Raw genomic sequence first — 144179 nt, 5'->3', positions numbered from 1 at the left:
CACTAGCTCTTAAGTGTAACCTAGTGTAACCAGAAAAATATGTATTGGCATTAGAAAAATTTACTCTAAACTTTACCCAGTCAAATGTTACATTGTTTTTCAATATAAAATCCATGCTTAGCAATATCTCCTGATTCAGATCACTGACCACCAGGCATCCTTTCTCAAAAACTGCATTGTCAACATGAAATGTGATTAAAGCTTGTTTGTTTACAGCATTACTGAACTTACCTGTAGCACCTTTAATCCTAAATCCTGTTATAGGAAATTCATTGTACTCAGAACTCTGCTTAACTCCATCCCTGAACTTTTCAGAAATAATAAAAATAGCACTACCTGTGTCGATCAAACAATAACCATGTCAATCACCAACTGTGGTTTTAATGTAATGACTATCACATAAATCCTGCTGTTTGTTAATGTTAGTTTCTCTAAGCAAATCAACCTCTTTATCTTCAAAACATAAATCTTTCTGCAGATGGTTCTCAGCTGTACAGGGCAAAGTGGTACATGTGTGCTTGTGTCATGAATAACTTCTAATGCATGATTAGACTCACAAATTTGACTTGAATAAGTGCACTAATTAGTGTTGTAAGCAAAATCTGGCTGAGAATGATCAATAAAATAAATATCTGACCTGAAATCTGACTCGTCCTTACCAATATCTCTGAAATGTTCAATAATCCTCTTATGTACCTCAAAATGCTGTGTTCTAATGTCCTGGCATTCACACAAAATCTGGCTGAGAATGATCAATAATATAACTATCTGAACTGAAATCTGACTCACCTTTACTAATGTTCAATAATCCTCTTATTTACCTCACAATGCTGGTTATAATGTCCTGGCATTCATGCAAAATATCTCTAATGTCAACTGGGACACACTGACTCTCCTGAGCCTCACCACAGGTCTGATCATGATCAATTACTTCAACATGAAAAATAATGTCCACCTCTTCTAAATGAAATGTATCAGCTTCACTTTCAACCACTAAATCATTAGTGCTGACACCGCTCACTTGGATGTCACACACTTCCACTACTGACTCAGGATAAGTCTCCCTCCTCCTTATCACAATTCGCCACAAAAGTATCCTGCTCAGGGTATATTAAAATACCAATATCAAAATAATCACTATCAACATCTACATCTTCCACAGAATATTCAGAGTTAAATGATTTTACTAAAACACCTTCTTCAAGTTCATAAGGAGCCACAGTACATTTCTTACACTATAAATCTGTTTAATAATAACACCCAAAACTTACTTTCAAAATTAATTGCTTTAGAGGGATAGTCACATACACTCTCATCACCAAACTCCTCTTGATCTGAATTTGTTATTGCCTGGTCATGAAAATTACTTACCTCCTCCACCTGACAGGCACCATGTGAAGGTATTAACAGTGTTCCTGGTTCTGGTTACTATGGTTTCTGTACTGACTATTACTGTTCCATTCCTGTTATTATAAATACTATTATTGTAAGTATTATGGTTCCTCCTTTTACCATTCTGTCATTTTGCTGGCTGTGTTGAGATTACACTCCATTGTAATTGTTGTTTCTGTTGTAATGTTATTAACCATGTCCTCTTCTTCAAAAGCTTTGTTAATTTTATCAACATGTTTAAAAAAAAAATTTCTCTAATGAATCATCAGGACCGCAAACAAGGCCCCAATGAACTCACATTGGTAGACGTCTTTTCAACATGCCAATCAAAATAAGATTATCAAAAGGTTTGTCCAGGTGAGCAAACTTACATAACTGTTTCTCAAAAAATTCACACATCGAGAGATTACCTGGTCTGTTCCTGCTACCTTTAAAAAATGCTGTTTTGATGTCCACCTGTTTACTTTCAAACCAGAATTTATTCAAGAACATCTATTTGAATTCATTAAATGTTATGTTTGACTTTACATTTTGAGTAGCCCATGACAACACTTCACCATGAAGGAAACTTTGCAGAATCATGCAATTTCGAAGGAAAACTATCTTTACATTGCCATAGAATGTCCACTGGATGTATTTTAAAATCCCCATGGAAGTATTTAAGAGATAAAGTGTTACAAAATGGTACAAAATTTCCGCCAGTTAGTGGATATGACATATTTGTTTCAATATCACTTAATCAGATGTTAACCTGTTGTAAATTTTTAGACAAAGTCTCAATTTTATTGTTAACACTGGTAGTATGGTTTGTAAACATACTGACTCGTTCCATATCCTTGCAACTCCATTGCTATCAGAATCAATGTAACTTGCGATAAAATAAAAATAAGTAAATAATAATAATAAATGAATTTGAACATTATTTAGTTTTTGTTTCTGTTTGATGAATTCACTTTTGAGCTTTGTATATTCGTGCATGATTCTGAATTCAGGGTTCCTTCTACTTAACTCAGAGTTAATAACATCTTCAACATTCTCCACATAATATAACTGATTAAGTTTTGAAAGGGAGTTTGCTACTTGTTCCCGAATAGCCTGAATTTTCCTTTCCATTATCTATACACTGTCATTTAGATTAACAATATTCTTTTTTAGGTCTTTGTTTTATTGTGTAAGTTCATTCTGTAATTAATTCTTTAAATCATTATTCTGACTTGTAAGCTTGTGATCCAACAGTTGCAATAATTTTTCTAATAAGCCTGAGGCCTGTTCATTTGGAGAAAATCCTAAGAAATGTGATGCTTCAGATGACTCGTGCAGGTTCAGTGGTGATGATTGAGGACAATGAATATGTGAAACCTCTCCAGTTGTACAAAGATTTTCCATGCTTGCCATATTTGGAGATAATATTACACACAAAACATGAAAATAAGCCCACCTAACCAGATTATCATCACGTGCACATACAGAATTATCCTGCTTAATCAACAGCCACATGACAAATAATAATAATTGTCTGAGAACAAATAATTTAAAGTTTAAAAATTTTGCTCATCTCAAATGTGGTCCAACAATGAGTTGCCACACCACACTTTCCATCTCATCCCAACTGTTATCCAGTAATCAATTATCACACTTCACAATTAGACTCTGAAATGTAGTGCAGACTTACACACATCCCAGCTCAGTGACACCATATTAAAATGCCACCCTTAAATGTGTGAGGAGAGGGAAGCATTTTAATTACCACTGACACTGAGTGAAAATGAAATATACAATTTCTGTAGTTCTATCTATAATTGGATAGTGGTAACAGTGAATTTTCAATCATGCTATCAAACCAGCTTAATAGTTTGGGTCTCCATCATTCACAGTATGATGACAAGTGAAAACTAGAAAATTTCAGTCACCATCAATAAAAGTTCACACAATAACTTAGTTGCTCCATATGATGAGATACTCAACTTTGATATTCTCGCATATTGTTGCTTCAGAAAGTCCCAGCATTCAACATTGCTGATGTACTAATTTCTAAATGAAATACAGAATATATCATGTTTCTTGTCTTATACTGTGATCAATTTGGATGTACACTGATGATATATGCATTTCTTATCCAACAGCCTCCAAAAGAGTCTCATACAAACAGCCTCTTAAAGACAGTAATGCAGACTCTCTTGCTGTCTCTGACTGTCTCTTACTCTGCCTCTTGTGGGTCATATGCCGTTTCCTTTTACATGAAACTAAACAACCGAACACAATGTTAATTGTAAGAGTTACAAAAGAACAATTAAAAGTCATTAAATGATCTTAGTTACTTACATCAAAAAATGGGCCACATATTCCCCTACATGTTCTAATATTCAGTCCAGAAAAGTTTACTTGATTTCATATACAGTTTCAATAAATTTTACAGTACAACAATTTAAATTACATTTTAGTTAATTTTATACAAATCACTGTGAACAAAATTTTGTCAACATTATTTTGGTTTGTTCTCAAGTAGAGTTACCATTTTAAATAATCATAATGAATAAACATTGTAGCCTTTCAGAAACAGGGGAGAAGTAAATTTTCAAGAATATGTGATGCAACATGGCTGCATAGTTCATATCACAAAATTTCAAAATTGTATTATTAACACACGGCTTACTCCCCTTAGTTGCTAATATAAATTGGGTAACATCTTAATGTGAAATTTAATTTGGGATAGGAAACTCATTAGTACTAATTTTTATAGGGCAGTCTACTACTGGAACTGGGCATAGAAATAACACTGTAAAGTCCAGAAAGTTAAAAATCTGATCTAAAATTACCTCTTCAGATAATTTTGACATGAGGAAGGAATTTCAGATTGGGATGGAAGGTAAACCCCTTTCAACCAAGAGCTTAGGAAGACTGTATAATAGGTCAGATGCATTCAAATTGTAATGAATGATGACAGTTGAGATAACAATTTATTATTCACAATGAGGTTTGATAAGTCAAAATATGCATGTTTTCTGTTTTACATGGTATGTAGTGACCAGCTAAGGGTAACTGACTGACCGAGAGTTCGTTCACACACACACACACACACACACACACACACACACACACACACACAGTTCTCACCTTCATCATGCTAAGTGTACTATTATGTGCCCTTTGGAGGAATGGCCTACTAAACATTGTCCCTCAGGTACAAACGCCTCTTGAGAGGTCAGCACTCTCGAGTGATTTGGTTGAATGTAGCAATTGAACACACACAAATAATAAATAAATACATGGCCTGGTATTCAAGTTATCTGATAATTGCAGCTGACTCCACACCATGGAATATTCGCTAATTACAATTTTTTCATTAACTCAGTACCTGAAAAATTAACTGAATGTTCATCATACAATGTTCATTGGATCCATAAAACGAAAGTTAAATCTGTCTAACAATTCACTGCATCTCCATAAGTCTGTTAGATTGAGATGAACGTAAGGACATCAATGAAACTAGTAGTTGGGTATCATATCTTGTCTGGATGCCCTCAAGTGAGAGAAGCATTGATGGCAATGAAAGCGTTTGCACAAACACAGCTATAGGACTAAATGATCTGATATGATACAATAATTTGTACATTACGGTATCAAAATATCAAGTAATGCCATCTGTAATAGGTACGTAGAATTAATTCAGTTTGAGTTTTATACTAAAATAATGTTTACATGGAGCTGGTCAGAACAACATGTAATATCAGGTTGTTTTAATAGCAAATAACACAATATATGCAGGAGTATTTTCTAACTTTTTAAAAAATCATTGTACATTTTTTCCCCAATATTCACCAAATAACTTAATAGAAGAAATGCTGAACAACAGACATTTACAAAGAAAAAGTTTGAAGACTGCTTGGCTTTCAGACAAAGTCTTAATTAGTGCTGCGCCGCCCCCCCCCCCCTTACAAACACACACACACACACACACACACACACACACACACTCACTCACACACACATACAAAGAGAGAGAGAGAGAGTGATGGAAAATGGGAAGGGCGTGGGGTGGGGTGAGGGAGTAAGACGAGACAGGTTTAAGTAAGGTTGTATTTGGATAGAGCATGTGTGTGCTTGTAAAGGCAAACTACAAGGGTGGAAGGAAGAACGTTGAGAGAAAAAAGGGAAGAGTTAACAGGGGATGTGGAGAATAAAGAGTAGAAGAGAGTGATATTGAAATATTAAACTATGTGAGCAATCATGGAGCAGCTGAAGTCAACCATATTATTTTGCACAGGATGCTCTAGAAGCTGATGGTCTAGTTGGGTTTTGGACACAGTGGCTATTCATCTTATTGGAAGGTTTGTAGTGATAGCCTTGCAGACTGCTGTGCAGTGATTGCAGCAGAGTCCGAATGTATTATGGCAGCTTTCATAGGTGACCTTCTTCACAAAATAGGAAATGCCAGTGACAGAACTGATGGGCAGATGCACGAGTATATGACACTCCCATTATCAGCAGATAAATGTATATAAGTTCCTTGACTAACAGTTTAGTGGAGGTACACGTTATTTTCATATTCATAAACAACACTAGCCTGGCTTATTATAGCCTAGAGTTTGAAATAATTTCAATGAAACTCTGCATTTGCTTTTGAGTTTATATACCTATTACTTTTGTTCTTTCTTTTGATTGCCATCAATACTGGTGCATGCCTCATTTTATCCTTCCAAAATAGACCTATAAATAAATCTTAGGCTGTTGATATAGATTTTCTTACAGCCTGCATAATCCTTTCGTGTGCTGTCTGCACTAAGAGGTACAAGATGGAATGAAGTCTATCCAAATAAATACTTTGCCTTCTTTTCAACAAATTACTTTCAGACATAAACCCCATGGAAATACTGAAGACATGTTTGGGAGACCCTGGGATAGTCATCAAAACTGATGACAGACTCACTACTTGTTTAAATGAAACTATACTGATTGAACTTACATTTCTGCAGCTCATTATCTAAATACACTCAAAACTTGATATGAATCACAATATGGACATCATCAGTTTTTTGTTAAGTTCTCTAGATGAAGAATATTCCTCCATACATTTCTCTCTCAAGTTGTTCTAGAAATAAAGCACTTTGATATGGGAAATAAATCCTATCTCTCCAGGTGCTTTCTGTTTGAAATTGAAGGGGTTGGCAGAAGAAAGTATTAACCCTCAGTTTAGTAACAATTAGTCTGATCACATTGTCTGTTGTATATTTGTATGTACCACAACCTAGTAACAAATAATTCCACATGTACTGCTAGAAAAAAATCTGCTTTATAAAGTGGTTTGCATTATGGCACTTATGTTCTTGCCTTTGAATTTAATTGTGCATATGACATGCAGTAATTCAAAATATGATCTTGCAGGTTAGCATTTTCTTCTTCCAACCCCTTCAGTTGTCATCAAGGTGTAAACAAGAGAGCACCTAATTAAACTATAAACAAGCCACTTTTTGTGGACACAAATATAATTTGAGTATGGATCAATGTTTTAACAAGTGAAATGGTATTCTCAAAAAGCATCTGATTTCATATAGAGCCATTGACACCTGGAAACTTGATATTAATTCAATGGCCGGTCATTAAAATAGCAAATAACAAAATTTTACTTATTGTGCTTCTATAGTACTAGCAAAATCAAACCACACATTTTCACAGTACAGCACAGCATTTTCCTTCTTGCAGGCAGTTCTAATAGAAAACTTGTATACTATCATTAAAAGAAATATGTAGCCTATGTCCATCTGAAAGTTTATTAGTGTATCATGTTAAAATTTGAAGCAAATCAGTGAAGAACTTTTCAACAGTTTTGGTAACAATATTTCCCCTTTATATATTGCATATATATTTACATATAATATATATTGAAAAATATACAGGGTGGTCCCGAATTCATGGTACAAACTTTAATGGTAGGTGCAGGACATTGTAACAAGGATATATTGTATAGGAATGTATAGTCCGAGGTGACGCGGTGAGGCGTAAACAGGGGAAATAACGGCCGAAAGGAAAACGAAAGATTTTATTGAAATCGTTGTTGACAAGTGTCATGTTTACAGTAAGTGTTCAAAATTGCGTCCACCATGAGCGATACATGCTTGACAGCGTCGGTGCAGCGATTGGCGTACACGTTCAAAGATGCCTGGTATTTCACGCACACCTGCAGCAGCTACAGATATGCGAGCAACGAGATCCTCATCTGAGTCAACTGGAGTCTCATAAACAAGACTTAAGATGTCCCCATAAAAAGTAATCGAGGCAAGAGAAATCAGGAGATCGGGGTGGCCAAGGGACTGGTCCACCACGCCCAATCCATCTAGCACCAAACGTGGCATTCAGGTAATTCCGTACAGCAGTGCTGAAGTGTGCTGGCGCTCCATCGTGCTGAAACCACATGCGGTTACGAATGGCGAGCGGAACATCTTGCAGCAGTTCTGGTAACACTTCTTGCAGAAAAATAAGATAGCTTTCGCCACAGAGTCGCGTGGGTAGTAAGTATGGCCCAATCAAAAAGTCGTTCACAATACCAGCCCACACATTAATACCGAAACGTTGTTGATACGCATGTGGACGCGTTGCATGTGGATTATCTGTTGCCCACACATGGGAATTGTGCGCATTAAAGACACCCTCGCGTGAAAATGTCGCTTCATCTGTAAATAGCACATGACCTACGAAATCCGGCTGCAACGCACATTGCTGCAACAACCACTGGCAGAAGTTCACGCGAAGAGGATAATCTGCCGGATTCAATGCTTGTACTTTTTGAAAATGGAAGGGGTGTAAGCGATTTTCATTTAACACTCTGCATACAGTCTGATGACTCACATGTACGTCACGCGCAACAGTTCTTGTGCTTGACTCGGGTCTATCAGCCACTATGTTCAAGATGCGTTCTTCCAGTCTTGGAGTGCGTACAGCTCTTAATCGACCAGCGTCATGTCTGTTGACGTCGAACGTACCTGTTTCACAAAGTTGACGATGTAACCGTTGAAAAATTCTATGATCCGGCATTCGTCGATTAGGATACTCCGCGCGATACATTCGTAACGCAGCTCTGGCGTTACCATTTGCACGGCCGTACATGTAATGCATGTCTGCGTTTTCTGCATACGTAAAGTCACCCATCGTCTACGGCAGCACAATTGTGAATGGCGCTTGTCCCTACTGCGATACATCATGTTCATCTACTGCCCTCTACCGGCAGTGACACCAACCGATCACTCCATTTCTCTTTCCCCTGTTTACGCCTCACCGCGTCACCTGCGGCTATACATTCCTATACAATAAATCCTTGTTACAATGTCCTGTACCTACCATTAAAGTTTGTACCATGAATTCGGGACCACCCTGTATAGTCTATATCTCTACGAATGCTCATCAAAGTATCAATATAAATTTGAATTAAATCACTCAAGAACTATCTGAGATTATTGGTAACAATGTTTCCAACTTATTTATAAAACACACATATTTATATCGCGGGTGTAAAAAAAATATATAGTCCATGTCCATGCAAAAGTTCTTTAGAACATTGTTTGAAAATTTGAAGAATATGAGTGAAGCTTTTTCTTTTATTTTATTTATTGATTATCATCCCAATGATCACATTTGCAATGTAGAATTTGTCAGGATACATTTTAACAATTATATAATATCTTTACAAATTTTTTTTCTACGCTGAATTTGTATGAATCTATCTTATATTTAATAAAATATACAACTAAGAAGTGTTTTTATAGCATAACTTCTTATGTCCTTGACAGACCTACTCCTTGATGTTTTGATTTCATTTGTCACATTTATGATATCATGTATTCTTATGCAGTTGAGCAGAGCTATTCACTTATACTGTAGAGACATTAGTTAAGCATGTGGTTCTTAATCTTCTTATGTGCTTGACAGACATATTCATTTATGTAATTTCATTTGTCACATTAACTCAAACTTATATTCTTATACAGTTGTGCAGAGGTATTAACTTATGCTGTAATAACATTTGTCAAGCATATGGTTCTTTATATTCTAATACAGTTGAGCATAGATATTCACTTACACTGTAATAACATTTGTCATTTATGTAATTTCATTTGTCACATTAACTCAAACTTATATTCTTATACAGTTGTGCAGAGGTATTAACTTATGCTGTAATAACATTTGTCAAGCATATGGTTCTTTATATTCTAATACAGTTGAGCATAGAAATTCACTTACACTGTAATAACATTTGTCAAGCATGTAATTCTTTATAACAGTTTTAAATTTATCCTCATTATCCAGCTCTTTGATATGTTTTGGTAGTGCATTAAAAAGTTTGATGCCTTGATTACACACGTTTCTGACTTCAGGTCCTTGTTACAGCTTGTAAGTGGAGATCTTTACATTGCCGTGTATCGTAATTATGGTTGTCTGTATTGGTTTTCATTTTGTCCTGATTTCTTTTGATCACCAACAGACATTTCAGAATGTATAATGATGGAATTGTTAAAATTTTCAATGCTTTAAAAAGGGGCCTGGGTCATTATCCGAATAACGCATTTTTGTAATTTGAAAATCTCATTTAGACAACAATTTGTTTTTCCCCAGAATACTATCCCATAGGATGCAATGGACTGAAAATAGCCAAAATATACTAATCTGGTACAGTCATTACTACAAACTCTTGAAATGAAAAATCATGCTGAATTTAGTTTTAGTGCTAAGCTCACCACATAGTCCTTCCAGTATAGCTCCTCCTCAATGTGCATACCCAGAAACTTTGCACACTACCAAGTTGTTTGCCCTCCATGATGGGATTTAGGTCGTCATGTTCACTTATTTATCCATATTGCAGATAATTGTTTTTTGTTTGGCATTCAGTGTTAGCTTGTTTGTGCTAAACCATTTTTGTATATCTTGTAGGACATGGTCCACAGTACTGCGCAATGACTGCTTCATATCACTAATTATTAAACTAGTATCACCAGCAAATAACATGATTCTAGCTTTTCTCTCTGACAGCTGAATATCATTAATGTAAATGAGGAGATTCTTGCTAACATTGTTTCCTGTTTATTATATATATATATATATAAAAAACAAAGATGATGAGACTTACCAAACAAAAGCGCTGGCAGGTCGATAGACACACAAACAAACACAAACACACACACAAAATTCAAGCTTTCGCAACAAACAGTTGCTTCGTCACTCGCACACACACACATATCCATCCACACATACCCCTGTGTGTATGTGTGTGTGTGTGTGTGTGTGTGTGTGTGTGTGTGCGAGTGTATACCTGTCCTTTTTTCCCCCTAAGGTAAGTCTTTGCACTCCTGGGATTGGAATGACTCCTTACCCTCTCCCTTAAAACCCACATCCTTTCGTCTTTCCCTCTCCTTCCCTCTTTCCTGACGAAGCAACTGTTTGTTGCGAAAGCTTGAATTTTGTGTGTGTGTTTGTGTTTGTTTGTGTGTCTATCGACCTGCCAGCGCTTTTGTTTGGTATAAATATATATATAAACAAAGATGATGAGACTTACCAAACAAGTCCTTCTCCCATCTCCCAGTGTTCCGCACTCCCGGGGGGGGGGGGGGGGGGGGGGGGGGGGCGCTCTGTGGTGACAGTCGACGGCCAGTAACTTCACCGGTGAAGCGCAGAGTAAACGGTCTTTGGAGACTCGAGCTTCTTGGGCAGTCCTGTCTTCGACTTGACTAGTGATACACGTGTCATGAAATTGTGCATTGTTTTTCTTGTGTTTCTGTAAATATACGAACCACAATAAAAGTGCCTTATCGTAATAAGTTGGAATTTTCGGTGCGTGGTCCACCACTATAGCCATAAAAACCCACATTGATGACCCTGAGTCGCGAAAATACGTTGCAGTTGCTCGCTGTGTATCACCGGTTTCGTGCCAATAGACAATGTCGCAGCCTCCAGTTTTTATGGCAGTGCACGACGCCGCGACTTCAGAATGGACATCCGACTGTGAAGCTCAACGCTCTACCCCATGTGCCACTAATACACTGGGAATGTTCGTATCTCCCGTGTTTGCCTCGCCTGGCCGGACGACTCTAACCTCTGCTGGCATACCACACCGGGTGCTGCACACATCATCGCGGACACCTTCTACGGCATTCTACGCTCAACAGAATGTCCCTTCAACACAGGACCCCAGAAACCCTGAGTTTCTACCGCACAACATGGACCATGCGGCTGGCCAGTTTCTGGGTCCACATGCACAGTCGCCGTTTAACGTGTCCCCCTTTGCGCCGGTTGAAAGGACACTCGCGCCAACCGCACCGGACCATTTATACCCCTATCTGTCCTGCCACCCCGCGCACACCTCGGGCGACGCACCTGCTGTGGTTCCGCCCCGTCACTAAGCGCTCAATCGCGATCTCACGCCTCTGCTCGAGATTTCAGCTGCACCAGCAGTTGACCCGCCCGCGTCTGCAGCACCGTGCTTGTCGTGTGGCCATACAGATTCCGTGCCTACAAGGACTGGATACCACGTCTCACCTACACAGCTAACGGACATTCAATGCAACACACGCCTGCCACTGAGGCACATTTCGCGCCAGTGAACACCGTGCAGAATCCCCGTGCGTTTCGTGCCTCCCCTACAGCCCCGCAAACACTGGCCCCTGGCCGTTTTCCGAGGCTGCCGCTGTTACAACCGGACAACCCAGTGACGTGGTTTACCTTGGTGGACAACATGTTGGACATACACGGTATTGCAGACGACAGCACCCGTTTCGTGTGTTTGGTGAACCACCTGCACGACCACCCTGATTTCATCAGTGACTTATTGCTGAACCCACCTAAGAGCAACAAATATGCCTCTGCTCGTGCATTACTTATTGAACACCTCTCTCGTCCGCCAGCCGATATTATTCGCAACATAATTTACGACGAGACTTTAGGCGACAGAACACCCTCACAGCTGTGGCGACGCTTGCGTGCACAGGTCGGTACTGAGATCCTGCCGAACTTAGCGCTCTGGGCATTGTGGTTGGTGAAGCTGCCACAAGAACTACAGTTACATTTGCTTCCACATACCACAGTGTCACTCGAGGATAAACTACAGCTGGCGGACCAAGCATACGCCATTATTCGACACAGCCACCTTCCCCCGTGCAGCACATTGTCTAACACCGCCGAGGTTGGTAACCCTGTGGGTATACTTCCACCGTTGGGCGGTAGAGGCCGGGCATGTGTGTATCGCGGAACAGCAGCCACCTAGCGGCCAAGACCGGGAACCGCCAGCGGGTCGGCAACAGCCGCTCCCCACCCCAACCGGGCTAGCGCCTGCCCGCCCCGCCTTCCCCCCGCCTGACGCTTTGGCTGGCAGGACGAGTACAGCCGACTCACGCATATGCTGGTTTCACACCACTTTCAGGGACGCCGCTCGCAACTGCCATCCGCCCTGCGCATTCCCAAACGCCGCACGCGGGCCGCAGTAGGCGCCACGGCCCGCGGATACAGGCAGGGGCGCCCACAGACATTGCATTCTGTCAGATCCCCTACCCCATGAAGATGTCTGTACGCCTTGGATGTAGGTTCGTGCTGGTATTTTCTCATCAATACCGGAGCAGACGTTAGTGTCATACCTCCCACATTTTCTGTAAAGGACACGACACCAACCAAACTGTCCCTTGGAGCAGCAAATAAGTCGACACTTTGTGTTGAGGGTTTGGCCAAGTTACCTATTGAACTCATACCTGGTAAACAGTTCACTTGGTCCTTCTACATGGCTGATGTCGAAGATCCAGTATTAGGCATCGACTTCCTTTTCCACTTCGGACTGTCTTCAGATCTTCAGTCAGCCGCATTATTGCACCAAGCCTCGTCCACGCACATTGCATGTTCAGTCGCCTCTTCAGCCCCCACTCTCCCTCAGCTGCCCGACAACCTAGACACAGCTCCCATCAAGTGCTCTTCATTGGTGGACAGCCTCACAATTTCCACCGCCCATCTCCAGTCCGAATGCCCTGCAGTCGACAATCTCCGTGCTCACAACGTCAAATGAAACCGTGCCAGATCATCGGCTACACAAGCCCTCACCGAGGCATGACGCCTCGTACAACGCCTGCCAACGCCGCCACCACCTGACACCAGAGATGCACCTCGTGGAATTTTGTCGACACTGAAGCAGACAGCTTCCCTGGCACATCAGGTTAGTGACTCTTGTGTGCTACTGATTCCCGTTCACGATGGCCCCAAAATGAGTTCGCCACCCAAGCTGAATGCCATCACGAATGGCACGACACACAAAATTGTCACGACAGATGGGCCTCCAGTGCACCATAAAGTGCGCCGACTGCCACCACATAAACTACGCCTTGCTAAAGCCGTAGTGGAGGAACTTCTAAGGACAGGCATTGTTCGCCCATCGGACAGTAACTGGTCCTGCCCCATACATTTAGTTCCCAAAAAGGATGGCACTGTGCACCTGTGCGGCGACTATCGTCGCCTCAACGCGCAGACGGTATTAGACAGTTACCCGATACCTCACATACAAGACTTTGCGCAAGTACTTAGCGGAGCACGCATCTTCAGTGTCTTGGACTGCCGCAAGGCATATTTACAGATACCAATGGAACAGAGTGACATCCCAAAGACAGCAGTAATCACACCTATTGGCCTGTGTGAATTTTGTTACGTGCCTTATGGTCTCAAAAACGCGGCCCAAACTTGGCAGCGTTTTATAGACTCACTTCTTTTTAACTGCACATATTGCTGCACATACCTCGATGACATACTAATATTCTCCCCCTCTGACTGGGAACATGAACTCCACCTGGCCACAATACAGGACTTATTGACACGTAACGGAGTCGAGATCAATAATGACAAGTCACAACTCCGTTGCACCGCTGTCACTTTTCTGGGGTACACAGTCTCCTCGGATGGTATATGCCCCCCGCAGGAGCGTGTTGACTGCATTTGTGAGCTACCCCTCCCAGTGTCGTTTCGCAAATTACGCCAGTTTTTAGGAACTGTCAATTTCTACCAATGGCGGCAGCTATTCAAGCCCCTTTGACTGATGCATTGGCCGGGAAACAAACCTCAGGCAGTCGCCAAGTACCATGGTCTGACAACATGGTGAGAGCTTTTGAAGACCTTAAATCAGCGTTAGCACGTGGTGTCACTCTCGCCCATCCTTTGCTAGATGCCTGCATCTCGATTACAGCAGATGCAAGTGATTTTGCAATCGGTGCAGTCCTACAACAGCATGTCAATGACACGACTCAACCACTCCAGTTTTGTTCCAAAAAATTATCTACAGCTCAATGTAAATGGTCAGCATTCGACAGAGAATTGCTTGCAGTTTATGAAGCTGTAAAATATTTCTGCACAGACGTTGAAGGAAGGAATATAACAATTTTCACGGATCACCGCCCCCTCACGGAGGCTATCCGTAACCCCGCTACTGACCTTCCCCCATGTAGGTTCCGGCAAAAGGACTTAATTTACCAATACATAACAGACATCCGTTACATTTGAGGGTCAGAAAATGTGGTGGCTGACTACCTATAACGTATCACTGGAATTTCTTCCCCCATTAATTTCGATGAATTGGCCCACTTACAGGACAGTGACACTGAATTACACAACCTCCGACAGGACCCAGATACTTCCCTTCAGATTGTTTTGTGCAACCTACCGGGCTCGGCCAAGCCACTGTGGTGTGATACATCCATGGGCACCGCTCGGCCTATTGTTCCCCCTGCGCTGTGGCGCCAGGTGTTCACTACTTTACATAACCTGGCACATTCTGATGCTAAGGCTACTACGCGCCTGGTTACAGAACGCTTTGTGTGGCCAGGTGTGAAGAGGGATTGTCGTACTTGGGCTTGTGCTTGTTTACAGTGCCAGCGCAGCAAAGTCGGCAGGCACACACAACCCAGTCTAGGTAAATTCGACATCCCAGAAGGCCGCTTCCATCATGTATATGTGGATCTCGTAGGACCATTACCCGTGTCGGATGGTTTCAGGTATATCCTGTCCGGCATTGATCGCGTTACATGTTGCGTGGAGGCAATCCCCCTGCAGGACATCACAGCAGATTCCGTAGCACGCGCATTTGTATCCTCCTGGATAGCTCGATATGGCTGTCCTACATCCATCACCACCGACCAGGAAAGACAGTTTGAATCACTGCTGTTTAAACAAACTCAGCGTCCTCTGTGGGGTGGATAGATCCCGCACTACGGCTTACCACCCCCAGAACAATGGACTGGTCGAGCGGTGGCACAGAACGCTTAAAGTGGCACTCATGTGCCATGGTGGTGAGTGGCGCGATGCCCTTCCCTGGGTTATGCTAGGAATACGCAAGGCTTACAAGACAGACCTCCAGGCGTCACTCGCAGAGCTCCTGTATGGCAAGATCCTAGTCCTCGCCCGCAGAGTTCGTCAATGACGAAGCGATCGCCGGCCTGCCTGACCTCCCCATGCTAGTTGAACGGGTCCGGACACACATAGCCATGATCCGCACGCCTCCTCCACGGCCACATACCCGCCCTCGCGTGTTCAGGCATGCGGCACTGGACTCTTGTGAGTTCGTTATGTTACAGGATGACACGGTCAAACTGGCATTACAGCCACCCTACTCTGGCCCACATCGAGTAGTGGCTCGCAGGGACAATACTATGGACATTCTTGCCAGTGGTCGCCGGCAGACAGTTTCCCTCCAACGCGTGAAACCAGCCTGGATGATCGAAGAATCTGTAACACACACCCCCCGAGTCGAGTGTTCTTCCATCAGATGGTGACAACCCTGATCCCACACAGACCACCCGCCCTCCTGCGTCCCACCATGATCGTATGTGCACCAAGCCTACACCTGAGGGCAACTCAGCGGTTGCATATGATGATATTCTACCCTCGTTCCAAACAGGCACTGCGTGTGACAATCCACAACCTCAGGCTCAAACTCATGTTACGTGTGGCATTACACCATCCCAAGTGTTGGTACCCAATACCTCCACAGAGTGTTCCAATGTTTCTCCTGAACTACGTTACTTTTCGCCCCCACCCCCCCTAGTGCACCCTACATCCACTGTTGACGAAATTTGCATCGCAATCAACGCCTCTGAGTGCCAACGCGACGAGCTTTCCTTGCAGCTCCACGAGGGATCCATCTTTGTCCTCCGCATAGGGGACACTTCACGTGGGTCCACACCCACGTCACACATCACCATCCTACGCACAATCCCTATCCCAAATGGGGTGGATACGGCTGCCATAACCGCAACGTTCAGTACCGATGGGATGCTCAAGATAGCATCCCCCTCTCCGCCGGTACTGCAACGACATCTCCTGTGCCCGTCCAGTTGACGTGCGCAGGTCGACCAGTCTGCCCCCCCTCCCCCCCCCCCCCCCCACTGGATGGCGGACTATACGAGCGCTAGTCCACCCTGCACAGACAGTATGGACACTTAGCACATGCTGCTATCAACCAGCAAGCATCCCACAACGCCACTACACAGGAAGACACCCACGTCCTTCTCCCAGTGCTCCGCACTCCCGGGGGGGGGGGGGGGGGGGCTCTGTGGTGACAGTTGACTGCCAGTAACCTCACCGGCGAAGCGCAGAGTAAACAGTCTTTGGAGACTCGAGCTTCTTGGGCAGTCCCGTCTGCGACTTGACAAGTGATACACTTGTCGTGAAATTGTGCATTGTTTTTCTTGTGTTTCTGTAAATATACGAACCGTAATAAAAGTGCCTTATCGTAATAAGTTGGAGTTTTCGGTGCGTGGTCCACCACTATAGCCATAAAAACCCACAAACTTATCAAACTTTTTTGTAGTAACAACATTTTGCTTTTGCATATTACATATATATTTCTATATTAGATATACATTAAAATATATATGTATATTACATAAATCTGTATGTTCATTAGAGTATCATGTGAAAATTTGAAATAAATGTAATACCTTTTGAGATTTTTGGTAATAATGTTTCCCCTTTGTATATTACATATATATTTATATATTATATACCATATAAATTACAAATATGTAGCCTGTGCCTGTTTGAAAGTTTATTAGAGTATCATGTAAAAATCCGAAGTAAGTTAGTCACCTACTTTTCAAGATTTTTGCTAATAAATTTGAGCATTTATATAGTATATATAAATACTTACATACCACATATATTAAAATAATATGTAGTTTATGTCCATCCAAATGTTTATTAGAGTATCGTGTAAAAATTTGAAGTAAATTGGTCAAGATCATTACGAGGTTTCCCGTTAACAATATTACCCCACTATGTAGTAAATATATACTTAGATACCAGATATAGTAAGAAAATCTGTAGCTTATGTATGTCCAAACATTTACTGGAGTATTGTGTGAAAATTTTAAGTAAATCAGTCACAAAATTTTGAAGATTTTTTATGACAATGTTAAACAATAACTTGTCATTATAAGATAGTATAGATTTTGATTACATATTTATGTACCATATGTATTAAAAATACATAGCCTGTGTTGATCAGAATGTTTATTAGAGCATTGTTTAAAAATCTGAAGTAAATCGATCAAGAACTCACTCAGATTTTTGCCAATAACATTGTCCCTTTTTTGGCAACAATGTTAAATGACAACTTGTCTTTATATGGTAGTATAGATAGTAGGAATAATACAAGATTACTTTGTAATTTATTTGGAGTATACAAAGTGCAAAATTTAGTAAACAAAGCTGCCACTTCTGGCAGTAACACAGATTCTAACCCAGATGGGCGTCAATTCAAACAGAAATTGGATGACAAATATGGGTATGACATACCATGGTGCTCCAACTCTGTGCAGCAGTTCACCAATTGCAGTGGTTGGCAAGTGGTGCTGTCCCAGGTTCTTAGCAACCCATGGCCTGATGTTTTCAAATGGTGAGAGATTTGCAGAATGTGCTTCTGTATTGAGATAGATCAGAACAGCATGGGCAACATGGAGTCTCACATTATCTTGTTGAAAGACATCATGAAGACTTGAAGATAGGGCACAATCACCAGCCTTAACACATCAGATATGTAACACGTGCTGTCCAGTCTACCAGCTATGAGAACCAGAGTGGTTGCATTGTGTACCTGATACAGTCACACCAATAGGACAATGATGAATAGAATCTGGCAACATTTGACCTTATGGAATGTTGCACATATTTGATGAATTACACAGAACTGGGACTCATCTGCATAGATGACACAATGCTATTCCTGTATCCAGTGTCATCATTAGATGCACCATTGTCACTGCTCATCTCTCTGCTGCCACATCAAGGGAAGCTGCAACAAAGGTTGCCATGCTGACAGCCCATGGTGCTCCAGATGTCACTACACTATCAGTGTGGGTACTTGTCTTGTTGCATACATGCTCATTTCCTGATTCAAGGTACATGATATGACTATACGGTCCTGCATGGCCAAGTGAAAAGTATGTCTGTCCTCTTAGGTACTAAGTGCACAGGGCTGCTGAAACCCTGCACAGCATTGAGTATGGTCCTCTTGGATGCATCAATTCTACATTTGCATAACAGTCGTGGAACTCCCTCCGAAGTGAGCAGCAATATGACAGAACGATAAACCACAGTCCTGATAGCTGGGGTCCTGCTGCTGTCAAATGCCGACACATGCTAGTAGAACCTTCTCCTTCTTACACGAAGCATAACAGAATCTTCTCACAATAAGCACACCATTCAAAAGCAATTTTTGACTGAGAAATCTGCTTTGTAATCCTACCTTATATACAGAATGTAGATGGCATCACTGAATTGGCACAGTATACTCACATTGTTAATAATAGATATTACTTTTAGAGTCTAGATGTATTAGAACAGGAAAAGTTACTTTGCAAAAAATCTGCTGTCTACCTGTTACACTAATCAGCTACTGTTTTCTTCTAGTACTTCATACTAGGCATATGACTTCCCTGGTTTCAGAGACTACTATACCTGTCTGTATAATGGGACTGTTGAACTGAGTTTCAAATGAACATTAGTGTTAATCAGAATATACATCCCTGAGCCCAAATGTTCTGATAAATTACAGAAAGACTGGCTAAGGTACTCTTCCATTTTGTTGTTGAATATCTGGGATATTCAGTTTCCTGCCTAATGGCAACTTTATACAGACTTTTGGACCTGAATATAAAATTCAGTTTTAGAACCTTGATAAGGAATCACAATCTATGTGGAAATTATTTTTACTTCTAGTAGTGTGGTTGTGAATTTCACAGTTCATTCTAAATACCATTAAAGACTAAAGGTATTGGCATCTATGTGTGAAAATTTCAATGTTCTTTATTATGCCATAGGTTAGTATTCTAGCAATTTCATCTGCTGGTCAGAACAGTGAGATTTCTAAGTACAAAACTAGCATAATGTAGCTTCCTGGTTAACTGGTTCACATGCTGGTACAATTTCAGTTTATTGTTCATCTGGATATGTAGGAAATTCACTCATGAAGTCCCATCCAGTATCTGCATACTGAGTTGTACTTCCAATATGTGTAAGTCATTTTTATTTCTCTGGCATTACATAATATGCATCTTTGTAAGAGAAACATTTCATCTGTTTACTGTGAATTACTTGTAAGCCCATTCCATTATTATCTTGACTGTGTCTAATATAGATATGTCAAGTCCTTTATCAGTATACTTGTACTATCAGTAAACATGAAAGTTTTTGAAAGGCTCTCCGGTGTTCCACATAAATCATTCATATAAGTAAAAACAACAAAAGCAGATCAGGCAATGAACTTTATGAAACACAGTTTTTATTGTTTCTTCACTCCAAATTTGTTCTTATTCTTGTTGTATCATTTGTTAACACAACCCTTTGTCTTCTGTTATTAAGATATAACTACAATTGAAAGGGGGGGGGGGTTCTTTAACAACATATCATTCTAGTTTTTCTAGTAAAATTTTGTAATCCACACAAAGGCCTTGGCTAGTTTGCAGAATATGTGTATTTTTTTCCTGAATTGTAATGCCAAGATTAAAAGTGTGCAGGACCGACACTCAAACTCAGAACATTGCCAAAAGTGCATATTGTGCTGCAGAGTAAAACATTCATTCTGGTAATTTTTCTTATTTAGTTCAATCAAGATGGAGTTTGTGAGGCATTTATTGCCTTCTCTGCAGAGAAGCCTTTATGGAAGCAGAACTGAGCCATTCTTGTAAGGTTATTCTCAGAAGGTGGTGCAATATTCTGTAATAAACTTCTTTCCCAAAAACTTGTGATAACATATCAAGGAGGGAGATGGATCTATAATCAAAGGCCACTTGCTTATCTCCACTTTTATAAATGAGGGTTCCCTATTGCAAATGTTGTAACCAGGCACATAAATGAAGCTCTATTATAAGTCTGTTTTTACAGAATATTTTTTAAAATATATATAACAACTTACTCAATGACAGATGGCAGTAAAGCACACAGAAGATAAAAGCATCTGAAAAATGGAAGTTAACTCAACCAACAGAGCATTAACATTTTACAACTAACACTCTCCATAAGTGCTGATCATCAGCATTACAAAAATTAAATGACAAGTTTTAAATAAGTCTACATCTACATCTATATTCTGCAAACCACCATGAGATGCATGGCAGAGTGTATGTCCCTTGTACCAGTTATTAGGGTTTCTTCCTGATCCAGTCACGTATGGAGCATGGAAAGAATGATTGTCTGAATACCTCTGTGTGTGCAGTAATTATTTCTAATCTATTCCTCATTGTCCCTATGTGACAGAGACATTGTAGTATACTCCTAGGGTGATCATTTAAAGCCAGTTCTTGAAACTTTGTAACTAGACTTTCTTGGGATTGGTTCCATCTTCCAGTTCAGTTCCTTCAGCATCTCTGTGACACTCTCCCATGGATTCAACAAACCTTTGAAAATTTGTGCTACCCGTTCTCTGTATACATTCAATATCCTCTGTCGATCTTACTTGGTATGGGTCCACACACTTGAGCAATATTCTAAATCCAGTTGCATGACTGATTAGTAAGCAACCTCCTTTGTAGACTGATTGCACTTCCCCAGTATTCTACCAATAAACCAAAGTCTACCACCTGCTTTACCCATGGCTGAACCTATGTGATCACTTCATTTCATATCCCTACCCAGGCTTTTGTATGAGTTGACCAATTCCAACTGTGACTCATTGATATTATATTCATAGGATACTACATTTTTTCATTTTATGAAGTGCAAAATTTTACATTTCTGAAAATTTAGAGCAAATTCCCACTCTTTGCACCACTTTGAAATCTGTTCAAGATCTGACTGAATGTTTACACAGATTCTTTGAGATAGTACTTCATTATAGATAACTGCATCATTTGCAAAAAGCCTGATTGCACTATTAATATTGTCTGCAAGGTCATTAGTATACAATATGAACAGCAAAGGTCCCAACACACTTTCCTGGGGTACACCTGAAGTTATTTCTACATCTGACAATGACTCTCTATCCAAGATAACATGCTGTGCCCTCCCTACCAAAAAGTCCTCAATCCAGTTGCAAATTTCACTTGATATGCCATAGGATCATTTTTTGACAGTAAGTGTAGGTGTGGTACTGAGTTAAATGCTTTTCAGAAATCAAGAAATACTGTGTTACCTGACTACTTTGATCCAAAGCTTTGGGTATGTCATGTGGGAAACGTGTGAGATAGTTTTCACATGATCGATGTTTTCGAAATCCTTGTTGGTTGGCACTGAGGAGGTCATTCTGTTCAAGATACCTCATTATGTTCCAGCTTAGAATATATTTTAAGATTCTACAATAAACTGATGTTAAGGATACTGGTTGGTAGTTTTATGGGTCACTTCTACTATCCTTCTTGTAACCAGGTGTGACCTGTGCCTTTTTCCAAGAACTGGGCACAGTCGTTTGTTCAAAGGATCTATGATACATCATAGTTAGAAGAGGAGCTAACTCAACTGCAAACTCTATACAGAATCTGAGGGATTCCATCAGGCCTTGGAGGTTTGTTTAGTTTTAACGATTTCACCTGTTCCTCAACACCACTGACAGTAACATTGATTTCAGTCATCTTTTCAGTGCAAGGATTAAATTTGATCAATTCTTCTAGTTTTTCCTTTGTAAAGGAACATTTGAAAATGGAGTTAACCATTTCAACTTTTGCTTTGCTACCTCAATTTCAGTTCTGTCTCACTCACTAGGGAGTGGACACTAACTTCAGTGCCACTAGCAGCCTTTACATATGACCAGAATTTCTTTGGGTGCTGTGAAAGATCATTTGACAATAATCTGTTGTGGTAGTCATGGAAGGACTCATGTATTGCTCTCTTGACAGCCAAATGTATTTCATTCAGTATCTCTCCTTCTATGGCCCTACGCTTTGTTTTACATTTCTTATGCTGTAATCTCTTTCTCTTTAGAAGTTTCTTTACAGTCACTGTATACAATGGGGGTTCCCTCCCATTATGAACTGTTCTATGGGGTACATGTCTATCCATTGCATAGTCAACTATTCCTTTAAACTTGAGCCACAGTTCCTCTGTATGCTCCTGCCCAGTGACACACACACACAAACACACACACACACACACACACACTTGTTTTAGTTGTACTTTGTTAATCATTGTTGCCACGACTGTGTCATGGTCGCTAATTTCACTTTCAATGTGGACATCCTCAGAGAAGCCAGGTCTAGTTGTTGCCATTAGATCCAGTGTATTGTCATCATGACTGGGAGTTCCTAACTATCTATTCTAGATAGTTTTCAGAGAAGGCATTTAGTAAAATTTCACAGGATATCTTACGATGCTCACCATTAACAAAACTGTAATTTTCCAATTATTTGTTGGATGATTTAAGTTTCCACTAATGATTGCAGTATGACTGGGGACATTATATGCAATTGAATTGTGGTTATCTCTAAGGTTTCTGGTTATATCAGGAGATGGGTGAGAGAAGGATTCAGTCATCAGTTTAAGCCCACCCCTGATACTGAAACTTGCCCAAACAGTCTCACATGCCACTTCAATTTCTATCTTGGTGCATTTGTGTTTCTTGTCTACTGCAACAAATATGCCTCCTCCATGTCCCATTTGCCTAGCCTTTCAATATACAATTAAATTTTCCCCAAAAATCTCACTGATATTAATTTCAGGTATCAACCAGCTTTCTGTACCTATTATTAAGTGAGTTTCACTGCTTTTCATAAACACTTCAAACTCTGGCACTTGGTTATGAATGCTTCAGCAGTTTACCATTAGGATTTTAATGCTCTCACCTGTGGGAGATATTTCTTTCGATCCTACACCTCCGGCTGCTGTGGCCGAGCAGTTCTAGACTCTTCAGTCCGGAATCGCACTGCTGCTACGGTCACAGGTTAGAATCCTGCCTCAGGCATGGATGTGTGTGATGTCCTTAGGTTAGTTAGATTTAAGTAGTTCTAAGTCTAGGGGACTGATGACCTCAGATGTTAAGTCCCATAGTGCTTAGAGCCATTTGAACCAATTGATATTACACCTATAATTCTGGTTTTCCTACAGCTGTTGTTACCTGAATTGATTGGAGAGTCACCTAATCTAAAAAACCCTTGTGTGCATCCCACACACAGTCAGCTTCCTGAATAGCACCCTCTGATGTGAAGCACACACCTGACCCATTTGGGGGGACCCTACAGTTCTCGACCATATGGCGCAAGTCCAGGAAGTTGCAATCTAGCATGCCACGGAACCTTCAAAGTCTCTGGTTCAGTCCTTGCACTCAATTCAGAACCAAAGGGCCATGATCATTTTTGTAGATATGCTGCAAATTGTGATATTCATTGAAATTCCATGCACAAGGCTGGTCTTCTCAACCTTCTTTGCCAGCTGCTGGAATGACCAAAGTATGACCTTGGAGCCCAGATGAAAGGCACCATTGGTCCCACATGCACCACAATTTGCAGGTGATTGCTCCCTGTACGCTCAGTGGCTGCTGGAATAGCCTCTTCAAAATGTTGAATAAGGCCCCGAGGCGTGCACCTCGTGCCATCATTCACTGTACATTTGAACTGCCAACTATTAATGCACCCCTACCCTTTTGTGTTTGTTTTTTCTTGACACTGGGCAAAACAGATTTCTCCAAAACAGTTGAAGTGAGTCCCACTGGCTCATTTTCAGTTTTTGTGAAAGACAGCACCTCGAACTTGTACTACCAAGTCCTAACAAGGCTCTAAATTTCTCAAGTTTTATTTTACCTAGTGCCTTTGTCAGAACATCATCTTGTTGATCATTTGTGCTAATGTGCTTTAAAAGAATTTTTGAAGCAAACACTTTATTCATCACAAAAGAAATTTTGACATCTATATGCTTTAGTATATGATGGAACTGTTGTTTCTTGTAAAGGCTTATTACTGGCACATCGTCTTCATAAAGTACTCATTGTCCAGTTCCTCTGGAGCAGTCATAGAATGTGAATCATTATTGTTGATTGCTGCTACTACTGTGTGAAGGCTGAGAAGTTGTACCCATTGGCTGCATGCACCAGGCAGACTTGTTGTGTCACTGTTGTTACAGCAAAAGCAAATTCTCAAGTGTGTGTGTGTGTGTGTGTGTGTGTGTGTGTGTGTGTGTGTGTGTGTGTGTGTGTGTGTGCCATGGGCAAAGGAAGATGTGGAAAGCAGAAAAAGCTGACTGTAACCAGAGGCTCGTTGATGATGTGTCTGAGAACTTGACAGAGAATACAGTCTTGGAAGATTAACTGGGTAGTCCTGACAGCCATGTCTCATAGTTGACACTTGTGTCAGCTCTAAAGAGGAAGAAGCTTCTGACAAATGGAACAACATGCCCCTCATGACCATGAAGAAGGACAACATGGCACTAGTGATCCTCCAATCACAAAGCAGGCCTCCCCAGTCATCAAAGTGCTGATACCACAATCCTACACCCCTACACAGATGGAGACTGGCTGGACTATCTGAGTGTACTCAAGGATGCCACAACAGGAGAAATCAACATCAAGTGTGTTGACAATGGTGCTCTTCTGGAGGTGAGAGTAGACTGCTGACTTGTCTACGAGGTCATGCAGACCCTGCCTAAATTTGACCTCATCACAGTGCCAGAGGAGAAACCACAACAAAAGAAGAAGACAGTGCCTAAGACCACCACATCCCTCTGTGACGGATCTGCAGTGAAGACACAGTCTGCCAAGGACTATTGTGGGCTGGATTTGGCAGTGTAGCCATCAAACTTCACAATAAAAACAACAGAAGAGCACCACAATTGTTCATCCTAGTGATGGATGCAGACTGAAAACATCCCAAGAAGAAAGAAAGCAGATGAAGTCAATGAGCTTACGAAGCTCATGGGCTTCGACATCACAGTGCAGCCTCTCCCAGTGGAGCTAGGCATAAAGCCACAATGTGTCAGATGTCAAGAAGAGGGACATATGGCTAAGTATTACAGCAACCAAGAGAAGTGCTTCAAGTGAGCTGGCAAGCCCACCAGCCAAGCTTGTCCATGAAACAAAGAATAATAGCAGACATGCATCCACTGCGGTGGGCTGCATGTCGCAAATTGATGTGGCTGCAGTATCTTTACAGGCTGTGGCACCTCCAATGCATCAGTCCAGAAGGAAACTACAAACAAAGTGAGATCTTCAAACACTGATGAAGCAAAGAAGAGGCACAGAAGGAGATGTAGACAGCACAGTCTTGGCTTCACATCCCAAGCAGACCAGTGATGATCAGATAGCAGGCCCCACTCCTGCAAAGCTCACTACCCCCTCCAACAGTGAGCATGGAGGAGTGGGAAACCACCCGCATACAGTAGAACACAGGCTGTCTGCACCGCACCGCCTTGCTGACCAGGACACTGCAGTGGCAGAAGGTAGTACTTGCTCAGAATAGAACTGGATTAACATAACCCTGGAAGGATCTGTAACATGCTTCCAAAAAGTGCTCCATGTAGAGCTGGAGGCAGCATGTCTATTGCTTCTAATAATTTCCGGGTATGCAGAAGTCACATGTCTATTGCTGTGCGAGACCTTCCAACAGCAGCCACAATTTGAAATGCAAGCAGCCCAGACCAATGTTCACACCAGAGTGGTGACGATCTCCTAAAGAGAGGAAGTGATACCACACCAGCAGAAAGCACAGTCAACCCAGATGTCAGAGACGACAGGTCTGTGGTCAAGCAAGGTCACAGAAGAAAAATGCCTCCCCAACCAATGATGGTCAACGAGGAAGTGATGACAACTGAGTACGTCAACAAACAGGGTCTCCTGGTAAGCACTGACTTACTCAAGAAGATGGACTGGATTACCAACACAACTGATGTATACCATATGAGTTGGTTGAAACCCCACAACAAACCAAGAGGACCACAAAAAAGCACACCAAGGAACCGCAACAAAGCAATGTGGCAACACCAGCTGCTGTGGCTGGGTTTTGCAGGTTTTCCTCAAGCTGACCCCCAAATAAATTCCCAATTGGGAGAAATAAGCTCCCCTTCCCAAACCCTAGTTGTAAGTGCCAATGAAGTGTCAAAACAGCATTCCTTAAGCAAAGACCCCAATAGAGTGAAATGCTCTCCAGTGATCCACCTGATCCCATAAGGATAGAGAATGAAAAAAAAAAAAATTCATAAAGTACAGTTAATGAGCCAACAAGCTTCTCTAATAATAGCATCCACCTTAAATTCTGAAACAATTTTCATTCCTAAATAGTTCCTAATCAGACCCAAATTCATCATATTAAAGGTATCACTTAACAACAGCTTTAAATTATCAATTTTGCTCTGGAAAGTTGAAGCTATCAGTGTATCATCAATGTAAACAAGTAAGTATGTTTTATGGCTATTTTCTGTCTTTATTACTGTGTGGAATTAAACATTTCAATTTTTGGACATGTTCTTTAAACCCTACAGAACCTTTTTAAGTTTACAAACTTTACCATTCACGTTATTGAAACATCCAGCAGATAATGTAACATAAAAGTCTCCAACTATCAAAAAACAAGAAAAAGTCTCAAGATGTTAATGTTGCTGCTGGACTGTGTATTTTTTTGTAATAAGCCAATCTTTGTTGGAAACCTTTAGCTACAAGATGAGCTTTATAAGAAACTTCATTTCCTTCCTCATCTCTTTTTCATCTAAAAATCCACTTTGTGTCAGTAAAATTACAATAATTTGGCTTACATACATAATCCCATATATTATTTCCTTCCAGGGCTTGCAACTCTCTTTCCAGTTTTCTGCATTACTGTGCTGTGGTCATCATTGTTCACTGCAGTCAGCAAGCCCAGTCATAATCCTCTAAGTAATGTAGGTACTCCTGTGTCTCAGATTGTATTTTCTTTCATTCTCATCATCTATACTGCCTCTGTATCCTCAAAAGAAATGTCACTGTTTTCTCTTTCTTCACTGATATCTTATTCTTCTCTAAGATGACTTCTATTTTCTTCCACAACATCAATCCTCATTTCTTCTCTCTGACTCTCTTATTCTGAAATTTTATCTATGTTCTCTTCATCACAATAAGCAGTATCTGAGTCTATTATATGAATATCAGTTTTTGTTACCAATTCAGATACTGCTAGTAGCAAGAAAACTACATCTCAATGCACCCCAGTTTTCTTTGTGGAAGGTATAAATATTCTATACCACTTCACATCATTATCATAACCCATATATAAAATATCTTGGGGTCTAGTTTCTGTCTTTTTACTTTGGGTGCAAGGACAGACACATAAACTCCAAATATTTTCAAATCTTTTAAAGGCAATTCTCTGCCACAAAAGGCTTCAAATCGAGTTTTACCTCTGAGAGGACTTGGACCAGTTCAATTTAGTACATAAACTGCCATGTTAAGTGCTCCAGCTCAGAAATGTTTGGACATTCCTGAAGTCATCAAACAAGCAGCTTCAACCAATGTGAGCATTTCTCGCTCAGCTCCTCTATTTTGTTGTGTTGTGTACACAGTGCTTCTTGGATGGGTTGTCCCATTTTCACTCAAAAATGTACCAAAGTCAGTATTTATAAACTCCAGTCCATTATCATTCCTTAGAACTTTAAGTTTCAGACCAGTTTCTCTGCCAGCTTCAGCAGTAAAGTTCTTGTTCAAACCTTTAATTTCATCCTTGTGTTTCATAAAGAATACTTTGTGACAATCTGAGTAGCCACCCTTCAAAAGCAAAAAATTCTTGCTCCTCCATGTGAATGCATCTCCATTGGTCTGCAGAGAACTGCATGAACCAATTCAAGTTGGGCATTAGATCTTGACAAACTGATAGGGAAAGGCAAGTGATGTTGTTTATCCACTAAACGCTCTTCACAATTGACAAATTCATCAACAAAGTTCTTTACATGCCAAGAATTCTTTCAAATGCATTATGCTCTGATAGCACAATTTTTTAAAGCCAAACACTGCAGTTTTCAACACATTGAGACAAATTTACCAGACCACTATCAAAACTGGCTAATGAAAGCTCATTAGTGTCATTACTGTCAACTACAGAGTACATTTTAGCTGAACACTTCAGAGTAACCGTGACAGTTCTGTTGTGTTCCATTTAGGGAAAACAACATATGATACATTTTGCTGACATATCTGAATAATGCATAAACTTCACCTTTACTGTTCAAGAATTCAAATTGTTCCTTGTTTGTCACTAAACACATACCTTTGTCCAACACAGTTCCTACTGAAAACAGCTTGAATTCCAGTTCAGGCACGAGATGCATTCCACCATGTACTGTTTTTTATAAATTTACCCTGTTCCGTGCATATCATTCTACAGTATCACATCCAGTGACATCAAAAAATTTACTGTCACCCATAGTTACCTTATTTTATGGAATATAAGACACTACAAACTATAAAATGCACCTTAATTTTAAAGCAATTTAAAAAAATAACGTTTTTACCATTTTCATTACTTGACTGCAAAGCCAGATAAATAAAATTCTTAGTTTATAAAACCAAACTGATCTTTAAAATCCTTGAAAACTGTCATCTGAACTTTCTTCTTCATCATTATTGTTGTCCTCTTCAAATTAAGATGGTCTTCACTGCCATCAAGAGTGTTATTTATGCTGCACTTCTAGAAAGATTTAACAAGAATGTCTTCTCTCACTCTAAATCATAATTATTTTATCCACTGATGCACTTGTTTGATTGTAGGTTGTTTTAAAGCTCCCTTTGGCATGAACTAATGTTGGGTTCCATCCATCATCCATTTCTTCCATTCTTCTCTCATGTTGTTGTTGTGGTCTTCAGTCCTGAGACTGGTTTGATGCAGCTCTCCATGCTACCCTATCCTGTGCAAGCTTCTTCATCTCCCAGTACTTACTGCAACCTACATCCTTCTGAATCTGCTTAGTGTATTCATCTCTTGGTCTCCCTCTGCGATTTTTAACCTCCACGCTGCCCTTCAATACTAAATTGGTGATCCCTTGATGTCTCAGAACATGTCCTACCAACCGATCCCTTCTTCTAGTCATGTTGTGCCACAAACTTCTCTTCTCCCCAATCCTATCCAATACCTCCTCATTAGTTATATGATCTACCCTCTAATCTTCAGCATTCTTCTGTAGCACCACATTTCGAAAGCTTCTATTCTCTTCTTGTCCAAACTATTTATCGTCCAAGTTTCACTTCCATACATGGCCACACTCCAGACAAATACTTTCAGAAATGACTTCCTGACACTTAAATCTATATTCGATGTTAACAAATTTCTCTTCTTCAGAAACGCTTTCCTTGCCATTGCCAGTCTACATATTATATCTCCTCTACTTCGACCATCATCAGTTATTTTGCTCCACAAATAGCAAAACTCCTTTACTACTTTAAGTGTCTCATTTCCTAATCTAATTCCCTCAGCATCACCCGACTTAATTCGACTACATTCCATTATCCTCGTTTTGCTTTTGTTGATGTTCATCTTATACCCTCCTTTCAGTACACTGTCCATTCCGTTCAACTGCTCTTCCAAGTCCTTTGCTGTCTCTGATAGAATCACAATGTCATTGGTGAACCTCAAAGTTTTTATTTCTTCTCCATGGATTTTAATACCTACTCCGAATTTTTCTTTTGTTTCCTTTACTGCTTGCTCAATATACAGATTGAATAACATTGGGGATAGGCTGCAACCCTGTCTCACTCCCTTCCCAACCACTGCTTCCCTTTCATGCCCCTCGACTCTTATAACTGCCATCTGGTTTCTGTACAAATTATAAATAGCCTTTTGCTCCCTGTGTTTTACCCCTGCCACCTTCAGAATTTGAAAGAGAGTATTCCATCCAACATTGTCAAAAGCTTTCTCTAAGTCTACAAATGCTAGAAATGTAGGTTTGCCTTTCCTTAATCTTTCTTCTAAGATAAGTCGTAAGGTCAGTATTGCCTCACGTGTTCCAATATTTCTACGGAATCCAAACTGATCTTCCCCAAGGTCAGCTTCTACCAGTTTTTCCATGTGTCTGTAAAGAATTTGTGTTAGTATTTTGCAGCTGTGACTTATTAAACTGATAGTTCGGTAATTTTCACATCTGTCAACACCTGCTTTCTTTGGGATTGGAATTATTATATTCCTCTTGAAGTCTGAGGGTATTTCGCCTGTCTCATACATCTTGCTCACCAGATGGTAGAGTTTTGTCAGGACTGGCTCTCCCAAGGCCGTCAGTAGTTCTAATGGAATATTGTCTACTCCCAGGGTCTTGTTTCGACTTAGGTCTTTCAGTGCTCTGTCAAACTCTTCACGCAGTATCATATCTCCCATTTCATCTTCATCTATATCCTCTTCCATTTCCATAATATTGTCCTCAAGTACATCGCCCTTGTATAGACCCTCTATATACTCCTTCCACCTTTTTGCTTTCCCTTCTTTGCTTAGAACTGGGTTTCCATCTGAGCTCTTGATATTCATACAAGTGGTTCTCTTTTCTCCAAAGGCCTCTTTAATTTTCCTGTAGGCAGTATCTATCTTACCCCTAGTGAGATAAGCCTCTACATCCTTACATTTGTCCTCTAGCCATCCCTGCTTAGCCATTTTGCACTTCCTGTCGATTTCATTTTTGAGACGTTTGTATTCCTTTTTGCCTGTTCCATTTACTGCATTTTTATATTTTCTCCTTTCATCAATTAAATTCAATATTTCTTCTGTTACCCAAGGATTTCTAGTAGCCCTCATCTTTTTACCTACTTGATCCTCTGCTGCCTTCACTACTTCATCCCTCAAAGCTACCCATTCTTCTTCTACTGTATTTCTTTCCCCCGTTCCTGTCAATTGTTCCCTTATACTCTCCCTGAAACTCTGTACAACCTCTGGTTTAGTCAGTTGATCCAGGTCCCATCTCCTTAAATTCCCACCTTTTTGCAGTTTCTTCTGTTTTAATCTACAGTTCATAACCGATAGATTGTGGTCAGAGTCCACATCTGCCCCTGGAAATGTCTTACAATTTAAAACCTGGTTCCTAAATCTCTGTCTTACCACAATATAATCTATCTGATACCTTCTAGTATCTCCAGGATTCTTCCATGTATACAACCTTCTTTCATGATTCTTGAACCAAGTGTTAGCTATGATTAAGTTATGCTCTGTGCAAAACTCTACCAGGCGGCTTCCTCTTTGATTTCTTAGCCCCAATCCATATTCACCTACTATGTTTCCTTCTCTCCCTTTTCTTATTCTCGAATTCCAGTCACTCATGACTATTAAATTTTCATCTCCCTTCATTACCTGAATAATTTCTTTTATCTCATCATACATTTCATCAATTTCTTCATCATCTGCAGAGCTAGTTGGCATATAAACTTGTACTACTGTAGTAGGCGTGGGCTTCGTGTCTATCTTGGCCACAATAATGCATTTTGGCCACAATAATGCATTCACTATGCTGTTTGTAGTAGCTTACCCGCACTCCTATTTTTTTATTCGTTATTAAACCTACTCTTGCATTACCCCTATTTGATTTTGAATTTATAACCCTGTATTCACCAGACCAAAAGTCTTGTTCCTCCTGCCACTGAACTTCGCTAATTCCCACTATATCTAACTTTAACCTATCCATTTCCATTTTTAAATTTTCTAACCTACCTGCCCGATTAAGGGATCTGACATTCCATGCTCCGTTCCATAGAACGCCAGTTTTCTTTTTCCTGATAATGACGTCCTCTTGAGTCCTTCTCTCATATACACTTCAAATGGTGTATTTATTGAGACATCATGAGGTTGCAATTGTGAAATAAGTTCTCCAGAAATAATAGCAAGCTCTCTATTTCCCTGTCTCAATTTCTCTTTCACAGGATTTTTCAAATTACTACTAAACTGTTCTAGCACAAGAAGAGAACTCTGCTTCAATAAAGCACCTTCTCTTCTACACTCTATAAATACATAATTTCATACTAGCTTTAACCATCCAACCCTTGTCATGTATGTGCACAACAACACCTGGCTGTATTTCAGAAGATTTTGGCATTGTTTTGCACTTGAAAATTATGATATAGTTAAGTTTAATACTGTCAGCACAACATGAAAGGACCATAGAGTAGTGCATTTTTTTATGTCCACTTGTTTTTATACACACATCAAAAGTGTTTTGCACCAACTCGGTTCCCAGAACTTCTGAAGATAGACATTGACTGTAGATATTGTATCACAGACACAGTCCCTTTGACTGTTTAGAGATGTTTCTCAACCCACCTAAAGGTGTAAACAACCAGGCATGAGCAGCACCTATTAGACGGAGGGTATCCGACAGCCAATCAGTTCCAGTACCAGGAGGCATGTGGTTCTTGTTATCTGTGATTCAACCATTCCTAGACTGTCAATACCATGGTTTGGTTGTGTCTGCATTGTTACTTTGTGCCAATAAGGGCTCTCAGCAAGGGAAGTGTGTAGGTGTCTCGGAGTGAACCAAAGCGATGTTGTTTGGACATGGAGAAGATACAGAGAGACAGGAACTGTCGGTGACATGCTTCGCTCAGCCCGCCCAAGGGCTACTACTGCAGTGGATGACCGCTACCTATGGATTATTGCTCAGAGTAACCCTGACAGCAACACCACTATGTTGAATAATGCTTTTCGTGCAGCCACAGGACGTTGTGTTATGACTCAAACTGTGCACAATAGGATGCATGTTGCACAACTTCTCTCCCGATGTCCATGGTGAGGTCCATCTTTGCAACCATGACACCATGCAGCGTGGTACAGATGGGCCCAACAGCATGCCGAATGGACCACTCAGGATTGGCATCACATTCTCTTCCCCGATGAGTGTCACATATGCTTCCAACTAGACAATCATCAGAGATGTGTTTGGAGGCAACCCGGTCAGGCTGAACGCCTTAGACACACTGTCCAGTGAGTGCAGCAAGATGGAGGTTCCCTGATGTTTTGGGGTGGCATTATGTTGGTCTGATGTACGCCGCTGGTGGTCATGGAAGGTGCTGTAATGGCTGTACGATATGTGAATGCCATTCTCCGACCGATAGTGCAGCCATATCAGCAGCATATTGGCGAGACATTCATTTTTATGGATGACAATTTGCGCCCCCATCATGTACATCTTGTGAATGACTTCCTTCAGGATAATGACATTACTTGACTAGAGTGGCCAGCATGTTCTCCAGACATGAACCCTATCGAATATGCCTGGGATAGATTGAAAGGGGCTGTTTATGGATGATGTGACCCACCAACCACTCTGAGGGATCTATGCCAAATCGCCATTGAAGAGTGGGCCAATCTGGCCAATAGTGCCTTGAAGAACTTGTGGTTAGTATGCCACAATGAATACAGGCATGCATCAATGCAAGAGGATGTGCTACTAGGTATTATAGGTACTGGTATGTACAGCAATGTGGACCACCACCTCTGAAGGTCTCACTGTATGGTGGTACAGCATGCAATGTGTGGTTTTCATGAGCAATAAAAAGGATGGAAATGATGTTTATGTTGATCTCTATTCCAGTTTTCTGTACAGGTTCCGGAACTCTCAGAACCGAGCTGATGCAAATTTTTTTTGATGTGTGTAGTTATCGTTTTAGCATCTTCAATGGCAATAGTTCTGTTACTCAGCACATCATATATCAGAGGTGTTTCATCCATATTCACTATTTGGCTTAGTTCCACATTGGTTTTCTTCCAGCATTGGATAATAAAGTGATGGAAAGGCAATATTTTCTCTTCACACTCCTGTGGCGTTTTCTGAGATATTTTGGTTTTGGTTCACATGCTAAGCCCATGACGCTTCATAAACCTGTAACACCATCAGCTCCACCCTTAAAGTCTGTTAAGCTCTACTGTTATGCTAGCTTATGAATGTGTATTTGAATCATTTTTCTATTAATTCAAATGTCATTTTGATGATGTCCTTAAATCCGTCTCAATATGTCATCTTATAGTTTTGGCCATTTTGCATTTAGTCCTCTATTTGCACATTTAGTCTTCCTCATTTTTAAAGTCTTCATAAATAGTTTTTTTCTGTTGGTGGAGGGCTGAAATGGTGCCCAGCTGCTCTGTTTCCATGTACTTCTGCATATGCAGTGTTAGCAAGTTATGAATCCCCACAACTCATGTTCATTTCATCGGTGCAAGATAGGTTTCCTGTGGCTTTGAATATATGACCATTTTTAAGACTGGCAGGAATTTTAAATCAAACACTCAACAATTTTATATTAATTTCGAGTATAAGATGGACCTGAATTTTGGAGGCAATTTTTTAAAGAAAAAAGTGTGTCTTATAGTCCATAAAATAAAGTACTTTGAGCTTTGCACACTATCCAGTTTTTTTAATAATTCTCTCTTATTGCACATATGCTCACTAGCACCCATATCCATCAACTAATAATGTTCTAGGTCAGCTCCCAAACTCATACACCTAAAGGCATCGATATCTCGAGCCTTTTTGCTTTCCTTGGACTCCAACAATCTGCACTATGACTTCAAATGATGTCTTTTCTTACAATAACTGCAGCTTCTCAGTTCTCTTTCTGCTTTATTTTTGCAATCCCTTGCAAAATAGCCCTCCTTACCTCAAGCCTAACAAGTAATTTTTGCTGCCTGCTTACACTGGCCAATATTACCTCCTGCTGATCAGAATGATTGTTCCTGTCTTCTTCAAAAAGAAATCTGGAAGTTTTTGCTTCTCAAAGGAGAGGGACTCCCATGTTGAACAGAAATGTTTACGTCACTCTGGCAATGACATTAACACTTTAGTTATTATAATTTTATCTAAATGTGGTTCACACACTTGCTTCAATTTAAAGTTAATTTCTTGTACTTTCAACATAACTGTAACTGATGAGTCATCACTAAACTGGAGCAAGAAAAACTTTTGCTGAAGTAAGTGAATGCTCATCATGGACTCCTTCTCATAAACAGTTGTCAGTTTAGTTCACATGTCAGCTAACATTGTACATAAAAGTCGATGAGTCAATGGTGCTACCATCATCTGCCTGACAATAAGTTCCTGTGCTTTTTTCCTCAGCTTCTTTCTCTTTTGGAGATTTAATAGCCTATACCACTGACAATATCTAAAAAGCCTATTCTTCTGAATATCAGTTCCATCTGGAAATTCCACATCACCCAATTGTCCTCTCCAGACAACTTCAAACACTGATGCATAGATAGTTCCATTGTTCCATGCCAGCAGTACACCAGAAACGTCAACTCTGCCACTACACTTAAGAACAGACTTATGCACCTGGGGCCATAACTTGTAACCATGTGCAGTAAATGAAGCTCTATTACAAGTCTGTTTGTACAGATTACGCTCAGTGACAATTTTATGAAAAGGATGTTTGCTATTCGCCATATAGTGAAGATGCTGAGTCACAGAGAGGCATATCAAAATGATTGTGAAGCAAAGCTTTTGGCCAAACAGGCGTTCATCAAAATTACACAACATACACACACAACACACTCACACAAATGTAAATCACCCTCACATGACCACAGTCTCTGGCTGCTGAAGTCAGACTGCAAGCAGCAGTGGATGATGGGAGAAGCAACTGAGTGGTGGAGTGGGAACTAGTAAGGGATAGATGGGTAACGGACAATGACTAATGAAGATTGAAGATAGGAGAGTTATGGGCATGTAGAATACATTGAAGGGAGAGCTCCTATCTAAACATTTCAGAAAAGTTGGTGTTGGTGGGAAGAATCCAGACGGCATAGGCTGTGAAGTGGTCATTGAAATGAAGAATGTTGTGTTGCGTGGCATGCTCATCAGCTGGATGGTCCAGCTGTTTCTTGGCCACAATTTGTCGGTGGCCATTCATGCAGACAGACAGTTTATCAGTTGTCATGACCACACAGAATGCAACACAGTGATCTGAGCTTAGCTTGTAGATTCATGACTGGTTTAACAGGTGGCCCTGCCTTTGATAAGTTAGGTGATGCTTGTGACTGAATTGTAGTAGAAGGTGGTGGGAGGATGCATGGGACAAGTCTAATCTCCATATAACATCTGCCTAAGCTCCCAACTGCACCTAGCTGCCCTATCCTCTCCCCTCCTCATTCCTGTAGGCTCCCACAAGCAACACTTTACTGTCCCCCATTCCTACCCAGCTACCCCTCCCCATCACTGCCCCAATCTCCTTCTTACCCCCACCACCCACTTGCTTCTTCCATCATGCACTGCTTTTTGCAGTCTGCCCTAGGCAGCCAGAGACTGTGGTCATGTGTGTGTGAGTTGCATTTGCATGAGGGTGCATATGTATGAAGGCCTGTGTGGCTGAAAGCTTTGTTTGACAATCTTTTTGTTGTGCCTATCTGCTACATGGTGAGTAGCAACTACCCTTTTCATGATTTTGTCATTATTCTGTCCTGGATTTTCCTTTGTTTCAGCTTACACATGATGGTTTATGATAATAAAATACACAGAGGATTTTTTTAAAAAAAAGCATCTGAAAAACAGAAGTTAACAATACTCTTTGATAGTTCATCTGGCAAAAGTGAAGTCTGCCAGTAGAGTATGGAATGTCCTTCTTATGTAAATCTAATGGATGGGCTTGCAATGGTCCATTTTTTCACTTTATTTTTTCAGCTACTGCTAGGAAGAATTCATTGAATTTAGTGTCCAGTTATTTCAAGTGATCATCATCCATCTCACTGCTACTGTCATCAGTGAGTTGAATATAATTTGTGTTTTTACCTTGCTACATTTATTCATTTGTTGCCTAATAATGTTCCAAATTGTCTTTGCTTGGTCCTTAGAAGCTTGAATATTTTGTGCATGACACATGGTTTTCGCCTTTTTGATGACACAGCTCAGAATGTTGCTCTATTGCTTGTAGTTCTGATTAGAGCCTCTCTAGTACAAGAAACTTTGATCACATACATTAGCCAATGTTTCTGTCAGGTTACACTCTAATTATCCCTGAACTATTATAAAGCAAAGATGGATTCATAGTTGGGTAAGAACTAAATCTATTTGATGAGGATGTATTCCTGCCACTTGATCATCATGGTCAGATAAACCACTTGTTGTGGGGCTCACATCTTTTCATAAAAGGATGTTGGATTTAAAAAATAACTGTTGTGTTATAGTCTATTCTTTTTTGGGATTTTACTGTGGTGAAAAAAACAAAACTCGTCATCTAAACACCCACAATCAATATTATCCAAGATGAAATCAATATTGTAGTACAAACATACAATGACTTGAAATTATAGGGAAATCATTGTATGTGTGGACTGCAATGCTGATTTCATCTTGGATAGAGCTGACTGAAGGCATTTAGAGTTAAGTCTTATTAGCACTCCTTTTCTATTTGTTTGATGAAGTTTAAAATATTTCTGATTGGGGGCCTGTAAATTTTCTGAACTGTTATCTTTTATGTTTCAAGATCTATCGCTGCAGTACATTAATGAAAGATCTGTTCAGTGCATTACTCTTTTGTTATATGTCCTGGGACTTAATTCCACTTTTAGTGTATACAGCCCCTCTGTTTCTTCACACTATGCCTGCAGTAATAAGGTACTAATTTGTACTCATCTAGATGCACCTGTTCAGTTTCTGTGATTTCCAAAATGACATTCTGTTATCATTTACCTACATAATCACCAAGTCTCTAAAAACAATAAACTAATCATTCAGTTCCTCAATGACGATATCTGCTCCTTAGTCACGGAGCCATTCAAGAAGCACTATGTTTATATGTCTATTTATTAGCCATTCAGCATGTTTATCATGCAGTTGCCTTCATCAAAATACATTTTACATATTCATAAAAATATAGTTGTTACTAATTTTTACATTATAAATTACATATACTCATACATATACATACATCATCATTTTACATATGCATAAATAATAAATACATAAAAATACATAAACTTCTTACTAATCAGAAGATTTCACTAATAATCATTATACAGTTTACATTCAAGACTTAATTATACAGTTTTACACATTTAGTTAATGATAGTTACATTATTTCATTGTTTATACATTCCTTCCTAATTACTTCCAAGATATTCTTCAATTGAGTAGTATGCTTTATTTTTAAACCATGTGTCTAATACCTCCTTAAATTGAAAGAGGGTGAGGGTTTTGACTGATTGTGGCAGTTTATTATATAACTTTAGGCTTAGGTGTTTTTGACTGTTGTGTGTCAGTGACAGCCTAGAATATGGTATATCAAGCATGCAGTTATTTCTAGTGCTGTGCAAATGTAAATTCATTCTCTGTGTAAATTGTTGTATATTTTCTTTCACATGTATTAAGCATTTATACATATAGAGACTTGGGAGGGGCATTATGTTTAATAGGCTGAAGTGGTCCTTACCGGTTCTTCTTGGACCAAATCCTTGTATACATCTAATTGCTTTTTTTTGCCATTTGAATACACAGTTTGTGCCTATTGAATTACCCCATAACTGAATCCCACATTGTAGTTGTGACTGAAAGAATGCATAGTAGCAAAGCATCAATAAACTTTTACTGACAGAATATCTTAGTTTATACAGGAGGAATATCACACATGCAAGTTTGCCTGTCAAATAGCTTATATGGTCATCCCATGAGAGCTTTTGGTTAATTTTTAGTCCCAATAATTTGACACTGTGATTCTCTTCTTTCCGGACCATCGGGTTAAAATTAATTTCCTCCTCTTCTTTATATATATATATATATATATATATAAATGGTTAGCAATACACCACACCCTACATTTTTCAAAAAGTTCATTATTTTTGTTTACCACCTCTTGCATACTCTCACCTGTGGAGATCATGGTCATATCATCAGCATATAAAACATTCTTGCAGGCTATACAGTTTGAGAAGTCATTAACATATATAATAAAGAGGAAATGTCCAAGAACGGAGCCCTGTGGAATTCCTCTCTTAATTTTCATTAGTTCTGACCTTTCATTGTTCACATACACTAACTGTTACCAGTTATTTAGGTATGACTTAAATTAGGTGGTTTGTCTGCTATACCACAAATTCTAATTTTTTAACAATTATCTCATGTGATATTGAGTCAAATGTTTGCTTAAGTCTATGATCGTTGCACAGGTGGTCAATTTCCTTTCAAATGCATTGTGGATTTTAGTTATCAGGCATTTAATGTCTTTTATGGTTGATTGACTAGTTCTAAATCCAAACTGACTGTCATTAAGTAATTTATTGCTCTCAAAATGCATATAAATCTGTGTGTGTTTGAGCAGCTGTCTATGATTTTGGCCAGTATAGAGACAGTTGATGTTGGTCTATAGTTATCTGGCATTTCTCTGTCACACTTTTTGTATAAGGGGAGTGTGACCATAATTTTAAGGCAATAAGTGAAAATACCATCATCAAGGATTTTATTTGCAAGATAGAGTAAAGGAGTTCTAATTTCCTTAATTATAGCCATTAATACAAAGTTACTGAATCCATAGTAGTCTTCTGTTCTAGAGTCATTCAGCTTGTTTACAGAGTTATTTATATCTGTAGCAGTTATTCTACTCCAATTAAATCTTTTATCTGTTTTATTCTGTGGTTACGAAAGAAAACCTTCCACATCAGTTAAATCATCACTTTTTGGTACATAGGCATTTACTGAATTTATGAAGTGTTCATTGAGAGTGATACAATTGAAACTTCCTGGCAGATTAAAACTGTGTGCCGGACCGAGACTCGAACTCGGGACCTTTGCCTTTCACGGGCAAGTGCTCTACCAACTGAGCTACCCAAGTACGACTCACGCCCCGTCCTCACAGCTTTACTTCTGCCAGTATCTCGTCTCCTACCTTCCAAACTTCACAGAAGCTCTCCTGTGAACCTTGCAGAACTAGCACTCCTGAAAGAAAGGATATTGCGGAGACATGGCTTGGCCATAGCCTAGGGGATGTTTCCAGAACGAAAGTTTCATATCAGCGCACACTCCGCTGCAGAGTGAAAATCTTATTCTGGAGTGATACAATGAATTGGGTTACTGATTTCTTCCTTTCCTATCTTTATCTCACTTTTAACTATGTTCCAGGCAGCTTTACATTTGCTTTTAGAATTTAAAATATACTCCTCATTAACTTTCATTTTGCTTTAATTTCAGATTTGTTTATTTTTCTTAAGTTTATACATCTATTCTTGTTTTCTTGACTGTCTTCAATTTTTTCCTTCAGTGTGAGTAGAATGATTCTGATTTTATTGAGGTGTGGGGTGTACCACTTTTTTGTATGCTAGGGTTACATCTCTCAGTAATAAGAGGGCAGTTACTGTCTAATGTATTTTTTCACATTGGATATAAATGCAGAAAAGCTTTCACTTATATCCTTGTCAATGGTTAGTATTCTAGCCCGTTCTATTCTACTCAGTTCATTTCTCATTATTTCAGTGTTCTCTTTCTTGAGAGCTCTATATGTAGTTAGCATCCTGGTATCATCAAGTGTCAGATTTCCAATTTTGAGCCATATGCCATCATGGCCAGATAGTCCTAGTTTGATGGTATCCCACTCTACTTCATTTCTACACACATTGCTAATTATATTGTCAAGGCTTGCCTCCATTCTGGTCAGTTTTTCATTTAAGCAGTAGTAATTAATTGATCTTAAGATATTTAGGATGTGTAGCACAGTTTTTCTCTTTACTCTTACATCTATATTAACGTCTCCTGTGATAGACGTTTTATATTGCTTGTATTTGGCAGTCAGTAAGATTAATTCAGAGAGTTTTTCTATGAATATCTCCTCATCAGAAGCTGGTGGTCACTGAACTGTTGCAATAATGAGTTTCTGGGTGTGTATAACCAAGGCAGATGCTTTAAAAAGTCCTTCAACAGACAGGCTTGTCAGGTCTATGGTTGAATATTTTAGATTAAAGTTTTTGTTGATATAAATGGACACTTCACCATGGGCATTGTTTAGTCTACAGTGGCTTGTTGCCAGTGAGTAGCCATATGGTACAAATAAGCTTATTTCCTCACTTCTAATCCAAACTTCATTCACACAGAGAGTACCACACTGAATTTCCTCCAGCCAGTACTGCAGTTAACTGACTTCGTTTCTTAGGGACTGTACATTTATATGTAACAAAAGTAATTCATTTTGTGTAAATATCCTCACTGATGATGATGATGATGATGTTTGGTTTGTGGGGCGCTCAACAGCGTGGTTATCAGCGCCCGTACAATTACCCAATCTTTGCTCAGTCCAATTGCGCCACTTTCCTAGATGATGATGAAATGATGAGGACAACACAAACACCCAGTCATCTCGAGGCAGGTGAAAATCCCTGACCCCGCCGGGAATCGAACCCGGGACCCCGTGCTCGGAAAGCGAGAACGCTACCGCGAGACCACGAGCGGCGGACAAATATCCTCACTGTTGGTAAAAACCTTTCCCCACAAATGTTCTGTCAGCTTATAGAGGGAAACATTCCACGTAGGAAAAATATATCTAAAAACAAAGATGATGTAACTTACCAAACAAAAGCGTTGGTATGTTGATAGAGACATTATCAAACACACAAAATTCAAGCTTTCGCAACCCACGGTTGCTTCATCAGGAAAGAGGGATGGAGAGGGAAAGACGAAAGGATGTGGGTTTTAAGGGAGAGGGTAAGGAGTCATTCCAATCCCGGGAGCGGAAAGACTTACCTTAGGGAGAAAAAAGGACAGGCATACACTCACACACACACACACATATCTATCTGCACATATACAGACACAAGCAGACATGTGTAAAGGCAAAGAGTTTGGGCAGAGATGTCAGTCGAGGCGGAAGCACAGAGGCAAAGATGTTGTTGAATGACAGGTGAGGTATGAGCAGCAGCAACTTGAAATTAGCGGAGGTTGAGGCCTGGTGGGTAACGGGAAGAGAGGATATATCAGAACTCCAGAGATGGGAACTTGTCCTTCAATATATCCTCTCTTCCCGTTACCCACCAGGCCTCAACATCCACTAATTTCAAGTTGCTGCTGCTCATACCTCACCCGTCATTCAACAACATCTTTGCCTCTGTACTTCCGCCTCGACTGACATCTCTGCCCAAACTCTCGTCTTTCCCTCTCCTTCCCTCTTTCCTGATGAAGCAACAGTGGGTTGTGAAAGCTTGAATTTTGTGGGTGTGTTTGTGTTTGTTAGTATCTCTATCAACATACCAACGCTTTCGTTTGGTAAGTTACATCATCTTTGTTTTTTTATATATATTTTAAAAAATGGAAATTGTATGGAGCAAGATGTGGACTGTCTGGTGGGTGCTTACAAACCACTACAACAAATTAAATTTTGCTTATTAATTAAGTACCATGCAGAGAGACATGTATATCCTTGAACTCAATGTGCTAGAGTTGAAGGAATAATTTTGTTCTTCTTTTTTATGAAACAAAGAAGGTTCCTGAGAGTCCTACTTACTTCACTCTCTTTCTTCTGTCTTGAAGCATGTAAGATTGCCATGTTCATTGCTTTAAGTTAATTATGAATAATAATCTTGTTATTGAGTTAAAATGACTTACTATTTATTGAGTATGTACCTTAAATATCACTAATTGACTGTATAAATTTATTACATGTTTCAGCAGTTTAATTTCACCGGGAAGCAAAAATTTGGTGACGTGACAATTACACATCATCAGAATGCTGTCATATGCATATTTGCAACCTTCCTCTAAGACCTGCAGTCTAAATTGCTTGTTATATAAAGTCAGATTATTCTTGATATGCACTGTGATGTATTTCACCACATCGTGCTGCATTTCAACACAGTCGCCCAACACCCAACTTATCACTCTCCTACAGTAATCTCTGCACCTGGTTTCATCATAATAGGAAAAGTAATGGTAACAATGTGCAGAATCAGCTTCAGTAAGGGGTTTCTTCAAATCATCTCTTAACGGAAAACTAAATGTGATTATTTTCAGTCCCGCTGCAATCTTTGTGATTTATCCCACCTCAGAACAATTTTTTTTCAAGGCACAATGCAGCCTAGCATTCCATCTTTATTTTGATGAAGTTACAGGATAAAAAAATCACACCTCCCTTTAGAAATGCTGAAGCAAGGTTTGTGTCATGTGCACCATGTGGACTGTTGCATTGTCTTATAGGAGAGCACAACCTTTGATTAATTTTCGACTCTTCTTCTTTATGATGCTGTGCAGCAACATTAGTGTTGGACAATAAGAGTCAGGATTAATAGTTGTGCTGTTTTCTATGAACACTGTATATGCAACTCTTTCACTGTCAAAGAAAATGGTGGCCATCACCTTTCCTGCTAGTGAAACAACTTTGTATTTCTTTTGTGGCAGTGGGGAGGTGTTTCCATTCCTTAGACACTCTCTTTGTTGCAAGTGTGAAATGACGGTCCTGTGTTTCATAGCCCATAATGACATGCTTAGGAAATCATTGTCTTCTACAGAGAAATACTCAAGGAATTTCAGAGATGCCATAGATCTTGCACCTTTGTGTGTAGGTGAAATTAATCACAGAACTCAGTGTGAGCACCAGCATATGCAGCTGATTGCCGAACAATTCTACTGCTGCCATCATATGTTTTGTATGAGGACTGCAAAGTCAAGATAAGAGAAATTAGGACTCGTGCGGAGACATATAGACAGTCGCTTTTCCCTTGCTATATTTGCAAGTGGAACAGGAAAGCAGTGGTATGAAGTACCCTCCACCATGCACTTTATGGTGTCCTGTGAAGTATGTATGTAGATGTAGAGCACAATTTTCAATACTGCAGGTGATCTGGGGCAATGAAATGATCGCTGCCTATTGAGATGCACTTCTGCTCAGCAATGTCCCTGATAGTCACTCTGCAATTGCTGCAAATCAATTCCTTGACTGCCTTGACATTGTTGTCTGTGGTCAGCATTGGTGGTCTTCCTTCTTGATCTGCATTACCCATGTCCCTGGAGCCTTGGTTAAATTGTTGGCACCATTTCACTACTGTTGGACACAACATTTCATTTGGTCATTTACCGCCATAATTTCGTGGTGCAGCTTTGAGTGATTTAGTTGTTTAACAATAATAGAAATTTCTGGATGGAGCAATACATAAAATTATGGAAAGACACCCATTCACCTGTAGCACCCATTCACATAACAGCATTCACACTAACTTTTGAGCACTAGCTCTTTTTATAGCAATAGTACACACAGTCACACAACCACACAGACACTCAAATGCATACTCAGTATGTAAGAGCTAGTGCTCAAAAGCTAGTGTGAATGTTGTTTTCTGTTATGCGTTTCACTGCTCCATGTACTGATCCAATTTAGATGTTTTTTTTTTTCATGTACTTCAACTTTGGCGTATGTTTCTGGTTGCTATGCCATTCTGCAAACACACTGTGATGCATCTGTTATCCATACAGCTGCAGAACTATGTTTGCAGGAAACCTGGATCATGTAGTCTCTCCTGACAATGTGCCACTCTTCTCGCGATCTTAATGTAGGACTTTTACTTTCTGAAGTCCATCCGTTCTTTTTCAATTTTTCATTTTCCTGAAGTTATATGTGAAGCTCATATTTCATTATGTTCAAATATATTATGATTGCTATTCTTTTGTGCTATACCAGCTGATGGGTTTTTTTATTACTTTATTAATTGTTGCAATGTGTCTGTAGTTATTCTACAGTAGTATTTTGCAAATATTTTATTCGTGTGGTAGATGAAGACTGATATTTTATAACTGTTTCTGTGTGAATATGTACACACTTTTTGTTACACTTTGCCCTGACACTACAAACTTTGTATATTGTAACAATAGGAGGCCTCCTATGTGTGTTAGTGATGTAGACTACACTAGTAATAGCCAACCACACAACGAATTGCGTAGATTTATTCACCATGAAAACACAATACAACACGAAACTTTACAAAGCATGGTGCAAAAACTACTGAGAAAATAGTCCCCAGTCAAAGAAGTCAGCATAGAGAATACAAAACCAGCAATTATGCTTTGGCATGGTCCACACTGACCACAAAGCATCTCCTCCCTCCCTCCCCCCCCCCCCCCAAAGATAGTGTGGAGGTGGTGTAGGTGCAGAGCTGGAAATAGTGTTAATGATAAGACAAAGTCTCGAAACCATCAGGGAGGACTTACGCGGCAACCCGCACAATAGTAGAAATGGTCTCTGGCAGTCGGGGGTAGAATGGTCAATGGCAGGCAGAGAGGCGCGTAGATTGAAAAGATGACATCACCTGAAAGAGATTCTGTTAGAGAGTTGATGTTGGCATTGTTGGGGACACCGAATGTGGCAAGAGGGTGGTGACATTGAAGTGCACTGTGCACTGATGTGTCCTGTGGTGGGGCTGAAAGAACATTGAAGATGAAGATAGTGCCATTGCACACTCTGATAGATAGGTGATTGGTGGTAAGGCCATAGACAGGTCGTTGATGGTAAGACCATAGACATTGACATGGAACACTGACCTATCTAAAGGAAAAGAATCTCACACAGAGGAAGGGACAGCGCACTCAGGCAGTGAAGAATTCCTAGAGGAATCACTCAGAAGAGAAATGGTAAACTCACCCTGGGGACCAAAAATTGTAGAATCAGAACTGTCATCCATACCTACTGAGCGCTCTGTGTGGGCCAGAGTAGAGAGGCTTACTGTGGCTCAAACTGAGGCATTTGGTATCATAACATAGTCACAATGTTTGAGGTCTTTATGCAGGAATATGCGAGGAATGTATTTTAAAACTGTATTTGCACACTTGTTTAACCAGTTCTGGACATTCATTCGTGATTAGAATGGGCACTGGCTTGACAACCTGAGTGGGTAGGACATGGGCTTCATCATATAAGACCTGTGCTAATGAGAGGTTGTCTTTATGTACTATGTGCAATCTAATTAGAATCCATAAGAGTTCCCGTGCTCCATATGTGAATGGAACAGGAAGAAACCTTAACAACTGGTACAATGAGACATAACCTCTGCCATGCAGCCCACAGTGGTTTTCAGAGTATAGATGTAGATGCAGGTGTAGAGTGCGGAGGACCAAGATCCACCATGGCACATGAGTGCCACCTTCAGAGTGTGGTGCCATTTCTCCCTGAAGCAGTTACTCTGAAGATGGTGTGCTGTCATATGGAATTTCTCCAACCCACAGAGCTTGCACAGACAGAAGAACAATGCTGATATAAATTGGCAGCCCTGTTCCATGGTAACAGTGGAAGGGCAACCAAATTGAGCAATCCACACATTGATAGAGTAGGACAGCTTCAACCCACCATGTCTTACAATCAATAATAGTATAATAGATAGGATGTAAAGGAATCAGTCAGATAGGGATAGAGGACAATGATGTTGATGTGCACATCTTGTAGCCTGCCCTTCATTATGCTAAACATTCTGAGAGGTGGCTGGGCATGTCTACTGACTTTGGTCCTTTGGAACAGTATGCAAGCACGTGTCCATTCCCTGCAATCCCAGCCAGATGAAGTGCTCCATTACGATGGTAGTCATAGCTTTAATCCCTGGATGGGCGAGGCCATGAAGGGTGTCAAAAACTGCACAATGGAGAAAGATGGGGATGATCGGGTGGAGTGTGCCTGTGGAAGTGTCACAGAAAATATGTACTTGGAGTGCAGGACGAGGCACTGCTCAAGCATTGGAGCACAGTTCAAATCCTGAAGCATTTACAACAACTCCAGGTCATCTGCTTATAGGTTGGCAAGCTCATCCATATTAATGGGGGAGGTTATAGAGTTCAGGTGGGAGAGATAGTCTGTGATGACACTGTCGCACCCCATATATACTGCACATTGGTGGAGTATTGACAGAAGAGGTCCATGTGGCATAAGCATTGTGCAGGTATATCCTAGCTTGGATTTTGTATCGCATCTGCCAGTGGATGGTAACCTGTATAGATGGTGAACTCGCAGCCCTCAGTGTCATCATGAAAGTATTGTACCACTCCAAAGACTGCTGGTAATTCACAGTCAAATGTGGACAATTTGTGCCGAGAGGCTGTCAGTTTCTTGGAAACAAATTTTAAAGGCTCTGTTGTACCGCCCACAAGTTGTTGCAATGCTGAACCTATTGATGAATCACTTGCGTCTGTTGCAATGGATAAAAAGCGTCTGGGATAAGAAGGGCCAAAGTGAGAGCATAAGAAAGAGCTGACTCTAGTGTGTCAAAAGCCCAATGCATGTCTCCCATACAGGCAGTCTTCCTGGTGCCATAAGTGTTTTTGCCTTTAAGGGCATCAGTGAGGGCAGCCTGAAGGGCATCTGTAAAAGCTGATAATGCCAAGAAATCGGTGCAACACAAAGTTGTCACCAAGAAGTCACCCAGTCAGAGGTAGGATGGATGCCACCCACCAAACCTGCATGGTCAAGGAAGGTGACATTGTCTTTCTGCAGTTGAGATTTCTCATGGTTAGTCTCAACACCATTCCTATGTAATATGTTCTGAACATCAGCAAGATGTAACTCATTTTCAGTCTCAAATTGCCCCACAAATATAGATATTGCAAGATTCGACCACAATGAGGTGTCTTTCAAACTCTGTCAGGCGCCGATAATGCTGTACCACATGAGTATGCAGCATCTCTGTGACCTTCACACTGATCACTCAGCATCTGATGCTGTTCACGTCCCTTACATATCTTACCACGCCTGTTAACAACATTAAAAAACTTAAATTAAAATTTTGAAAACCTAACACAAAAAAAACCTCTAAACAGTAAAAAAAATGTATTGCAGCTTTAAGTTTAATACACGTAGTAATATTTTGATCCAAGAGCTGTCGTGTCGGCGAACCACTAAGTAAATGAAAAAAATACGAAACTGTTCTTTCGACAACAGCATACTTTCATTATTGCTGGGCATAAGCCTCTTCTGTTTGGCGTCATCTCTTCCAGTACTGTGTGTCCCACAACCACACCTCAAAATAGCTAGTGAAGTTATTACTTATTATGTAAAATAAAAAACCAACCCATCTATAATTAGCTTAAAATTGTTAAGAAATTGTGTTACCTATTTATTTTATATAATATTTTAACAAAATTATGTACAAACTTAGTTTCATACATTAATCTGTCTTAAGAGGCCTATGTCCTACAGTGGTTTGATGATTGTGTACTAAGTCACACTTCTCTGAACCACAGGTTTGACGAAGTTTGTGACCCAAGTGCAGCAACTCAATTGGGCAGTCACAGAAGGCACGTGTTGTTGACGGTATCAAGTTGAAAGAAAGTAGCCTGCATAAACTATGAGGGTAAAACCATTTGATGGAGTATTGTATTCTATGCCTGAAAAAGAACTACAAAAATGTCTATGAGGTCATATGTTTATGTTTTACAGTTGAGTCACTATCACCCTTTTTCTGCTTTGTAGGTACTGGAATGGACCACTTCAAAAGACAATCATCATTTTGGTCAACAATAAAAATAAACATATTTTCTCAAGGACTTTTAGTTAGACCTTTTTGAGTTCTACAAGCTTGATGTAGCTCTTACATATTATGTAGCATATATTGATAGAACATACTAGCGCAAAACATTTTTACGTAATCTATTGGACCTTTTGTTGGACAGTATGATGCCACAGTCAGATACACACATTAAACTTACTGTATTATATAACACCCCTCTCAACTGCAGCTGCAATCAGTTACATACACACTAACAGTGAATACCTGTACAAAATTACATTGTCATCTTTTGTGTGCCTCACATTTTTGTCACACATTGCGGCACTAAAGAAACAAAGTAAAAACATACACTGCTAGTCATTACAATTGTAATAATGTGAATATGGCTTGCAAGAAAAATTACATTGATGTGAGGTGTACTTCATGCTTGGATGTGCAAATGATTAGCACTTCAGCACAACATCCTAACATCATAACTGTGAAGTGGATGTTCATGCATGCCTTTAAAGCTTTTGTCTGACCAAGAGTAGAAGCTGCTGCTGTTAAAATAATGAGGTAAATGGAAATGAGCTCTGTTGAGCACTGGGAGAACAAAGTTAACTGCCATCAGTTCAAGCAAATTTTTATGGCCATTTTATAAGGTTGTTGGTGTAAATTGTAATGAAATATTTGTCTTGCGCTGCTATCAGAGATGCATTGCACAATTGTATGAGGGTCAGTCAAAAAGTAATGCCTCCTATTTTTTTTTCTACGTTTAATTGTCAGGAAATTTAAATGCAATTACATAGGTTGAAAACCACAACATTGAGGATCATTTTGTCATTTTTCAATGTAATCTCCGCCCATCTCTACAGTTTTGGTCCATCTTTGAACAAGGGCATGTATCCCAGCACGGTAAAAATCACAGCTCTGCTTCCTAAGCCATTGACGCACAGATGTTTTGACGGCCTCCTCATCTTCAAAATGAATCCCACGATGAGCTTCTTTTAGTGGCCCGAACAGATGGAAGTCTGATGGTGCCAGGTCAGGGCTGTATGGGGGATTAGGCAAAACTTCCCATCCAATTTTGACAATCTCGTCAGAGGTGTGACGACTGGTGTGTGGTCTTGCATTGTCATGCAAAAGAAGAACATCTGCCATTGATTTTGTTGGGCGAACTCGCTGAAGACGTGCTTTAAGTTTGTTGAGGGTTGTGACGTATTGAACAGAATTTATTGTGCATCCCTGCTCCAAAAAATCAACCAGAATCACACCCTCTGTATCCCAGAAAACTGTTGCCATAACTTTCCCTGCCGATCGCACAGTTTTGAATTTTTTCTTCCTCGGCGAGCTTGTGTGACGCCACTCCATTGACTGCCTCTTTGATTCGGGTTCAAAAAAATGCACCCATGTTTCGTCCCCGGTCACAATTTTTTTCAGAAACTCATCTCCCTCCAAACGGAAGCGCTGCAAGTGTTGGGAGGCTATTGTTTTCCTTGCCTCTTTATTCTGATCGGTTAACATTCTTGGAACCCACCGTGCACAAACTTTTGAGTATCCCAATTGTTTAATAATCGTGATCACACTGCCTTTACTAAGAGAAATAATGCGACACACTTCATCTGCAGTCACCCGACGGTCACCACGAATGATGTCATCAACTTGCTGAATGTTGTGTGGAGTCACTGCACTCACCGGCCTGCCGCTCCGCTTTTCGTCAGTCAACGGTGTTTGCCCTTCAGCTTCCTTACAACGACGAACCCATCGTCTAACAGTGCTGACATCCACTGTCACAACACCATACACCTTCTTCAGTCTTTCATGAATGTGTATGGGCGTTGCACCTTCTGCATTCAAGAATTCAATCACACAACGCTGTCTCAAACGAACATCGATGTCGGCCATCTTACAAACTTCTGCTGTGCTGCCACCTGTTGACACAGAAAGTTACTACTGCAGTGGATTGCAGAAGAAGGTTTGAGGAATGGCGCCAAATTCAAATTTTTCACTTAACTTAATTTCTTTAAGTAGAAAAAAAATGGGAGGCATTACTTTTTGACCGACCCTCGTATTTACAGTTTGCTTGGTGTGGGGCAGTTCCCAGTGTGTGTTTTACTCGCTGAATGTTATCTGGTGTTCTGGTTGACAATGGACAATCTATTGGCTTCTGTTTAAATATAAACCTGATTCTTTGATGCTGCCTATTCATTTAAAAAAATTGTGTTACAGGATGAAACACATCTTTGATCGCCGCTGATATGATGGTGGAATTGAAACTGACTTGCAGTGCAAGAATCTTCACTTAAAAAAAACTTTCCATAATAAATGCTTGGGGTTTGCATTATCACAGTCCCTTGGCAACTGAAATGGCATCAGATAGGACACAATGAAAATGTGTAAGAAATGAGTTGTTGTGAATTTAAACTGCCAGATCTTTTCGCCACATCACGTAAAACATAAATAGCAGTGGTCCCCACCCAGTTTTCTGGGGCACACCTGAAGTTACTTCAACATCTGTCTATGACTCTACACCTATGATAACATTCTGCATCCTTTCTATCAATAAGTAGTCCATCGAGATGAAAATTTTGTTTAATACCCTGTATGACGACACATTTGCTAATCTTTGTTGATGGTTGGCAAAATCCTTCGCCTATTTTTTCGGCCACGGAATAAAGTGGTTATCGAGGTTAGGATGTAGATTAACACAAAAGGAAGCTCTGAGCAAGTCTCTGATGAAATTTTAGCAATGTCCTATTACTCATTTGTGCAGCATACTAAATAGGAGCTTATAATGTAATCGGATAGATAGAAAATCTACTCTTCAAGTGGCTGCAGAAAAACACACGTACAAAGGTACTGAAATTTGCAATCTTTCAGAACCAGTGGCTCCTTCTTCTGACGGGAGGGCTCTGAGGAAGGAAGGGGGGTGAAGAAAAGGGCTGGTGAGATTTACGAAATGGAGAAAAAGTCTTCCCTGATCTGGGCAACTTTTCCAAGCTCTCACCATTTCCTAAACCTCACCAGTCCTCCTCCTTCACCCCTCTTCCTTCTACTGCAAAGATGCTCCCAGAAGAAGTCACTGGCTCTGAAAGCTTGCAAATAATTTCAATACCTTTATTTGTGTGTTCATTCTCCTGTGGCTTTATGAGTAGATTTTTTTTATCTATCCAATCACATTATATTTTCAAAAATTATTTTCATAAATGGGAACTTAGGAATTGCCTGCAGGGTAATACAGCCACACACAATTTTAAGTGTGTCCACAACTGAACATCCAACAAAACAACACAAAGTCAGGTTCCCTTTCACAGGAGTAGCTGTTATTCTACACTCCGAACATTATAAGCTCCTAACAAATTTTAACTTCTATTATTGGAAGAAAGTAAAAGATGCAAAGTATATGTAACTTGCCAAATTTTATTTAACATTTAAAAATTTTACAAAAATATTCAATGTAGCAAACATTAACAGTGCATTTGTAAACTCTGAAACAGTACAATATACAATAACAATACTTACTTTAAAATGGAAAAAGTTACAAGTGTATAAAATTACAAAGATTCAAAAAGACAATAACAGCATTATGATTTGTTTAAACTAGCATTTGCACATTATTCAGCTATATACTCAATGCATCATCTTGAGGAATGAAAGTTTTACTGGTGCAATGCATATCACAGTCAAAGGGAAAAAAGCTAATCTGTACATCTCCATTTTTATATTAAACTGAATAGATACTTCATGACAGAGAGAGAGAGAGAGAGAGAGAGAGAGAGAGAGAGAGAGAGAACAGGCAGTTGGTATTCCATACAAACAGAATCTGAGGGGGATCTAATTACAAAAAACTGAACATAATTAATTTTGAGTTGGATACAGGAATCTAAGCTGCATGCAGCAGTTGAAATTGAGGAGTACAAGACATATATATCAATTTCGAACAAGCAACATTTTAGGTTTTGTAAGTGAACTCTGATTTTTTAAAATAAAATTCAGTTCAATTTTAATGTCTACTCAACTGTTATTCTTCCAAACCCTCAGTCGATTTCAGCTCACTCTGTATAAAATTCATAAAACTTCCATATTTTCTCCTCTCATTCTACATAGGACTGTTTATAGTAGTAGAAACAATTGCTCATATGGAAACTAATCACAAGAAATTTTCATATTTAAATCAATTGCATTTTAAGTACAAAGACTGCATATCTTGTCACTTTGTATGACAGTCATACATACACACAATATATCTGTTTATAAAGACACATGTTTTGTGAAATTCTGAAACAAACGGCTATTTAATACAGAGAAGGATGGTGGATATGTATCAATAAAAAGTACAATTAAGTCTAAACAAAAGGTAAGGGTGACTTGCGTGACTTACTATGTGTGAAAATTTGATGACTGATGTCCATTGCTAATTTACACGTGTTAACCCTTTGACTGCTGTGGATGAGTTAAGTTGTCATGCTCTCCCACTCCCCAGGTGCCGAGAAGGTACTTAAAAATATCCCTGGCTTTTTCTTAAGCACTACTGACGTGTTTATGGGTCCCATTCCGCAACTTCTCTCTTCTGTGTACGAGTTATTTCCATATCTCGGTGAATAAAAAAGTTTTGAGTATTTATCATACAACATATGTGCCTCTTGGCATAGTATCATTTGCAAAAAAACTAATTTTGATATCTTGAACTGTCTATGAAATATGACGACACTTATTACCACATTATTCCTGACATGCAGGGACGAACCATCCATCGGATGTAAAAGCCAACAATTTGAGAACAAAATGAGATATCGTTTTGCTCTCAATTTTAAATAAAATAGATATCTTACCTACATTTCATCCACAGCAATGTATGAGCTAAAATCAACCACATGCAAAGTTTACGCAGTACGATTTTATCTCTGCAAACTCTTTACAATTTCATGCATATTTTACTTAATTTGATGTAGCACAGTAACTATGATAAATAACAAAAACAAAGTCAGTCCTCTATCAAGCAAAGATATCAGACTAAGGTGTGCAAAAATCAAATTTTTTCACCAAATAGTTTTCTTAAAATCAGATGGTGCATATTTCACAGTGGCTGGAACGCCATCTCTCAGCACAGGTAGCAGCATTAGGTAAGCAGTAAAATGGCAACAAAGTCAAGCTCAGCACAGAATGCAGAGAGCATGCCTGTAGCAGTGGGAAGGTTAATATGACAAAGGAAATTTCTGAAAGTTATGTGGGATTTGTTAACCTATGAAACAGTGGAACCGTCAAAAAAGAAGATTTTGGAAAATACTGCACACACTTATATTTTACATGACAATGGGTGACAGTAATGCATCTATTTGCCTAACTTAAGTATTGAAATGTTGAGATACTGACACAGGAGACATTTTGCAGATTGCTGACTACCTAAAATTTAGATGTGAATATCTATATATACAAGTTTCAAGTTAGCTTTAAACTTTGACAGAGCATGGAAATGTGCTGAAATGGAGAACCTTTGATATGTCCAATAGCTTGGAATAGCTGCAGTGCCAGTAACACTACACAATCAAATAAATGAGCAAAAAGTTCCATAAATTAGAAAATGCTGGTGCCAGGATGTATCAGAACTTTCAGATCGCCATTTCAGAAAGGGTGAAATATTTTTGGTTCAAATTTTATATGTGACTCACTCTAATTGTGTTCTAAGAGAGGTTTGGATTCTTCTCCTATTGATAATGATTTTACATGAAAAATACGTACTTCCCTGATACATATACTGTCACTGAATTTTCAACTTCCAAGATTTTCATCATCAAGACTGACAAATGGTTTTGCACTAATAAAATATACAGTTCTGATTTATCCCTTTTTAATACTGCAATTAGAAGAAAAATTTGAAGGTAAAAAAGGGAAGGAATACTGGAGTTTTACATCCTGTCAATGGTGATGTCATTGGAAGCAGAGCTCAAACTGCAAATCAAGTAACCTTCTGGCATTCACCCAATTTTATTAGCAAAACTTTGTAAGTGGAGTCCAGTGTCTTTAACTAATTTGGCAATAGCCCATTGTAAAAGAAAAAAAAGCACCTGGGGGGGGGGGATAAAGTGCGTACAGATATTAAGAGAGATATCAAAATTTCAAGGCTTGTAATAAAGTAATTTGTCAAAAGAATTATTTATGTTTCCCTGATCCCAGTGCCCAAAAATTTACTGAAGTATGAATATGATGAAGAGAAAAGTGCGAGGTGGCTGCCTGTAAAATTCAAAAGGACTTCTGACCTTTACTAGCACACACTACATGATCAATTACATATTGCAATAAATCCATTAATAGCAAAAGAGATATACACTTATACTCTATTACTAATAATGTAAAAATAATATATTTAAACTTCCAGAGTGCCACATCTACACTGGAAATCAAAGTATTTTCTATATACAACAAGCTCCCTGTTATCCGAGTATGAATTATTCATGCATAGTGCCCTGATTTTTTATTTTTTTAAAATTAAAAACCAAGCCTGAAGTCTATTATCAAATACTTTTATTTATGATAGACTATTAAGCATGTGACTCATGTTTACTGCATACACCATGTCAAGTTTTATAAATAAATTGTCAGATTTTGGCAAGTATCCTGTAAATAAGGAAATGGACTTTGAAATGCAACAGGTGACGAGTTCGAGTCTCGGTCGGGCACACAGTTTTAATCTGCCAGGAAGTTTCAACAGGTGACTTGTTTTGTAAACACAGTTATCTGTGAACTACTTGGTCCACCTTAATCCAGATAACTGAGAGCTGGCAGTAGCTGTTTGTACCAATAAATTACACGGTTCAGTCACATTAGTGAGACCACTCCCTATGTTTGACATCAACCAGAAATAACCACTCACATCACTAGCAGTGGAGTGTATAAAGTGTATTGGGCAGGGGGGGGGGGGGGGGGGCACAAAACAGTGCGGTCACTAACAGTGTGGAAACGGAGAGACTTATACAACATCCAAAATGGCAAAACTGTTGACTTTTGGGCCAAGGGTGGGAGCATTTCTGAAACGGCTAAATCTTTGGTTAAAGTAAACTGCGCACAGCAAAATGGTGCTATCCAAAACCAGCACAGAGGCAACTGTGGAGCATTACAGGTCACAGATGACACATGTGAATGACAGCTGCAGAGATGTGTGCGTGCAAATAGACATGCAACTGTTGAGCAACTGATCACACAGTTGAACCATGCAGCTGCCAACAGTGTCTCCTCTATGCCCGTTCAGCAAACATTGCTGCATATGGGCCTCTGTAGCAGGTGCCTGGTTCAGGCACCCATGCTGACTACTGTTCATCAGTGACAAAGGCTGGAACTGACACACCAATATCAGAACTGGACATCCACTGTGTGGCGACAGGTGGCCTTCTCAGATGAATAACTGTTTATGCCCTACAGAACTGAAAGCTAACATCGTGCAACAATTGTTGGAAGGATCCTGGCTGGAGGAAAGTGCATGATAGTCTGGGAAACGTTTTCCTGGCGTTTCCTGGATGATCTCGTCAATGTGAATAGCACGATGGATCTACACACGTATGAATCTATCCTTGGATACCATGTCCACCCTTATATGCAGTTTGTGAAAGAAGTGCAAGAAAAGTTCCCATTTGATATATTAGGGACAACTTGTCACCATGAAAACAAGCACAAATGAGAATGGTAGACATAAAAAATTTGAAGAGACCCATGATTTTCTGAAACAAAAATGCTTGGAGTAGAGAGAGAACATCCTCCCCTCCCCATACACACAAAATAAAGATTGTAGGTAGATATACAAAGCTTAAAAATAGTAGTTTTGTTGAAAAGGCAGCAACAGATAGAAAAAAATAAAAGGGAATTTTTTTGATTAGGTGGTACAAATGTCACTCCAAAGTCTCGATCAGGGTGGAGAAAAGAATTATGGAGTAGGAAAAATGGCATAGCAGTTAGGTGGTGATAGTTTCTCCTCCTCCTTACTGCAGTCTATGTAGGGCACTACCTCTGGCTAGAAGCACTGATACTCTCTACCTTTTTCTCAACTTTTCCTAAGCTTATGCACCTGTATCAAAATTGGTTTTGAATAAAACTTAGTACCGGCACACAGACACTGAGTGGGCCAATAACTTTTGTTGGCTGTAAGATTAATTTTTCTTGTACAACAAATGAAGTAGTACCAGGCAATTCATGGATGACAATTGCTGTAGTAAGGGGCAGTGAGAAGCCTCTAGCAGGATTGGAGGCTTATTATGACAGAAATCAAATTTTTGGCGCTAAAAGCGGTTTTGTCGGTTTGTAGGTTGAAGCATTGTTACGATGAACAAAGGACGCAGCAGCCAGGTAAACACTGTGAGATCACAGTCCTCATCAATTTTGCCTTTTCAACAAAACTACTATTTTTAAGCTTTGTATATCTACCTACAATCTTTATTTTGTGTGTATGGGGAGGGGAGGATGCCCTTATATGCAGTTTGTTTTTCCTCAGTATGCTGGCATCTACCAGCAGGACAATGCAACATGTCACACAACTCATGGTGTACATGCCTGGTTTGAAGAGCATCAGGATGAACTACATACTCCCCCAGCCATCAAACTCCTTTGGTTTAACCCAATCAAGAGTCTGTGGGATGTGTTGGTATCTTCCATAACATCACTGACGCTCTCTCTGAACAGCTTGCAGCAGTCCGCACTGCAAAACATGGTTATTTAGGCTTTTGATAGTTTGTCACATTAATGTGACTGGACAGTGTTTAAGAATTTATGCACTTCTACAAAATCTGATATATGGAAGACATTTCATGGGGCATGAGTAATGAATGCTATGTCAAACATTACAAGTCTGCAAATGAAATACACAAAAATAAGCAGTACATAATAGATATCCACTCTTAATGCACAAGTTCAGCAGATTACAGCCATAACATCACACTAAAATATTTTTAGTAGACTAGTTACTAAATGCATGCAAGCAAAAACAGAAAAAAATGCCAACTATTTTCCCTCTGAAACAATATAACAATTCTTTGCACTCGTACTTAACATGAAAGAACTATTACATGGCTAATACATAAGTGATGGCTGTAACAAAAATTGAAAATTTGTGCCAGATTGGGACTCAAACCCGCATTTCTTGCTTTTCGCTATCAGTTGTCTTAATTGTTAGGCCTAACTCAAACTTTCATTGTCACTGACATCATTTCATGTCATTACAACTTCCCTGATTTCTATCCCATTGATTCACTTATTTAGTTTCAGTGCATTTAATTTACTTCATAATAAAGAAGTTTAGCTAAATTTCTAATACGAAACTGTAACAAAAAATATGGTAATCTGCTTTCAAAAGAAAAAAGGTTATAGTTCAATGTCCTGTTGATTATGGGGTCATTGTGGACAGGGCAGAAGCTCAGATTAGGGAAAGATAGGAACCATCCCAACATTCACTTTAAGCAATTGAGGGAAATCATGGAAAACTTAAACATGGATGACTTGGTGGGGATCTGACCTGCTGCCCAGTCACGTAAAAGACCAGTGTCTTAGCACTGCACCATCTCACTCAGCATCTGCTCTCAAACCTGACAATGATCTCTGATGTAAGGCAATAAGTAAGTGATCTATTTAAAAAAATTGAGACAGGAGGTCTGCCCCTCTGTAACAGCATGGCAACTAACGTATTATTTCATCTGAGTATTTATCACAGATGACAGATAAGACAATTTTTTTTTAAGTGTCAGAACATGTCGTGTATATTCCCAGAACTTAATGACATCACACAAAATTTCATTTTCACACGGTACAAACCTGTCATCCATTATACAACTTGGAATTTAGAGTATATAAAGCATTCTCCTGTTTATTTCAACACATAATACCAGTTATTTTTTCTTTATTTTGTTATGAACTGGATGAAAGATAATCTTTAACAGTAAGTCATTTAATCGCCCATTGATGTAGATCCACAAAATCTTGTTTCTTTTAATTGCTTCATTTATACACCACATTGAACTGCAATTTATTGTTGTGTGGCACTTAAGATTCACTACACCCATACTTGATCAATAACACCATGCATTAAATGTATTGTAGCGACTAAAATTTTCAGTGAGTAACTTTTCAGCAGTCTATATCTTGTAACAACTGAATTATACAGGTGGAATACTGAATATTCACTGACACTCAAATAAAATAAGAACTGCAACTGCAAGGCTATACTCAGCACACACAAAATAAGGATTTTTTTTTTAAAAAGTGACACACATACAACAGATTCCATTACATAACTCATCCAAGCTCATTAAGCTATGTGAATAATAGGCAAAATGCCTCCAATGCAAAAATTTCCGAAGACACAACTTTTGCTAAATAAATATTTGAAACACACATTTAAACTGGATACAATAAGCATGACTGATTTACTAAGAATCATGTTCAAGTATGTCTCCTTCAGTGTAGATCTCAATAAACCCAAATTACACATATTCTTATTATGTCACGCAAGTCACAATTATTTGATCATCTGAAAGAAGAAAGCTTAAAGTTAAACAATGCTGTGCAGTTTTCTGCAGCTGCACAAGTCATTATGATTATAAAAGCAAACTTCTTCCTCCCTGAATCAATTTCAGTCTGTTAAAAACCCATGCTATATGTAATTTAAGAGAAACTTAAGCAATGCAGTGCTCTCAAGTTAGAAGTAACTTTCTTCATAGATTGTGTTATTGATGATCTGTGAATACAGAAAAAGAGCTGATGACTGCTAAGATACAGCACACTTCGCTGGTTGTACTGTGTGTTGCCTGTTTGGTTGTCTTCTGCCATCTGAATCTTCTAATGATAAGGCAATGGCACGTGCAAGAGCTTCATCTTCACTCTGCAACAAAAATTGAGAGTTCCAAGCAACTTTAATAAGGAACAACATAATGAAACTTACAAATAATGGTATAAAAATGGATCTGTACCAGACAGTTGCAGTCACTAACAAAAAATTCTACTTTTCAAAAGAATGATTTCTTTCATTATGCAACAGAGAACATGGTGTAATCAGTCTATAAACTGAAGAGCAAGCAATTTTCATAGAGGGGGGGTGGGGGGTGGTTGTTCCAGGAAGAATGCTACAACTGCCCTACAGGTATACTCTGAATCAGTTTCCGGTCTAGCAGTGTAGTGCACTGTGCAATGATTTATGTAGATTCTGATTGTGTATATATCTTGTGTGTTGTATTAACTACTGGCAGCAGTTAGTTCTATTTAAATATTTTGTGAGTGCTTGCTATTTGCTGTTTGCACAACATCAGCAATGAGTTAGAAATATCACCTTCAACTCATCAATTTTTTTCACCAATATTTCACGTAGTGTTCAATCATTTAGTTAAAGAGTCCATGTAGTCTGTCCAAAATTACTCTAGCACTGACAGCAAGGATGGAAGTGGTACAGGGGGAAACCCACATGGCAAGTTCAAGCTACTTCAAGCCAGTATCATGCTTCCCGCTCCCAATGTTGCCAAACCTTCATCCCGCACCACAACACTTCCTGCTTGCAGTGAACTTGCTGCACTGTGCAATTTTTGTGCCCTGTGACTTTCTGTGTGTTCATTTTCATTGTTGTAGGAGTTGTTCTTTTTGACAATGAAAATTTCTGCATCAGCGATGCGTCAGAAGGATGGACATACTCTAAGTATAAACTGACATTTTTGTATAAAAGTATGTAAATGTATGAGAAGATTTGTGAGTGCAGCGTACAGCAGAACAGGTGTGAAACTCAAGGATTTGACTGTGAATGTGTTCATTGGTGCATGTGAAGGATGAACACATTTGAAATGCGAACCTGTACTACCCAGTAAAATTATAAGATGATGTACTTCACAACTTTCTCAGGTTTGTGTGATAATGGTTAAACTTTTTGTCTGTAACTGCATAAAGTGGTTCACCTTCAGCAATACACTTTTCAAATACTAAAAATGTGATTTCAATGATAGTCTCTCAATTCAATCATGTGGTATTTGTTTTATGACTGTTCTTTTTCTATCAGGACGCACACTGTTCCAAAATATGTGGCTGCCTGAAAAATTAACGTAGTTCTATGGTCAAGTACGCACACTATCTAAAATCATCACAAGTTGCCTACACTTCTACGCCAGGGTGATAAGCTCACAGTTTTGTCTTTAAGATATATTATGTAAGACTTTTTACAAATTATAAATTCGGCCTCCAAGTATCTGCACAACAGTGAAATGTGTGTCAAAACAAAAACTGCTGCTTTGTATTAGAGCTTATTAGGCACCTCTGTAAAACTACAGCTTGCTACACAAAAATTATCCCAACATATCACAACTAATTCACTATTTTCCCTTTACATTTTACTACTAGTAAGATGGTCATGTAATTCAGCACTAGATCACCAGGCTTATCTTTCCAGTTTACGAAAGTCAACACCACATAGTTCCTTTAACATAATCACAAATGTCTAGTTCTTTAAAAGTCACATTAATCATTTGAAAATACTTTCTTCAAACATGGTCTCAATCTTAATTACATTCTGACCAGTTTCCTTCTATGATTAATAATTAATAGTACTGGAAAGTATCTCTTTAAGACTCAAAGGAAGTGCCAAAACCCATACACACATCTCAAGAAATGTTTGGAATCTCACAGAGTTTACTACAATGACTTCTCACAGTACACCAACTGAGGTTTGTACAATAATTTATGAACAAAATAACCATAACTCCTTCTGATAACAACACTGGTTTCAGTTAGTTAAAAAAAACTTCTTGAAAACAAGTACTTCTTGAAAACAAAGACTGAAAATCTGTATGTCATGATGATGATGATTATCAGTCTTTAGTAGTGAGTATGTCCTCCCCACACATAGATGAGTTGTTCTACTTGGCAAGGCATGCTCTGGATGAGATTGTCAAGTGTATCTTGGAGTATGAGGTACTGCTCCTCAATGACAACTCCAGTGAGGTCCAGAAATTGTCAGGTGGGTTTGAATGCTGTACAACAGCCACCTTCAACATGCCCTGCACATGCTCAGTTGCATTCACGTCTGGGGTCTGTGCTGGTCAATGCATTCGGTTGATGTCGCATCTTTGAAGATACCAAGAAATTGCTACAGCACAGTCTGGCCTTGCATTGTCATTGACTAGGATGAAGTTGTCACTGACTTCACGCCTGTAGGGCCTTACAAATGTTTTAGGACCTCTTGGCTTTATTAAGAGCAGTTACATTACTGTAGATGGGAATTAGAGGGACCCACCATCCCACCATTATTGCCACCCACAACATTACACTTCCACCTGCAAATGGATGGACCTCCTGAACATATCAGCATTCCTGGTGTTGCCTAGTGCTTCTACAAACCTGAACATGTCTAGAGTCTAGTCATAAACCAATCCCAGTCTCATCAGCAAACATGACATTTACTCCATTCTGCAATGGTCCATGTTTGGTCTGAGATACAAATCCATTATTCCCAAGAGATGTCATATCCAATATTTTTGGCAGGTGTCGGGCCCCTGTGAGCTGACAGCTGGAGGAAACGATCTTGAATTGCTGTTGCCATAGGAGGATGACCACTGTGAAGTCTATCGTTCACATTTCCTGTCTTTCACCACACATTGGACACACCACACTGAGTGACATGTAACTGATCATCAACACCTTGCTGTGTATGACCTGCTGAAAGTAATGCCACTATCCTGACTCTATCAAGATGGTGTATGCCTCTATGTGGCATGTTACAGCAATGCTGAACACAAACTGAATGAAGCTGTTGTTGATATTGGACTGCTTGGGTGTGTCGCTGCAGCAGCAGTATGTTTACATGACAGGGAAACAGCCACAAAGCATAACAGTAGTAAATACCATCCAGTATGTGGGCTCTAACTGAATAATGCATGAAATCCCTAGGTGAATGAGACCTTTAGTATCACACCCTATATTTTACAATAGTATTCCAAACTTTTGTTGAGCATGTAATTCAATGAAAACCAACTCTGACTGTGGTCAGAAATACTTTAAGCTACTTGGCTCTATTCCAGAACATGAAGCACACTTTTCTTTTTCACTGTTTTTAATGAAGAAGGATTTGTGATAATAAAAGCTGAAGTTACAATAAATAATATATATTACAAATTATTACTGTGGCTAGTAGGACTACAAACGACCAAGTGAGCAAGAACAAGCTCTCTCCAGATGGCATACTAAGGCAGCAGACTCCAGAATGTAAGAAACAATTAGGCTAAAGCCATTTCTGATACAAAATTGTAGAAACGGTTTGATGCGTAACTTACCAATCCACCCTGCAACTGTGCAGCAGTGGCTGTTCGTGTGTTTGTGGAGCTGGACACATTCTTGTTGTAGCCTGGACCATTCTGACGAGCAAGAACTGCCTCCCTGCACAAGTAATAATGTTTTAAGTATAGCTCAGATACTTCGTATTGCATTAACTTAATAATTTACTGTTTTAACACTTTCAGCAATCTGAAACATAGATACACAAATATCACATGCATGGGCGAGGGAGAGAAGCTGCCACTTCTAGACTGATGGATGCTATCTGTTCCAACTAATGGAACTGTTATTTTGTAAAGTAGCGACACATCATTTTCATAGTTATGTATGTAATTTCAATTGTGAATTTAATGTAAAAGCATTAAATTTAATCACTCTAGAGGGTAACTGAATCTGTTATTTAATTACACTGTAGGAAATACTGCAACCAGCCACAAGTTTTCTTGAAATGATTTTATTAAACTATAACTAGTTTCAGGCCTGAGCCCATTGTCAGATGATAGCACAGATTTCTTGCAAGTTCTTCGTCTGTGTCTTCCCGTAAAGCCCTCCTTTATGTATTAAAGGACAGAGGTTTGGTTTTCTTTTACAATCCATACTGATCTTGCTTTTAGTTCAGTTCATTGGTCAATATGGATTGTGAAAGGAAACCAAACATCTGTCTTATAATGTATGAAAGAAGCTTTTCTTTACTTGGAGGAGCCAATGCTACCATCTGAAAAAAGGCTGAAATGATAGACCGTCGCAGCCTTGCTGCTTGTACAGAGCAGATTTAAATATGTAATTATTTCTAATAGGGGACAGCTCCAGGAGTTGTCATATTTTAGAAATAGACATGTGGCATGCCTCGAATCTGTTATTTCTGTTGAAAACTTTGCTTAACCATTCCACTTAAGATGGACAGCTCTAAGTTTGAAGTAGCAAACACCGATGGAAAAAATAAATAAAATGAAATTAAAGAAAGATTAGCTTAATTACTTTTTAGTGTGCAGTGTGTTTTTAATTTTGAGATACACAACATGAAACCAGATGGATGTACATTTTATTGTTGTCATGAGGGCCCAAGTATGAAAGGTCCTAATCAGTGCAGCTGTCATGAAAAGCAAGTGAGTACTAATTCCAGATCAATATGTTTCACTCATCACCAAATCTAGCAGCCTTGGTCACTTTGAAGTTTCCACAGTAAAAACAAATGAAATAGCGAATTTTAAAACATGATGGATCCCTTTATACAAAAAGATCATATCAGCTGGAGCAATGGTAAGAGGCACTAGAAAACAGGACAAAGTATCACTTGTTTTTCCATTAGTTTCTGTACTATGAGGATATTTCAAAAAAGAAAAGGCTAACAGCTGCTTAGTCCTATATCGAAGGACCAGAAGTCCTCAATGCCTTTGCATTACTGAAAGCCAGGAATATTTTCCCAACAAGCACTGGGTTTCCTGAAACAGTTGCATGTTATGGGGAAGGACCAATTACAATGAGGAAAGAAGACAATAAGAAACTACTGAAGTATATTACGAATAGAAAGCATCAAGTTTTTATAATTACCTGCAGATGTAACCTTCAACAGAAGTGGAAGGAGGTGACTCAAAATTGACTAGACCGAAGCATTTTTGTAACATGCTTAATATAGTTTTGTGAATAAGTGGCCAATTATCATTTATAACATGTTTTTTATTCATTTTTTTAACTTATGGCAGTTTTCTATCATGTAGTTATAAATGTTATATTAAACATATTCAGCGGTTTAAGTTCAACAATTAGAAACGATCAGTTATTTGGTTATCATTTAAGTGGACATCCTATCATGATGATGTACGGCAATTTTTCTGTACGCCCCAGATAGACATACATACTTTACATTACATTTATTGCACACAAAATACTGACACTCATTAAATATAAGTTTTTAATTTCAGGTAATTCAAATAAGTGGCTTAAAATATATTTGCTTTCTTATTCAACAATGGAAACTCCATGTTAGAATGTCAACAATGTAGGAATGACATGTATTGCAGACAGGCAAACTTAAAAGACACGTATACACAAGCTTTCAGCCACAGCCAAAGTCAGGAAACGGAGAGACACAACACCATTCATTCACACAAGTAACCACACCTTATGCACCCATTACCAACTCTTGCAGCTCGGACCAGTATGCAGCTGTCACGTGGAATGGAAGCAGCAATCTGGAGGGGGCGGGAAGGAGAAGGGATAGCAGTGTACGGGTGGGGGGAGAGAGGAGCGCTGTCTGGCAAAGTCGCAGCGTCAGGAGGTAGTGGGGCAGGGAGGTGGGGAAAACAGAGTGGAGTGGGGAAAGGTGGGTGTAAGAGGGTGGCAAAGAGGGTGGTAGATAAGAATGGGGAGGAGTTGATATTCAGAAAAGCTCGTGGTGGAGGGGAGGATCCAGATTGCTCAGGTAGTGATGTAGCCATTGAAATCAAGCATGTTGTGTTCAGTTGCATGTTGTGCCACAGTGTGGTGTACTTTGCTCTTGGCCACAGTTTGGCATTGACCATTCATTCTGGTAGACAGCTGGTTGGTAGTAATACCAATATAAACATGAGGGTTGCCCAGAAAGTAATGCACCACAATTTTTTTCTCAGCTGAAAACAATGCTACAAATGCAAAACATTACATGTGTATTATTTGAAGTCTCCTGAGTGAGCATGCCAAATTTCTGTCACTTCTGACAGACAGTTTCAAAATGGCATCTGTAGGTGATATACATTAGAAGGAATGTGCTGTCATTGAATTTCTCACTGCAGAGAAAGAAACTGTGGAGAATATTCACAAACACTTGTTCAAAGTCTATGGAGCACGTCCTGTCAATAGAAGTACAGTTAGTTGCTGGGCACAGAGGGTGAGGTCATCAGAAGGCGGTCAACAGAGCTCCACGATTTGTAGCAATCGGGGAGACCTTCCATGACTGTCAAACCTGACATGTTGCAGAGAGCTGATGTCATTCACAAGGACAGATGCATTATGACTTGACAGTTGGCACTGCATCTATCCATCAGCAAAGGAAGTTCACACAGTGAAGCACTGGCTCCGCCACCAGGACAAGAATTGATACCAACAGGGCATACAAGCCCTTGTTTGCGCTGGAGGAAGGCCACAGAACGGGATGGAGATAACACGGAAGAATAGGATGTGCAGATAAAACACCATTATTTCATGTGTGTAATTCTCATTATGTTCAACAGAGAATTGCTGAAGAAAAAAATATGGTGCATTACTTTCTGGACAACCCTCGTAGATATGGTATGAATACCAACCAGCTGTCCACCAGGACGTATGGCCACCAAGAAACTGTGGTCAAGAGCAAGGTAGACCACCCTGTGGCACAACATGCAACTGAACGTAACACACTTGATTTCAATGGCTGCTTCACTATCCGAGCCATTTGGTTCCTCCCCTCCACCACCAGCTTTTTTGAGCAACACAGATGGAAGTTATACTTACAACACATTGTCTGCTCCTGTAAAGAGCTCCTCACCTGGCAGCTCACGGCACTGTGGGCAGCTCAGTTGCTGTAAGAGCACAATACACACGGGAAACGGCTCCACAGAGGCTGATGTACTTATTTCGTCATACAGTTTTAGTTCATTTCGTTTTGAAATGTTGTAACATATTTTAAATTTCATGGTCACAAGCAGAACACACACAATATATTCTGATAACATATTTAAGTTAATCTTACACACCTACTAGTGGCAAAAAAAGAAAAAAAAACATTTCTAGAGCATGTAACAAAATTTTAAATGGCTTTTAGTTAACATGTTGATATTTGGAGTGGAAGTACTGATCGTCAAATGGACTGCTATGGTCAGATGAATGTCACTGAGATGGGCCGTAAAGTTTAATTTTGTTAATTTCACATCTGAAAATACACTTTCACATGAGTATGCAGTTCTAAACACATTGCAGACTAGAGCTGCGAACTGTCAACACCACAAACTGTGCATTCTGACAATCAATATGTTAATTGTCTTTACAACTATGTCCACAGTGCCATTTATTTGAGCACATTTTGCTGATATACCAACACTATATAAAATGCAGTGAACTGCTGGTATTTTCTGCTGGATACCAGCTTTTTTCAACTCTTTTCTCACCAAAGCAATGGCAACAGACTTGATCAATCATTGTAGCAGCCCCATGTGCTGCGACTGAGGAAAAGTTTTCCCAACATTAGGCTTCTCCATTATATTTTCTAAGAAAAAAAAAAAAATTATCTGCCATGGTTGGTTGTGCAAAAGGGTCAAATACAAAGAGTTCCTACTTCATGTTGAACTCAGCATCAACATCTCATCCTGTTGAACTCAACGTCAACACCTCATGAACATGTCAAGTAGGCCACTACCAGTTGTTACATCAGCACTTTCGTCTAAATAAAAAGAGGAAAAAACAAAATGATTTTTAGTGTTATTTTGACTGCACTACCACTCTCTTCTTCATTTCTTCATTAAATCCACAAACTGTTCACCTCAAATGTGGAAAGGTTTTGAAAAGAGGATTTTAAGCCAGACATGAAATTTTTGTGGTGGTGTAAATTACTTCTTCCCAAATCTTCCATTGGCAAATGGTCATCCTGCTTTTATTTTAAAAGCTATAATATAGCTCAGGTTCATTGCAGCATTCTTATGTGTTGTTTGATATGCCTCCTATGAATATGTTAAAAGCTGGAGGTAAATTTTGAGGATAAAATGACATAATGCATCATCCATAACAATCTTTTTTAAAATGACATCCATTTACACACAACCTTTTTTCCTCCCTGTTCAGCATTAGCTAAAGAAATTTCGCTTTCCTTTTTTCAGTATTGTAATTGATGAGTAATTTATTATGAAGCCATTACAAATATCACATCACATTATATTTCTTCAAAGTCAATAATTCTATTATACAAAATAAACACTGAGTATCGCTTTCTGCTTTAATGAAAAAGTAAAGTTTTCTCACTGTGAGACAAAGTGTAAGGACTCATTATATTTTCATTTTGAAGATCTGAACTACTCCTCTGCCACTTTAGTCTCACTATTTGTGCATTATTAACAAAAACGAGACTTTAACATGGACAATGTTAACAACAAAAGGGCCTTGTTACTGCGTGCATGTAGGATTTAAATGTGAAATGCTTGAGTGGCTAGTGGGATGGAGCATGGAGTAATGACTGCCAGAGAGTGGGAGAGCCATGGGAGGCACTGGAAGCCTTTCAGTGTCCCCCACACTCTATATAAGAGCGTCATTCAGAAAGGAAGATCCAAATCACTGCAGATCTGGCCTGCTGAGGAGCACCACAGTCCTGGGTCTGTGGATAAACTATGAAAATTAGCTGCATTACGCCACACCCAAATAGACCTTGCCTGCGAGCAGATCAGTAAGGCTACATCCAACAGGCAGGGCCTACACTTCAGTGGGAACTGAACGGCTTCAGATCAGCAGGCCTGATCCATTATGGATACCAGCAGAAATGGCCCGCATTTTTGGCCCGCCACGGAAGTCCAATTGTGTGGCGAACTATTCACAAGCTGCAGAAAGCATGTTGATGAAATGAGACCGCGGTGATCAATCCATGTAACAGAAAACTTGCTCAAATACTCTGAGAATCAATAATAATGGGAATAGATAGCAATTCACCATAAATATGCTTGCTGAGCTGCAGACAGGCACATAGAAAAGACAATCACACTCCCACAACTAAGATTTCAGCGACAGATTTTGTAAAAAAACGAGAGAACACACACATTCACACAACCACTCAGACACAACTCAAGCACACATGACCTCCGTCTCTTGCCACTGCATCTACAGTCTCTGAGAATCAGATCCAAACAAACTAATCCTCACGCCTCCCTGCCACTTGTCGGCAGCTGCTAGGCTAGTGGCAAGAAGGGTGGTAACACCGACTGCAAGCTGAGGGAAGTGGTAGGAAGGGGAGAGGCAATAGTAATGACGGAGCAGGAAAGCGGCGCACATACTCAGCTGCACCCAACCACTGAAAATGCACAACACCTCAATAAACAAACCATTTCATTTACTGAGACAAAAATGAGATTTTTTATTTTTCCAGTGTTTTTTTTCTTCTTCTTCTTCTTCCTCCAAATTTCCCTGACGTGTTTGAAATTCCATGATTTCCAGAACCTGTCTCTAACCTGGTAACACTTGTATACCTCATTTGCTCAGCCCTAACCCAGGGCCACTAGTTTCACCTATTGTAATAAATCTTTTTATGTCCATCCTTTTAATGGATGGTTACTAGGACTTTATCTGTTCAACATTAAATGAAAACTAAAACACTTGCAGCCATCTTTTTTGCATTTAATTTATTTATGCATCTAGTTTCAGTGTTCCATCACACAATGTGCAAGCCCAAGTGTAAAAAAATTACACTCAAGTTAACAAACGTACTAGTACCCAAAATAGGATCAGTAAGTGGATGATCTACCGGTAAACTGGTTGGTAGTTAGTTGGCACAACAGATTACAGATTCCTGATTTAAGCCTACAAAAGTGTATGTAAATATCTGCAGAGTATGGTAGGTATATGAAAGGATATATTCAATGGTTGGCTTGCTAGATGGCACTGCTATAGGTCGAACGGATATCAACTGCATTTTTTTTTTAATAGGAACCCCCATTGTTTATTACATATTCATGTAGTACATAAAGAAATATGAATGTTTTAGTTGGACCACTTTTTTCGCTTTGTGATGGATGGCTCACAATTTAAGACGAACAGTTGGTAACAAGTAGGTTTTTTAAATTGAAATACAGAATGTAGGTACGTTTGAACATCTTATTTCGGTTGTTCACCTCTTATTTCGGTTGTTCCAATGTGATACATGTACCTTTGTGAACTTACCATTTCTGAGAACGCATGCTGTTACAGCGTGATTACCTGTAAATACCACATTAATCCAATAAATGCTCAAAATGATGTCCGTCAATCTCAATGCATTTGGCAATACATGTAACGACATTCCTCTCTACAGCGAATAGTTTGCCTTCCGTAATGTTCGCACATGCATTGACAATGTGCTGACGTATGTTGTCAGGCATTGTCGGTGGATCACGATAGCAAACATAATTCAACTTTCCCCACAGAAATAAATCTGGGTACGTCAGATCCGGTGAATGTGCGGGCCATGGTATGGTGCTTCGACAACCAGTCCACCTGTCATGAAATATGCTATTCAATACCGCTTCAACCGCTCGCGAGCTATGTGCCGGACATCCATCATGTTAGAAGTTCATCGCCATTCTGTCATGCAGTGAAACATCTTGTTGTAACATCGGTAGAACATTACGTAGGAAATCTGCATACATTGCAGCATTTAGATTGCCATTGATAAAGTGGGGGCCAATTATCCTTCCTCCCATAATGCCGCACCATAAATTAACCCACCAAAGTCACTGATGTTCCACTTGTCAAAGCCATCGTGGATTTTCCGTTGCCCGATAGTGCATATTATGCCGGTTTACGTTACCGCTGTTGGTGAATGATGCTTCGTCGCTAAATAGAACGCATGCAAAAAAATCTGTCACCATCCCATAATTTCTCTTGTGCCCAGTGGCAGAACTGTACACGACGTTCAAAGTCGTCACCATGCAATTCCTGGTGCATAGAAATATGGTATGGGTGCAATCGATGTTGATGTAGCATTCTCAACACTGACGTTTTTGAGATTCCTGATTCTCGAGCAGTTTGTCTGCTACTGATGTGCGGATTAGCTGCGACAGCAGCTAAAATACCTACTCGGGCATCATCATTTGTTGCAGGCCGTGGTTGACGTTTCACATGTGGCTGAACACTTCGTGTTTCCTTAAATAACGTAACTATCCGGCGAATGGTCCGGACACTTGGATGATGTCGTCCAGGATACCAAGCAGCATACACAGCAAACACCCGTTGGGCATTTTGATCACAATAGCCATACATCAACACGATATCGACCTTTTCCGCAGATGGTAAATGGTCCATTTTAACACGAAGCAAATATCGTCTGCACTGGCGGAATGTTAAGGTAATGCCACGTACTTATACATTTGTGACTATTACAGTGAAAAAAGTGGTCCAACTAAAACATTCATGTTTCTTTACATACTACACGAATATGTAATAAAAAGTGGGGGTTCCTATTTAAAAAAAAAAAAAAAAAAAAAAACGCAGTTGATATCCATTTGACCTATGGCAGGACCATGTAGCGGGGCAACCATAGTGCCATCTGGTTCGCCCCTTCAAGCTAGATGAGTTTCGTTCTTTGTAGTTTTTTCGTTTGATGCTTATTTTGTGAGATATTTGGCCCGGTCAGTATCAATGGACCACCCTGTATAAGGGGCGTTCAAAAAGAAACAAGTCGGAGGCATAATTACAGAACGTCAGCATAACCTTTCCTGCACTTGTGTGGATGGTGACATCCAGCTGTATGTGTGGAACTGGTTAACATCTCAGCCCAGGGAATTTTATGAGACAGCCATTCACCGCCTTTTATCACAGTGGTACAAGTGTCTCAACAGCCAGGGTCAATACTTCTAACATACAGATACTGGTTTCTGTAATTATGCCTCCAGCTTGTTTCTTTCTTTCTGAATGCCCCTTATATATCTACATGTCACATAGTAAATATGAAATGTTGAGATGGAAGACATAAGATTGCAATGAGAACAGACAGTTATGATGTATGTATCAAAAAATGGTTGGTTGGTTGGTTTGGTTTGTTTAAAAGCGGTACCAAACTATGAGGTCACTGGTCCCTTGTTCTGAAGGAAACAATGCCACAAGGGTGAGAATAAGACATGACAACATAAAACAGAATGAAAGGAAAAACCACAAGAACGACTGAAGGGCAACAAACACTTAAATGGACAAAAGGGGACAAGAACACCACAAAGACATGCAAGAAACAGGTAGAAATTAAAACAAGAAAGTATGTTATCATGGCTGGCTGACCATGAGAATAAACAGGAAAAGCCAGTGACTCTGCAACACGTTAAAACCCCCACCCTGAAACCACTAGGGTGGACACACAGGGACAAAGGACATGTGCTAAAACTTAGAGCAAATGATAAAACTCACCCTCATGAATAAAACTTAAAACTAAAGCTGCTGTTGAGGCATTGTCGCCCAACACTGAAGGCAGGGTGCTGGGAAAGTTAAAAGTCCGCCGCAGTGTGCCTAAAAGTGGGCAGTCGGCAAAAGATTTGTGAGCCACAGCAACACCGAGGTGGGTCCTTGCAATGGAGGAGGTAACCATGCGTCAGCCATGTATGGCCAACTACGAATGTGTCTTCCACACATTCGTAGTTTCCTTAATGGCATGCACCTCATTGTGAGTACTGAGGTTATACCATTCCGTCTCCCAAGGCCGCAAAGCCCTGCAGCATAATACTGAACGCAGGTCAGTTTGAGAGAAGCCGATCTCGATAAGCAGTTTCTGCATAGCCTGTTTGGCCAAGCTGTCAGCAAGTTTGTTGCCTGGGATTCTGATGTGACCTGGGGCCCAGGCAAACACCACTGAATGATTGGACCATTCTGGGGCATAGATGGACTCCTGGACGGTCGCTACCACAGGATGACGTGGGTAGCACTGGTCGATAGCTTGTAGGCTGCTCAAGGACTCAGTACACATTAGGAATGACTCGCCTGGGCATGAGCAGACATGCTCAAGAGCACGAGATATGGCCACCAGCTCTGCAGTGAAAACACTGCAGCCATCTGGCACAGAGTGCTGTTCTATATGTCCTCCATGAACATATGCAAAACCAACGTGGCCATCAGCCATCAAGCCATTAGCGTAAACCATTTCATGGTCCCGGTACATGTCGAGAATCAAGAGGAAGTGACAACGGAGAGCCGCAGGGTTAACTGAGTACTTAGAGCCATGTGAAAGGTCCAGGCGAAGCCGCGGCCTAGGTGTACACTATGCAGGTGTACGTGAATGGACCTCAAGTATAGGTGGTAAAGGCAAGGACTCCAGTTCGGAGAGAAGGGATCGCACACAAACTTAAATTATAAGCCCTGACCTGGGCTGCCGATGCGGGAGATGAACCGCCATGGGCGGGAAAAGGAGACAGTAATTCAGATGCGCAGGAGAACTACGAACAACATAACTGGAGAGCAACTGCGCACGCCTAACCTGCAATGGAGGGACTCCAGCCTCCACTAGGAGGCTGGTCACCGGACTCGTCCTAAAAGCTCCTGTTACTAGGCGAACGCCGCAGTGATGCACTGGATTGAGTAAACGCAATGCTGAGGGTGCCGCCGAGCCATAAACCAGATTTCCATAGTCAAAGCTCGATTGAAAAGGGCTCTCTAGAGCTGCAGCAGCATACAGCGATCTGCACCCCAGATGGTGTTGCTCAGGCAGCAGAGGGTATTGAGGTGCTGCCAGCACTTCCGCTTAAGCTGACGAAGGTGAGGAAGCCAAGTCAACCAGGCATTGAAAACCAGTCCCAAGAATTGATGTGTGTCCACTACAGTGAGTGGATCATCATTCAGATAAAGTTCTGGTTTAGATGAACGGTACGACGCTGACAGAAGTACAAAACACACGACTTCGTGGCTGAAAACTGGAAACTGTGGGCTAGAGCCCATTACTGCGCCTTCTGGATGGCTCCCTGTAGGCACCGCTCAGCAACACCAGTACTGGTGGGGCAGAATGAAATGCAGAAGTCATCTGCATACAGAGATGGTGAGACAGACGGCCCTACAGCTGCTGCTAGACCATTAATGGCCACTAAAAATAGAGATACACTCAATACAGACCCCTGCGGGATCCCATTCTCCTGGATATGGGGGCAAACTATGGGAAGCACCAACTTGGACACGGAAAGTACCGAAGCGACAGGAAATTTTGGATCAAATTCAGGAGCGTGGCTCTGAGACCCCACTCGTATTATGTGGCAAGGATATGATGTCGCCAGGTCGTGTCATACACTTTTCGTAAATAAAAAAAGACGGCAACCATGTGTTAGCATCTCTAAGAGGCTGTTCAGATGGCACACTCGAGGGACACAAGATTATCAGTGGTAGAGCAATGCTGGCGGAAGCCGCCCTGACATGGAACCAGTAGGCCATGTGACTCCAGCACCCAATCCAACTGCCGACACACCATATGTTCCAGCAGCTTACAAAGAACATTGGTGAGACTGATGGATCAAGCAGATTTTTACCGGGTTTAAGCACCAGAATGATGGTGCTCTTCCACCATTGTGATGGAAAGATGCCATCGCACCAGATCCAGTCGAAGATGATGAGGAGATGTCACTTATAGTCAGATGAGAGACGTTTAATCATCTGACCGTGGATCTCATAAGGCCCAGGAGCTGGGTCGGGGCAATGTACAACGGCACCGAGGAGCTCCCAATCTGTAAATGGGGCGTTATACGGTTCACTGTGGTGTGTAGCGAACAAGAGGACTTTCCTTTCCATCCGCGTTTGAGGGTGCGGGGTAGTTCTCCGACGCAGAGGCTCAAGCATAGTGCTCAGCAATTGCGTTTGCATCGGTAAACAACACGCCATTGATGTCAATACCAGGGACATCTGTTGGGGGTCTGGTACCCAAAAAGACATCTGATCTTTGTCCAGACTTGGGAAGGTGACATATGGCATCAAATGGTCGAGACGTATCTCTCCCAACACTCCTTCACACTTCCGTCTTTTGATAAGCTGGTGAACGCGGGCACGGAGCCACTTAAAGGCTATGAGGTGCTCCAGGAAAGGGTGCCGCTTATGCCGCTGTACAGCTTGCGAACGATCCTTAATTGCCTCAGCGGCTTCCGGCGACCACCAAGGGACTGCCTTTCGCCGGGGGCACCCTAAAGAGCGAGGGATTGCATTTTCTAATTGTTGTAGTCACCTGCTCGACCATCACATCGATGTTACCATGTGGGGGAAAGTCAATGGTGACCACAGAGGTGAAAGTTTCCCAGTCTGCCTCGTTTAAAGCCCATCTGGGCAAGCGTCCATGGGCCTGACGCCAGGGCAGTGACAGGAAGATGGGGAAGTGGTCACTACCACACAGGTCATCATATGCTCTCCAGTGGATAGATGGGAAGAGTCCTAGGCTGCAAATGGATAAATCAATGGCTGAGTAACTGCCATGAGCCACACTGAAATGTGAGGCAGTCCCAGTATTTAAGAGGCAAAGGTCGAACTGAGACAGTACGCATGGTGCCACCCCACAAGGGGGTTATGGGCTTTAAAATCTCCCTAAGGTAGGAAAGGTTTACGGAGTTGATCAATCAGTGCAGCTAATGCATTCAGGGATACTGCACCATCTGGAGGAAGATATACATCACAGACAGTTATTTCCTGTGTCATCCTCATTTTGACAGCCACAGCTTGAAGTGGGGTTGAACAGGGCACAGGTTCAGTACAGACTGAGTTTAGGACATAACAGCAACCACCACCTGACACTCGATTATAGTCGCTACGATTCCTGTTATATCCCTTATAGCTGCAGAGGGCTGGGGTCCGCATTGCCGGGAACCAGGTTTCCTGGAGGGCAATGCAGAAAGCAGGTGTAGAGCTTACCAGTTGCCGTAACTCAGCCAGGCGGTGGGAATACACCACCACAATTCCACTGGAGGATGACATCGTGAGACTGGGAAGGCATCGAACACAGGGTCACCTGCTGCCACAGCTGTATTGCCTGAGCAGTCTATATCCACTGTATCTGAGGGTCCGGCAAGATCTAGGTCCTCAGCGGACACTAGAATCTCCACCTCATCCCCAGGCGCAGAGCTTGTAGGTAGCGGTGGTGTGAGTGTCACTGCGTATTTCCTTGGTCTTAAGGGTCTTCTTTTTGGACTTTTCACACTGATCCTTGGATTTCTCTGGCTGGGAGGGCTTCACTGATTCAGTCACCGGGACTGAGGAGGATCGTGAAGCCGTACGACCAGCTGCTTTTGGGCACTTCAGCCACTGGCGGGTGTCATCTTTCCCACTAGCAAAAACCTGGGAAGCGAGTGACCCAAGGGATCTCATCCTGACGAGAGGAGCCAATGAAGACTTACGCTTCTCCGGCTGGGAAGTGGGAACTAATGTCCCTGATGGTTGGGAGAGCAGTGCTCTCGAGGTACGTGGTGCAGGAGCAACAAGGGGGAATTGCCCCCCCCCCCCCCCCCCCCCACACACACACACACAATCAATAGGGCAGGTGTAGCCTTCTGGTCCTGACAAAACTGATGGGGCTCCAACTGTTCTCGTAATGGCGGCATATGGGGTGGTCAAAGCCACAGGATGTAGGTGCTCATATTTTCTCTTAGCCTCACTGTAGGTCAGTCGGTCCAGGGTCTTGTATTCCATGATTTTCCTCTCTTTCTGCAAAAGGTTGGTTGGTTGTTCAGCAGAAGAGACCAAACTGTGAGGTTATCTATCTCATAGGACTAGGGAAGGATGGGGAAGGAAGTCGGCTATGCCCTTACGAAGGAACCATCCCAGCATTTGCCTGGAGCGATTTAGGGAAATCACGGAAAACCTAAATCAGGATGGCCGGACGCGGGATTGTTTCTGTAAAATCCTGCAGTCTGGCAATCAAGGTGAATGATGCTCTCCATAGCTGACACAGATGAGAGGTGGGGCAAATGGAATATTGGGATGTGATGGACATCCACAATCTCGACATGTGATGCTGGTACAGCGGGAAGACATATGGCCAAAGTTCCAACACATAAAGCACTGCATCGGGGGAGGGATGTATGGTATGATATCACAGCAGTAGACCATCACCCTGACCTTCTTGGGTAAAGTGTCACACTCGAAGTCAAAGATGAAGGCACCGGTGGCAACCTTATTATCCCTTGGACCCCGATGGACTCGCTGCACAAAATGAATACCTCGCCTCTCTAAATTGGTGCGCAGCTTGTCATCAGGCTGCAAAAGAAGGTGCCTATGGAATATAATACCCTGGACCATATTTAAACTCTGTAAAGTTTGGAAGGTAGGAGATGAGATACTGGCAGAAGTAAAGCTGTGAGACCAGGCGTGAGTCGTGCTTCGGTAGCTCAGATGGTAGAGCACTTGCCCGCGAAAGGCAAAGGTTCCGAGTTCGAGTCTCAGTCGGGCACGCAGTTTTAATCTGCCAGAAAGTTTCATATCAGCGCACACTCCGCTGCAGAGTGAAAATCTCATTCTGGAAACTTTTCAGATTGTTTAATATATATTTTACAGGCTCTCTGATCAAAAACTCATTATTTGGTAATGCAAATGATTATGCTTCCCTTTGACAGAATTCAAACTGTGTATTCTATGTATCCATGACAACTACAGAGCTAATGGATAGAGTTCATTACTTGTTATTGATCAGTGTTGGCATTGCACTTATACGTCAGCATACTACTTTTCAGGAGTCCAACAAGGAAGAGTGAGACTGTCTGGACAACAAATTTGGCATACATGTGTCAGAACTTGCAATATGAGCAAAAATATTTATGTCTTCTTTCTTTACATATCTTAACTCAACAGCAAGCTCTGCAAAGACAGAACTATCAGCTTATATCATTCCTTCTTTTATAAGCTAATGTCAGAAGCATGACTGCACATACAATATTCTACAATTTCTTTAATAAAGAATCAGCAATTTTTGGCTCATATATTAGCTTATGCGCATCCTTAGATCTACTTTTGCTGGGACTCTTCATCTCTGCCTCCTTTCTCGAATATACTACCATTCAAAAGACAGACACAAACATTATTTTCTTTTGAAATCAGAGTTAAACATTCACACTTGCCTACCTCATTTTCCCTACATCAATATTCATGAGAAACTGCAAGTGAAGCTGATCACTTTCAGATTTGTTTTGTTCATATATAAGAATACACCAATAAAAATCAAATAGCATGCATGTGAACAGTTTTACTTTGAGATCCGTATCCACTATTCAACAATATTGGTAGGTGAAGTTTGTATGCAGTACTACTTACACAGCTCTCCTCCTGCGAGCTGCTTCAGCACCTTCACAATTATGATCAACTGGGTGGCGGTGCCTCAGACAGAAATTCAGACGACACTCTGCACATTGTACACGGACAACTTCTTTTTGCTTGCAGCCCTTAGCAGAGCAACGGTTAGCAAAGACCTGTAATTACAAAACACACCAGAAACTTTAGTTCATTTCATTAATTTCCAACATGACTTTCTTAATTAAGTTTGCTGTTGTATGCAGGAGAACCAACAGAAAAAGATAATTACTTACAAAAGACTGTAAAATTAAAAACTTTTGTCTTTCTAATAACATCAATGATTAACACATGAATACCAAAAAGACGAAATATAAACAGTACTGACAACACTGCATCATTAGCAATAAAGAGAGCATTACAAAAAGTGTGGTGATGCAATGTTACCTTAGAGGGTTCGTAAAATAAAGAAATAATTAAACAGAGTTTTCAAACAATGGAAACTACAGGTTGGAATATCAACAATGTAAAAAAAGATAAGATTGCAGATAGCATTCTGGTCAGAGCTGCCAGAGTTGATCATGTGTGCACAAGTTGTGCTTGCTTGTGCGAATGAATGGCAAGTATTTCTCTTTCTTTTTCTTATGAAGACTGTAGCCGAAAGCTTATGTGTAAGTGTCTTTCAATTATGTCTGTCTAAAACTTAATGTATCATCTTTACAGTAAGTAGCAATCTATCTTTTCCTACATTGTTAAGCATAGTTTTTATTTGGGCCATTTCAATACTGATTTAATTAACTTTTCTCTCACATGCTATTAGCAGATGATGGGTTCATGTATCAGGATTTGTTCATTCCTGCAGACAAGTTCTTCTATCATGTAAAATGAGTTGACAACCAGGTGTATTTTTAATTTATTTCTAAGCAAAAACAAAATACCTCTTGAGCATTAGGTATTAAAAAGCAGATTTTAGTACCAGTGTACTTTACTCCCTTTTGCATGAGGACCAAATCTTCTGTTCAAGGAGGGAAGTCACCTTTTCTTCTACTGTTATGGACACAAAGTGAGCAATTTTATACATATTAAGCTGAGTTAGTATTGACAAAATGCATAAGAGAATATATGTATTGAGATATTGTTGCTATCATCCCTAGTTGTTTGTTGAGATTATGGCATGGGGTTAGTGAATGTGCCCCGCATGACCACAGGGCCGCCCATAATAGGGGGGAGGGGGGGGGGGGGCAACCCACCAAATGTTGAAGGGAGGGGGATGTTTGGGGGGCCTGTGGGAAAAAATTATATCTGTATTATATGTATTTTTGATCTTTTTGAAGACTGAAATTTTCGCCACACTGTCTGTGCTGGGAGATCGACAAGCACGTATGGTCAATGTTGCTAGCAATGCTTTTGTTAGTTACAAAAAATCAGCTTAACAAAATGATTTTATAGCATGACCAACCTTTCTTGGGGCACTGGCCACCTAATACTGCTTGGCAGTCATCGATGGAATTCTTAAGTTTTCTTGAAATTCGCCACTGAGCTTGTCACTCTGCCAATTTATACAAACTGACACTCAGTGGCACTGCAGTAGCTATAATGCAATATGATCACATTTGAGACTGAGCCATGGCCTTAATTTAATTTCATATCACCTTCATTGCTACGCTCATGTATCATATGTCACCATCTACTAGGATGTACGAGCTCTTGGCCTGAATTCTTAAGCAGAGCTAAAATATGGTAATTGAAAATGGCATTGAGGCAGTATGTTCAAAAAAGACTGGAAGCAAGCGGAAGGTTACCTCTGATAAATCTGATTGGGATTGTAATGGAGCACCTGACACACACCCAGATCAAACTGAATCAAATCAATTTCAAAAAGAGGGATTTTGACGTAGACATAGGCAAGATGGATTCTCAGTATGAAGGAACAAGAAATATTTGTGTAACTTTAGAATCTATTCTCAGAATAAATACAAATTTGGATGATGATGATGATGATGATGATGATGATACAATGAAGAAATTAATCAGACCTTATTCTGACGATCTGAGTGATAATCTTATCACAGAAATACAAATGTTTAAGTCAGTGAATGCACTTACTTTTCCACATTTTACAAAGACAACAGAAAACGAAGGGCTTCTATTTCTTCCTCTAAATGAAATTTATAAGTTGAGATTACAAACTGTGTTTCCTGAACTTTGCACAGCACTCAGGGCTTTCATTACCCTACCACTGACTGTTGCTTCAGTGAGAGAGAATTAATAAATTAGCATCCATAAAAAATCATTTATGATCTACTGCATGCTAAGAGGAACTTAATCATCAAGCACTGTTATCACAGAGCATGAATTTGCTCCTGAAATGAGCTTCAGTGATACAGAAAATAACTGTATCACCTGCAAGAATGGAAGATTCAGTGTTCCACCTAGAGTAGTCTGAAACCATTCAGCTGACCCTGACAGTCTGAAATAAACTCTTTAAATCATGATGACAAAGTATGCTGGAAAGCTTTTTCGCTATAAGTTAGGTTTGTTTTGTTCAGTAGCCATTATTATTATTATTATTACTACTACTACTACTACTACTACTACTACTACTACTACTTCTTCTTCTACTACTGTGAGTACTAATTTTTGTGTATTTTCAAATACGGTATATACAATTAGAAATAAATTATTGACAGTTCACAGTGCAGGCAGCATTTATTTACTGCTCATTTGTAAACCAATGTACTGAAGAATCAATATTTGCTATAATTAAGCAATGTGGGCTGAGAATGCTTGTATACCCTCACAAAAGTTTGTCTAGGGGCCCATGAAATCTACAGGTGGCCCTGATGACCATAACTGCTCTTTGAGCCATGAAGTTGTCTCCTCCCCCCTTACAAACACTGGCACATTGCCCTACAAGATTTTCCTATTACACATCATGAGTGAAAATAGTCAAAGGATGCTGACTTAGATATACTGCAGTTACGAAGACGAGATCACCGTTAAAGCAAATACTGCTGATGACAACCAATTTAAAGTTTGGAGCACGTGATGTTCCCAATTCAGCCAACTATCAACAATGGTCAAAAAATTATATCTTAAGATTCTTTGACAGGTGTATTTTGAACTCTATGGAGTTGATGGCACTTTTAACTCTCATGCACTCTTTGTAATATCTATACTGATCACATTTACTCTGCCCATTGTGTGTGTGTGTGTGTGTGTGTGTGTGTGTGTGTGTGTGTGTGTGTGTTCAGACCTATGTATCTTGTTAAAAAATTGCATATCATCAGGATACCACAAGTGCCACATTTGTTGACTCCAGACTATAAGTAAGTTTAGAAAAGTTTAAACACGGTATTCAAAAGTTTTCAGTCATCGGCAGGTGACAAAACGAAATGTGTATCTGTGGTGTCATCGAGTATAGAGAGTGGTGCAAGAAGTATCGACCACCATAGATATACTGCACAGCAAAGTAGTGTCACAAGGTGTCAATGAGATGATAGGAAGAAGTCATGCTTCCCGTAGTTTCGTGGCAGCACCATCGCCGCACTTCTGCCATGAAATAGCATCGCCAGAGGCTGGGAGGGCAGTTCTGCTTGAAGTCTGATCCTCCTCACTTCCAGCAAGTTTCTGTCAGAGTAAAGTGTTGTAATGCCTACTCGCTATGCCAAGCCCCATGGCAACTGCCAGGGAGAGAGAGATTTTCATCTCCTGTGAACAGTGGCTACTTGCCAACGCTATCAGAACTATGTCTACAAACTTTTGTCTTCTAGTGACTGTAGTAAAGACACAGTATGACCACCCTGAACTTTTATCAATTCACCACTCAGAAATTGTGGCGCATTTAATGTTTTCCGATTTACAAGTCCATGTATGCAATTTCACAGCTTGTGAGCAAAGATAAGTATTGTTGTAATTAATACATTATTACTTATTCAGAGTATTCTAGTTAACTATATTATTACAAGCCACCTCAGTGTCCAAGAAATCAGACACAACAGTAGTTTTCATTGTACATGGAGACAAAAATGCAGTCGGAACTGTGGACTGGAGGAGGCAAATGACTAAAATTACTGTGCTAAAGAACGATCACCTGCTGACAGACTGGCCAGCCACTGCAGTGACAAAAGAACACAAGCCAGTGTTCAAACAAGTTGTGTGGCCAACCTGTTCTCCAGATTCAGTTAGACTTTTTTCCCATTCCTCAGATCAAACAAATGACTGATGGAAGAAATACTCTTTGCATAAAAAGATGCTGAGTCGCACCTAGGCACAACAAAAAAATCTGTCACAAATATAGCTTTCGGCCTGTAAGGCCTTCGTCAACTTTCCTTTTCATAATATTGTTACATTCCATCCTGGTTTTTCCATTGATTATTATTATTATTATTATTATTATGTAGAGTTGGAAGCAAACATTCAGTATGTTCTATCATCTTTCAGGCGTGCATCCAGGATATTATTAATTCTTGTTATGATAGCTCAGCAAACAATCTCACATCCATTTTCAACGTGAATCGCCTGCAAAATTTTTAAATCACTTTATACAGTACTTTGGAGTAAATGCACATGTGCAAGAGATAACACAGGTTAGTAACAAGAGCATCAGTCAAAACTTTATGCATTTAAGAGTAAAACAAAGCAAGTACAGAGTCAGTAAATTCACACTTCTTACAAAGTATGTGGTTTACAATTGTGTTGTTGTTGTTGTTGTTGTTGTTGTGGTCTTCAGTCCTGAGACTGGTTTGATGCAGCTCTCCATGCTACTCTATCCTGTGCAAGGTTCTTCATCTCCCAGTACCTACTGCAGCCTACATCCTTCTGAATCTGCTTAGTGTATTCATCTCTTGGTCTCCCCCTACGATTTTTACCAAACCACGCTGCCCTCCAATACTAAACTGGCGATCCCTCGATGCCTCAGAACATGTCCTACCAACCGATCCCTTCTTCTAGTCAAGCTGTGCCACAAGCTCCTCTTCTCCCCAATTCTATTCAATACCTCCTCATTAGTTATGTGATCTACTCATCTAATCTTCATCATTCTTCTGTAGCACCACATTTCGAAAGCTTCTATTCTCTTCTTGTATAAACTATTTATCGTCCACGTTTCACTTCCATACATGGCTACACTCCATACAAATACTTTCAGAAACGACTTCCTGACATTTAAATCTATACTCGATGTTAACAAATTTTTCTTCTTCAGAAACGCTTTCGTTGCCATTGCCAGTCTACATTTTATATCCTCTCTACTTCGACCATCATCAGTTATTTTGGTCCCCAAATAGCACAACTCCTTTACTACTTTAAGTGTCTAATCTAATTCCCTCAGCATCACCCGACTTAATTCAACTACATTCCATTATCCTCGTTTTGCTTTTGTTGATGTTCATCTTATACCCTCCTTTCAAGACACTGTCAATTCCGTTCAACTGCTCTTCCAAATCCCTTGCTGTCTCTGACAGAATTACAATGTCATCGGCGAACCTCAAAGTTTTCATTTCTTCTCCATGGATTTTAATACCAACTCAGAACTTTTCTTTTGTTTCCTTTATTGCTTGCTCAATATACAGATTGAATAGCATCGGGGATAGGCTACAACCCTGTCTCACTCCCTTCCCAACCACTGCTTCCCTTTCATACCCCTTGACTCTTATAACTATCATCTGGTTTCTGTACAAACTGTAAATAGCTTTTCGCTCCCTATATTTTAACCCTGCCACCTTCAGAATTTGAAAGAGAGTATTCCATCCAACATTGTCAAAAGCTTTCTCTAAGCCTACAAATGCTAGAAATGAAGGTTTGCCTTTCCTTAATCTTTCTTCTAAGATAAGTCATAAAGTCAGTATTGCCTCACGTGTTCCAACATTTTTACGGAATCCAAACTGATCTTCCCCGAGGTCGGCTTCTATCAGTTTTTCCATTTGTTTGTAAAGAATTCATGTTAGTATTTTGCAGCCGTGGCTTATTAAACTGATAGTTCGGTAATTTTCACATCTGTGAACACCTGCTTTTTTTGGAATTGGAATTATTATATTCTTCTTGAAGTCTGAGGGAATTTCGCCTGTCTCGTACATCTTGCTCACCAGATGGTAGAGATTTGTCAGGACTGGCTCTCCCAAGGCCTTGTTTCGGCTTAGGTCTTTCAGTGCTCTGTCAAACTCTTCACGCAGTATCATATCTCCCATTTCATCTTCATCTACATCCTCTTCCATTCCCATAATATTGTCCTCAAGTACATCGCCCTTGTATAGACCCTCTATATACTCCTTCCATCTTTCTGCTTTCCCTTCTTTGCTTAGAACTGGTTTTCCATCTGAGCTCTTGATATTCATGCAAGTGGTTCTCTTTTCTCCAAAGGTCTCTTTAATTTTACTGTAGGCAGTATCTATCTTACCCCTAGTGAGATAAGCCTCTACATCCTTACATTTGTCCTCTAGCCATCCCTGCTTAGCCATTTTGCACTTCCTGTCAATCTCATTTTTGAGACGTTTGTATTCCTTTTTGCCTGCTTCATTTACTGCATTTTTATATTTTCTCCTTTTATCAATTAAATTCAATATTTCTTCTGTTACCCAAGGGTTTCTACTAGCCCTCGTCTTTTTACCTATTTGATCCTCTGCTGCCTTCACTATTTCATCCCTCAAAGCTACCCATTCTTCTTCTACTGTATTTCTTTCCCCCATTCCTGTCAATTGTTCCCTTATGCTCTTCCTGAAATTCTGTACAACCTCTCGTTCTTTCAGTTTATCCAGGACCCATCTCCCTAAATTCACACCTTTTTGCAGTTTCTTCAGTTTTAATCTACAGTTCATAACCAATAGATTGTGGTCAGAGTCCACATCTGCTCCTGGAAATGTCTTACAATTTAAAATCTGGTTCCTAAATCTCTGTCTTACCATTATATAATCTATCTGATACCTTTTAGTATCTCCAGGGTTCTTCCACGTATAAAACCTTCTTTCACGATTCTTGAACCAAGTATTAGCTATGATTAAGTTATGCTCTGCGCAAAATTCTACCAGGCGGCTTCCTCTTTGATTTCCTAGCCCCAATTCATAATCACCTACTATGTTTCCTCCTCTCCCTTTTCCTACTCTCGAATTCCAGTCACCCATGACTATTAAATTATCGTCTCCCTTCACTACCTGAATAATTTCTTTTATCTCATCATACATTTCACCAATTTCTTCGTCATCTGCAGAGCTCGTTGGCATATAAACTTGTACTACTGTAGTAGGCGTTGGCTTAGTGCGTATCTTGGCCATAATAATGCTTTCACTATGCTGTTTGTAGTAGCTTACCCGTACTCCTATTTTTTTATTCATTATTAAACCTACTCCTGCATTACCCCTATATGATTTTGTATTTATAACCCTGTATTCACCTGACCAAAAGTCTTGTTCCTCCTGCCACCGAACTTCACTAATTCCCACTATATCTAACTTTAACCTATCCATTTCCGTTTTTAAATTTTCTAACCTACCTGCCCGATTAAGAGATCTGACATTCCACACTCCGATCCGTAGAACGCCAGTTTTCTTTCCCCTGATAATGACGTCCTCTTGAGTAGTCCCCACCCGGAGATCCGAATGGGGGACTATTTTACCTCCGGAATATTTTACCCAAGAGGACGTCATCATCATTTAATCATACAGTAAAGCTGCATGCCCTCAGGAAAAATTATGGCTGTAGTTTCCCCTTGCTTTCAGCCGTTCGCAGTACCAGAACAGCAAGGCCATTTTGGTTAGTGTTACAAAGCCAGATCAGTTGATCATCCAGACTGTTGCCCCTGCAACTACTGAAACGCTGCTGCCCCTCTTCAGGAACCACACGTTTGTCTGGCCTCTCAACAGATACCGCTCTGTTGTGGTTGCACCTACGGTACGGCTATCTGTATTGTTGAGGCACGCAAGCCTCCTCACCAACGGCAAGGTCCATGGTTCAGGGGGGGGGGGGGGGGTGGAGGTTGACAATTATGGATGGCATATGGTGGAGTACCCGGCAGTGAATACTTAGAACAACATTTCCTTTAAGAACATTTCCATTTTAATAGAATATCTAAATATCCCTTCCAAGTGTACCAGTTCACCCTATAGGCTGCCAGCATAGAACACTATGTGAGCCCTCTGTTCTAAAGTTTTAAGTACATTAGTCATAGTTTGCGAAAGGATATGAGAGCTAGGTGCCTACCAGTATAATCAGTATGGGTGAGCTTACAATAAATGCAATGCCCTAAAAACCCATCTTCCTTATGTCTAATAACAACTCCAGAAACAGTGGACACCCATTAATTTCCCAGTACATTATAAATTTGATATTTTCTTGAATGGAGTTAAGATGTTCTCGAAACACAAAAATTCAGTAAATTTTTATACTATATAAATCCACAACATGTTTGCCATGTGCTATGTTATCTGACAGTTGGATCATAGCACGGCTTTTCCAAAAATGTATAAAGTTCTTGGGGAAATATCAGCAAACAATATTAGAAAACTAGATAGTTTAAGTGATGTTAGACAGCCAATATCTAGGGAAAACGTGCTGCCAGAATGCAGACAGTTGCAGCTAGTTGTCAGCTATTTCTTGGTATGGTGAATCCAATACTTACATGCAGTTCTGAGGTTTTCTTAAGAAAGTGAAAGAATTATGTTCATGCTAATGTGATTTCAATCCACACCACAGTTTAAACAGTATCTGATTAACACTATTTTACTATGCATAAGATTTTCAGTATGAATCTCCCACTTACACAAATTTCTTTACAGAACTAGGCTTTGAACCATAGCTCAATATGAACATATCTTGTATGAGCACTGCCCTCCCATTTCTGCCCACCTGGTCTTGTACATTTTTTAATGTATTTTATTTATATTTTTTTTATTTTATTTACTCTTGCCTTCTACTGTCCTATCAATGAACATATCAGATGCCATACCTCTACAGCAGCACAAGTATTAAATCTGGATACAAAAAGACATACAAATTGATCACTACATACAAGCATGTCGAACATAAATGTCTCATCACAAATAACTCCCTAACTCCGTAACTCCCACATGGTAAGATTACAAACTGACATCTCCACAATAAGAACATATACTCAAGTCTAATAAAAGGTATGGCACTGACTCACCTTTCTACTAGTTTTGGCAGTGTGAGACTGACAGTCACTGTCAATGTGCGCACCAACTGCGATATCAGGCGGTTCTCCTCGTTTCACAGGTATAGGTACATTGCACAGTGGACACACTGGCACCTGTACATCTTTTTTATATGCTGAAGGACAGCTGTGGCTGTTATACGAGACATGATCTTTACTGCAAACAATCAAAACACAACATGTATTAGCTCATAAGATATATGAATGAGTGTCATGGAAATGGAAATTAAGTCCCATGCTTCTTGACAGAGCATAGGGAAACAATGCGGGAGACCCACACTGCCGTACTAGGCAAGAATGGAGGTGATTTGCTGTTGCCTTCCTCCGACCATAATGGGGATGAATGATGATGATGATGATGATGATGAAGACGTCACAACAACACCCAGTCATCTCGGGGTAGGTGAAAATCCCTGCCCTGCCAGGAATCAAACCCAGCAACCCGTGCTCAGGAAGTGAGAACGCTACCGTGAGACAACGAGCAGCAGACTAATGAGTGTTGTAGATTAAGTAATTTAAGGAGACAAGGTGACAACTCACTGAACTGTTGTTAAAGCACTGAGAGGAACATAAACAAGACAATGTTGCTAGCTATTCAACGAATTCTTCTTCAGAGCTACAGAACACATGCAAACACGTCAATCTCCTCCCCCCCCCCCCCCCCACCACACACACACACACACACACACACACACACACACACACACACACACAGCAACAAACAACGACAAGAGATGACACAGGACAAGAAAGACACAGAGACCAGAAAACAGAAATTAAAATCACACCGAGTGTGACAGTGGTTGGCTGACCGTAGAAAAAAAGGAAAAGCTAACCACCAAGAAACGCACTAAAAACCCCAGTCTAAAATTGTAGGCCAAAGGTCAGACTCAACACAAAAAAGGACAGACAAACGATAAAAACCCCCTACACAAATAACACTCAAAACTAAATCTGCCATCCCGTCATCTGATAAAAGTGCAGGAAGCATATCAGGCAGCGCAAACGTCTGCCTGAGCGGAGTTAAAAGCGGGCAGTCCAACAAGAAGTGGACCACCATCAAAGCTGAACCGCAGCAACATAAAGGTGGGTCCTCGCGGCACAAAAAATAGCTATGTGTCATCCAGGTGTGGCCAATGCGCAGCCGGCAGAGGACAACAGAGTCCTTGCGAGAGACCTGCAAGGGGGAGCGCCATGCACCGGTAGCCTCCTTGATGGCCTGAAGTTTGTTGGGTGAAGGAAGGGTGCACCATTCTTCACCCCAGGTGCGAAGTATCTTCTGCCACAAAACTGACCTGAGAGGTCGCTCTCCGAAAGGCCAATCTCCAAGGCTGGTGCACCGACAGCCTGTTTGGCCAACGTGTCAACACATTCATTTCCCGGGATGCCTACACGACCCGGGGTCAAAACAAAGACCACAGAGCGGCCGCAACAGGCAAGCGTTTGGAGGGTCTCCTGGATAGCCATCACCAGACGAGAATGAGGGAAACACTGGTCGATATCTCGTAAACTGCTCAGGGAGTCACTACAGATAACGAAGGTCTCACCTGAGCAGGAGCAGATATACTCCAGTGCGTGAGAGGTGGCGACCAGCTTGGCAGTAAAAACACTGCAGCCAGCCGGCAATGAGTGTTGTTCATAATGATCCCCAAGAGTAAGAGCATAACTGACAAGACCAGCAACCATTATACCGTCACTATAGACTACGTCACAGCCTTGAAACATGGCAAAGATTGAAAGAAAGCAACGGTGGAGGGCCTTAGGATGGACTGAGTCCTTCGGGCCCTGTGCCAAATCGAGCCGAAGGCATGGGCAGGGCACACACCACAGGGGTATACGCAGAGCGGCCCAGAAAAGAGGTGGAAGAGGGAAAACCTCAAGCCCAGAGAGAAGAGCTCTGATGCGAACCGCAATCATACTTCCTCACCGTGGCCGCCATTCCGGAAGATGGACGACCGACTGAGGGAACAGAAGATGATAATTGGGATGCTCAGGCAAGCTACAAACGTGTGTAGCATAAGCAATCAGTAATTGTTGGCACCGGAACCGCAATAGAAGGACACCTGCCTCCACAAGTATGCTGTTGACAGAGCTTGTCCGGAAAGCTCCACTGGCGAGTCAGATCCGACTGTGAAGGATGGGGTCCAGCAATTGCAATGTGGAAGGGAATGCCGAATCATAAGCCAGGCTCCCATAATCTAGACGGGATGGAATTAACGCCTGGTACAGCTGTAGAAGGGTAAACAGATCGGCACCCCAGCTGGTGTGACTCAAGCAATGAAGAGCGTTACGGTGCTGCCAGCATGTTTGTTTAAGCTAACGAATATGAGGCAGCCAAGTCAACCGGGTATCAAAAACCAATGCGTCTCCACCACAGCAAGAGGTTTGTTGTCAAGATGAAGCCGTGACTCAGGGTGAATAGTGCGTCGCCAGAAGAAATGCATAACGCAGGTCTTGGCAGCCGAAAACTGGAAGCCACACACTACCGCCCAAGACTGCAACTTGCAGATAGCGCCCTGCAGCTACCGTTCAGCAGCTGCAATGACAAAGGAGCTGAAGTATAGGCAGATGTCGTCAGCATACAAGGAAGCTGAGACAGACGTTCCAACCACCAGCCCATTAATTGCAATTAAAAAGAGGCAGACACATAAGACAGATCCTTGCAGTACCCCATTCTTGGGAACTTGAGAGGAACTATGGGAGATTGCAACTTGCACGCGGAAAGAACGAAGTGACAGAAAATTTTGTATGAAAATCGGGAGCGGACCCCGAAGACCCCAACCTTGAAGCGTGGAGAGGATGTGATGTCGCCATGTCGTATCATATGCCTTCCGCATGTCAAAAAAGACGGCGACCAGATGCTGAAGGCGGACAAAGGCCGTATGGATGGCAGACTCCAGGCACACCAGATTATCGGTGGCAGAGCGGCCCTTATGGAACCCACCCTGAGATGGAGCCAGAAGGCTCCGAGACTCAAGTAGCCAACTCGGCCTCCAGCTCACCATGCATTCAAGCAACTGGCAAAGAACATTGGTGAGGCTAATGGGGTGGTAGCTGTCCACCTCCAGTGGGTTCTTGCCAGGATTCAACACTGGGATTACGACGCTTTCCCACCACTGCGATAGGAACTCACCCTCAACCCAGATACGGTTGAAAAGGTCTAGGAGGTGTCATTGGCAGTCCACCAAGAGGTGTTTGAGCATCTGACAGTGGATGTGATCTGGCCCGGGAGCCGTATCACGGCAAGCGGCCCACTCACTTAACGGAGCAGTCACTGAACGGAGCATTGTACGATTCAGGGTGGCGCGTGTGAAATGCAAGGCTCCGACGTTCCAACCGCTCTTTCAGGGAGCGGAAGGCCAGTGGGTAATTCGCAGAAGCAGAACTCTGAGCAAAATGTTCCGCTAAGTGGTTTACAATTGTGTCGGAGTCAGTACAGACTGCTCCATTCAGTGAAAGCGCAGGTACACTGACAGGGGTCCGATAGCCATAGGGTCGCCTAATCTTAGCCCAAACCTGCGATGGAGAGGTACGGAGGCCAATGGTGGAGACATACCCTTCCCAGCACTCCTGCTTGTCATGGCGAATGAGGCAGGGGGCTCGCGCACAGAGCCGTTAAAGGCGATGAGGTGTTCCAATGAGGGATGCCACTTGCGACGCTGGAGTGCCCGCCTGCAATCTTTTAATCGCCTCGGCGATCTCGGTTGACCACCAAGGCACAGTCCTCCACCGAAGGGACCCAGAAGAACAGGGAATGGCAGATTCTGCGGCAGTAACGATGCTGGTGGCGACCGGGTGAACCACCGCATCAATGACGTCATTGGTAAGAGCCTCAATATTGGCAATGGAGGTGAACAAGTTCCAGTCAGCCTTACTCATAGCACATCTGCCGGGGCACCCAGAAAAGTGACACTGTGGCAATGACAGAAAGATCGGAAAGTGGTCTCTACCGCACAAGTCATCATACATACTCCACTGGACAGATGGTAATAGGCTAGGGCTGCAGATCGAAAGGTCGATGGCTGAGTAAATGCCATGCGCCACACTGAAATGTGTGAAAGCACCAGTATTTAAAAGAGAGGTCGAGCTGTAACAATACTTGCTCAACAACGTGGCCTCGGCCTGTTGCCACTGATCCACCCCACAGAGGGTTATGGACGTTGAAGTCACCCAGTAACAAAAAAGGCGGCGGCAATTGGTCTATCAGTGCAGCTAGGACATGCTGCGGGACATCACCATCCGGTTGAAGACAGAGACTGTAGACAGTTACAGTCTGAGGCGTCCACACCTGAACAGCGACAGCCTCTAAAGGTGCTTGTAGAGGGACAGACGCGGTGTAAAGAGAGTGAAGGATGTAGATGCAGACGCCACCAGATACCCTCCCATAAGCTGCCCGGTTCTTGTAATAACCCCGATAGCCATGGAGGGCGGGGGTTTGCATCGCCAGAAACCAAGTTTCCCGAAGAGCAATGTAGAGGAAAGGGTGAAGGCTGAGAAGCTGCGGAGCTCAGCAAGATGGTGGAAAAAGACTGCTGCAGTTCCACTGGAGGATGACATTGTCCATGGCCAAGAAAGGCATGAAGGGATCAAGGAGGCAGATTACGTTGCTGGGTCACCTGCTGCCACTGATTGAGTACCGATGGGAGCGACATTCATCATGTCTGAGGGACCGGTGAGATCTAGGTCCTCAGCGGACGCCAGAATCTCCATCATGTCCTCAGACGCAGAGCTTGTAGGTAGCAGTGGAGTGGATGCCACCGCAATTTCCTTGCTCTTAGGGGTCTTTGATTTTGATTTCTCACACTGTTCCTTTGGTTGCTCTTGCCGGGAGGGCTTCTTTGATTCAGTCTCCGGGACTGAAGAGGACCGCAAAGCCCTACGACCAGCTACCTGGGCCTTCTTCAGCCCCTGGCGGGTGTATGGTTTGCCACTGGTAGGAACCTGGGAAGGGAGTGACCCAAGGGATCCCTTCCTAGTGAGAGAAGCCAAAGAAGACTTATGCTCCTCCGGCTTAGAAGTCGGGACTGGTGTCCCCAATGGTTGAGGGGGTGCAGTTCCAGAGGTAGGTGGTGCCGGAGCAGCAGGAAGGGAAGCGCCCCCCACCATCAAGGGGGCAGGTGTGGTCCTCTGGCTCTGAGAGCTGACTGTACGTGGTGCAACGGACGGAGCTGTAACAGGAGTGACAGTGGCAGCATAAGATAACGTCATGCGCACGGGATGAAGCCGTTCAAATTTCCGTTTAGCCTCAGTTTAGGTCAGTCGGTCCAGGGTCTTGTATTCCATTATTTTCCGTTCCTTCTGTCCGGTGAACAAGGGGGATGGTGCTCTCCTCAGTTGATACAGATGGGAAGCGGGGCACATGGAGTATCGGGATGGGATGGATGACCACAATCGCGACATATGAGGCTGGAAGCACAGCGAGAAGACATATGGCCGAACTTCCAACACTTGAAGCACCACATCGGGGGAGTGATACATGGCTTAACCTCACAGCAGTAGACCATCACCTTCACCTTCTCGGGTAATGTGTCACCCTCGAAGGCCAAGATGATGGCACCGGTGGCAACCTGATTATCCCTCGGACCCCAGTAGATTTGCCGGATGAAATGCATGCCTCGGCGCTCTAAGTTGGCACGCAGCTCGTAATCAGACTGTAAAGAAAGTCCCTGTGGAAGATAATGCCCTGGACCATATTTAAGTTTTTATGGGGCGTGATAGTAACAGAAACATCCCCCATCTTCTTACAATCGAGTCTGCTCGTGACTGGGCAGAGGATGCTGTTTTTATCAAGACTGACCCAGACCGCATTTTTGACAAGCCCTCCACCTCCCCGAACTTGTCCTCTAAATGCTCTACAAAGAACTGAGGCTTCATGGACACACAGGATTCCCCATCAGCTCTCATACAGACTAGATACCGGGGCAAATACATCTCACTGTCATTCATAGCCTTTCGTTCCTCCCAAGAGATGGAGAGCAAGCGGGACTGCAATGCAATAACGAATAAGCTAGCTAAAGATCTCAATGCACGATGGACAGAATGCACCAAGTAAGGCGCCCTTCCCCAATTGGCTCGCTCTTCAGAATAATTTTGAAATATGGTGGTCAAACCCAAGAGGGGACCATCACATAAGAGCCGAAACGTTTGAGACTCCTTTTAGTTGCCTCTTACAACAGGCAGGAATACTGCGGGCCCTATTCTTACCCCCGAACCCGCAAGGGGATAGCCGGACTAAGTAGTACAAAGAGTATTACTTCAATCAATATCACAGAACCAGAGCAATGTTTCATGTGCATCCCTGCACATACTTGCTTGAAGACATCAGAGAACCACAGGAAAACAAAATCATGATGATCAGATGGTAATTTGGAATATGCTCTTAAATATGAATCCATAGTTCTACGACCACTCCATTCATTCAAAGTAATCTAACACACGGACAATTACACTCATTAATTATAAACTGTTATTTCAATGAAAACTGTTTCCAGTTTTCTTACATCACCTCCGAATATATTTGATTTGGCAGTATAACAACAGCCTCTGATGGACAAAATAATATCCAAATACCACATTCCTCTTCTTTTAATAATTAAAATCACATTTTCATTCCACCAGCTTCTCAAGTTCTATGTTTATGATAGAGGAAAATTGTCCATAACATATATTTCATATTTATTGATTTGTTTATAATAATAGCTGATGTTAACAGTTTTCGGGACAGTATGTCATGTACAAATTATGTACCAAGTGCTGATACCTGACTGGTACGCTTATGCACAGCAAAGAATTGCTATGATCCTAGCAATGCTCAGCTATATTTACATTATGTCTAATTGAAGTGTGCAAATATTACAACAATGGAAAGTTTTTGTATAAAGACATATGGAAGATCACTATTTAACTAAAAGAAAACTTTCTTTTAGTTTAAATAATGGCAAACAAAGCAACGAACAGTAGCTGCACAGTAATTTGTAAATCCTAAAAGCAACTTAGTTAACTAGTAAAATAAAATAATAATAAAGCACAATAAAAATAAAACAATAAAGTACTTTTAAAAGGATAAATGCACGAAAAACGTAAGAATAATATAATACGCTGTGAACTTGAAGAATTTGTGAGACTGGGGTGTAAAAGCTAGCCTAAGGAACAAACTAATTGTTCCTTCCCAAGCTGTAAAAATAAATGCAAAAATTTAGTAGGCATTTACACTGACACTGTGTCACCATCCACAACAGATGCCAAGTCACCCTCCATAACCACACACTGCCCTCAAATGTGTAAACTGTGTGTTGTCATCAACGGACAGCTGTTGCCAGAGTAGAAACCTGTGCCTTAGATGACAATGCCTAATCTGCAAGCAATTAGACCTTCATTTCACCTCTGTTAAAGGTTAAGTTATAAATGAGACAAGCAATCTGTGCCTAGACAAAATCAGACCACAGCCAAAGTGAGGCACTAGCCAGTGGACTGCTAGGCCAGCATTTCGCAGCCACGTCTGCGATGACAAATTGCACGTGCCAAAACTGGGCCAGCCTGCTGGGGGTATTACAGCCTGAGCACAATAACTGGGTCATCATCCCATTCCGGACTATTCATCGTGGCCAGCCAGCACTGCCATTACCATGAAACCGGCATGTAGCAGCAGTATCTAAACGCAGCTGAACGGCAGGGCAATTGTGTGATGTTGAGCCTATGCTGTTCTGTGCCATGTCAATGACACAGACACGCGCACCTCTGCCAGAACATGAACTGCTGCCTAAGCACCTGTGTGCCAGGGCAAGTGAACACTTTGCCACCATGCTGGGAGTATGACGTGAAGGATCAGCCATCTCTGCTATTATCAGGGTATCAACCGAAAACCTCTACACTCCAAGCCCTGGAGCATGATGTGGCCTGATGTTCTTGCAGCAGCAGCCACCACCCTGTACCAAAAAAAGTCAAAGAGTAATGGTTGCCCACTGCTGTTAACACAGCACTGGCATACCGCGAATGTGCTGTCTCAGCACACTGCCTCCCAAGCAACGTACGCAGACTGCTCACTGTACACCATCACTGGCCACCTCAGTGTCAGAATATTACGAGGGAACATTGGACTGCACCACAGAATAGGACCACATGCACATGCATTCCCACGTACAATTCCTCTCAGTTCCCTAAATGCAAACACAGAGTCTCCAGTAACAGTCTAAGTAGAAGATTGAGGGGCCACTATTTACTTTCAAAGTGATGTAACAATGAATGTACCAGTACAAATTTTACTTTGTAGTGGAGTGTGCACTGGTTTTAAATTTCTTGGCAGCTTAAACTCTATGCCAGACTGGACCTAAAACAAAGGACCTTTGCCTCTCGCACAAAAGTACTCTACCAACTAATCTCAGGTCCCTAGTGTGACACACAGTTTTAATCACTGTGGATGTTTCATAACGTACAAGTCCTATAATCACAGTTGGAATTGGGTATCGGAATTTGTAAATAACTAAACATACGATTTTAGGTAGTTGTTGAAAGCTAGGATTCGCGGTTTATCTGAACTGTGGAAAGGTGAACTGACCTTGTGAAGTGACATCCAACAAAGGCTCATGATTGGTTGCATCCACTGGATCACTTCGAAGAGCCTGCAAAGGTTTCATGTGTCCTGTGATAAATCTTTTTCAGATGTGACTGAGGCACAATGTGGATTTGCAAAATTGAAAAGGAAATGTAGGCCACACCTTTCTCACATTTTCTGCTCTCTTCACTCTCGCAGGAAGAGCATCAGAAGGAAATATACAAACACACAAGGCTGAGGCCCAGCTGTGATTAGTAGTGATCTTGGGATGGTTAGTGAAAAACAGAAGATGTGTTGGGTATGGAAGAGGAGTGATAGCATGGTAGGAGTGGGAAAGATGCTGTACTGCTGGCTGTGAGAATGTGCAGGAACATGGCAGGGTCAGGATAGTGGGCCACTAAGTGCAGCATTGGAAGGCTGAGCTGGAGGGTAGGAAGGGGGGAAGGAGGAGAACGAAGAGAAGCAGAGAAAAGGAAGGACTATACAGGAGTGCTGAGGGGATGAAACGCACATGTGAGGCTGGAACAGGAGCAAGGAAAGGCCAACAGGGGCAGTTGGAAGACATGAAATTATAAATGTTGAGGCCAGGAGAAAAAAACAAAATATTGCAGGAAGAGCTCCCACTTGCACAGTTCAGAAAAGCTAAGCTAACATTGGTGGAGAAAGTCCAGCTGTCACCGGCTGTAAAGCAGTCACTGAAGTAGAGCACACTATGCTGCATGGCAACTGAGTGGTCCAGTTGTTTCTTGGTATTTGGCAATGGTCAAACAAGCAGAAAGACCATTTGCTAATGGTCACACCCATATAGCATGCCACACATAGTTGCATCTAAACTGACATACCAAATGGCTGCTTTCACAAGTGGTCCTGCCTTTGATGTGCTACAGGATGACAGTGACAGGACTGGAGTAGTTGGCAGTGGCAGGATGTGTGGGGCCGGAGTATGAGACATAATTGGTTGGGAGCAGAGGTGGAATTGGGATGAGCAAGGATGTTGTGTAGTTTTGGTTGGTGACAGAATACCATTGTGAGAGGGGTGAGAACGATACTTTTCAATTTAGAGCAAGATGAACCATCAAAACTCTGTTGGTGATGGAGAATGAGATTCAGTTGCTCCAGTCCTAGGTGACACTGAGTTACAGAATTGGGGGGGGGGGGGGGTCCTCTGAGACGGCCAATCAATGGGTATGTAGGGATGGTATAGTCTGTCGGTAAACTGAAGAGCGAATGAGCAAGCGAGCGAGTCCCCACTCTGCCAACCCAGCTACATCACAAGGCACTTCTACAGGCTGCTTCACAACGTAGTACCAGCCCTGCCACAGTGCGTGCTTTAAATCTGTGGTGACGCCATGTACAGATACGTCTCGGCTGCGTTCACTTTTATACAAATGCATTAAGACCATAAGGAATACAAAAAACAATAGCTTCTTCTGAAACACAACATTACACAGTAAATAATATTAAGATAAGAATGGAAGTCAGGATTATACTACAAAACATAGAACCGAATGCCTGTTCATGTGAATGTATTGTATGTTCCTCTATTGCTATTCATAAAATGAACCCCATATAAGGCAATCAATCTGTAGAATTTAAGGCTTGTTCTTACTTTGTGTTTCTACTAAAAGGTAGAAGTTTTCTTTAAAGGACTTGCAACACGAAGAGTTTTTAGAAAGTAAGCAGAAATTTATAATTTTGTGTGTTGTATTAGTCTGATTGGCACTACTACTTTGTCACTGTCTTCGTAAACATGTCTCAAAAGTATGTGTACAATGTTATGCATATTAGGTATTTACTCTGTTGTCAGCTGTCAAAAAGGTTGTGTGTGTTTTTGTAGCATCAAGGATTATTTGTTTTGCATAAAAACAGATTAGAGAATCTGTCTTAAATTTTGTTATAGGAATGGAATGAAGTGTATGAAATTTTTAGAAATGTTAAATATTGCTTTTGGTGAGCCTGTTATGAGTGAACCAAGGGCATACATGTGGTATAAACATTTCAAAGCAGGCCTTAAAGGATAGCAGTTTTACAAGCATGCATGAGATTAAAAATGCACAGTTAAGAGACCTATAAACTATCCCGAAGAAACAGTACCTAAAGAATTTCGGGAATTGGAAAAAGCACTGGCACAAGTGTATAGTATGCAATGGGGAATATTTTGAAGAGGATAACATTGCTGTAGATTAACAAATAAAGCTCTCGCCAAAAAATAAAAATTAGTATGTGAACGCACCTCGTATTTCAAGGTTTTTGCTTAGAAGTACAGAATAATGTACATGTTTCGAAGAAAATTTCAGCAGTGTTTAGACTAGCTGTTGCACACATATTTAAAGCAATATGTCCCAGAATCAGTTGAATAGAGACCCAGATAGATATTAAGTGTTCCATAAGCATCAAAGGTTTTACGTGATTTTGAAACTGTCTATAACGATCGGTTTTATCCCAAGATTATTAGTTTTCCTTCATGGCGATTCCACTAAATCATGCGGCTTCTTTTTCTGTTCATTTCTTATGTGCCCTATTGGATGAGACTGACATTTTTATAAATTGTAGCCCTTTGATTGGGACAGGTAATATTAGTCAACAATTCTTTTTGGGCCACCTATTTAATACACCCTGTAATAACATTAGAGACGATCGAACTCTTGTTGCTCCGCAAATATCTCCTCTTCCTCGTATTCTGCACATTTTCTTGCAATGCTTGACGATTATCCATAATTTTCGGACATTGAAGTATATCATTAAGTATACAAATTTAACTGACTGACACTAGCAACTAAGATTCCACGAACAGAAATGACGTATATCACTGCACGCTGATCTACACCACTAGACAGGTAACGGACAACACATTTTTGGTTCCCCTGTAGGCTGATAGCAGCATTCTTCCGGGAAAGGCCACTTCCCCAACCTCGCTCTTGAGTTTACAGACAGACTACAGATGGCTGAGGAGACAAGAGGCAAGGCATGGGAGATCTGTTTCTGGGGAAGGAGTGGAGGGTTTACCATTGTTTGGTACACAAACATCTATCCAATATCAAGATTACACTGTGCTAACAATTTTCAGAGCGATTCTTCAAGCATAAAACATTTTTTCAATAGCACATGTTGCAAAGTGTCGAAGCAAATTTTCAGCTTCAAGACAGCTATAGAAATGTAGTACTGCTGCCAGTTTTGGCAGATCCTTCAATGATTTAACATGATGGATCACATTTATTAAGGCTATGTCTTGACAACAGGTCATCATCACCTACACAACACCATTACAGTCATCAGCACTTAACAGATACACTTCCATACAAAGCTTTATACTTCGTGATGGAAAGGTGCCTGTGGGCACTGAGAATAGGGGAAACCTTTCAATTAGGTGGCTGAACCTGCTCTTCAGGACCTCCCACCCACTCATGCCGTACGAGTTTACTTTCACTTTTTTACTAAATTCCTATGACACTCTTCACTAAATTTGGAATTCAAAAGTTTTTTTTTACCTTCTGATCAAGACAACAGACTCATGATGTTTGATCTGTATTACATATGGGACAGTCAATCAAACGTAACTTTCCATTTACTGCCATACAACATGCTGTGGTGAAAAAAGAAGTACCAAAAATGGAAAAGAAATATTAGTGCAAAAACCATTGAATGAAACAAATTATATTTGTGCCAAACAGTGGAAAAGTTAGAGCAAGCTCAAATCTAAATTTGTGCTGACATGACAAAATCCAATAAAAGCGGTCAAAGTAACCAGCTTTATGACCAAAGAATATCCTATTTAAACAATAGCAAGATGTGCCTGGGTTAAGAAGAATTTAGCATACTGGAGTATCCAAAAAACAGTTTTATTTTTCCATAATAAAATTAGAAATTACTGTTATTTTCTTTGCTGTGCAAATTAATTGCAAAACTAACATAGGAGATTAGATAACATATTTTCTTACATCATCTAAAAAAAAAGAAGTCAGGAAAGTTAACCTACCAGAAAATTTTTTCACATGCATCACACTTCAATGGCAGATAATCTGAAAAATTAAAATAACAAAATAAACACATTTATATAAGCTTTTCCAAAATAGTAATGAATTATTTTGCTGTGCAAAATAAAAATAATTTCACACCAGTACTCTTCAGCCATTTCTAGAAGTAGTAAGATAAATTAAGCTTATAAAACTAAACCAGTTAGCACATATAAACATCTAAGGGAAATTGCTTTTGTTGACTGCACCACAAAAAATTTTGTGTTATTAAACTTCCAAAGTGAAATAAAATGAGTCACTACTGAAAAAGGAAACATGCAAAATTATTGACTATCAATGGAGCTAAGATGGAGTTTACACAAATATTAAAAAAGAAAAAAAAATGATTTTAGATGTCTCAATTCACACTGAATTAGCAACACGATGACAAAGTGACATTAAAATGTAACTGGCTGAGTGACTTGGTTCACGTACTCAACAAGACCATTTTTCTAGACAGACAAGAGCTGGTATGGCTACTTAAAGCTCTCACAGAGTTCAGAGACAGAATGTATGAAAAACAGCTACTGAGCTAGTAGTTTCCAGCTTCACCTATTATAGCATGTAGGCCTCAGCGTACTGCCTTCTATAAAGCTTAAAGCCATTTTGATAAATAAACATTTTATTTGCATTGCCTCTGACGGGTTTGTTTAGCTTCTGCTGTGTACTTGTACATTACTTTTAACTTATGTCATTTCAATCATTTCTTCACATTTAAGTCATCAGCCTTTTGACTAGTCTGTTGTGGTCTTCCATTCCTGCATGACTAAGTGTTCTACAGACAAATTACGCTTCATGCATCTTTAGAGCAGTGGTTTCCATGGCCTTCTGCAACCTCATGCTTTTGACCATTGCTGATTTATTTGCCTTTGGGCACAGTTTCCGGTGAGAAGAGCAGGAGGATGCCCTAAACCTTTTAAGCTCCTTCATCTTCTTTGACAATGTATTTAACAGAATGAGTAAGACTCCTTATATCAAAAATCTTTGGTCAACATAAATCATTTCAGTAATTTGTAAAAAGGTAAATTTTTTGTGAAAGAGAAAGTTGATTTGAACATTATAGTATTTTACTAAGCATGGTTCTATTGAGCTTGGTATGTCCTTGTATTGCTTTGGTCTTTGAAGTGACTGAACCAGACAGCCATGGAGGAGACAGTTTAACAAGGACTCCAGTTTATGGTGCAAATTGCCATTTTTCCTATCAATGAATCATTGCCACAGGTGAAAGAAGCCATTAAAAAAAATTAATCATAGGACCAACATGGGATTGAAACACAAACATTTGGATTTACTATCCATTACACCACAGATGGGCCAACTCAGTGAAGAACCGTCTTTATAAAAGCTTTTATTTCACGTAACCCTAGGACGCCTGGGGGGGGGGGGGGGGAGATCGTTGAACCCACAATTTTTTTATGTCCCCTGCTTTTGCCCAAGGAACTTTCATACTACATATTCCCTTTGAATTATTGTTTGTTGGCTACTTTATGAAACATTACTGTCAATATATTTTATAGAAAATTCCTGCTTTGAAAGAAAAAATAAATAAACTTATTATGGGTCCAACAACCCCCCCCCCCCCCCATCCCCAGGCTTCCATGCTATATAAAATTTCCCTTAGTGTTGTTGTTGTTGTTGTTGTTGTGGTCTTCAGTCCTGAGACTGGTTTGATGCAGCTCTCCATGCTACTCTATCCTGTGCAAGCTTCTTCATCTCCCAGTATCTACTGCAACCCACATCCTTCTGAATCTGCTTAGTGTATTCATCTCTTGGTCTCCCTCTACGATTTTTACCCTCCACACTGCCCTCCAATGCTAAATTTGTGACCCCTTGATGCCTCAAAACATGTCCTACCGACCGATCCCTTCTTCTAGTCAAGTTGTGCCACAAACTTCTCTTCTCCCCAATCCTATTCAATACCTCCTCATTAGTTACGTGATCTACCCACCCTATCTTCAGCATTCTTCTGTAGCACCACATTTCGAAAGCTTCTATTCTCTTCTTGTCCAAACTAGTTATCGTCCATGTTTCACTTCCATACATGGCTACACTCCATACAAATACTTTCAGAAACGACTTTCTGACACTTAAATCTATACTCGAAGTTAACAAATTCCTCTTCTTGAGAAACGCTTTCCTTGCCATTGCCAGTCTACATTTTATATCCTCTCTACTTCGACCATCATCGGTTATTTTACTCCCTAAATAGCAAAACTCCTTTACTACTTTAAGTGTCTCATTTCCTAATCTAATTCCCTCAGCATCACCCGACTTAATTTGACTACATTCCATTATCCTCATTTTACTTTTGTTGATGTTCATCTTATATCCTCCTTTCAAGACACTGTCCATTCCGTTCAACTGCTCTTCCAAGTCCTTTGCTGTCTCTGACAGAATTACAATGTCATCGGCGAACCTCAAAGTTTTTACTTCTTCTCCATGAATTTTAATACCTACTCCGAATTTTTCTTTTGTTTCCTTTACTGCTTGCTCAATATACAGATTGAATAACACCGGGGAGAGGCTACAACCCTGTCTTACTCCTTTCCCAACCACTGCTTCCCTTTCATGCCCCTCGACTTTTATAACTGCCATCTGGTTTCTGTACAAACTGTAAACAGCCTTTCGCTCCCTGTATTTTACCCCTGCCACCTTCAGAATTTGAAAGAGAGTATTCCAGTTAACATTGTCAAAAGCTTTCTCTAAGTCTACTTATGCTAGAAACGTAGGTTTGCCTTTTCTTAATCTTTCTTCTAAGATAAGTCGTAAGGTCAGTATTGCCTCACGTGTTCCAACATTTCTACGGAATCCAAACTGATCTTCCCCGAGGTCGGCTTCTACCAGTTTTTCCACTCGTCTGTAAAGAATTCATGTTAGTATTTTGCAACTGTGACTTATTAAACTGATAGTTCGGTAATTTTCACATCTGTCAACACCTGCTTTCTTTGGGATTGGAATTATTATATTCTTCTTGAAGTCTGAGGGTATTTCGCCTGTCTCATACATCGTGCTCACCAGATGGTAGAGTTTTGTCATGACTGGCTCTCCCGAGGCCATCAGTAGTTCAAATGGAATGTTGTCTACTCCCGGGGCCTTGTTTCGACTCAGGTCTTTCAGTGCTCTGTCAAACTCTTCACGCAGTATCTTATCTCCCATTTCGTCTTCATCTACATCCTCTTCCATTTCCATAATATTGTCCTCAAGTACATCGTCCTTGTATAGACCCTCTATATACTCCTTCCACCTTTCTGCCTTCCCTTCTTTGCTTAGAACTGGGTTGCCATCTGAGCTCTTGATATTCATACAAGTGGTTGTCTTCTCTCCAAAGGTCTCTTTAATTTTCCTGTAGGCAGTATCTATCTTACCCCTAGTGAGACAAGCCTCTACATCCTTACATTTGTCCTCTAGCCATCGATATCATTTTTTGAGACGTTTGTATTCCTTTTTCCCTGCTTCATTTACTGCATTTTTATATTTTCTCCTTTCATCAATTAAATTCAATATTTCTTCTGTTACCCAAGGATTTCTACTAGCCCTCGTCTTTTTACCTACTAAATCCTCTGCTGCCTTCACTACTTCGTCCCTCAAAGCTACCCATTCTTCTTCTACTGTATTTCTTTCCCCCATTCCTGTCAATTGTTCCCTTATGCTCTCCCTGAAACTCTCTACAACCTCTGGTTCTTTCAGTTTATCCAGGTCCCATCTCGTTAAATTCCCACCTTTTTGCAGTTTCTTCAGTTTCAATCTGCAGTTCATAACCAATAGATTGTGGTCAGAATCCACATCTGCCCCAGGAAATGTCTTACAATTTAAAACCTGGTTCCTAAATCTCTGTCTTACCATTATATAATCTAACTGATACCTTTTAGTATCTCCAGGATTCTTCCAGGTATACAACCTTCTTTTATGATTCTTGAACCAAGTTGGCTATGATTAAGTTATGCTCTGTGCAAAATTCTACAAGGCGGCTTCCTCTTTCAAAATTTCCCTTAGTAGGATTTCGTATTTCTCATCTCTACAACAATGCAAGTTCGTTTCTTGTTGGTTGGTATTCTTGATATTCACAACAATTGGTTTACTTTCAGAGGAAGTGATTGTTGATGTCAGTCAGCTGTTATTTATCTTGTAAACTTGCAGTGAGTTAGTGCAGTTCCCTACTGCCCCCACCCAGACTTAGAAATGACTAAAAGAATACGAGACTCGTCTTTAGAAAGTGTTCTGAATGAAATATTAGATGAAGATTCTGACTCGGGGAGTGAAAGTTAACATGAGGATGGTATTATGGAGTATGATTCAGATCGGGAAAGTGATATGGATGTTAGAGAAGATGAAGATAGCGCAGCTTCAGGCAATGACCATCAGGATGTTATTGTGGCCAACACTGGAAGAAGGTACGTAACCACACATCCTAGAATTCCTCTGAGGTCTGTTGCTAATATAGTAAGAGAGCAGGCAGGAGTAACTCCAGCTGGTGTTTGCCATTCATTTGGAGAAGCCTTGAAGTTGCTTCTTACGCCTGACATCATGGATGTTATAGTATAACATTCAAATGAAGAGGCAGTTAGGCGAAATGTTAATTTGACTAATGAGAAAGAATTGTATGCCTTTATAGGAATCCTGATATTTATGGGGGCAAATACAAACAATTCTGTCATTGTACACGATCTTTGGTCAGACCTAATGGGTCAGCCATTTTACAAGGGTATTATGGCAAGAGAACGTTTCAAGGAACTTATTGCAATCATAAGGTTTGATGACAAAAGTAACAGCCATCTAAGAAGGGAAGCAGACAAGTTCACAGCAATCCGTGATGTTTTCAACAAAGTGAATGATAGGTTTCCACTACTGTATAAACCAGGGGTCCACCTCACCATTGATGAGATGCTCAGCTTGTTTAGAGGGCGCTGCCCCTTCAAAGTATTTATGAAGGATAAACCGGGCAAGTATGGCATCCTTGTATGCACGATGTCCGATGCAGTTGACAGATACGTCTTGAATATGGAACCCTATGCAGGTACTGTTCAGAATTTGTCGAGCGAAGAATGGGGTTCAGCAGCCTGTCGTCAAACGTCTGGTAGCGTTTGTGAAAAATACTGGTCGAAATAATACTACAGACCGATACTACACATCGGTGGATTTGGCAGAAGAATTATACCAAGACTACAAAGCTACTACAGTAGGAACTCTCCAGTCAAACAGGAAGCATATTCCAGACGTAATGAAGAACATGTCAAATCGAGAGCTATATTCATCAATGTTCTTGTTACAGACCCATCAACAGGTAGGCCTCCAGTAACTTTGGTGTCCTACATAGCAAAAACGAAACCATGTAAAAACTTACTGATGTTGTCAACAATGCACCAAGATAAAGGCACTGTTGGAGGAGAGAAGAATAAAACCGAGATAAATGCATATTATAATTCCACTAAAGGTGGAATTGATACCATTGATCAAATGGCGCATCTGTACACCTGCAAGAGGGGAACAAAGAGATGGCCTCTATCTGTATTTTACTCTCTCATCGACATTTGTGCTATCAATGCAACCACCATATTCATCCACCAACATCCAAGATGGAATGAAAAGAAACACAACAAACGGAAACTTTATCTTCTGCAAGCTGGGATGGAACTAGTGAAATTACAGGTAGAAGAAAGAATTTTTTTTTTTTTTTGGGGGGGGGGGGGGGTGTGTTTACGGGCACTCAACTACTGAGGTCATTACCGTATTTACTCGAATCTAAGCCGCACCTGAAAAATGAGACTCGAAATAAACGAAAAAAAAAAATCCCAAATCTAAGCCGCACCTGAAATTTGAGACTCGAAATTCAAGGGGAGAGAAAAGTTTTAGGCCGCACCTCCAAATCGAAACAAAGTTGGTCCATTGTAATATGAGACAATTTAGGTCAAATGAATGACGATACAGCTACAGTAGTTTGGTTCGAGTCGAAAGCTTAGCAGTTAAGCTTTACCAGGTAGCCATTGCTATGCGTCAGGCGCTCCGTCCGTATTTATACGGATACCCTTCCTTTTTCACGTGCTTCATCTGGTTTGAATCGATTGCTTATTTTGCTTTGATCTGATAAGTGCCGTTTTCTATGTTATAGGTGTTTACGTCAGTCACTCTAAGCTGAAAATGCATTACTATACCGTGTCATGCATTGTTTGTCGCATTCTGATAGTGCGTGTTTACGGCCTGTCGCTGCTCGCGGCATGGCTTGCTTTTGTGCGCGCTACCACCGCCTACAATTAAAAAAAAAGAGAGGAATCGTCTCATTAGCGAAACAATGGCAAGAGACTGCTATTTGTTGTTACTTACACTGCTGCTTTCTTTGATAATGATCAACAAGAACCAAATAATAGACTGAGTATGATAGGACATGTTCTGAACGAGAGTTTGGCGAAAATTTTTCTCCGTTTGAAAATCTTAGCGGCCGCTTCTTTAGTACATCAAATTCTGCACAGAAATTAGTCATCTTAGATTTAAAAATCTAGTCAGTTGCCGTGCTTCATTTCTGACTGTATCACTATTAGGCGTAAGAGTAATACGAATATAAACATGACACGATACGTATATTCTTCTGCGTTTGCTGTTGTCTCACTCTAGTTCCGTAGTTTATTTGGCAGACAGGATTTAAATGAGATATAAGCAAACACGAAAGAATACATGGCAAAATGTTTATATTGGTACTATTCTTATGGTGAAGAGAATACTGCATGTGATTCACATTGCATCAGGTTCCTATTAGCAACCATCTCTTCTTACAGGTACGAAAAAATTCAGAACGTAGAATTGGCCATATTGACAAAAATCCCAGTATTACCAGTCGGATTTTCGTAGTACCCCAGATTCTTACGTGATCTGGGGTAGTACATTGAAATTCGAAGATGAACAATACGGAATTTGTATTTACTTCGTTGGATAATGTATGAAAATGCAGTGGTCGAAACTCGGGGCGGAGAAAAAAAGCTCGTCTTCCAATTTTTTTTTAAATTTTATTTACTGACGCAGCGGTTTTGGCGCCAGTATTTATCTTTGTGCCTACAAAGGATACCTGTGTAGCGCTACATATATTCGATGGCAGAAGTTAGTTGTGGCGGCACCTACCAACATTTTTCAGAACTTCAGGTGGCTTTGCACTCGATTCTAAGCCGCAGGTGGTTTTTTGGATTACAAAAACCGGAAAAAAAGTGCGGCTTAGATTCGAGTAAATACGGTAGCGCCCAGTCACAATTGTTAGAGGACATAGAATCTAGTAAAACTCAGGGGGGGGGGGGGGGGGGACACCAGAAAGTTCTTACAAAGAGGCAGATAAAATAAGTGAAAGAGTTAGATGTCTTTGGACAATCCAGTCAAAGTAATGAAACGAAGCACACGAGCAGCTGCTCGAGCGTCATCCGCTAAAATATCCTGTAAAGTAGATGGCAGAGACAGGACAACACGAGATTGACTAAAACGGGGACACGACAATAAAACATGGCGCACTGTTAATGCATGACCACAAGGGCACTGCGGGGCTGGGTCACCGGAGAGCAGGTAGCGGTGGCTAAACCGGCAATGCCCAATCCACAACCTGGTCAGAAGGACCTCTTCTCGCCGAGATGGTCGGGAGGAGGTTGTCCAAGCAGTTGGGAATGGTTTTACTGCCCGGAGCTTGTTTCCTTGAAGTGAGGACCAAGTATCCCACCACAAGGACACAAGCCTCTTACAAACAACCCCACTAACGTCAGATGATGGGACACAATGGGAGGCTGGCCGAGGCAGGAGGACTGCAGCCTTGGCTGCAGCATCATTCCCAGGCACTCCTACATGGCCGGGAACCCACAGAAAGCTGACAGGAGAGCCACCCTCAGCGAAAGAATGGAGGGACTGCTGGATCCGTTGCACCAAGGGATGGACCGGATATGGAGCTCCAAGGCTCTGAAGAGCACTGAGTGAATCAGAGCAGAGTACATACGATGAATGGCGGTGGTGGCGGTCATACTGAATGGCCTGATAGAGAGCAAAAAGCTCGGCCGTAAAGCTGGAACACTGGTCGAGGAGCCGGTATTTAAAGGTGATGGCCCCGACGACAAAGGCACAGCTGACACCATCGTCAGTTTTGGAGCCATCAGTGTAAATAAAGGTGTGACTGGCAAGTCGCGCACGAAGTTCGACAAACCGTGAGCAATACACTGCAGCCAGAGTACCCTCCTTCGGGAGCGAGCTGAGGTCGAGATAAACATGAACCGGAGCCTGGAGCCAAGGTGGTGTCGGGCTCTCACCCTCTCTGAAGGTGGTAGGGAGGGCAAAATCCAATTGTCGAAGCAAGCGACGAAAGCGGACTCCAGGGGGCAGCAGGGTAGACACATACAACCCATACTGACGGTCGAGAGAATCGGCGAAGAAGGACTGATAAGAGGGGTGGTCGGGCATTGACAACAGCCGGCAGGCATACCGACAAAGCAGTACGTCGCGCCGGTAGGTCAATGGTAATTCGGCAGCTTCAGCATAAAGACTCTCGACGGGACTAGTGTAGAAAGCTCCGGTCGCAAGACGTAACCCCCTATGGTGGATGGAGTTGAGACGGCGTAAGAGGGATGGCCGAGCAGACAAGGCTCCCATAATCCAGCTTTGATCGGACTATGGACCGATACAAGCGAAGCAGGACAGTGCGATCCGCTCCCCAAGATGAACCACTAAGAACTCTGAGGACATTAAGGGAATGTGTACAACGAGCAGCCAAATAAGAGACGTGCGGAGACCAACAAAGTTTCCTGTCCAGTGTGAGCCCTAGAAACTTAGTTGTTTCCATGAATGGGAGAACAACAGGACCGAGATGTAAGGATGGCGGAAGGAACGCTTTATATCGTCAAAAGTTGATGCAAACCGTCTTCTCTTCAGAGAACTGGAAGCCATTTGCCACACTCCATGAGTATAGGCTGTCTAGACAACGCTGAAGGCAGCGCTCCAGGAGGTATGTTCGCTGGGCATCGCAGTAGACCGCGAAGTCATCGACAAAAAGAGAGCCTGAGACATTAGGTAGAATGCAATCCATAATTGGATCGATCACTATGGCAAAAAGAGCTACGCTCAAGACGGAGCCCTGAGACACTCCGTTCTCCTGGAGGAAGACGTCGGACAATACAGAACCCACACGTACCCTAAACTTTCGATCTGTTAAAAAGGAATCAATAAAAAGGGGCAGGCGACCGCGCAGACCCCCACCTGTGCATAGTGCGGAGGATACCTCCTCTCCAACAGGTATCATAAGCCTTCTCCAAATCGAAGAACACGGCTACCGTATGGCGCTTGCGCAAAAAGTTGTTCATGATGAATGTCGACAAGGTCACAAGGTGATCAACAGCAGAGCGGCGGCGACGAAAGCCGCATTGGACATTGGTAAGTAGCCGTCGAGATTCAAGAATCCAAACTAACCGAGCGTTAACCATGCGCTCCATCACCTTACAGACACTGCTTGTAAGAGAAATGGGGCGGTAACTAGAAGGAAGGTGTCTATCCTTCCCGGGTTTGGGTATAGGAACAACGACAGCGTCACGCCAACTCATGGGGACTTTACCTTCGGTCCAGACGCGATTGTAGGTACGAAGAAGGAAGCTTTTGCGTGCCGGAGAAAGGTGTGCCAGCATCTGAACGTCAATGGCATCTGGCCCCGGAGCAGAGGACCGGGACAGTGCAAGTGCACGTTCGAGTTCCCGCATAGTAAAGGGGGCATTATAATTTTCCAGATTCGTCGAGTGGAAGGAAGGTCGCCGAGCCTCTTCTGCCTCTTTCCTGGAAAGGAAGGCAGGGTGGTAATGGGCGAAGCTTGAAACCTCCGTGAAAAAGCGGCCGAAGGCGTTGGAGATATCCACAGGATCAACAAGGACCTCACCACCTGAAGTCAGGCCAGGTACCGAGGAGTGGGCCTTAATGCCCGACAGCCGGCACAGGCCACCCCAGACGACAGAAGAGGGAGTAAAACTGTTAAAGGAGCTGGTGAAAGAGGCCCAACAAGCTTTTTTGCTGTCTTTGATGACTCTACGGCATTGCGCTCGGAGTCGTTTGTATCCAATACAATTCGCCAATGTAGGATGGCGGCGAAAGGTGCGTAAAGCACGTCGTCGAGCACGGATAGCGTCTCGACAAGCCTCATTCCACCAGGGGACGGAAACGCGACGTGAAGAAGAGGCACTACGAGGAATGGAACGTTCGGCAGCATTGATGATAACAGCCATGAGGTATTCGACCTGACTGTCACAACTGAGAAAATCGTGGTCCGGAAAGGTCGCCAGGGAGGAGTAAAGTCCCCAGTCAGCTTTCGGTATGTTCCAGCTTGAAGGACGTGGGAATGGAGTGTGGTGCAGGAGACGAACGACACAGGGGAAGTGGTCGCTCGAATAGGTGTCAGAAAGGACATACCACTCGAACCAATGGGCAAGAGTGGTAGAACAGATCGAGAGGTCCAAGTGGGAGTAGGTATGAGTAGAGTCAGAGAGGAAAGTCGGGGCGCCGGTATTGAGGCAGACAAGATTGAGATGGTTGAAGACACCCACCAAGAGGGAGCCTCTCTGACAGGATGCAGGAGAGCCCCAAAAGGGGGTGATGGGCATTGAAGTCACCAAACAATAAAAACGGGGGAGGAAGCTGAACAATCAGGTGCATCGTGTCAGCCCGACTAACTGCGGATGACGATGGAGTGTAGACGGTACAAACACAAAAAGTAAAGGCAGAAAGAGTAATACGGACAGCTATTGCTTGGAGTGGGGTGGTCAATGGGAGGGGATGGTAATAGACATCGTCCCAAACGAGCAACATGACCCCACCATGAGCTTGAATACCGTCCACAGGGGTGAGGTCAGACCGCTCCGAGGTATAGTGGGTAAAAGCAATACGGTCAGTTGGGCGCAACTTGGTTTCCTGGAGACCAAGGACGAGCGGACAGTGCAGGCAGAGGAGCAGTTGTAATTCCTCCCGATCAGATCGAATACATCTTATGTTCCAATGTAACAAAGCCATCGCTAGTCAGAAAAGAGGGCGAACGAAACGGGTGAAGAGCTGGTCACCTTGACGGCCGCGGAGAGCCAGGTGTCGAGGGAACAACGCTACAACTGGCGGGAGGCGGATCCTGTTCCATCGAATCGTCGCCAGCGGCGGCCGCTTTCCCGGGTTGCGTAGGAGGGGCAGCGCCTGGCAGCAGAGCGTCCCGGCGAAACTGAGGACGGCCGGGAGCAGCGACTCACGGATGGAGCGTCAGCCGAAACATGCCGGGGTGGAGAGGGGGATAAAGATTTCTTCTTGGAGGCCTTCTTGTAAGGCCAATGAGGCACGGGGATGGTGGGCTGGACCCGAAGAAGGTCCTCACGCGCGGGGTCCGTTTTGGAACGCCGGACCTCGGAAGCCGGGGTCCGGGACGTTTCCCCGATGGATGCCTGAGAAGAGGATCGCTTCTCAGGCGGCGGAGGGGGAGGAGGAGGATGGGTGGCCCCCGGGGCAGAGGGGGCAGGGGTCGCGAGGGAGGAGGATTGGGAAGGGAGGGATTTGGGAGGCGGAGGCATAGACCCCGGATGGGGTGAGGAGGTGGAGGGGGGACAGGATAGGGGTGAGGATACTGTGGAAGGAGTGGACACGACTGAGGCAAACGAAGTTGTCAACGTCACGGGATGGAGGCGGTCATACTTCTTCCTGGCCTCAGAGTAAGAGAGACGATCCAAAGTTTTTAATTCTTGAATCTTCTTCTCCTTCTGATACGCGGGGCAGTCTAAAGATCTAGGCGAGTGGATGCCAGGACAATTGACGCACCGAGGTGGTGGGGTGCATGTATGTTCCTCACGAAGAGGACGTCCACAATCGCCACATAGGGGCTCAGCCTCACACCGTGACGACATGTGCCCAAAGCGCAAACACCGAAAGCAGCGCATAGGAGGCGGGACGTAACGTCGCATGTCGCACTGGTAGCACATCACCTTTACCTTCTCCGGGAGAACATCCCCCTCGAAGGCGAGAATAAAGGCCCCAGTGTCGATGCGATGGTCTTTGGGGCCGCGCTGAACTTGCCGGACGAAATGCACGCCTCGGCGCTCCAGGTTGGCCCTGAGCTCCTCATCAGATTGCAGCAAGAGGTCCCGATGAAAAATAACCCCCTGCGTCCTATTCAGAGCCAGATGTGGCACAATAGACACTGGGATGTCCCCTAGTCGGTCGCACGCCTGGAGCGCCGCCGACTGTGTGGCAGAGGTGGTCTTTATAAGAACTGACCCCGAACGCATTTTACTGAGAGCCTCGATTTCCCCGATGATGTCCTCGATGTGCTGGACAAAGAACATGGGCTTGGAGGTGGCGAACGATCCCCCATCGGTTCGAGAACAGACTAAATAGCGGGGGAAGTACTTCGCCCCAAGCCGGCAGGCCTGTCCTTCCTCCCAGGGAGTGGCCAAGGGGGAAAGGGCAGGAGAACCAGAACCAGAGACAGTACCTTTCTTTTTAAAAGACTCGGCCGCAGAGCGACCTGATACATGTTGACGTTTCATGTGTGAAACGTCCGTCCCGATACCACCCACTCCGACCAGGGGCTCTCCCCACGGGCGCCACCCAGCCTCAGCAAGGGCCACCTGGCAGGATGACCGTTGCCGGGAGTCCTGATGCCCCAAGGAGACGGGCATCTACTCCTTGGCCGACGTGGGGAGGGTGCAGCTCAGGTATCGGCAGTACGATCCCTGTGTTGTCAGGGGGCTACAACCTAGAGGGTACATGACGACCCCACCATAACGGGCTGGCTACCGTGCTGGATTTCGGGTGCCATGGAAAGTCCATCATGATTTTAGGTGCAGATGGGGACGCACTATGGGCGTAACTTGTGCAACCCATCAGGCGTTTAGGCCCAATTTGAGGAATAATGGGAGTGGTTACAATGCCGTTACAATGCTGAGTGCCAGGGTCTTAGTGCACTGAGGACCAATGATACACCACGTAAGGCGTCCTTCCGCAAAAGGCTCGTACTTCTGTAGAATTTTGAAAAAAGGAGGTCAAACCCCAAGGGGGACCATCACATGGAAGGTCGAAACGGTTGAAACTCCTTTTAGTCGCCTCTTACGACAGGCAGGAATACCTCGGGCCTATTCTTACCCCCGAACCCGCAGGGGGGGTAGAAGAAAGAAGTGCCAATGCAAGAGGGTTATCTAACCAAATTGTTCCATCAATTGATACTATTCTACAAAAGAAAATCAAAGAAGTGACAACAGAAGCATGTCAGCCTCCTGCAGGGAATGGTCAGTGCCATATTTGTGTAAGAGAAGCTAAAACAAAGAAGCAGAAGTACAACTATCTGAGTAAAACAAAATAGTATTGTGGACACTGTCATAAACATGTGTGTAACACACATTCAGAAAAAATTGTGAAGTGTGTCTCTTGCCTTGAAGTTGAGGACTCGGAGTAGTCTATTGTATATGAATACATCTTTATTTTGTATTGTAATATGTCAATTTTTTATTCACTCAATCCAATATTTATAACAATTAACAACATTTATAAACCGATGCCTTAGTTAAAATACATAAACCATTTTTAAAGTTGTAATTTTTCGTCAGTAAACTTATTTAATACCTGTGGGCTCGCCGAACACCCCCCCCCCCCCCCTTAGGCATCGAAGTTAGAAAAAAATGCTTGGTCGTCCTAGGGTTAAAAGCCCTAAGCAATCATTTGGTATCCTCTGCCTGATAAACAAAAACAAATTTCTATGTGAGAACTGCATAGGAAAGAATGTTCTGCATTTAAACAGGCTGGGGTCTGTAACACTCAGCAGAATATTTACAGATGTCTGCAAATGCATTAGAAACAATGGAAACTAGTGTGGCCTGATGGGATGAAAAATCAGATGTTCTACTTGAAAAAGCCAAATGTAAGCACCATCCAAACCAGGAAGCCTTACAGAATACGCTCTCCAAACATGTGAGTCAGCAAAAAGGAACTTATACAAAAAAAACTACACTAGAACATCCAGTACATTGGTAACAAGAACCTAGAACAAAAATAGAAGAACTTATAAGTGAAACACAAGCAGATATATTTTATAATCACTGAATATAGGCTAACTCAAAGTTAGATAGGTAATCTAACAATAAAGCAGTATATCTCCTCCATTTACATCCGTAGTTCTAAACACAGAAGTTGTGGAGTTTCAATGTCTATTAAAACAGGAAAATTCCTAAAGACTGCAAATAGTGAAGGTGTGAGATTATCCATAGATAATGAACAGTGATTGAAATTACTGGTGGTGTGACAGATGACATAAGAGTGTTTTGTATGTACAGAACAACTAACTTAATACGAATTAATATGGAGAGATATTTATTATATGTCGAGATTTTAGTACCGACATGGGAAAAGGAACAAAGACAAGTCAACATTTTGAAGAACTATTAATACAGTATAACATTGTCACAAAAATATCTGCATCAACAAGGGTGGCTTCTCCAAGTCAGACAATTATTGACAACATCAACAACATTAGTAATATTAGTTCTAATATAACTACAGGTTTGCCACAAGTTTCCCCTAGTGAAATCCCCTGATTTCCAGACAAGTTTTAGCATCTTCCCTGACAAATTTTGGGATCTCAAGGGTAAGGAAAAACATAAGCTGACAAAAAAAATGTTAAGTACCAAATGTTAAGTACCAACATCAACATCTTGTGTGATGAACTGCTTTTAGATGGAGAAAGCAAGCCAAATGGTATATATGTTTCATTAGGACCAATGATGTTATTTTATTTCAATAAAGCAAACGCATTTGGTGACAAAAATAGCCTTCGAATTTTGTTTGAGTCGCAAGACAGATTTAAAATACCTTCACTGCTATCAGAAATAACCACAGAAAAAGTAGGCCGCCTGAAAGAAATGTATAAGTTGGGGAACTACTACTACTACTATTATTACAAATATTCGGTTCTACAGCCCTTGGAGGGCCCTGGCCTGCATCACAATATCCTGCCATTCCATCTCGTCCATGGCTTTCTGTCTCCATCCTCTGACACACAGCTTTTTCACATCTTCAATTCTGTCCATCCATCTCTTTCTGGGACAACTCTTCTGTTGTCTGCCTCCAGCCCTGCCATCAAAAATCTTCTTACATGTTCTGTCTTCCTCCATTCTGACCACGTGTCCTGCCCATCAGTCTTCTTGTTTTAACGGTAGTGACAATGACAGGTTCTTCAAAAAGTTGTTCTGATTCTGCATTCGTACGGATGCACCAACTTTCTTGATCGTATATTGAGCCATATATTTTACGCAGAACCTTTCTCCCCCGAATGCTAAGGATCCTTTCCTCATTTGCAGTCATGGTCCATGTCTCAGCATCATACATAACTACTGGTCTTATAATTGTTTTGTAAATAAGGATTTTAGATTTTCGTGATAGAAGCATGGGTAGTGTGGTAAAGTAGCATCTGTTGCCTGTTGCTATTCTAGCTGATGTCATTTGTCTCTGTGATAGTCGATCTGAGGTATTTGAAGTCTCTCACCCTTCCAAACTGTTTGTCGGCTATCCTGAGATTTGGTAGGTTTCGCTGGTTGGTCATTGCCATATATTTGGTCTCTTTGACATTGACTACCAGGCCAAGTTCCCTTGCAACTCTCTCCAGTTGTTGATAGGCATCTGCCAGCACAGCAGTGTTTCGTGCGAGTAATGCCACATCATCTGCGAAGGCCAGGTACTGCAGTGAACAATTAAAAATGATTCCTCCTCTATTTATCTCTATCTGACTTCTGACTTTTTCTAGGCAGAGGTTGAACAGCAGTGAGGAGATATTGTCACCCTGTCTACATCTACATCTACATCCATACTCCGCAAGCCACCCGACGGTGTGTGGCGGAGGTCACCTTCAGTACCTCTATTGGTTCTCCCTTCTATTCCAGTCTCGTATTGTTCGTGGAAAGAAGGATTGTCGGTATACCTCTGTGTGTTCTCTAATCTCTCTGATTTTATCCTCATGGTCTCTTCGCGAGATATATGTAGGAGGGAGCAATATACTGCTTGACTCTTCGGTGAAGGTATGTTCTCGAAACTTTGACAAAAGCCCGTACCGAGCTACTGAGCGTCTCTCCTGCAGAGTCTTCCACTGGAGTTTATCTATCATCTCTGTCTCAGTCCCTTCTTCACTTCCACTTCTCTGGAGATTTCATTCTGTATTTTTACTTTACAGTTGGTTTCACTGAGGATCATCATAGTAAGTTTAACAAGCTTCTTCGGTATTCCTGCCTCTTCCATCACATTCTGCAATGTCACTCTTGAGATGCTATCATAGACTTGTTTAAAATCGATATAAAGCTGATGTGTGTGTATTTGGTGTTTATAACATTTTCAAGTAGCATGTGTAAAGTGAATATCTGGTCAGTTGTTGACCCTAAAGCCACTCTGATAGTCTCCAATTCTCTCTTCCACATAGAGAGTAAGCCTCCTAGTTAGGATCTTGGAGAACACTTTATATGTGGTATTTAGCAGGGATATTCCTCGGTAATTCTGGCAGTTTAATTTACCTCCTTTTTTACCTATGGCACACATAATAGCCGTTTTCCACTCCATTGGCATGCTCTCTTCCTGCCAGATGTTCAGTATTACTTTATGTATTGCTTTCCACAATGCTTTCCCACCATATTTGAGAAGTTCCACCTGGATCTGATCTTCTCCAGGTGCCCTATTATTTTTTAAGATCTTAATGGCTTGTATCACTTCCTCCAGTGTGGGTTCTGGTGTTAAGACCTTTTGTCCATAATAAGTTATTTCCACCAGTTCTTCTTGTTCTAATCCTTCTACTTCTGGTTTCAGTAACTCTTGGAAGTATTCTACCCATCTGTCAAGTATCTTATTACTCTCCCCTATCAAATCCCCTTATTTATTTCTACATAAATTTGTTATGGCTTGAAACTCAGCCTTTCTTTCTTTAATCTTTTGGTACATTTCACATACTTGCTTCTCTTCTCCTAGCCGTTCCATTTTTTCTTTTCTAGTGATCTTTTCTTCTTTCTGCAAACCCTCTTAGTTACATGGCACTTCTCATTATATTCATTCAGATTTGCTCTAGTTCTTCTCTGAAATAATTTCATTCGTGCTATGTTACGCTCCTCAATTCTTCTCATACATTCTTCATCAAACCAATCTGCCTTCCTTTGGGCCCGTACATGTCCCAAAACCTCCCCAGCTGCCTCAATTATTGCAGTCTTACATTGTTTCCACAATATTTCTATATGTTCATTGGATGTGTCAGTATTGTTCTTAATCCCCTCTTCTATTTTCGCCTGATATGCTCTCCGTATTTCTACTGACTTTAGTTTCTTAATGTCAAAACGTTTCTGTTTGTGGTCTTTTTGTTTACTCAATAGTGAGATCCTTTGCCTGTACTTACTTCTTACTAGATTATGGTCTGAACTGCAGTCAGCTCTACGTTGGCTCCTAACATCCATTACATCTGATCTGTGCCTCCTGTCAATCAATACAGGGTCTATCTGATTTCTACTCTGTCCTTCTGGTGACATCCATGTTTCTTTGTGTATATTTTTGTGTGGAAACCATGTACTGCTGAGTCATGTTTTTACTTATAGCAAAATCTACAACCCAAATTCCATTATCATTCGATATTTCATGGCAGCTATGTCTTCCTATAGTTGGCTGATAAGCCTCTTCTTTTCCTGCTTTTACATTCAAGTCTCCTATTAAGATCTTAACATTGTGTTTAGGAGACTGATTGTATAACTCCTCTACTTTGCTATAAAACTCATCCTTCTGTTGTTCATCTGCCTCCTCTGTGGGTACATGTACATTTATAATTGTTATGCTGAATATTTTTCCCTTTAATCTTAATATGGACATTGGTTCATTGATTGGTTCGACGTGCATTACAGCATGCTTCAGTCCTTTAAAGGCCACAAAAGCTGTACCAAAGGTATTCATACTCCCGCCACTATAGAAGATTGTGAAATTTCTTGAGTGCATTGTGTCACGTCCCTTCCACCTAATTTCCCGGAGAGCCAATAGATTTATAACATAGTTGTTTGCTTGTGTTAGCTGTTGCTGTAGGGCTTCATCTTGGGATAGGCACTGCACGTTCCATGTTCCTATGTACATATCTCTCAACCTTTTTTTGTTTGCTGGGGTCGTCATAAGGTGGGGAAGAGTTGTGGAAACCGCGATTAAAATGTTGGTTCTACTATGTCTGTTATTGATGGTTATTACCCAATGTGTTATGTCTATTATTCTACAGGTATTGTGTAATTTTTCTTTCAAGAAGTGCATAGTGTACAAACTGCCAGCGACTGCCACAACTTTCTTCTTCTTGTCGTCCATACTTTCTAATATATAAACTACTTTCGAAATGCCAAAATGTACTAGAATACATAGAAAGCCTATAAAACACCGCACTGTACAACATAGTTGTGGTGAGACAGTCGCAATTCCTGAAATCCATCGCCCATGGCCTCTGGCCTGCCGAGGAACACAACAGTCCTGGGTCCATGGGTAAACCATGAAAATCCACTGCATTATGCCTCAGAGAGAGACAGGGCCCGCACATTAGTGGGAAACTATGGGCTTCAGATCGGCAGGCCTGATCCGTTCGAGATACTCGCATAAATGGCCTGTGGTTTTGGCCTGTCATGGAAGTCCACTCATGTGACCAGTTATTGACATGTCACAGACACCATGTTGATGAAATGAGACTGCGATGATCACCCATGCGACAGATAACTTGTGCAAATACTCTTGAGAATCAATACTAATGACGATAGGTAACAACTCACCAGCACACACACATTCACACAATCACAACTTGTACACACATGACCATTGTCTTCGGCCACTGCATCAACAAGCTCTGAGAATCACATCCAAACAAACCACTCCTCACGCCACCCTGCCTCTCATCGGCAGCTGTTAGGCTAGCAGCAAGTAGTGGTGGCAGCACTGACTGCAGGCTGAGGGGAATGGTGGGAAGGGGAGAAGCAGTAAGAATGAGAGATTCGGGAAGCAGCACACATACTCCACTGCGCCCAGCCAGCAACAAAGCATGACATCTCAGTAAACAAACAATTTCATGCTACTGAGCCAAAAACGATATTTTTCCAGTTTTTTCCCACAAATTTCCCTGATACATTTGAAATTCCCTGATTTCCAGAACTTGTGGCAACCCTGTACTATGAGTCACATGTAGTTAAACAGAAATATTTGATCATATGTGAGCTTATCTGTTTTTGCAGATGTAATGACATAGTATCAGAAACAAAATGAACCACCAAAGAAATCAGAATCAGGAAGCAAAATGTTGACATCTTAAAAACAATATTAAGCAAGGAAACAAGAAATGAAACTCTACATGAGCCATGCCCCAAATTGATAGGTCTTGTCACATTCTCAACAGTACTCATCTTTGGCCAAAGAGCATAACTGGTGGCCTGATGGCCATGCCAGCAGCGGCCTTGCTCTCTCGAACTTCGGTGGTGGAACTGTGAAGTTGGTCGAAGAGCAGAGCCAGAAATGGGGTCGCAATTTCATTTGGTACTGGTTCACGTGGCCTCATTCTGGTTCATAGTCGCAATCCTTCCTGGTGCAGATGCAGCGTGCTGGCCACGGTGACTTGGACTGATCAGAGTGGAACGAGGAGTAAGCCCCCTGCCATTTATCAACATAACAGTGCTCATGTGGACAGCAGATAGTAGAGAGGGAATCCTCAACGGGGGAGGGGGAAGCGGCTCTCACATTGACATCAACTTCAATTTTCTAACAGCCTACCAGATTTTATTCTGGGTGAGTACATTCTGCAACTTTCCCAGTCAATAACAATGTTGTGCTGCACAGTGTAGCCTTAGTGTAAGAAAGTTTGCTGTGCAACCAATTCTTTCAATCTCTTTAGAGGTGTTAACCAATGATACTGTGTATTCTGCTCCACATGTTACTGGCTGGTGTACATCTGATTTTATGGAGCCGGACAAGCATGTTTTAGATAGTTAAATTGCATGCAGTGCAACTCAGCCTCCCTTGGTATTTCTGGTTTCCGTAATTATGTTTTTAACAACTGTTCTGTTTTGTATTTTGTGATTCATAAAACAATTCTGCAACACAAACCCAGCTTGTGCTTTGTTTGAATGCCTGATCAGTGCAATTTGTAAGAGAAATTTATGGATTAATTCTGCTTGCTTCTGATGTGCTGACGGGAGCTGCTTTTGCTTGGTGCAGTAACTGAGTGGAGCAAGCCCTAACTGTTGTTTATACAGTGAAGTGGAACTGCTTGCACTGGATGTTGGCATTTACCTCACTTGCTGAAGAACTTAATTTTTATTAAGCTATTAACTCAGATGTTGCTTGAACATCTGTTCACTCATTAAACTCAAAAACTTGGGGGGGGGGGGGACAACATTCTGCTATACCAACAAAATCTACAGGAATCAGACACTTCTCTTGATTTATACAGCTCAACCACAGCTGACGATATCAAAACATATACAGCTATAACTACACAATTGGAATCTGACATTTCCCTTGACCTATATTGGTCAACTGCAACTACTGATACAAAATAACTAAAAATACAATGAAAAATAAAACGAAAACCACACCACCTCAAAAATCCAAAAGGGTCATGCCACATCAAAGAGACCAATATTAAAAGGAGTCTCCACATGACCATCTCCAAATCTATTGAAATTTGGTGTGAAGGTTCTATATGGTCTTTCATGCTTACCGGTATACACCATATTTGAGTGTAATATCTTCAGTTGTTGAATTTTTTAAGGTCTTTTAAAGAGGGGCTACTCAAATATGCATCATTTACGAAGGTGCAAATGTGCCAAGTTTGCTACGCTTTTTTTTACAAGTTCTAGCACACATTTGGTCATTTGCTTTAACACACATTGACAGCTTTTTACGCTGAACCACACCATGGCAAAAATTGGAGATTTAGCCACACTTAAATATAGGTACAAGGCTCTAAAGTGGCTAAAAAATTCATCAAGTTATTTTCAGAGCAAAGGTTTGACTGCTACTTTTCATGAACAAATCACACCAAAACTTCAGAGGGTTAATCCTACCTATGACGTCTGTGTGTGGATCAAATTTAATTAATACAATTTGGAGTTGTAAATAAAAAAAAAGTGAAATTGTAGTGCCTTAATAGTATAAGATTTGCCTGAAGTTTAGGGAATGTAACTGTGCTAATAGGTGTTTTACATTATTTTACAGTATAGAATGTAAATATAATAAAACCTCAGCAAATGCTCATAAGGTCATAAAATCTAGATGATCATGGTGGAATGTTATGTTGTTCAGAATGTTTTAACCCTACAATGCATGGTGGTACATATACGCATTGTCACACTCAGTTTCCATAGACACTATAAAGCAGCAGTATTTTTTAAGGCTCTATCCTCGCAGCAGTGATTGCATTATTGGCAATTTTCACTGTGTCAGTCTGCTGTGAGGTGTAATCTTTGGTGTTGACACTAAGTGTCTGAATTATCAATAATCATTGTTGTAGCTGAAGATAAGCACTAAAATAATATATTTTGATGGCCTAATTTGGATATTTTATATACAAACAAGACTGAAACTTCAATGCTTCAAACCTGGATATTCATAAACTTTAAAAATTGCTTGTTATGGGTTAATAAACTATTGTATAAAATGAACTAAGAGACCCCTTCACCCAGCTACTTTGGTGGACCATGGAGCTGACTCTCACAAGTCATCACCATTCTATTATGACAAAAGTCAACTGCAATCAGTTATGGAAATGTTACCAATGGTCAAGGAGCTTTTATGATGTAGGCCTTGATTTTACTGATGATGCCAAAATTTGTCCATACCATAATGCCTGGTTGATGACAAAATCTCAGTTCCTGTAGAAGACTTGCTGCAACTCATTTTGTAATAGAAAAACACAAAACCAAGCAGTGACCATTAAAATGTCTGACAGGTAGCATTACTAAGGTAATTGCTACAGTTGCTCGTGTGAGCCAAATAGATACTGCTCGAATACAAAAGGAAGAGTGCCAAAAATTTAACTGAAGAACTTAAGCTTCAGGCTTCAAAAAATTATAGCAAAGTTCAAATTTTGACCTTGGCAACAAATAGCTGGACTATTGAAAAAAAGAAAAAGCTAAAGATTTTGCTGTCTAAGAAACTAAAGATAGAAGATGGGATTTTAGCAACACATGCAAACCAAAAATGGAAAAAGCTAAAACAAAATGTTCTCACTTTTTTTTGAGATGATGAGTTTTCTTGTTTATGCCCAGGCTAAAAGGATTGTGTTGCAGTAAAAATAAATGGGAAAAGGATTCACAAGCAGAAACATCTGCTCCTTCCAAACCTGAAAGAAATGTTCATTGCAATATGGAAATCAACTGAAGTTCTCACTACAGTTGGTGCTTATGGATCACATTCAATGTGTATGTGCAATTCATCAAAATGTAAAATTCTAGTTTTGAGAAAAAAAAACTGTACACAGTTTGGAATAAAAAGATTGTATGCTGCAATGTTGTGAGGAATGTCCAGGAAAAATACAAGTAGAGGCTTTTAAAGACTATGAACCTTAAGAAACAATGTAATACTGACAATAGGTGCATACTGACAGACACACATTGGAGACATGTCAGAGATGTTTAAGATTTCATGGAGACACTAATTTTGAAAACTACCGGTTTAGGAAGCCATCACTTTGTGACAAAACCCTAAATTTTACACCTTAAGCAGCTAAAAAGAAAACTTGCAGAAAATGAATTAATTATATTGACATATTTTGCTGAGAATTAATCATTTGTTGTTGAAGGGAGCTCATACCAGTCAGAAACCAAAGCTATGTAATGTGGACATTGCTGTTTAATCTGTTTTTGAGTGATATAGATATTGAAGAGAAAGATAAGAACATATTGTATGCGGATGAAATGACAGTAATGAACAGTGATCAAAATGTGGAACAACTCAAAAGAAGAATACATATTTTTGCAAACATCACAGCACAATGGCTCATGGATTATAAACCCAATAGAGACTATGCATAAGCATTCAGAAATAAAGGGAAGTCTGTGTGCTGGATGATACAAAGCCAGAATAAGTAAAATTCACAGTGGATAATGTGCTGAAATGGAACAGCATATTAATTCTTTGTGCAAAGTTCACTGTGGACTTTTTAAACTGTACTTGCAGTGTGGAGTGACAGTGTGGGGAAACTAAAATATTCAAATAGTGCATTCACATTACAGAAGGAAGTAATTAGGATCATTTTAAGAATGTAGTTGGGCTATGTATTGTCACACTTTCCACTTATAAAACGAAACCTATTCCAACTAATTGCTATACAATCAAAGTTTCCCCCATGCATTGATTTCACAGCTCTGGCAAGTGTGACTGCAAAATGTGTATTAGGGAGCCGAGGGATGAAATTTTCAGTTACATCTGCTGGTGAATCAGATAGCTGGTAAACATACCAAGTTTAGCTGATTTCCAAACAATCTTGCAACAACTTCTATTTTCGTCAGTATATTTGGTACACTAATGTGCGTTTGAACCAGTGCCCTTTGTTTCAAAGGTTGTTAGTACATAATCTTTTGAAACTTCTGTTCTGTATTTTAACTCGCAACCTGCCCGTGGTCTATTCTGTTATAACTACTATTAAAGGACGTTTGTTTCTGTTTGAATAAAATCTTTTTTATTTTCCTACAAAGTCGTGACAAACTTTAAGAATATTCTGTAGATTATGGAGAGAGTAATCAGTAATGACACATACTTTTCGACTTAAACATTTAGTGACAGCCCATATGATCAGAAATATTAACAAATGTTATCTACGCAAACTCTGTACCAAGTAGTGTAGGAAACTTTGGAAACACACTTCAAGGTGCTTTCAGTCAAATTTTCCTTCTCAGCTGCTGTGGTACTCAACATTAATTAATCTAAGACTCTAGTTTTCCCCTTTCAGAGTGATTAATATCCATATAGCTTACACCAATGAAACAAAAAATATGGAAATTTACAAAAACGAGCAATAAAACATTTCTACACTGCAGAGAGAAAATATCTGTCGTGAAAAATCAGGAATAGATTTCAGAATCCATACATACCTAACTGCTTACATGACAGCTCGGAACACTGCTCACCCAGATGCGGAAATTCCATCACTAAGGTGATACACGCCACAAACAAATATCGAACAGCAGCACACCCAACATCCAAGTACGTGCACTCTAAGGGGGGAACGCTGTATTTATAAAATCCTTCTCAAGCGTCTGACACAATGTATGAATCATCACTGCAATACTACAGTCATGTTACACCAACTTGCCTGTAAGCATTAAACATCAACAACTTTCTGCTGCCAAGGAACATAGTTGTGCAGTAACAACAAATCACGTCCGTCAAAGATAGGAAATTCCGCAGGCAATCGAAAATATCGATTTCCACTGACATCACGGAAGGGAATGCCAAAATAACCAGCCTCGTTTTCACAGGCAATGAAAACATTTATTTCTTGTAGAAGTCATTTGGGGTGTCAAAAAGTTACTAAGAACGTTTAGGAAAGTGAAAGAAGCAAATGAATGGCTAAAATTGCTTTTAAATTCAACCCTGTTGACGAAAGAATATCATATCAAATTTACCCCCAAATTATTTAAATGCTACTATTAAATGTATTTTTCTCCAACAAGTCACACAGAGAGATGAAGCTAAGGTCACTCAAAAACAAATATTCAAATGGGGTCATTGATGTGCCAGTTTATGTATTTAAAAAGCCCTCTTATTATGTAACAAAACCACCAATGTAAACAATAAACATTCCTCCGCATCTGGGACCGATGATGTGGCGCAGTGGTCAAAACATTGGATTCGCACCTGGGAGGGCAATGGGTCAAATTAACATCCGACCTTCCAGATTTAGATCAGAGATTAGATTAGATTCGGTTTTCGTTCCATAGAACTGTGGGAAATACGGTAACGGAGATCAGCAAAATAGTGATGCCCCATAGAGATATGATTTACACACTATTTATCGCTAAGTACAATATACATAACTCGTGTATTCGTTACAAGTGTAGAGAGCAAACTAACAAACTAACTCTTACTACTTCCCAGGACAGCAATCTTCCTTTTCTCCAGTCAGAGATGTTACGCCGCCACAGAGCCCCACGTCCCTCCCCCCCTTTTCCGTAGTGTGGAGCACGTGAGAAGAGGCTGAGGCGAGACATCATCTGTAAGAAGTAATGTAGGCGCCCGAGTGACGGTGGATGCGATGGAAAACATGTAGCCAGCCAGGGGCACAGGGCACACCCAAAGCACGACGCTGGGGGTGCAACTAATGGATTACAGTTCGCAGCGTTAGCAGATATGGATGGTCTCGGCAGCATCTTTTATTCTTGCTGACTCGGTGCCATTATTTGCAGAGTGAGGCATGTTGGTCGCGTTACTGTGCTTGGTTGCATCCATAAGAGGTGCTGTGGGGCCTGCAGCAGTGTAAGCTGTGGCAGTGATGATGAGTGTATTGTCTGCTGAAAAATGGGAGGTGAGTCCTGCCATGTCAACTTCTGATGGGACAGAAGTGGTGTGCATGAAACTGTGTATGACAGTGCTTGGACCCGACCAGTTGTTTGTGTGGTTAGCGGTAATCACAAGTCATGAGGTCGGTATCAAGTAATGTGACAGATACGTCTTCAGGCGGAAAATCATGGAGATTCACACGTACTTGGAAATTGACTGACAGGTGCATGGGATGCGGTGAGGCAGGGAGTGCCTATTGTGACTGGTCCGCTAAAGTCCACACCAGTTTAAGCTGGTTCACAACACTGTTGTTTGCTTTCCAGTAATTTCAATATCAAAAGTATTGTATAGCATTTCAGTGCTCAGTATGGTTCTTGCTATGTTGTAGGGCAAGTTTCATTACGTGTAATTGTAGCATCACATGAGAACATGTGGTCAGGTCGTTTTGAATAAACATTAATTGTGTCGAATAATAGGAAAGTGGGACATGGATATTTTGTGTATGTGTGCACACATGAGCAACTAAGTCTGATAAGTCCGGGAGTGTGGGGAGCGCATTTCATGCGCTACAAATTCAGCAAGTAGGGGCTTGCCATATAGCATTTCAGCGAGTGAAGCATCAAGGTCATCTTTATGTGTCATTTGAATGCCCAAAAGAACCCATTGACGGGTCTCAACCCACGATTCTAAGTGGCACATGAGAGCAGCTTTCATCATTCAGTGCTATCATTCCACGAAGCCATTGGACTGAGGATGCTAGGTGGCTATGTGGAAGCGGAGGCGTCTGCTTAGGTGGCATAAGTCAATGAATTGTTGATATTGGAAGTGGCGACCTTCGTCCAACATTAAGGAGGCCAGGTGGCTGAATCTGGCAATCCAACTGTTGGTGAAAGTTCCCACTACTGTCTCTGCTGATATGTCAGAAATGTGCTTGGCCTCCACCCATCATGTCACACGATCTATCATTGACAGAATGTAAAGGTAACGATGTGATCTGGGGAGTGGCCCTGCAATGTCAATGTGGACGTGCTAGAAGTGCCACTTTGGAATGAGTAATTTACCAAAAGGAGGGTGTGGGGTGGGGTGGTGCATGGCTGCCAGTCTTTGCCTGCTTGCACAGAGTGCAAGTCCTGGCCCATGCACAACAATCCTTTTTAACGTTAGGTCAATTAAAATGTTCTGTGATGAGGCATACAGTAGGGTGCAAGGTTGTGGAGAAGGTCAAAAATTGTCCTGTAACACGTCACTGGAATGATTGATAAGACCCTTTCATTTGAAACTTCACACCAAACTTGTTTGGTCGCATTGGGTAGTGGTTTGTTAAACAAGCTGTGGAGATTGGCGTTTGTAACTTGTGCATCTGCGATCCTATCGAAGTCCAACTGGGTGGAGGTAGCTACAATATGGGAAAGATAGTCTACAACAATTGTGTAGTGGTCCCTTATTGTCAGAGGGCCCGAGCAACCGACAAGCAAGATGGGTTGCTGACCCCTTTTCAGGAGTGGGGAGAGAAACATCGCCAGCGGACAGAAACAATAACAGACTTTCCAAATAAACAAGGAATTACTTCACCAGATAACATGTGACAGTGTTCCACCAATCGGAACTCATACGACTCATGTAGCACGCCATCGACCTGGCTTTATAAGCACATCTAGACCATCAGACGGGCAGGGTTTACCAACGCTAGGAACAGCTCCGGCCAGTACTTATGCCAGCCCTAGCATTTTATTCACTCACCGTAGCATTGTAGTAGCACGTTGTATATTGTAGTGTAGATTTTGGTCAGTATTTTCGTCCATTGTCTCGCTTCCTTACCTGGTTTGCCACCACAAGAGTTATGAGTTTTTCTGTTAGTTCTTGCGTTTAACATATAGTGTATGGCAAGAAGGCGTTTTTCTTAAATTGTAATAAAGTGTGCTCAAATTGACTGTTAGTTCTCTCCTGCCGACTGCAGTACACTACAGGAATATTATTGGCACCTTTGACGTATTGCACATTGGTAGCAAACTCTGTGGCAGAATCTCCTGGGTGCAGAATCCAGCAATGTACTGCAGAATACATCTGCCAATGCACAACAGTCTGTACATATGGTAACAGGTCTCGCCTCAACATAATCTTGGAAGTGACAAAGTGCTTCATATAAGGCTAGTAGTTCACAAGTAAATGTGGAACATTTGTTCCGGGCATCAGTAAGTTTATGCGGGATAAACCTGAGTGGTTGAGTGGTCCCACAGATCTGTTGCTGTAAAGTAGCCCTGACTACATGATCACTAGCACTGGACACCATAATTAGATGTGCATCAAGCGATGGTTTGCAAGGATTGTGGCATTTACAAACATTATTTTATTTTGTCAAAGGCCATTTGCGTTTGCAATGTCCAATTGATGTGCTGCTTACCTCATGTATTCTTGCTGCACAATGCTTGTGTGGGTGGTAATTTCCTATAGAAATTATGACTCCTAAAAACCTATGTAGCTCCTGGTAGTTATTAGGAGGTAGGAGGAGGTGTATCTAGTCAGTTTTCTTAGTTGTAGGAAGCACCCCAGACACGACTATGTGGTGTCTAAAAAGGTCACATGCGTATATAAAACATTCTCCGTATTCTTGCCGCGTCAGTTCTGCATAAAATCTCGAGCTTTGGACGATTACCTCCATTGTCATCGTCAGGAGCTCACTGTTTCAATGCTGTTCTTTTTTCTTTATTGAATTTGGTGGGCTGGCAGCAGCTTAGTATGCCGCTCTTCAGCCTACAGACTTTGTTTTAAAAAGGTGAAGATAATACATAATAAAAAACAGGCGATAAATCGAAGACTTAAAGGGTAACATGGCGAAAAAATCGGGGAACTTAAAACAGAACAAAGAGATGATGATGCTAATAAAAATACATATGAAGCAGACAGGTAAAATAATATACTGACAATTAAAAAAACATGGCGACAGTCTGGTTTCTGTTCGCAAAGGGCATAAAATTCACACCCAGCGACAGCATGGTTTCAGTTTGCAACACGGGAAAAGATGAAACAACACTGAACATTCACTGGAACACTGCTATAAAATATGACATACCACAGCCGAGAGCATGTGGGGGGGAAACTAGACAGATGAGGGGAAGATAAAAAAGGGGGGAAGGTGAGGAAAAGCGAAGGGGGAAGCGGGGAAAGGAGCCAATGGAGGATGAGGACCCATAAGAAGGGTGGGGGGTGCTGGACAGATGCGACAGAAAGTGGGGAAGGCAGAGGACGGGAATACAAAGGGGCTCGGGGGGGGGGGGGAGAAGGGAGGTAGTGAGAGGTTAGGCGGGGAGAAACACAGTATGGAAGGGGGCGAAGAGGGAGCCCAGGGAAAGGATGGAGGAAAGGAGGGGGGTGAGGATCAGAGTTAATAGGAGGGATAAATGGAGGGAGAGAGGGCATCATCCGGGAGGGGGAGTTGATAGAAGCCACCTTGGGAAAGGAGATGAAGGGTGTAAAGATGGAGAGTAGGGGGGACACAATAGGGAAGACGTGGCAGGGGGTGGGGATGGGAGAGGAGAGGAGCAACCAGGGGGTGAGGGGAATCAAGGCGGCGGGAAGTGTAGAGTATGCGGATATGTTCGAGGAATAGGAGCAGATGGGGGAAAGGAATGAGGTCATAGAGGATCCCCATGGGGGACGGGAGGTGTATACGGAAGGCGCGGCGGATTGCATGACGCTCAAGGATCTGGAGGGACTTATAGAATTTGGGGGGGGGGGGGCAGATATCCAGGTGTGACTGGCATAATAGAGGGTGGGACAGATTAAGGATTTGTAGGTGTGGAGGATGGTAGAGGGGTGTAACCCCTATGTCCGGCCAGAGAGGAGTTTGAGGAGTCGGAGGCAGTTGTGGGCTTTGGATTGAATGGAGCAGAGATGAGTGATCCAGGTGAGGTGTTCAATGCTGCTGTGGTAGCCTTTTTTATAGCCTGTGGACGGCTTCTGATTGGTCGGCTTATAATTGGTCAGCGATTACGTACTGCTGTCACAGACGGTGTCACTGTGTGCGCTGGTGGCACCACCGCTTCCATTGAAACGTAAATCTTGGAAGGAACGTCTCTGCTGCCTCTCTGCATCAAGCGCTCGTTTCCATGCACAGCTGAGATGGTATCCGCTATCACAGTTAGTGTTCTCTTGGTTCATTCTTATTTCAACAGCCTCCTTAATAACAGAATGCCAGTACGTGGAGGCATGGGACAGAATTTTAGTTTTATGTTATGTTTGTTCGTGAGGCTGTGCTCCGCAATTGCCGATTTCTCCAGTTCTCTATTTTTAATGTGGCGTCGGAAACGGTACGAATCGTCTGACCTATGTAATTGCTTCCACACTCACAGGGTATATTATAAACTCGAGGGACCCTGAGGCCAAGATTGTCCTTAACAGGGCGCATCATCTCCTTAATTTTCTTAGGAGGACGAAAATCGGTCCTTTACCTCGTCTACGCAGGACTCTTCCTATTTCTTTGGAAATCGCGCCACAAAATGGAAGAACCGCAGTCGGTGTTTCATCCTGTGAGTGTACAGCATTTTCACGTTTCCTTTTTTTGGAGAACGCTGCCTTTATATCTCGTGCACCATTGCCATTCTTTCGGAACACGTACTTCAGATGGTTAACCTCTGACCTTAAGTGGTCCTCGTCAGAAACTGTTTTTGCTGTGTATACCAACGTGTTCAAAACGGGTCTCTTCTGAGCAGGATGATGGAAACTCTGTGCATCAGGTATAAATCGGTATGTATCGGCTTATGGTATACAGAGTGGCCAAGACGCCCGTCCACCTGTCGTTGTACTAAAACGTCTAAGAAGGCAGTCTCCCTTCCTTTCTCCATCTCAACAGTGAATTGTATGTTAGAATGTATGCTGTTCATGTGTTCTATGAATTCTTGGAAAGCTTGTGCGCCGTGTGGCCAGATCATAAATGTATCGTCAACGTAACGATAAAATTAGGATGGACGGAGGGGAGCCGAATTTAATGCACGTTCCTCAAAACTCTCCATAAAAACGTTAGCCAAGAATGGAGACAACGGAAATCCATCACCATACCGTCCGTCATTTCATAAAATTTGTTACCATACAAGAAGTAGGTGGTCGTCATCACGTGCCGGAACAACTTTATAGTTTCAGGAGGAAAATGCTGGCGGAACTTTAACCGCGATAGCGGATACCATCTCAGCTGTGAATGGAAACGAGCGCTTGATGCAGAGAAGCAGCAGAGACCTTCCTTACAAGGTTTACGTTTCAACGGACGCAGTGGCGCCACCAGCGCACCAGCGCACACAGTGACACCGTCTGTGACAGTAGTACGTAATCGCCGACCAATCATAAGCCGACCAATCAGAAGCCGTCCACGGGCTATAAAAAGGCTACCACAGCAGAATTGAAGACATTCAGCTCCTGACGATGACGATGGAGGTAATCGCCGAAAGCTCGAGATTTTATCCAGAACTGACGTGGCAAGAATACCGAGAATGTTTTATATATAAGTGCCGTCGCGAAATACTTCGTTCCCGTAAGGTCACATGGGGTTGCCGAAGCTGGCACTTGTCACCGTGCACCATGATCCCGTGGGAGGCCAGTTAATCAAGGATAATATGCAGGTTGTTGACATTGTCTTGTTCGTTTCGCAAAAAATTATATAATTAGATAGGCCTAACAAAAAGGCAAACTGAACAGTACGCTATCAATGAATCTTTGCCATGTCTGTGCTGCATTTTGTAGTCTGTACAGCATGTAGAGGAACTCAAAGAGATTTGATGCTGTGCTTATTGCAGCTTTTGATACACCTTTATGTACCATCGGAATTTGCAGGTATGCTGTTTTTCAGTCAATGACACTGAAAAAATTTTCCCCAGCCAAGACGTGGGAAAAATCGTGCAAGTTCAGAATGGGCTAGCTGTCAATGATTGTCTGAGCATTGAGGTAATGGTAGTCGCCGTGTAGGCGCCAAGTACCATTCTTTTTAGGAACTAGTTTTATAGAGTAGGCCCAAGCACTGTCTCACGGCCTGACTATCCCAGCTCACAAAAGTATGCCCACTGCAGCTTTAGGCGATTTATGTTTGTGGGGCGCTAGACAACAGCGGTGGCGATGGACAAGGAGACTTGGTGTGGTGGTAATGTGGTGGACTGACCCAACCCCCACAGTACAGATTGTATGTGGTCTAATGAGGGAGCGTGGAGAAAATCCAGGAGGTGGGTCACGACACGATTCGCCATTGCTATTAACGTCACACGACGTTATACCGTGAGTGCATTCAAGTGAGGCTTGTGACATTTCACCAACCTGAGAAGTGTCCTTAGTAGTGGCGCTATGGTAGTGATCATTGTCAAGGTGAATAAGGTCGTTGGGATGCTGTTGAGCTGCATGTGGCGATGTGGTAGTATCCACGATTCATCTCCATAGTTTTTCAGTGTTGAGGCGCATGACCTTATAGTAATAATGAGTACTTGGTTGCCTTTAAGCGTAGCTAGTTTAAAAATGCCTCACTCTATAGCTTAAGGCCAATTGGTGTGTCAAGTAGCGGCAGCGTGACCAAGAGAGTTACTGTCCAGCAGGTAGTGTATCACTGACCACACCACGGATTGCCTGCTGGACGTCCAGTCATAATAGGATGGCGTGATTTAAATCCAGCAGTAGTTGATAGTGCTGCAGGAAATCAGCTCTGAGGACTGGTTCAACTCTCTCTGCCACTAGGCACGTCCGAGGTATTTGTGTATCTGTTCCGAGGTCTAGCACGATTCCAGCAATTGCAATTACAGTGTCATTGGCTGTGTGCAGTTGCAGCAGCAATAGCAGGTGGTAGAGTGCTCACATAAACCCCAGTATCAATGAGGAAATACATGTGCAGGCACCTGTCATGGATGAATAGTCAGGAACTGTCTGTCCATTTAAACACTGTGTCGGTGCTGTTTTGTTGTGGTATGCAGAGGTGTCTTGCTAGTGAAAAGTTGCCCGGTGCGCCTGTGTCAGATCGCAGTTCTAGTCTAGGTAAGCATAGATAGGGTTGTCTGCAGCACTGTGCGTCCTGCTCTAATATGGTGTGAAACCAGCAGTAGCATTGCTGTGTGTTGGGGTGAAAGTAAGCAATCCAATGGGTCGACACAACTTTTGTTGATACAGAGTGGTAGTGACCATGTGGAAGGGAAAACAACCTCGGCTATTGCGGTAAGCAATTGCTGTCCACCAGAGCCGTGAAAGGTGCTTGGGGTGTTAGAAGCAGGGGCATGGCCCAGTTCGGGTTGGTCCAGCCATCGTTGGACAGTCTGAGGCTGCGCAGGATGTTGGGGCACCTTGACTGGGATCATCCAGAATTAGTTTCCATGCAGGCCTACTGGGCGTCAACTGCAGCGTAGTGCTGTTGATTGTTGGTTAGAGTGGGGTGTTGTGATAATGCCTGCATTCTATTAGAAAGTCAAAGTTTAAACTCCAGAGGTGGCTCCTCATGCACTATCATTGCTGTCTGGATGTTCACTGGTAGTTTTAGGAGCCAAAGTCTCCAAGGCATGCAATCAGGCAGTAGCGCTGGGTCAATTAGAAATCGCAGCAGCACCAGAGCGAAGACTGCATGCTGTTGCCAAAATTAGTGTCGCTGATGATGAGGTGTAGCTGCTGTTAGGCGTGTGTGTTAGTCACTGTAGCAGTGGTGTCTTGGCAGATTCGTATTTGTGAGAAGTCAGAATGTCCAAAAGCGAGTAGCTGATTTCTGCACTGTGTGCAAGGTGGTTAAGATGAGTGATGAGCTTCTCATTGTCCCCAATGATGCCACTGGCTGACAAAAAACACTTGCTGAGGGCAAACCACATTGTGGGAGAATTTACGAGGAACAAAGTTTTGCACAGTGGTGGACAGTATGATAGTTGTCAGTGGGTTGATTGTAAGGCACCATCATGAGATGCATATGGCACTACTTGGGAGGTGCGGGATGTTGGTGCTTGAGATGGGCAGGAAATGCTCTCAATGTAGGAAATCACGTGATAAGGCAATTCATGTCACAGCATGAATGGCGTCGGCATCACACAACGATGTGCATAGAACTTGGATGTCTGTTTGAAGAACAGCTGTGCATGTGAGTGCAGTTCTGGGGCTGACATGGTGCGTATGACTTTCCCAATATCAGATACCTGAGACAGATGTAAGAGTGCACATGAGCTCGTGACACCATAAAGAAGGAAGTCATGGTCCATTTATCATCCAGTGGCACAGCCGGTGTCTCATGGAGATTGTGCAGACGTGCAGCCAATCGCAACGCCGCTGACATGGATGTGATGTCACCTGAACAGGGAGGGAGCAGTACCTGGCCATGCTAAGGCGAGGTCGTGAAAAAGACATCCTCGTAGCCCATAGTTGGTTTTGGTGCTGTGTGTAATTGATGCACATATGAAGCACGGTGCTGGACCAGAAACCAGTTGGTTGTGATCCCCAGTGTGGCTGGGATATGAGTGACATAGTCAGTCTAGTAAATCCGATTTCCCAGATACTGAAAAATGATTTAAATCCTGATCTTGTTGTCTTTTGGTAAATGGATAATAAAACAGAATGATGGAGTAATATGGTACAGGGAGGCACCCAGAGAGTTTAGGACATTAATGGTGGGGTGGGGGGCATTGTTTATTGTGATTCCCTGCAGCACTTTTGTCTGAAGTACCTGGAATAAATTCACTCATTGTCAAATCTGGAATGTTTATCGTGAAGTCACTCAGTAAATTCAACACTCGTTGCGGCACAGTTCACTGCTTGACATCAGTGGCAATACAAGGTTGGTCTGAAGATGTGGCAAACAATGAAGGCATTGTCGCTATGGCATTCAGTAGAGCAGTATCATCCAAGTCTTTGCAGATATCTAGCAATCTTGCACATGGAATTTTTGTGGGATTCATAAGCAGTTGTTGAGAGATGTTGTCGACATTGCCGAAGAAAAAGTGAAGTGGTACTGTTCGTAACGGCAACATTCATGATGGCTTAACCAGTGCAACAGATTTTCGACTTAACAGCAAAATTGCGGTGTGACACGAAAATTAAGGGTCACCACTGAGGGAAATGGGACACTGGAGGTGTGACAGCTGAATAGTGACACAACATAAAGATATGATTTCCATTCTATTTATTGCTAACAATGGAACTTCCCCATTGCATCCCCCTCAGATTTAGTTATAAGTTGGCACAGTGGATATGCCTTGAAAAACGGAACACAGATCAATCGAGAAAACAGGAAGAAGTTGTGTGGAACTATGAAAAAAGTAAGCAAAATATACAAACTGAGTAGTCCATGTGCAACATAAGCAACATCAAGGATAGTGTGACCTCAGGAGCACTGTGGTCCCGTGGTTAGCGTGAGCAGCTGTGGGACGAGAGGTCCCTCGCTCGAGTGAAAAGTTTAATTTTTTATTTTCATATAATTATTATCTGTCCGTCCGATGCGAGGTAACTGCGCCGTAGTATGGGGACGCTACACCTAAACAAACATCGAAACACACGACGTCAGTCGACTACAGCGCACGGAAGAGAGAGTATTCTTGCTAACGAGGCTCCCTGGCTGGCAGTTGACTGTTCGCTACTTTGGAAGAGAGTGCATTAAATAAGTGAGATGTATTCCGTGGGCAATATGAATCCAGCAAATATAGCTCGCGACTTCAATAACAAGGTCAATGAATATTTTCCGACCTGTAACGAATCGGAAAGTTCCTTGAGGGATCGAACGATTGTCGAACATTTGTATGATTGTTTCCTACATTTGTTGATAAACAGTACGTGTGGTGATGACGATACCTTCCTGATTGCTGCGGGGCTGTATGTACCAGATGATGAGATTGTTGACGATCCGTACGAAGAACAAGAAGAGGAAATACTGCGACTTCAATCTGATGGTGTTTCTTTGGGTTACATGAAGGAAATGCTCCAATACAGGTTACTGTCCAAAGCAATTAAAAGACGCAAATATAGATTATGGAGTGAAGTAACAAATAATTTTAAGAAATTTAAAGGGATGGAGGAAAAAAGCACAATTAAATATTGCAAAGACGTCGTGGAACGAGGTGGAACCCGAAGACAGAAGTTCAGTGAACTAGAAAACCATGTATACCGACAATTTATTAAAGCCAGAAATGAATGAAGTGCAGTGCATGGTACAGACCTACAGATTTGGTGATAGCATTACGCTAAACAAATCGGCCTGGACTTCAAGGCTTCATCTCATTGGCTTGTCACGTTCAAAAGAAGAGTGTTCCAAGACGTTTGTTACAGAAACTAACGTCAGATTCCAACAGTATGAAGACGCATATATTATCAACATAGATCAGTCCGGTATTAACTATGAAATGAAATCGACCAGCACGTTATCGTTAGTTGGAGAAGGCGACACGGAATATACTGCAGACCAGCTGCATGCCACTTCGCCGGCCTGAGTGGCCGAGCGGTTCTAGGCGCTACAGTCTGGAACCGTGCGACGGCTACAGTTGCAGGTTCGAATCCTGCCTCGGGCATGGATGTGTGTGATGTCCTTAGGTTAGTTAGGTTTAAGTAGTTCTAAGTTCTAGGAGACTGATGACCTCAGAAGTTAAGTCCCATAGTGCTCAGAGCCATTTGAACCATGCCACTTCACATAGTTATACCATACAATATGCTCTGAACAAAGCAGGATTTCTTTTACCTACATTTTATTTATGATTGCAAGAAAACAATGGTGTATTTGGACCGCAAATTCAGCAACAGATGAATAGGGTACTTGCGCAAACGCCGAATGTCATTGTGAATTGCAGCGCGTCAGGAAAAATGGAGAAAACACTAGTGAAAGACTTTAATAAACGTGTGATTGCTCTTTACGCGGACAAAGATTTTACCTTACTCCTGGACAGTTATACAGGACAGAAGGATCAGGCATTGTACAATTTTAGTGTGGGAGTAGACGTGATTACCATTCCTCCAGGTTGTACACCTCTTGTGCAACCGTTAGATGTGTTTGGCTTCCGGCAAGTGAAATACTTTGTGAAAAGATTCTATGATTTTGCGAAGCTGCACAGGTACACAGAGCAGTATTTTTTACGTGATCGTGTGTCACTTATGGAAGCCCAAGCACTCACACATAATCAACTTCGCTCTCCAAAATTCCAGGACATGTTCGGATTTGCTTGGGCATATGCAGGATTTGACGGTCTACACACGGAAAAATTTGAAAACGTTAAAAACATATGTTTTGATAGAGCACAGGGAAAACTGTGCGACTGTGAAACTGTTGCATTCATTTGTTGCAGTTTATGTGACAAACTCTTATGTTTTCGTCACTTTTTTGGGAATGATTATCACATCCACAAGAAAACCTAAATCGGGCAAGGTAGAAGAATCTTTTTACCCATTCGCCAAGTGTACAAGCTAGGTAGGTCGACAACATATTCCTGTCATGTGACGCACATGCCGTCACCAGTGTCGTATAGAATATATCAGACGTGTTTTCCTGTAGAGGAATCGGATGACCTATGACCTTGCGATCAAATGTTTTCGGTTCCCATTGGAGAGGCATGTCCTTTCGTCCACTAATCGCACGGTTTTGCGGTGCGGTCGCTAAACACAGACACTAAACTTATTACAGTAAACAGAGACGTCAATGAACGAACGGACAGATCATAAATAAAGAAAGTAAACTTTTCACTCGAGGGAAGACTTGAACCAAGGACCTCTCGTTCCGCAGCTGCTCACGCTAACCACGGGACCTTAATGTATCTATGTTGCACATGGACTACTCAGTTTGTATATTTTGCTTTTTTTTCTCATAGTTCCACACAATTTCTTCCTGTTTTCTCGATTGATCTGTGTTCAGTTTTTCAAGGCCTATCCACTGTGCCAACTTATAACTAAATCTAAGGGAGGTGGGATGGGGAAGTTCCCTTGTAAGTGCAATATATATAACTCAAGTAATTATTACCAGTGTACAGAATGTACTAACCCTCACTGCCTCCTGGGGCAGCAATGTTCCTTTTCTCCAGTCAGAGATGTTATGTCACCCAGACCCAAAAATGAGATGATTCTAATGGATGTGGAAGAAGCCAGAAAGTATAACACAAAAATCATAAACCATTTTAATATAACACTCACTTCCCTGATCATCTGTCAGGAGATTGTCAAAATGTATGAATACATTACAGTAAACTGGAACTGCTAGGTTTTCCACATTTCTCTAAATTGTTCCAGGCAAATGAAAGAATGGTTCCTTTGAAAGGACACCATTCTTGCAACAACCTGAGATGTGCTCTGTGTAATGGCCTCAATGTTGATGTGACATTAACCTCAAATGTCCCAAGCATGGTCTCACAGGCTGCTAAAGTTTATTGTTACTCCGTTGCTAATACAAAATGGTGGGCTAGGAGATTACAGCATTGTCTAGTTGTTCTTTCCCGAAGCTGCCATGGTTTCCTTCATCAGTAGTCACTTGAATGTTATTTTTCATTTCTATGCACACTCATACCAGGCTGTTCACCTGAGATTTATTTCGTCTGGACCTATACTATTACTGCTTCTTTCTTGATAGAGGTCTCTGAGACCGCACGTGGGAGTTTGTGTTATGGATTCACTAGCCAGGTCTTCGTCTCCTGTTCACAGTTAACAGACCCCGACTTTGAAGCTACTGTTTTAAAATGGCTTGAGGACATTTTAGGAAGTGATGTTGGATCAGGTAGTGACAATGAAATTGAAAGTGAACATAATACAGTATAGGAACAGCGCGAAAGTGAAGACAAATTCATTTTGCCATCTGCGAATTTCTTGAATGAAACAAGTTATCAAAGTGATGAATACAGACGTGTGGAGACTGTATCTTTAGCCAGAGTTCTGCTAGAAATGCATTAGGTCGAAACAAATATCACTGCTCATTGAAGCCTCTTCCAACGATGGCCAATGACATCATTTTTTCACTTGTTGGACATAAGTGGGGTGAATGCATTTGTTGTTCATAGTTCCTATAAGGACAACACTCAAGTCAACAGCTTTAATTTTGAAGACACTTATAAACTAGCTGGGACAGCACAGAAGAAAAGCAAGTCAACCACATACCCCATGAACTTCTTGCATGCTTCACCGTGCTTTGGATGTAACAGAACCAAGAGTAGAAGTCATTGTAGAACGACTGGAAAAACGCAGAACATGCTCCACACGTGACAAAAAAAAGAGAAAGACAGCTTATATTTGCCATTATAGTGAGAAGCCAATCTAACCTGAATTCTCTACAAAAATTTCAGCAAGTGCAAAGTAAACCTCTGAGAAGGAAACAAATTACTAGTGTAATTTTCATTTCTTGAATGTTTTGTGGGAGTTTTTAAAGTTTTTATTATTACATGTGTAATAAACTATAAAAATATAGCAAAAAGTAAAATTTATAGTGCAAGATATTTCAGTTTTCTAAGCATTAACATTATCATGTAATATTATGCTCATTTAATGTAGTTCTCTGTTTAAATGCATTTTTCATAAAATCTGAACTTTTCCACTGAAACAGGTAAACGCAATTTTTGTGTTTACTTAAATATAGTGGTCACTCAGACCACATCCAGGACAGTGTCTGACCAAAAAATGATCTGGGGAGGTAAAGGTTAACCCTAACCATTGTTCCTTCTGTTCCTCAAATGGAATTTTCCCCAGTACCATAAAGACAGGACAAGTATCTCCTTTATCTAAAAAGGGACAATGAAAGTGTAAACAACTAACTCAGTGTTTTCTCCAAAATAATTGCGTGGGTTTTGTATATAGGCGTCAAACTATATTACAAACATTTCATTAGCATCAAAGTAGCATGTATTTAGAAAATGTAAGTCTGATTCAACAATGATGTACGTGTATTTAGCTGCTCCCTTTGAAGCACTGGAACAGAGAGCATTCTACTTGAATTTTTTGGATGTGTGAAACATATTTGACGCAATTAATAGTGATATTTTTATTCACAGATTAACCTAAAATGTGTCAGACAGATCCCAAATAAGTGGATATGGACATACCTCTAAGAGAAGTAGCAAATGGTGGTATTAAGGCACGATGACATCATCAAAGAAAATACTATTATATTCTGTTCATGAAGAGATAAATGAGGGCTCCCTAATTCTGGATTGGCAGAAGCTGATAGGAGCCAATCTCAGTGATCTAATTACCATTTATTACCACAGGTATGTTGTTCGTAACACTTAATGAAATATAGAGTGAGAAATTTTCAACAAGTACATATTCACTTAATTTCGTATGGCAGTGCATTGTTTAGGGATTCCAATTTGCTGTTTCACTGTCAAAGAACTCATTTAAGCTGTACAGCGGTTTTTGGCATAGATTGTGCAACATCTTTCCTTGAAATTTCACCAAGTACAAGGATTGCATTTTAATATTTAGATGGTTGAACATTTTAGTAGCTACTGTTGCAAAACTGTCCCACATCACAGATATTTGACAGCCTGAGCTGTCTAAGTCTTCCTTACTATGCATGTTACAATTGTGTACATCACTCCTGTTTGTGAATGTTTCATGATTTTCTTAGACAAACATGAGACAGGTGAGGACATATTGACTGAAATTTGACATCACTCCTAGACGTGTGAAGATGAGTTTGCAGTGGTCCAGTTTCCTGCATGATGTTAGGATCCTTGTTGCTATTTTTGTAGTAGCAGAATTTTCTTGCAGTCTGTAGAGTGACACCATAGTAACAGGCCATAGCTAACATGGGTGTAGAACAGCAAGTGATATACCATCAGCAGATACTGATTAGTTGTCACATGGTTGAGTTTCCTCAGTATGTATGTGACTCGTTACAGTTTGTCACACACATGTGCAGTTTGTTCTTGCCAAGTGAGTTTACTATCCACCATGAATGAGCTTAAATCATTTACAAATACTAAGAACAAGATGGGTCCCATTACTGATCCCTGTGGCACACCATATTCCAACTTCCATTCACATGATAACACTCCTTGAACTGATACAATCTGCATTCTGTTTTCCAAATAATAGTTGAGGGTAGCCAAAACTGTGCTTCCAGCTCCATATTTATGGAGATAGCATATGTAGCCATTGCAAAGGGATTGTAGTGCCATGTTGTGTTGCAGATTAATACATTACTTAATAAGTGATGTAATGATTCATGGCCCATCACTGGCAGCACCAGAAACTCCTTGCACTCTTCAGGGAGGGAAAGGGACAGCCGGCCCGGGTGGTCGAGCGGTTCTAGGCGCTACAGTCTGAAACTGCGCGACCGCTACGGTCGCAGGTTCGAATCCTGCCTCGGGCATGGATGTATGTGAAGTCCTTAGGTTAGTTAGGTTTCAGTAGTTCTCAGTTCTAGGGGACTGATGACCTTAGAATTTAAGTCCCATAGTGCTCAGAGCCATTTGAAAGGGACAGTGGACCTAGAAAAATAATTAATAACATCACTGAATCTTGCAAGCAGGAGAGCAAAAATATAAATGGTAGCTCTATTCTCTCACACATAGGAGCAAGCTTCAACTCTGTGGGAAGAATCCAGTATTTATGCAAAAATAATCTGGGAAATCACCAGAAAATCCTTCATAAACCGTAAATTTCAATCCACAGCAATAATGGAAACTCCAGGATGGAACAAAAGGTAAAACACGGAAAAGACAACCATTTACCTATAGCAGACTGATGTGTGGCTTGTAGACACACAAAACAGAAAGCAGTGTTTAATAGCTTTCAAACACAAATACGCACTATTGCAGCTGTGGCAACATTGATAATTGATTAGCGGTTACTGAGAGAAGTTGCCAGAGCTGATTCATGTGGGGAGGGTGTAAGGAAGGATGCACAAGTCAAGGAGGGGATAGCAGGCCAATGTGAAGCAGGAGTGCGAAAGACAGGTGACTCAGCAGCTGCACAACAAAACAAACGGAGTTCTGAGGGGATATTTTTTCCTTATTTACTACTATCAAGTCTTTGTCATTCATAAGCCATTAGTGTATAGACTGCATCAAACATTGCAAAACTAATATATTGCGATAGAAATAACGTCACATTACAAAAATTTTGAACAGATTAAGTCTTTTACTATAGATGCATGTGCTATTGACATTTTACTCCTCTGATAGATTTCCTAGTTTTGAAGAAAGTGCAGTAAATCTATTCACTTTCTTCATGGTCAAAAATTCCCTGGACAGAGTACAAAGGCTTTAAACTAAGCCTCTTAAATTTTTTCCTTGGATCTTTCCAGTTGCAGGACATGCACTTCCATGGGTAGTGATCTGAACATTTCTCAGGACTATTGTTGGAAAACTTTCTCTTGTTTTGAACACCTGACTGGATGGTACTTTTATGTGTGTTGTGATCACATATCTCATGCTCTTGCTGAATAAATATAGATTTTCCTTAATATAAAGGAGGAACAAAAATACATAATAACTGGAAATAGTCATTATTTCCAATCTTGTGAATAATGGCCTGTGTTGCCCCCGACTCCTAATCAGTGTTACGATTCTTATTGCCTATTTTGGGAGTAATAGTACTTTCTTGCATCCTGTAGAGTGATCCCATAGTAATAGGCAATAACTGATATGGCTGTGAAACAATGAACAATAATCTATTAGCAGATACTGATCAGTTGTGTCATGTTACAATTTTCTCTGGAGGTAAATTACTCATGACAGTTTGTCACACACATATGCAGTGAATTTGCTGTCCAGAATTTTCACAGCCGCAACACAGTTTAGTTATCATTTGTCACTGAGGTTACATACCAATTTTAGCTTTTCTTCTTCTTTTATTTTCACTTATTTATAGCAAATCATCCCTTTGTCACATCAAACAAAGCATTTGTCTCTTGTTGAGCCTTGCTGGCATTGATGCCTTTCAGGTACAAAGATGAGTCATCTGCAAACTGCAAGAATTTTCCATGAGAACTTAAACCATTTGCAAAAACTGGGACACAGGAGGAGGGCCATTACTAATCTCTGCGGCACAGAGTATTCCAGCTTTCATTCACATGATTGTGTTCCTTGGATTGATACAATCTGCCTTCTGTTTTCTAGATAAGATATGAGGGTTGTCAGAACAGTACCCCCAACTCCATACAGACTGAGGTTATTTAGCATAACCCTATGAGGAATGCAGTCAAATGGCTTACTAAGGTCATAAGGTGTCAGTGCTAAAGATTTTTTTCTTTGTGATTTATCCCAGTAACCAGTGCTGCTGCTGCTGTTGTTGTAGATATGTCTTTGTTGAAGCCATGTTATGCATCTGGAAAAAGTTCATTAATTTCAATGTAATTAGAGATTTGGTGTTTCTTTCCAGTCTCAGTGATTTTAGTAAAGACTGTATAATCTCCCTCCTCCTTCCTACTTTCATCTATTGTCCACATTAAACAATATTCAGCCCAAGTAATTAACAACCAAAGTCTAAGATTTGAGAGGAGCAAAGATTGCAATAACCTTTTAGTTTACTTAGCTTGTCATGTTGAGTTGGTTCTTATTGTCTAGGATCTAATTCTTGTAGCTGAAAATATCACACCAGGTCCTCATGGTTGGTTTGAAGTAAATAAATCTGAAGATTGTTGTTGCACCATTTTTAAGTAAATATATTTGCTCACATTTTAGTATATCATACGGTATTTTGATTTTTCACATTAACAAAGCCAAAATAACATTGTTCGCACAAAAATACATCTGAACACATCAGAAGCATGCTTATAACTCTCACACTCTGTGGAAATAACAATATTCTAAAGGATTTAGAATTTTTATCAACAAATGAGTTTGTGTTAGTTTCTGTTACATTATTAATTTCGATTATTATTTCATAAATGAATCCAGAAATAAACATAATAAACAGTAAGAGATCGCGTGATTAATAATAGAAATTTTAATTGTGCCAATAATTTGTAACTTCAAATGTTTCTAAAAAATAATTTTAACTGTGTATTCTGAACTAGTATTTATCTATTATAACATGAAGATTAAAATATTTTATAAACTAATTCCTTTTCATAGATTTTAGCTTGAAATATAGCATACTGTGTATAAAATTATATGAAAGTTTTTAGAAAAGCAACTGAGATAATAATTGACTTGTCCAAAATTCGAAAAATAATACTGGTATCGACAACTACTGTTGAGGAAAAGTAATGCTAGAAGAGGACGTCACATTACAATGGAATTATTGAAATTGGTGTGAAGCTTGTTGCCTTGTCTGTGTCACATTTTTTATAAAGTGGCACTGTCCCCGCACTCGGGAAATATACCAACAGGGAGACATAATTTCATAGTTAATGGTTCAGCAATTTCATAAATAATTTTTTGGGGACATCAGTAGACATTCTATATACATTCTGATAATGAAAAGGCATATAAGATCTTACAATCTTTCTTTTTTCTACTGCTTATGATGGTCCACCTACTGTCATTTCTGACAGTAGCTGTAGGGTCTAGATTATAAGTCTGGGTTTGCACTTACAGTGATTTCCGCATCGTCAATAAAACAATTGTTAAAGTCATCTGGACTACACAAGTTTGAGGGAGATATGACAAGATGGCGGCGAATATGGGTGTGGGCGATTTTGACGCTAAAATGAATTATAAGCGATGCAGCTAAAAAGATAGCGTGTGTGAATTGCAAAAGTGAAATCGCTAAATATAATG

The 144179-nt window shown here is 41.3% G+C and overlaps 1 protein-coding gene across 1 annotated transcript; it reads right to left on the bottom strand.

Moving 5' to 3' along the window:
* Positions 1 to 59881: 59881 nt before the first annotated feature.
* On the bottom strand, positions 59882 to 124391 carry LOC126094584 (AN1-type zinc finger protein 2A). Its single transcript, XM_049909049.1, has 6 exons — positions 124155 to 124391; positions 100041 to 100083; positions 87487 to 87670; positions 78375 to 78529; positions 63440 to 63542; positions 59882 to 60015 (listed from the first exon to the last, which is right to left on the bottom strand). The coding sequence occupies exons 1-6, from the start codon at positions 124207 to 124209 to the stop codon at positions 59902 to 59904; spliced, it is 654 nt and encodes a 217-aa protein (XP_049765006.1). The 5' UTR covers positions 124210 to 124391; the 3' UTR covers positions 59882 to 59901.
* Between the last annotated feature and the right edge of the window lie 19788 nt (positions 124392 to 144179).

The sequence above is a fragment of the Schistocerca cancellata genome, chromosome 8 (genome assembly GCF_023864275.1).
Source record: "Schistocerca cancellata isolate TAMUIC-IGC-003103 chromosome 8, iqSchCanc2.1, whole genome shotgun sequence".
Classification (NCBI taxonomy): Eukaryota; Metazoa; Arthropoda; class Insecta; order Orthoptera; family Acrididae; genus Schistocerca; species Schistocerca cancellata.
Note: the sequence above shows the minus strand (reverse complement) of the source record. Positions and strands in the feature narration are given on the sequence as shown.

Excerpts from the sequence above, each read along its gene's own strand:
- LOC126094584 (XM_049909049.1), bottom strand. The coding sequence starts at position 124,209 with ATGGAATTTCCGCATCTGGGTGAGCAGTGTTCCGAGCTGTCATGTAAG. Across the intron at positions 87,671-100,040 it reads GCATGTGAAAAAATTTTCTG|TAAAGATCATGTCTCGTATA; the intron begins GTAGGTTAACTT and ends GATTGTTTGCAG. Across the intron at positions 63,543-78,374 it reads GCTCGCAGGAGGAGAGCTGT|GGAGGCAGTTCTTGCTCGTC; the intron begins GTAAGTAGTACT and ends TTACTTGTGCAG.